General features: G+C 43.6%; 13 protein-coding genes and 1 long non-coding RNA gene across 23 annotated transcripts in view; 11 read left to right on the forward strand and 3 right to left on the reverse strand.

Moving 5' to 3' along the window:
* Positions 1-3,844: 3,844 nt before the first annotated feature.
* Positions 3,845-4,961, forward strand: LOC311008381 (urotensin-2 receptor). Its single transcript, XM_084002028.1, has one exon. It carries the CDS (start codon positions 3,847-3,849, stop codon positions 4,954-4,956), a length of 1,110 nt encoding a protein of 369 aa, XP_083858154.1. The 5' UTR covers positions 3,845-3,846; the 3' UTR covers positions 4,957-4,961.
* Positions 4,962-13,452: 8,491 nt separating this feature from the next.
* Positions 13,453-25,940, reverse strand: ogfod3 (2-oxoglutarate and iron dependent oxygenase domain containing 3). The gene is made up of 9 exons (XM_084002216.1): positions 25,727-25,940; positions 24,942-25,168; positions 24,517-24,592; positions 24,351-24,393; positions 23,581-23,645; positions 23,072-23,128; positions 22,680-22,833; positions 20,182-20,305; positions 13,453-14,258 (listed from the first exon to the last, which is right to left on the reverse strand). The coding sequence occupies exons 1-9, from the start codon at positions 25,792-25,794 to the stop codon at positions 14,122-14,124; spliced, it is 951 nt and encodes a 316-aa protein (XP_083858342.1). The 5' UTR covers positions 25,795-25,940; the 3' UTR covers positions 13,453-14,121.
* A 128-nt stretch (positions 25,941-26,068) lies between these two features.
* Positions 26,069-30,763, forward strand: hexd (hexosaminidase d). 2 transcript variants are annotated; one of them, XM_084002214.1, is made up of 12 exons: positions 26,069-26,209; positions 26,389-26,480; positions 26,566-26,681; positions 27,126-27,213; positions 27,319-27,483; positions 27,568-27,751; positions 27,837-27,908; positions 27,987-28,185; positions 28,368-28,529; positions 29,087-29,194; positions 30,012-30,101; positions 30,191-30,763. In XM_084002214.1, exons 2-12 carry the CDS (start codon positions 26,394-26,396, stop codon positions 30,360-30,362), a joined length of 1,443 nt encoding a protein of 480 aa, XP_083858340.1. In that variant the 5' UTR covers positions 26,069-26,209; positions 26,389-26,393; the 3' UTR covers positions 30,363-30,763. The 2 variants fall into 2 exon arrangements, with proteins under 2 accessions (XP_083858340.1, XP_083858341.1); XM_084002215.1 differs by lacking the exon at positions 29,087-29,194.
* A 150-nt stretch (positions 30,764-30,913) lies between these two features.
* Positions 30,914-34,101, reverse strand: cybc1 (cytochrome b-245 chaperone 1). Its single transcript, XM_084002217.1, has 6 exons — positions 33,952-34,101; positions 32,783-32,870; positions 32,641-32,682; positions 32,363-32,533; positions 32,141-32,285; positions 30,914-31,410 (listed from the first exon to the last, which is right to left on the reverse strand). Exons 2-6 carry the CDS (start codon positions 32,868-32,870, stop codon positions 31,242-31,244), a joined length of 615 nt encoding a protein of 204 aa, XP_083858343.1. The 5' UTR covers positions 33,952-34,101; the 3' UTR covers positions 30,914-31,241.
* A 528-nt stretch (positions 34,102-34,629) lies between these two features.
* narf (nuclear prelamin A recognition factor) lies at positions 34,630-41,293 on the forward strand. The gene is made up of 12 exons (XM_084039580.1): positions 34,630-34,911; positions 35,688-35,760; positions 35,864-35,929; positions 36,228-36,356; positions 36,449-36,581; positions 36,989-37,123; positions 37,713-37,831; positions 38,364-38,493; positions 38,681-38,753; positions 38,941-39,078; positions 39,156-39,313; positions 39,396-41,293. Exons 2-12 carry the CDS (start codon positions 35,704-35,706, stop codon positions 39,632-39,634), a joined length of 1,377 nt encoding a protein of 458 aa, XP_083895706.1. The 5' UTR covers positions 34,630-34,911; positions 35,688-35,703; the 3' UTR covers positions 39,635-41,293.
* Positions 41,294-41,585: 292 nt separating this feature from the next.
* Positions 41,586-44,074, forward strand: LOC311032654 (uncharacterized protein). Its single transcript, XM_084039581.1, has 4 exons — positions 41,586-41,862; positions 42,898-43,269; positions 43,337-43,458; positions 43,537-44,074. The coding sequence occupies exons 1-4, from the start codon at positions 41,790-41,792 to the stop codon at positions 43,675-43,677; spliced, it is 708 nt and encodes a 235-aa protein (XP_083895707.1). The 5' UTR covers positions 41,586-41,789; the 3' UTR covers positions 43,678-44,074.
* Positions 44,075-45,205: 1,131 nt separating this feature from the next.
* fdxr (ferredoxin reductase) lies at positions 45,206-51,841 on the forward strand. Its single transcript, XM_084040264.1, has 12 exons — positions 45,206-45,475; positions 45,777-45,880; positions 46,530-46,625; positions 46,952-47,074; positions 47,141-47,254; positions 47,332-47,433; positions 47,904-48,011; positions 48,156-48,240; positions 49,561-49,742; positions 50,252-50,423; positions 50,495-50,668; positions 51,473-51,841. Exons 1-12 carry the CDS (start codon positions 45,409-45,411, stop codon positions 51,601-51,603), a joined length of 1,458 nt encoding a protein of 485 aa, XP_083896390.1. The 5' UTR covers positions 45,206-45,408; the 3' UTR covers positions 51,604-51,841.
* Positions 51,842-55,718: 3,877 nt separating this feature from the next.
* rab3gap1 (RAB3 GTPase activating protein subunit 1) lies at positions 55,719-67,934 on the forward strand. 5 transcript variants are annotated; one of them, XM_084039758.1, is made up of 26 exons: positions 55,719-55,816; positions 55,930-55,985; positions 56,670-56,748; positions 56,994-57,126; positions 57,381-57,459; positions 58,350-58,469; positions 58,620-58,785; positions 58,883-58,982; positions 59,453-59,534; positions 59,828-59,896; positions 60,132-60,205; positions 60,327-60,419; positions 60,503-60,675; positions 60,772-60,879; positions 61,075-61,247; positions 61,538-61,592; positions 62,008-62,325; positions 62,469-62,606; positions 63,066-63,299; positions 63,376-63,472; positions 63,974-64,077; positions 64,170-64,285; positions 64,711-64,813; positions 65,130-65,153; positions 65,622-65,645; positions 66,832-67,934. In XM_084039758.1, the coding sequence occupies exons 1-26, from the start codon at positions 55,799-55,801 to the stop codon at positions 67,063-67,065; spliced, it is 2,970 nt and encodes a 989-aa protein (XP_083895884.1). In that variant the 5' UTR covers positions 55,719-55,798; the 3' UTR covers positions 67,066-67,934. The 5 variants fall into 5 exon arrangements, with proteins under 5 accessions (XP_083895884.1, XP_083895887.1, XP_083895888.1 ...); XM_084039761.1 differs by having other exon boundaries at positions 65,626-65,645; XM_084039762.1 differs by having other exon boundaries at positions 65,130-65,198; positions 65,621-65,645; positions 66,832-66,996.
* Positions 67,935-68,011: 77 nt separating this feature from the next.
* On the forward strand, positions 68,012-72,187 carry LOC311008471 (sulfotransferase 2B1-like). Its single transcript, XM_084002160.1, has 6 exons — positions 68,012-68,259; positions 68,572-68,608; positions 70,608-70,734; positions 70,825-70,919; positions 71,223-71,403; positions 71,812-72,187. Exons 1-6 carry the CDS (start codon positions 68,096-68,098, stop codon positions 71,919-71,921), a joined length of 714 nt encoding a protein of 237 aa, XP_083858286.1. The 5' UTR covers positions 68,012-68,095; the 3' UTR covers positions 71,922-72,187.
* Positions 72,188-72,766: 579 nt separating this feature from the next.
* On the forward strand, positions 72,767-76,234 carry LOC311032823 (sulfotransferase 2B1-like). The gene is made up of 6 exons (XM_084039886.1): positions 72,767-72,926; positions 73,274-73,485; positions 73,609-73,735; positions 73,829-73,923; positions 73,994-74,174; positions 75,941-76,234. The coding sequence occupies exons 1-6, from the start codon at positions 72,788-72,790 to the stop codon at positions 76,048-76,050; spliced, it is 864 nt and encodes a 287-aa protein (XP_083896012.1). The 5' UTR covers positions 72,767-72,787; the 3' UTR covers positions 76,051-76,234.
* Positions 76,235-85,077: 8,843 nt separating this feature from the next.
* On the forward strand, positions 85,078-88,227 carry LOC311032822 (sulfotransferase 2B1-like). The gene is made up of 6 exons (XM_084039885.1): positions 85,078-85,650; positions 86,017-86,228; positions 86,328-86,454; positions 86,548-86,642; positions 86,713-86,893; positions 87,934-88,227. The coding sequence occupies exons 1-6, from the start codon at positions 85,512-85,514 to the stop codon at positions 88,041-88,043; spliced, it is 864 nt and encodes a 287-aa protein (XP_083896011.1). The 5' UTR covers positions 85,078-85,511; the 3' UTR covers positions 88,044-88,227.
* Positions 88,228-88,548: 321 nt separating this feature from the next.
* Positions 88,549-109,698, reverse strand: LOC311032912 (ras-associating and dilute domain-containing protein-like). Of its 3 annotated transcripts, XM_084039996.1 has the most exons (18): positions 108,916-109,697; positions 106,992-107,203; positions 106,168-106,345; positions 103,777-104,009; positions 102,424-102,887; positions 100,281-100,577; positions 99,776-100,192; positions 99,239-99,276; positions 98,918-99,144; positions 98,719-98,831; positions 93,298-93,553; positions 92,501-92,673; positions 92,044-92,188; positions 91,736-91,920; positions 90,954-91,326; positions 90,660-90,868; positions 90,345-90,484; positions 88,549-89,789 (listed from the first exon to the last, which is right to left on the reverse strand). In XM_084039996.1, the coding sequence occupies exons 1-18, from the start codon at positions 109,041-109,043 to the stop codon at positions 89,696-89,698; spliced, it is 3,882 nt and encodes a 1,293-aa protein (XP_083896122.1). In that variant the 5' UTR covers positions 109,044-109,697; the 3' UTR covers positions 88,549-89,695. The 3 variants fall into 3 exon arrangements, with proteins under 3 accessions (XP_083896122.1, XP_083896121.1, XP_083896120.1); XM_084039995.1 differs by having other exon boundaries at positions 90,307-90,484; positions 91,736-92,188; positions 108,916-109,698; XM_084039994.1 differs by having other exon boundaries at positions 91,736-92,188.
* LOC311032913 lies at positions 92,019-99,899 on the forward strand. The gene is made up of 5 exons (XR_014599229.1): positions 92,019-92,158; positions 97,586-97,676; positions 98,732-98,863; positions 99,003-99,226; positions 99,780-99,899. It is a non-coding gene; the product is annotated as an uncharacterized lncRNA (long non-coding RNA).
* A 3,757-nt stretch (positions 109,699-113,455) lies between the features above and the next one.
* The window catches only part of abcc3 (ATP-binding cassette, sub-family C (CFTR/MRP), member 3), a 32,642-nt gene continuing 7,722 nt past the window's right edge, over positions 113,456-138,375 (forward strand). For 2 of the 3 annotated variants that reach the window (XR_014599248.1, XM_084040557.1), the window contains exons 1-22: positions 113,456-113,732; positions 123,016-123,192; positions 123,848-123,973; positions 124,588-124,725; positions 126,872-126,997; positions 127,419-127,480; positions 128,289-128,420; positions 129,649-129,909; positions 130,689-130,866; positions 130,969-131,130; positions 131,469-131,561; positions 131,758-131,961; positions 132,341-132,487; positions 132,565-132,652; positions 133,248-133,314; positions 133,393-133,519; positions 133,956-134,132; positions 134,260-134,427; positions 135,323-135,506; positions 135,598-135,712; positions 135,790-135,946; positions 136,332-136,539. Coding sequence is in view for 2 of the 3 variants with exons in the window: in XM_084040557.1 (XP_083896683.1) it covers positions 113,697-113,732; positions 123,016-123,192; positions 123,848-123,973; positions 124,588-124,725; positions 126,872-126,997; positions 127,419-127,480; positions 128,289-128,420; positions 129,649-129,909; positions 130,689-130,866; positions 130,969-131,130; positions 131,469-131,561; positions 131,758-131,961; positions 132,341-132,487; positions 132,565-132,652; positions 133,248-133,314; positions 133,393-133,519; positions 133,956-134,132; positions 134,260-134,427; positions 135,323-135,506; positions 135,598-135,712; positions 135,790-135,946; positions 136,332-136,539 (3,133 nt within the window). In the remaining variant the exon portion in view is untranslated. Of the gene's footprint in view, positions 113,733-123,015; positions 123,193-123,847; positions 123,974-124,587; positions 124,726-126,871; positions 126,998-127,418; positions 127,481-128,288; positions 128,421-129,648; positions 129,910-130,688; positions 130,867-130,968; positions 131,131-131,468; positions 131,562-131,757; positions 131,962-132,340; positions 132,488-132,564; positions 132,653-133,247; positions 133,315-133,392; positions 133,520-133,955; positions 134,133-134,259; positions 134,428-135,322; positions 135,507-135,597; positions 135,713-135,789; positions 135,947-136,331; positions 136,540-137,760; positions 138,072-138,375 lie in introns of all 3 variants that reach the window. The other variant, XM_084040558.1, reaches the window with a different exon arrangement.

A 138,375-nucleotide genomic window follows, 5' to 3' on the forward strand; every position in this document is an offset into this window, starting at 1 on the left:
AAATACAGAATCAGACTTATTTTCCAATAAAAACATGGATTCCCTGTCACTTTGGCCTGTTCAGTCTGAATTGAACCTGTTGTGGAATACATATTAATCTGAAGTAAAAGTAGAAATGCTACAATGTAGAAATAGTCTGCTACAAATCAAATCCTGCATTCAAAATATTAGTAAACATTTTAAATATCAAAATAAACTTACAGTCGGATGTTGAGTTAAGAGCCAGTTGATCACTGCATAAACTGTGTTTTATATCTGGAACTGAAAATAAGAATATATATATATATATTGGATTGGCAATATTCGTTTTTCTGCAAATGTATAAACAGGTGGGTCTACAGAAAAGTCATGTGACTGGGAACACACTATCGGGCAGGAAGTGTTCTTTCAAACTAAAAGAGGAATATAGTACGCCGAGAATAGCAGCTATATTACACACAAACAACTGTTCTGTACACAGAATATCTGTCGCTATGGAAACTAAGCATATCAGAGTCAACATGAGCTAAGAATAAACAGGAAAATGTGCACATATGCACATTTTCGGAGATTATGTAAAAAAGCTGAGTCTAATGTGTATTTTGTTGAAATTGGCTTTTTATTTTATTGTATTTTATATATTCATATTAAAAAAATAAAAAAGTATATATATTAAAAAATATTTAAAAAATAAATAAATATATATATATATTTTATTTTTATTTAATGGTTCTAAATAAAGAAAAAATAATACTAATAATAAAACAAATGTATAATAATAACATATGTATTCCGAGCACATAGTCGGATCCAGATAGATACAGCGGATTCGCTTCTCTGCACTTCTTTCTACATCCAGCCAACCTCTCAATAACCCTGAAGTGGCACAAAGAACCGCCGTGAGTTCAGTGGGAAAAATCAAACTAATGAGTTTGACCTTTCCCGCGTCCCGTAGTCCTGTTATTCCACAATCTGGATATCAAGCACCTTGTAAATAATGTATCAAACACCTCATCTTATTTCCATCGGTGGCAGTCGAGTGTGTGTCGCATGATCAAACAGCAGATGTTGCTTCTTCCACTCGCCAATTCAGAAAACACACACACACACACACACACACACACACACACACACACACACACACACACACACACACACACACACACACACACACACACACACACACACACACACACACACACACACACACACACACACACAGCAGATGTGATTTAACTGCTCTTCCCTCCACAGCATCTGTCTGCTGGAAGACAAGTGATATTTTTGCAACAATGAACCAGAATCTTTGACATTAATTCTATAATTGTTTTAAATTCTGCTACTTTTTTGGACTTGAATGTCACATTATTTGTAAAATTAACTTTAATATCAGACTTGAATGTAGAAATGTCATGTTTATATGTTGAACATGAGGCATATTATTTTGAATATGTTGGTAACTTGATGATTTTATATGGTACATTTTATTTGAACAGATGTAAGTTAACAAAAACTACGCGCAACTCTTTCCAAAGTGAATTCCAGAATTATCTCAAATCTCTCTAATTGATGAACTTAAAAACTTACAGTAATTCTCAAGCAGTTTGAGGACATTCTAAGGTATAAGATGAGTTATTGGTAATGATGGCATTGATTAACTGTCAACATAATTAGATCCTTGTCAAACCAAATAGAAACCATGCAACTTATTGTAATAAGTATAATTTCCAAATGTGAAAATGTTTTGGAAAAGTACAAATGTGGTTGATTCGAGTCTGAGACTGATCTGTTCTCAAGATATGAAAAGGACAGACAGACAGACAGACAGACAGACAGACAGACAGACAGACAGACAGACAGACAGACAGACATCTCGCTTTACAATATTGATTAGTGTAGCTTTATAAAGTTGTTTTATGAGGAAAGAAGAATAGTGGATACGTCTGTTAGACCTCAGAGATACAAGTGAATGTAAACGTTACTCTGTCAAGTTCACAAGTTCAATTCTATAACAGATGTCTTCTCCGCTTCCATCTCTCCACACTCCCATTATTTGCACATTTCTATCAGAATAAATTACGGCTCACACCTTCGCTTTACAGTCAATCTCAACTGCACTGCGTTCGCCACAGTCCTGATGTCATCAGCAGCATTTCAAGGACAGGAGCGACAACAGCGCGATGTAACGTCGGTCTGACATTCACCCGCTGCTTTTATTTAAAGGATTCAAATCCATCGGATTCCATATCGCCTTTAAGAATCTGCCTGACAGAAGGAAACACAAATGTTCCTGCAAGGAAGCCTGATTCAATCAGTTATCTGGGAACAGCAGCGTGTGTGTGTGTGTGTGTGTGTGTGTGTGTGTGTGTGTGTGTGTGTGTGTGTGTGTGTGTGTGTGTGTGTGTGTGTGAAGAACGAACTTACAGGAACAGGCTGAAGTGAGTGCTGCAGCGTTAACTGCCACTTTCCCTCCAACACGACCCAAACTAAAGACGGTTATATTTATGGCTCCGCCGGTGCTCTGCAAACACACACACACACACACACACACTCTGGTACAGTATGCTGTAGTGGGTCTGGGAGATCAGTCACCCGTGGATACAGAGCCTCAGGACAAGCTCACTGTCTGGGAGAGATGGTGACTGCCGGCTCAGAACATCCTCATTGATTCAGGAAGACGAGACTTTCCAGGGAGCAAAAAACTCCCTAAAATCCTGATGATAACAACAGCAGAGAATGTTATAGAATGATAATAATAATAATAATAATAATAATAATATTAATAATAATAATAATAATAATAATGATAATAATAATAATGGTAGCAGCTTAACTAAGGGAGCTGGTCTTATTGGAGCAGCCTGCTGATTCAAATGATCTACTCTAGTCTGTTTATACCCTCTGTTTTTAGTATTATTCTTGTTCTACAAAAATACCTTTTTAACCCTTTTAGATCACATCCATACTCTGCACCTTAAATCCTAAAAATCAATGTCAATCAATGTATTTTTATATCCTAATCCAATATCCTTTTATTCCTGGTAAAACTAATATGACATATCAGGTCGTACCAACTCATTTTAACCAATAAAATCATGACATCCATCCATCAATGACCTCATCTTTTCAACCATCAAAAGAAATGCTTCCCAACATTATGTCCCGCCTGCTCATCCTGTTTCACTCAAATACAAAAGATAATCTTGAATTTCATACCCAATAATAGTAATTTATGATGAATAGTGACAACCAATAATCTATTGATCGCACCAGGAAGAGAGTCTTCATTTAATAGAATTGTTTTCTTTATGGATGTGTGAAAAGAAACAGACTCATCACATCCAATCAAAACCATCTTCAATCAGGTGGCCACGTTGAGCTCTCTCTCTCTCTCTCTCTCAGCCTGTAGATTGATTGGTGCTAAAGTGATTACGCATGTGTGCGTAAAAGTGAGCTTCAACGGGCTCGCGGATAACACCTGCTGGGGCTTCAGGTGCACGCGCAGTGAAACTTTTGTGTGTGTGTGTGAGCGTGTGTGTGTGTGTGTCCAAGACAGCATCCCTCTCCTTTCTCCCCCCCACCCCCCCACACACACACTCACATTCTCCCATCTAAACGCAGCTGAGGTTTACTGTTGCGCCCATGAGGCGGTTGAATATCTTGTTAGATATCTTTTGTCATATTTCTATAAGATGTTCGGTGTGAGTGTCCTTCGGCGGTGACGTCAGGAGCAAAGAGCAGCAGCCAGCCAGCAGAAGGAGACGGATACGCAGGAAGACGCGACCTGCGCCGGTGGCGCGCATCTTCTCCCAAAACTTCTTCGTGCGCCGCCGGAGACCTCGGAGCCAAAACCACTAAACCAGAGGGATGAATAACAAGTCTGTGAGTGTGAACGCGAGTCCGCCACCGCCGTCGCAGCGGGTCGGTGGCGGCGGCTCCGGGACCGGGACCGTGGACCACGAACTCGTCATCACTTCCACTTTCGGCACGCTCCTCTCCGTCGTCTACATCATCGGCGTGTCGGGCAACGTGTACACCCTGGTGGTGATGTGCCACTCGATCCGCTTCGCCGCGTCCATGCACATCTCCATCATCAACCTGGCCGTGGCGGACCTGCTCTACCTCTCCACCATCCCCTTCGTGGTGGCCACCTACTTCCTGAAGGACTGGTACTTCGGCGACGTGGGCTGCCGCATCCTGCTCAGCCTGGACCTGCTCACCATGCACGCCAGCATCTTCACCCTCACCGTCATGTGCACGGAGCGCTACCTGGCCGTCACCAAGCCGCTGGACACGGTGCGGCGCTCCAAGAGCTACCGCAAGGCTCTGGCGTGGGTGGTCTGGCTGCTGTCGCTGGTCCTCACTGCGCCCATGACCATCATGGTCGCGCAGACCACCAAGAGCACGCCGGACGGCGGCGTGAAGAGGATGTGCGCGTCCACCTGGGCGCCCCTGGCTTACAAAGTGTACGTGACGGTCCTGTTTGGCACCAGCATCATGGCCCCGGGGCTCGTCATCGGATACCTGTACGTCAAGTTGGCGCGCACTTACCTGGAGTCGCAGCGCAACGCGGCGATCAGCCGGGGGGGCGGGAAGCGCTCCCCGAAGCAGAAGGTGCTGATCATGATCTTCACCATCGTGCTGGTGTTCTGGGCCTGCTTCCTGCCCTTCTGGATCTGGCAGCTGCTTTCCCTGTACCGCAGCAAGCCCCTGAACCTGGCCTCGCACACGCACACCTGCATCAACTACCTGGTGGCGAGCCTGACGTACAGCAACAGCTGCATCAACCCGTTCCTCTACACGCTGCTCACCAAGAACTACCGGGAGTACCTGAAGAACCGGCACCGGAGCTTCTACCGGTACACGTCGTCGTTCAAGCAGCGGCCGCCCAGCCTCTACTCGTGGGGCAAGTCCGCGTCCTCCAGCAACCAGTTCGAGTTCAACTCGGAGACGCTGGCCATGGGCGCGCTGAAGTGAGCGGCAGTGAGGTAGGCGATGACCTGGCGGCGCGCGTGCACGCGTACTACCTCAACAGGGGGGCGTGCGTGAGAACAGGCCCTTGCGTGCAATTCAGGTTACTCAATCCGAAGTGTGCAAACTAGGAGTCAACTTAAGTTAAAAGGATGCAATTTACTATTAAAGGAAGATAGTTTTTTATATGAATAAATTAAAGGTTAAAGGTTGAGGAGGTGATTCTATTCATTACTTTAAATCCTTGAAAGTAATGAATACATTAAATGCTCAGACATAAAAAGATCTTAAAAATGTCATCTCTGGCCGTGGGCGGACTTTAAAACCTCGTCCAATCAAAACAGTCGGACCGGTGAAAACGATTGGACGTTCTGCCTTTCTTCAAAGCTTACATTACATATGTCAGAAGGAAGGGGGCGGGGCTTTTGTTGGTTCGGTGATGCGTTGAAAGTCAAAGTCTCTGTGGTTATTCCAGGTTCCCTACTCTGCCTTTAATTAGCTAGCTAACTTAGCTACGTTCCATCGCTAACGTAACGGTATCCTATCCGATGTGTTTTTATCCAGCGACTCTTTTTATCAGCAGGAAGAGAAAGAAGGAGCGAGACCTGATGTTAGCGTGAGTAACGCTACATCCCGAGCACACGGACGTTGTAGATTCAGAGAGATTTAGACTAATTACGTATTTTCACAGTGTTACGTTACGTTCACACCAAACTCTAACATTCCTCCCTCAGAGGAGGAAAGGATGCTACCGTGTTAAAGACGAGGTCTTCCTGGTCATTACAGATGTTAGACAGACGTGATTTAAAGAGTAGACTTCCATGTTATTGCAGCAGCTCAAAGTAAATCATACAGTATAATAGTTTATGTTCTGTTAAGAGAGCCTCTATTTCCCTGAAGCCCTGTATCATAGAGTGGACATGTCCAAAACTATACTTTTAATACTTGTGTTTTTATTATTCTTGAATGGCCCTTGTTCTAGAAAAATGCCTTTTTAACTCTTTAAGATCACATCCATACTGTGCACCTATTTAAATCCTAAAAATCAATGTCAATCAATGTATTTTATATCCTAATCCAATATCCTTTTCATCCTGGAAAAACTAAATAAGACATATCAGGTCGTACCAACTCATTTTAACCAATAATGTCATGACATCCATCCATCAATGACCTAATCTTTTCAACCATCAAATGAAATGCTTCCCCACATTATGTCCCGCCTGCTCATCCTGTTTCACTCAAACACAAAAGATAATCTTGAAATTCTCCTTCAGCTCGACTCTAAACACATTTGGGTTTAATCAAATGATCACAAACTAAATTACATCGAAGCTCCCAGAATGCCTCACTGTGGCCTTGACTGCCCTTTGCACAAATGGCATAAACACACTTTATATAATGTCATCAACTCAGTGATAACCATGCAGCTTGGTGCAACATACCAGTATTAGGGAGGTGCATCATGGGATTTGCTCCTGCAGCCGTGTGGTGATGAGACTCCGAACACGTAACGCAACATCAGCAGTTGAGTTCTCTTCCTCTCCTCACTTCCTGTCTGATCTATAAAGTCTCAAACAAAGGCACAACATGCACCCAAAACACTTCATTCAGTGCTTTAATAAATAAATCAGCAAACAACTATCTATGGAAAAGAAACAGTGGAGTAAAGTCTGACCTGAGCAGAGAATGAACTCACTATCCCTCTGTGTGTGTTGTTATTCCAGCCTCTCCTTGCTTTGTTGACATAATCGGGCAATTACTGAAATTACCCGCAGAGGAGATGCGGGTAATTGCACACTTGTTTTTGTCACATCCAGGTAAAAAGATAGCGTCATACATATACATCCTACGCATTTGACATTCCTCCCCTTTCCTGCTGTTCTCCCAGAGGTTCAATTCCCCGGATTCAACTCCATCTGCTCCATTTCATGGGAACAGCCCAGTCACTGCTGTTTGTAAATACGCTTTGACTTTATTTAGCACCTTATAGAAATGAACAATCATCATAAATGCATTAAAAAAATCCATCCAAATCTACTGGTGGGTAATCCATCCATGTGAGAAGTTCACTTTTTAGTCTACTGTTTTATCGTTAAAGCTCCAAACGAATGACTTTTATGCATTTTCCTGCTTTGGGGCTGAATTTCGTGAAGAGGAGGTGATTTGAGCCTAAATCTGGACACAAAGACAGGTGATGCCAAAAAAGATGCCAAAAAGACAAACCATATACGTTATAAACATTACAACCACTAGGTGGCCCAACGGCCAAAAATAGATTCAAAAATTGAGTGGATCACCAAATTTACAATTAATAATAAACATTAGATGACGTAACAGAGACATCGCTAACAATGGCAATTAGTCATTATTATTTATAATTATTTAAGGATTGAAAACAAAATATTCCAACTTTATGGGCAACAGTGTATATGTTAACTATGTGGCCTACTTAACTCGATAAGGACACTTATCTCACTTACAATATTCTTTTAATAATTCAACAACTAATTCTGTGATTTGCTCAACAATCACAGAGACTTAAGCCCAGCGGGAAGAAGGTGACGCTCCCTTCTGTTCAGGATGTTCCCGTATGTATCCCAATGAGTGATGCGAACACATACCTCATGTTTTATGGAGAGTTCATAACACTTTAATTAAGAAGCTCTTTTACTTTAATCTGATTTATTAAAGTCCCTTCAGCTCGCACAAACTATCAGCTGCAAAAATCCCCTCCTCAGACTGAGCGAGGGCCAGAGAGCAGCAAACAAACTGTGTACAAACATGATGGATGGGAATGTTATGCATGTCTGCACACTTTCCCGAACACACACACTCACGCTTTTCTGGCGTTTGATCATGAATACGAACCAGATGATATCTTAGAGCCGTGACATTTTCAAACCGGCGTCCCATGTGACATCGCCCACTTCGGTACACTTTGACTTTTTGTGTTTGGATGTCAAACAATACAAACTCATGCATGAATTCATTCCAGCCAATTCCCCCTCGGTGCATCACAAAACAGTTTTTTTCCCTCCGTCCTCTTCTCCCCACGTAGCCCGACAACTCTTTCGCCTCATTCCACTCCATGCAAATATTGCATACGATCTGGTCTGTGTGAGACTTACCAGCTTATGGCTGCATACATTCAAGATTCATGAGAAAATCTAGGAGGGATTTGTTGAATTCTCTCCTGAGCCTGCAAAAATCCGGTTCATCCCCGAGCCAGAGAGAGGTACTTTTAGTGTTGCTGCAGTATAACACTGTTATCCCCTGGAGAGAAATACGACCAGATTTAATTATTCTTCATATACAGTAGCCTATAGACATAAGCCAGAACTTTATCATCATAACAAACCCAGTTATGAAGGATATGTGAGTCTTTACATCGAGGCCAGACATATAATGGGCCATTAATTTAAAACAATAAAAAAGTTAATCCCATAAAAAGATGGAAGTACTCCTATAACTTTCTCTCCAAGTTTCATCAGAACCAGTTATATATGGATTAGTTGTGGCCTTTCAAGCTACATTAATGCATTTTTTGTCCACCTGGGGGCAGCGCAACAAGCATTCACCATATAACAATAATATTGGTAGGAGTGTTTACAGATAGTCACCAATTTCAGAGAAAGTCCAAGGAATACTTTCACCCAGGTAACCGGTGTTCATGTCCTGTGTTAAACCCAGACAACGCTGATTTTTACCTGATTTTTGTTACGTAACTTCTCGACCTTCTACTGACACCAGTTGCGTAACAAGTGCAGTTATTTTACGTAAGAAACACTTATTTGAAGCCAAACTACAAAGAACCTTTAGTACTATATATGGCTGAAACAAGTACTTTTAAACCTAACCAAGTAGCTTCGTCAACTAAAAGCTAATTAAACCTACGACATGTAAAGAGCGTCGTAGTTTCAAGCGTAGCTCTGTTTTGGTCTCCACCATCTCTCAAATATGAAATATGTTGTGCTTAAGCAACTAAATCCTCCACCAGGTTCTGCCCAGCTGTAATCACTTACTGTGTCTAGACTCCAAAAACCAAAACAACAAGCAGCTTTAACACTAGAAGTAGAAGTCTGTTTGACGCTTTGGCAAAAAAAAAAAGAAATATTAATAGCTCATGACTAATATACCGATTCCATTTGATGAAAGCCTGACAATCAAAACAGCTTTTGATTGGTAAGAACAGAGATAGGTCAACATAGATTAAATAAATATCTTTTTCTAATTAAACATCATATATTCACTCTGGAGACACTCGGATGTGAAAATTATATTCACAGTTGCAGGATGTGACCTTTAAATGACAGAATAAGTTGCCAGCGTGTGTCATCTCCTCGGGTGTTAATATCCAATCAGAGGCCTCTGCCATTTCACCTTTGTTGGACAGAAACTGAAGACTTTTAATCTTTACGGATAATTGCGCTTTTGTGCTTTGAGATTGTAGTTTTAACATTAATCAAAGCATGACTCGGTGCTCCAGCTAAAGGTGGGTGTAGGTGTTTGAGCTTGTGACTTGAATTAATTTCAGCTGTGATGTCTGCTATTAAATATGTGATAACATTCGTCTCTCAGTGGAGGAAGTTATTCACAAAAATAACTTATGTTCTAAGAATATTAGTATTAGTATTAGTATTAGTATTAGTATTAGTATCTTAACACCTTTTCTGTAGGTGTGATCAGGGCCACAGTCATTCTGAGATACTCCATTTCTGTATATAAAGTCTCTCAGATTCTACTATTAGTTCAATCTGTGTGTTATTTGACTTGTGAACGACATTGTGGAGTTACACATTACATGAGCTTGACTTCCCAGGCTTTCTAAGTGGATCTGGACCACCATCCAACGAGAACCATATAGGATTCCTGGCTTGGCCTGTCCTCATAGGAGAACTTTTGTTTTTGTTCCTGAACTTTTGTAAAGGTTAAATCATGAACCCTTTCAGCTGGTTCTACCTAGAACCCAAGATACAGGTTGTAACCCTTTATATTGTCGAACCATCTGTGAAAGGTTCCACCCAGAACCCCCTTAGAGAGGTTCTACAGATAGCCCTTCTATTGAGTAAAGAAGAACCATCTCTGGAGTTCTATCCTGAACCTTTTGAGGGTGCTAACAAGAACCCACCCAGAGGGTTCTACCAACAACCCAATAGTTTGATCAAGACCCCTAAAGGATCAGTGCTGATGTGGTGTAACCTACAGCAATCGCGGTTCACAATTGTGGTTTTTGGGAGTTTGATTGTGGCCGTTCCCTGTTAACACCCATGTTTTCAACAATCCTTGAGACAACCGTTTCTTACAATAAAGGGTTCTTTAGAAGAAAATGGTTCTGGATAGAGCCCTTTCAGAAGACATTTGACGCCTTTACTGCTAAGAAAGGTTTACAGTTGTGTGCACTTCCAGGAGATTCATTAAATGGGCATTTGTCAAGTCAGCAGAGTCCAGACTCCTCACTTGGCCCTGGTGGGATTCTGGTGTGTAATGTGGTCAGTTTACACTGCCAATGATAATAATGGTGGTTACAATCAGACGCAGTGCAATTAATTATACAGTTCATGGCTGGAAATCGAAGCCCTTTGGGGCTGAGATTGTATCACAAAGCCATTATTTGTTCAGATTTCCTTAAAAAGCAGGAGTAGGCCGTTTATATGGCATCATTCAGCAAATATTCCATAATAAATGTACCATTATATATGTGTCAGCATATTGCAACGCAAGTGGTCTGAGAGAAGACTTCTAATGCTTGGCAGCACTTATGGGGGTATTTCACCGTTTGCCAGGTTCTTTAGCGGCTACAAAAGTCTTCAGTCGGACTCTTCTTCCTTATCAATCACTACAGGTCTGAAACATGGATGTATAGCCAAGCCAATGTGCTGGTTTTGCCAGGTTTCAACGAGTGGAGTTTAAGGTAAAACAAAATACTACATCAGGTGATAATTGAGGCAACATAGCTATGGCACTGATTGGCTAATCGTTGGGCCCCCCTGCAGAGCTAACTGGATCAATAGTGATTCTGTCACAGTTTGGAGAGCAGGCAACAGGGGACAGACCCGAACCGGAGAAAGATGAGGAGGGAGCAGAATGTAAGCTATGATTGAAAAGAAATAGCTTACAGGCTGGTTTCCCGACGAGACAGGCAGGAAAAACAGCAGACAAGGACTCAGGCAAACTGGAACGTAACTCTGCAGAAATCAAGACAAACCAACGAAGAACAAAGGAAGGGCTGGTATATTATAATAATAATCAGAATTGGGCTAAAGAAAGACAGGTGAAACCATCGTAGTGGGGCAGAATAAAACCCAAGATTGTGACGGTTTGGCGGACCATGATGGCAGACTCAAAGGTCTGGACCCAAGAGATGTTTAGCACTGAAGACTTTTAGCTGACGTTTTGGTTTCGATGAAAACTTCTTAACTGCAAGAAAGTTTACAATCTTCTGCAACAGAAATCATTAACTAATCTTGACAGCATTAAAGAGGTGGTGAACAAACGCGATAAAAAGACCTCCATTGACGTTTAGACCTTTAAAGAATCCTCTAACCCGGCTGATCGATACGTGTCACAAGAGCACCACGTCGTCATTGTGTGCCTCGCTACACTGACCGGGGGCGTTTACGTGGAGGATTAACAGGGATCAATAACTCCTGTGATGGCAAAACCACCCACCGACTTCAGGTTTACGACTCATTATTTGAGTAGATTAAAGACGTTGACCAAGGTGCAGAAACGTGTGACGGGGGTGAATGACACTGATGCCTTCACATTCCCTGCTGTGTTGCTATTTTCTTAGAAAACATCGCCCACAGTCCGCCTCCACGTGTAGGACGACTGTTCTGCTTCCCTCGACACTAATTTATGGATGTATTAATAGGTCCCTCGAGGGCTGAGAAGAGCAATATTGTGCTATAGTAGCTGTCAGTGTATTCGCAGTGGAGGCGAGGTCGGAAGTACGTCTTGTTCACCCCGAGTCAAAGATGTAGGAATTATGTTACAAGCACAGCGAGGACCACCAGTGTGTTTGCCCTTTAAATACAAATCATCTATACTTTACAAAACATGTGGAGGAGACTTGCTGCTGAAAGTAGTGAAGCATTCAGCAGCTATGGAGGCTGATATCCTCCTTGGTGGACTCCTGCGCTGAAAGGAGAGTAAATAAGTACTTAAAATTTTCTAGATTTGTATCCTACATTTATGATTTGATAATGAGCATAGAAGGTATATAAGAAATAGAAGTAGTCATCACCCTTTGGTTTGTGGACTAGTTTTGAAGCCTCAAGTTTTTGCAACCAGTGAAGGAAGTAACCTGACTTTGGCAATCTTACTGCCAAAGTCAGTGTTTTGCAAGTCAAGAAGTCCGGACTCAGGTACCAAGTCAAGACCAAGTCCCCCAGTCAAGGATTACCAAGTGCAAAGTGAAGTCCACCTTATTATTCAAGGCCTAAAACACATCATTATGCACTCTTTGACTATTAATGCTCTTGCACTTTTGCCTGCAGAGTAACAGGATACTACAGCCAGAACATTTTAATAACATTTCGGAACTTAAACACTACTAACTTTGAACACATTATGCATTCAAATTATAATTCATATTTTTTTGCCATATCTATTACACACTAAATGATGAATTCACCTCCAGAACCTATAAAGCAGAAATGAGAATGGAAATGGTTCCTGAGCAGTTGTGTGGAAAAGAATAAAAGGCAAACACGATGACTCCTTGAGCCGTAATAGTGTTTGATCAATCGGGCGATTCCTCCGTCGTCTGGCTCACAGAGGAAGTGCAGATAAGATGTCTCATAGCCAGCAATAGAGGCATAAATGGAGGATTCATCTGGGTACCGAACTGTGCTCACTTCTTAAAGAGGTAAGAGGCATTTAACCTGGTTTGTAAGCTGAAAGCTAAATTATTTGACCTTAACGAAACAGACATTTCTTATCAAATAGCATTACATAGTTGAAAGTGGTTCCGGAACTAATCTACTTCATAAAACAGGCTCTTTTGTTTGTACTTTCTCCATAGCCACCATGTAGCCTCACTAGACACTATCACAGCACAAACTAATAAGCTATTAGCACATTATTAAAACTGGGGAATCAGTGTTAATGACCCATTATGTGGCGATAGCAATGTTTTCTTATTTCATACAATGTGATGAGTCGGCAGATGAACTGTAGCATGAGTTCATCCATGTTTTCATGCTACAGTTACCCTGATGAGCAGATCAGCAGGCCAACCAGAGACAGAGGTTTAAACCGGTGGAGTCGGCTCCGAGCGGCAGGGAGGGTGCCGAGGGACAGTGGGGTGCTGATGACGAACCATAAATTCAGCCGATTTAGTGCCCTGTGCCATATCTCTTTTCTCTAAATTCCACTTTTTTTCAAAATGATGCAGTGGGTAGGCTCAGATCTGGGGATGAAGTCACTTCAATTATCTGGATTTTAGAGGGAAAACGTAAAGATCAAAAGCTTTGTGCTAAAAATGAGACAAGGGGCTTTTCACTTCTGTCAGTATTTTATTTCAAACCGTCCTCACCGACCGCAACAAGTAAATGGTAACATACTAGAAAAAGCAATCACTCCTGGACAAGGACAGGGTTCTTCTTAGAAGAAAACTCCTCCTGGGTCTTGGGGGATTGGGGGGCCGGTATGAGTGGGGATTTCCGTGATGAAAGGTTGATTCAGTAGGTGATTCACCAAGAAGGAATTGACAGCTCTCCTTAAAATGAAATGAAAAAAAAAAAAAAAAAAAACACGACACAGAAAAACCCACTATCCCATTTTAGCCCCTCGGAGATGGTTTTCAGTCGAGGCTCAAGCCGTCCTCCAAATTTGTGTGGAACCCCCCCCCAAAAATGCCTTATTCAATAATGATTATGCAATAAAGAAAAAAGAACCGCTGTAGAAAAATTGGATAAAAACCCCAAAAAGTATAAAGTAAGAAATAAGAATGCACCTCTAGAGAAGATATGTGCTTTTTTTTCCTGCAGCACAATCAGTACAGAGCAGCAGGTCGATATCTGGAAATGAAATGGAAATCACAGATAATGACGGAGCAGCTGCGGGATACCGATGTCGCGAGTCAAAATCTCACTTCTTCCTTCCCCCTCTTCCCTTTGCAGGGCTTGTCCGAGCCACTGAGCAGCGGTGTCACCCATGGGTGCCTCAGGGAAAGGCGGGGTCAGAGATGGCGTGCGCGGGGTCGCAGGTGAAGGACACTGTGATGGCAAAGCGCGTCCCCCACGCCACCTTTTCCACGCGGTGAAGGTTCTCCGTCCCGGAGGTGAAGAAAGACACTCGTCCTGCACAAAAGAAGGGAGGAACGAGAGGGAAGGCAACGGGTTTAAAGGAGTAGTTCAACATTTTGGGGGAAATTTGCTTATATGAGGTCTTTGCAAGGACGCAGTTACACTTATCTTTTCAATTTGAATGTGTCTACACTTGACACTTCAACGGCTTTAAAACATTGGATTTCATTTCAATCCTTCACAATAAAAGTCCCCCATTATTATAGTTTTACTGCTTGTACTCTTCAAGATAAGTAGACATGTTTTTATGGAAGAAAACCAGCAAGTCACATTGAAAAGAAAAGTGTGACCATTGCCTAAAACTGAGAAAATAAATCTTTTATTTTGTCAGGAGGTGGTTCTTGGCGAGAAAGACAGCTAGCTAAAAACAGCTAGCTTGTTTAAAAATACACAAATGTTCAGAAAAACACATACAAACACCACTATAGACGACTAACTGACACCAATTATATTTAAAGAAGTAGGTTAACATTTGGAAAAATTACTTAATACATGTTTTTCCATATTGAGATTCGAGAGTCAGGAAATGGTTAGTTTAGCTTAGCGACCGAAGGCAGGGGGAAACAGTTAGCTGACGCTAAAGTGAAATAAAAAACACTAAGACCTCTACAGAAGACTAATAAACACACCTCCTGTTGGTTGAGCCTGTTCGTTGAACTGTTTCCCCTTTCTGCCAGTCTTTCTGCTAAGCTAAGCTAGGCTAAACATGACCTAGCTCATGTTAAATTGTTCAAAGATGGAAAATAAGCGTATATTCTCCAAACATGTTGAATTGTTCATTATGCAGTATGTATTGATGGGGAACCTGAAGGACGTTTGATGCTGGGAGAAGACACAAAAAGACAATAATAAAAGAGGCGGGAAAACTTGAGGAGGTAAAAAAAAAGGGGGCAACAAGGACACGCTCAACTTATTCCAGGATTCTAGCGAACGTTGAGAACACATTCTCTCTTCTGTCAGATTTAAAACCCATTTCTTTCTGGGACAGAGCTCGGGGAGGTTAAATTCTCTTCATTTGTCAGGAGAGCTTTGCCTCGCTGGGCAAGCTAATGAACAATTGCTATTTGCCAGCCAGTCTCTCTCTAAACACGATCTGCTCCATCGTAGAAATAGATTTGTGTTGATGTTTACATAGATTGTCTTCAGTTGTGTCCTTATAATTAAGAGATTTGTATTTAAAAAAAAAAAAGTTTTCAGACTCGTTTTGTTACAAAAACTTTATGGATGTAGCGCCAATTTGTTCTCTCAGTTTTCCCCCCAAGATCACTGAGGACTCTGTCTGTGTGTGTGTGTGTGTGTGTGTGTGTGTGTGTGTGTGTGTGTGTGTGTGTGTGTGTGTGTGTGTGTGTGTGTGTGTGTGTGTGTAAATCCCCCCCTGGCAGGGAACCGGCTGAAGACGTCGGGGGAAATCAGTGCATGCATTCAAACAATGGAAATGTACACTGAAACCTCAAAGAATGGGGGAAATACGAAGGAGAAATAATGAATGCACAAACAAAAAGAAGTGAACAGCAAAACAATAAGTGGCACTGAGGCTGAAAAAGGAGGGCAAATTCAAGGGACTCAAATTAGCCATGCAAGCTTTAGATATGTGCACAACGAAATAATCTTTGGAAAATAATCCCTCGCACTTGTCGATATGAACGTTTCCTCTGTTTATGTGACGGCTGATTCAGTGCAGTCAGCAGAGGCAGATTAGAGGCAACACAATGGAGGGATTCCACAGGGTTCATTAGTATCTATTCTGTTATAAGTCTCAGAGGCGCTGGGAACATTAATGGTACGATTATACTATCAATTATTATTGGGTCATAACCAACCATCAGCAGCAGTCTAGAGTACGAGATCGTATTCCCATTCATATAAAAAAAGCTTAATATAATAAAGCTAATGAGCTCACACTATCCATTAGTTTACATTATCAGGATAATCGTAAATATCGCCAGCTATTCTAGATTTTAAAAATATGTTTTTAAACATATATTTATCCTTTATTAATGCAGGGAGATCTTCTGATAATCTTATTTAAGATTATTTGATTGTTTAACTTTTCACTAAAAAGGGATACTCACTATTAATAGATGTTTCTTATGTGTGACATAATAAAAAATATTTGTTTCTTTAACTAAATGTAAAGTGAATCCAGCAGGTTTAAGAGTCATTTTAAGAGTTTCGTGCATATTTTGATGATTATGGGCTCAAAAAGTGAAAAGTCTAGTCCTCAGAAACCGATATCTGCAGCAGGATGACTCCGTCAGGTCAACATTATTGTATATGAATAAAAAAAAATGATGATATAATGTAAATATAATATCATTATACTGATATATTCCCCTATCATCCATGGAGACAGCTCGGCAGAAAGGGGAGACATCTGTAGATGTTTTTAGACGGCAAAGATTTTATTTTTAAAAGTGTTAAAAATAGAGGAGAGGGTTGGTTTTAGTGGAATTTGCTGATATAATAACCGAGTTTCTCTAAGTATACATCAAAGACACCCGGGTTTCTTAAGGGAATAAACAAGCTCACTGAGGCGATATAGGAGAGTATTTTCTTGAGCCACACAGAAGTAGAAACCTCCTCTCTTGATCCCCTGAGCAATATTCTTGTTTCCAGGAATCAATCGGTTTTAATAAACTCTTCTGAAAAAGGCAAAAGGAAGTCTCCGGTCCTGCTCTCCGATAACTTCTAAACCCTGTGTGGAAGCGTTCACGTCTCCATTTTTTGCATCAGCGGAAAGATCTGAAGTTTTGGTACTTCTGTTTGCGTGTAGGAGGCTAAAGTTTTAATGGTAACTGTCTATAAAGGTTGAGCTCAAATCCTCCCTGCCTGGCCCTGCAGCATTTACACTTCCATTAGTAACCTGGAGATACTTCACCTTCATCATCCGTTCACCCTTTGGAGTCCTGTTTAATGTTAATAGCTGCACGTCACGTTGGATTTTGCACTTGATGAGGTCTTTAACTTCCGAGACCGAAGGTTGGGGACGAGCGCGCAATGCTAACAAGACGCTAAACGGCTCGTGACTCATCCGAACGCCGCGGCGCCATAGACACACCGTCCAATCAATGCATTGATTTCTTTTCACAGCCTCATCATGTATTAGAGGAGGATGAATCACACGAGCGGCCGGGACGGAAGTTAAAAGGGAGATGACTGCTAATGAGGATATTCTGGAATACGTTTCCCAAATGTAATGACCTGTTTTACTTTATGACTCACAAAACCCTCGACAGGAGAGGAAAGCATTTTCCCACTGAGGCCTGTAGAGGGCGCCACTGGTTTCAGCAATATCACACTCACATACGATAGTTTTCAGATTTAACTACAATTTAAGGAACATAAGTCTATTTTAAATAAATATCTAACCATCAGAGAAAAATGTAATTTGAAATTATTTTTAAAATATCTATTAAATATGTCCAAAAATACACCTTAACATTAAATCCAATCTTTAAAAAAACAATATAAAGCTTCCTATTTGTTAAATGTGATGTTATAGTGATGAAAATATGTTCTATAAATAGATTAATCTGTCAATGACTTAGCATTGTATTGATACATCATTATATATAAAATGTAGAATGACACTATAGGCTCCACCTGATGTAGGCGACTATTCCAAATCAAACCTGTGACATTTGAAGGCATTATCTCAGATATTTTCTTTGTGTTTTCTCTCTTCGTCTGCCTCCAAGGCCAAGCTGCTGGTTTTTAAGGCGGCGGCCCAGCAAAGGTTATCTAATCCCCCGTGGTCGTCTTTAAGCCGGGCAGGTTAACCCCCCCATCGGCTCCTCTTGAATGGCAGACCGGCCTTTTCCACTGCCTTCCTCTTTTTTTTGTATCTGCCTGTCCACGTCAAACAGCCCTATCTCTCCATCACATATCTGCTCTTCATCTCTCTCCCGGACGTTTCCCGTCTCCCTCCTCTTCCCTGCAGGCGTTCACATCCAGCAAACCCCATCCATCATCTCTCTTTTTTAATGCTCCACTCTTTTCCCTCCAACTATACACCTCCCCCCTACGCCCGTCATTACTCTCTTGACTCGCGACTCCTGATTGTCATCACGATGTTCTAATTACGCCGCGTATTCGGCGCCCGCCGCTTCACGCCACGCCACGATTATCCCAGCATACTAATCATCCACCCAGATAACGCAGGATCTCAGCAACCTGTCAGTCAAACTGCCCCGTCGGCACGACGACGCCCGCAGGAAGACTTCCCCTGATGCAAGATGGCTGTCAAGGTGGCAGTCGCTCTCCATTACCGCCCGGCCTTCAGTCAGCGTCCCTCCCCGTATCCGTCATACCGTCGGAGGCCCGGCATGCTGGCGTCTGACTGGCAGATGGGGTTTTAATGGTGCAGAGTTGAGATGTTTCTGCCGTTGATTGAAAGTGGCAGGAGTTGGATTAGGAGGGGGGGTGATGGAGATAAGTGAAGGGAGGAGCAGGAAAGGTAAAAGGGACAAGGTGAACGGAGAAGGTTCACTGTCAGATATGATGAAGTGGATGTAAATGCTGTCAGGAGGAGGTAACGGCCTTTAGCTGATGTTTTCCATATTGAGGAGATTTAGTTCAACAAAAGGCTGCGTAACAGCACCTTGACAGTGCTTTTATAATAATATAATATATAATATAAATAGAAACCTCCTCCGCTGGATAGACTGATACATAAAAGGAGGCATATAGCTTGTTATCAGTCGGGAGAGAACAAGGTCAAAGGTAGAAATATGTCTTTTGAATAAACCTTGTGAGCCCGTTTGGACTGATTTCTAAGTTCCAGTTAGAAAATAAAAGAGCGGAACGGCCAGATAATGAACCCTGACGGGCTTTAACGTACTAATATTTCATCTTATGCACTTTATTTACTTAATAGTGTAATACAATGTCTCTTTTGCTCCTTCTGTCAACCTTTTTTTTTTTTATTATTAATGTTTTGAATTTGCCCTCTAAGGAATCATCAGTCACCTCACTATTCATTTATTCAACGGTTTGGGATTTAAATATGAGAATCTTTCCTTCAAATCTTTCAAACCAATTCCTTCTTGTATGATACAGTTAGATTACTTATATAAAATGTGGAGAGATTGCTAAAATAAAATGTAATAATAATTGATTGATGGAGAATCGTTCAACAAAGCATCATAGAATGGATTATTTCTCCTCTACTGTAAAGTTAGGATTCCTGGCTGCAGTATATAAATATATATATAAATATATATATAAACATATAAAGATAAACATTAACTTGAGTTATATAAAAGTTTTCCCTCGTGTAAAATCTTTTCTTTGACTTTCTGTAAGTGAACCAGATCGCTTGTCATTAACATTCAATATTCATTTTCTGAGCTCATTCTTAAAATGTGTGTTTTGCATTTCATATAATAATAAGTTATAAGACACATTCTGCCTCGGGGGGGGAAATGAAAAGTGTACAAAGCTGAAGAGGAGACTGTCAAAACGGTAGAACAAACGGGCTAAAACATTCATCATCACCATCCAAGTCAATGGATGTCATTCTGGCACATTGTTGTAAAATAAGCAGCTCCCAACAGAATTAATCCGATGTCCCCGTTTTTAACATCTGAGTCCTGTGATAGTTCGGGGAATTGTTCCTGGAGGCAACTTTAAAATATCCATTATATGCATATTTTCTTTATCGCCTACACATAAAGAGATATAGTGACACACTGCAGTATTTCCTATGGGACCAGGATGCTGTTTGGTGTTATATGACAGGTAAAGCCTAATCCTCTGCACCTCTGCAGCTGATCACCCACTCACAACACGGATTACTCACTTCCAGACCCATAATGCAAGGCGAGTACAGTAATTATAATTGGTGTCGGTAATAATAAGCCCTCAGAGCGGGTCAGGCTTCCCTGGCCTTTGATCCGGTCTCTAACAGGTGGGTTACCTGCCCGCGGCTCCACCGTCCGGTTGCCGTTTTGGTCCATGAAGATAAATCTTCCTCCGGTGAAGTCGGAGCCGTAGTCGGACAGGTACAGGAGGGAGGTGTAGTCGAAGGAGCCGTAGGTCACCTGACGGAGAGGAAGGAGGAATCAATGCATTCATCTAGAAAAAGGTCTAGACTCAGTATTATTCTTTTGCAGGTACAGCTATAGCCGGGTCCCAAATCAGCATCCTTCAGGGCCCAACGTGTCTTCAAAAAGACTAAATAAACTAAAAAAAGAAATGAGACTTCAAACAACTAAACCAAACACAGTGTTTCCAGTCGGCGAGGACGTGTCTGATAAACACAAACCTCCTGTTTCTACAAAGGAAAACTCTGGAGTTCAGGAATCTTTTTAATTGAAGAAGACATTTGAGAATGTCACAATATGGAACAGTGAAATATAAAATTGTGGGCTAATTGTTTGAAGTTCTGTTGCTGTTCTTCAAAAAATGCTTGTGTGCCTAAAAAGAGCTGAAATTTGAAATGGACCAGGTCGATTATATCAAGTATATATTTACTTGAACAGCAAGACGAGCCACAGTCGTGAATGAAAATATTACATTTCATATTAGTCTGCTACAGAATCCCCCCCCCCCCCCCCCCCCCCGCTGTCATATACAACATGATCGATGGGGAGGAAAAAAAATCACCATCAAAGACGTCAGAGATCATTTGCATTTAAATGACGCTTGGGTTAGCCAATTAGCCCCAAAATGGTGGCGCAGACAGATGGGAAAGCAGAGTGGGGTCCTTCCAGATTACATTTCTTTTCTTTTTTTTTTTACCCAGCTGTCTCGGGCCGGAGAGAGAACGAGGTGGCCGATGTATTCAACGAGACGAAGGCTACTGCAAAGTAAATACGGACGGACTGTCAGTTTCTCTTCACGTTCACCTTTTTCTCATTTACCGAGAGAGGAAGACGGATCAATACTGGAGGCAGATTATGCTTCAAATGTTTTATGAATGATGCCAATGATAACCCCCACAGGTGTATATTTTAAAGATCTTCCAAAAACCCACATCCAGTGAGCTGTCTTCACACATCTGTGTTATCGTCTCGGTCAATCAATAAGAAGTAATAACAAAAGCACTAAATCGATCTTTATAATAACTTCCACTCTCTGACGAAATAAGTTGGGAAAGTATTGAAACTTTTTTTTTTTTCCTCACCAGACAGTCATCTGTTTGAAACTTGCCTCGAGGTGTTCTCTGAATCCCAGAGACACTTGAACGTCTCATGCCAATGAACAAAGTGCAATGTGAAAGATTTAAGATGCTGTAACAAAAACACAACAAGCTGCAGAATAAACTAGAATAAACAGCAGAGGCTCGAGGGAATTAGGAATCCGTCTTCATGAGGAATTTTATTTCACATATTTCTCGGTTCTGCAGCTCGATGTCTGAACGGATGATTGGAGGTGAATGTGAAAGAATCAAAAGGGGGATTTACAGACAATTCTATTTAATTGTAATTGTATTATTAAGTTACTATCTATCAAAGAGTGAGTTAAAACAATGGTGATTGGTCATGTGACCCATGTGGAGCATTTGAAGGCATCACGCAAATGAGAGACAGTCCACACTGTTGGATGATGGAGTCCCAGAGGCTCGCCTGCAGTTCCATCTACCGCCAGAGAGGCCGCTAGAAGCATCTAAAATCTCACGGACTGCCACTTTAAATGGATGTTTTCAGCAAAAGTACTTAGCTACCGTATGTTTTAAAAGGTCAGTATTTAAAATTCACTCATTCAGGATATATCATTTCGGGGATGATCTGGCTCACAGGCAGCATGCTAAAGAGCAGCATTTGCCTTTTGATTGACCTTCCTTCCATTTCTGCAGGTCTTCAGACAGGATGCTAAATGTGCTGAGGAGCTCAGTTCCACCGGATGGTAACGGCGGCTATTAGCATATGTGGCTAGTTGAGCCTGAGCTAAGAGCCTTCTTTCTTTCATGATGACGATTAGAATTCACCGCCTCGCAGTTATAAAGCCTCCACCAACCAGTCAAGTGGCAGTTTACAGCCAAGTCTGTCCAAAAAAAAAAGGTCATGACGGTGACCTTTGACCTCCAAATTCAAATCAGTTCTTCCTCAAATCTTTTTTTGCCAAAAAGAATTATTCAAAAAGAAAACTATTGCAGGAGTTTTGAGTGAATTCTGGACAGAACTTCTATTCCATTACAGAAACAACCTCCTCCTCCTCCTCCTCCTCCTCCTCCTCCTCCTCCTCCTCCTCCTCTCTCCAGCTGCCCCCCATAGAAACTCATTTTAGGAGCATCTGAAATCGAATTCTTTCTATTTCTACCCAAACGTAATGAACCCGGTGAGGCTCAGAAAGCAAAAGTTAAAATCAATTTAATGAGAACAGATGAGATCCAAGCCATGTCACGAGTGAATTCACCACTCCGGAAGGATTTGGTTCTGATTGGTGGGTTATCCGAAGGGCAGAGGTCGTTACCTTATCTATGTGAGGGTGCCAGTACTCGTCGTGTTGCGTCTTGGCTATGGTGCTGTTGATCCTGGAGAAGAAGGTGGGCTTGGTGAGGTACAACAGAGCTGGGTCCAAGCCGAAGGTCTCGGCGATGACGGCCTGGATTCTCCCACGTACGTTTCTGACGGAGGGACGCAAACACAACCAAACACCAATCAAATGGAAGTCTGATATGTATACAAACACTTACAGCAAATAGTTACACTCTACCAAAAGCCCTTTTAATAAGGAATCATGTTTTCTTTTTATCGTCTACAAAGTACTGACGTGTCACTTTTCAAAGGTTTCTAATTTGGGAGAAAAAACTCTTGTGCAATGAACGCACGGCTGGTTTATAATTAAAGCTTCACTCCCGTCACCTGTACAGCAGGAAGTCCTCTTGAGTGAACACGTCACCGATCTGATCCCCGAAATACCTGCAGGCGCAGTTTCAGCCAATCAGAGACACATGAGCAGACACAAACACAGCAGAGAGAGCAGAGGAGATCAATTAGGAGTCTGGTGTGTTGCAGACAGTAAACGTCTCGCTGCTTCCCACGAGGAAGTCTCCAGCGAGGGGTGAAGGGTGAGAGAAGCTGGGTGCCATCACTCCCTGATTACAGTCTGCCCAGTGGAAGAGGAGAGAGACGGGGGGAGGTGTAAGGGGGAGGGAGGAGCAGATGATGCATGTAAAACCGGGCTCGGCTGGCAGTGATGGATGAGGGTCGAGTGTAGACGCCGGACCTGGAGGAGACGGCTCGCGAGGACCGGCATCAGTGAGATTGATGACAAACAACATATTTTTTTATTTTCTGTAAATGTTGCACATCGGGATGTCATTCCTGCAGGCAAACAAATACAAACAACTTAAAGATAAAAGATTTGCCACCTGTAGATGTTGACAAACTGTTTCCCCATCGACAACGCTCCGGAGTGCAAGTCCAGGATGGAAGCCTGCAGGGGTCAAATGACGAAATGGAAAAAAAATCTGTTGGACAAAAACAATGATGTGATGTTTGTTTCAAAGTTCATCCCCGTGGTCCTCGACTCGTTATTGCTCGTCAGCTTCTTTAGGACACGGCTCTGTTTTCACAAGTCAGTCACTCTCTTGGTGCTGCAACGCCATAAAGAGTTCCTTTATTGGCCGAGGACCAGGCCTGCTGGGGGGGGGGGGCATCCAGAAGTAGGTGATATTTTATCTGACAGGAGCCGGCCATTAACCGAAGCTCTACTTATTGTGCCAGCATGCCCCCTAGTGTCGAGAGAGGGTCATTACAGCTGTGGTGGAGTACGGAGCAAGATTCGAAGTAATCTAGAGGTCATGTGTGTTGTTTATTTTGTTCTTATTTTGTGTTGGATATGGATATATCTATAAATCTATATATCTATAAAGAAGGGGCAGGGGGCAGGAGGCAGGGGCTCCTCAAACTTGAATGATTTTATTGATTTATTGTTTCTGTCTTTTTAATATTTGTATGACGTATTTTATGTCATGTTAATATTGTACTTTGTAGTTGAGGAAAATAAAGATCAAATCAAATAATATGCTAATCATAGCAATTCTCACAACTGTCCAATAAGAAAAAAGAAGAGATTAAATGATAGCCAACCGTTTTAAATTCCCGACTTCCAATTATTAAATGTAGTGTTTGTACTCACCCCTCCATCTGAGCCGGCCAACGCCAGCCCTCGCTCAGCCAGCCTGCATGTCGGGACACAGAAAGCAGAATGATTCAGCTGCACTACAGAGATAGAAAAGACGGAGAGACAACGAGAAGGAAGGAGGAAATGATGCACTCGGGACTTTGATGACAAATGGTTTTACCTCCTGAGGACCTGAGCTTCCTCCCTCGACACCACGCCGTCTGTGACCGCACGGCCACACTGCTGAGGGGTGCATCCTGGGAAAAAGAGACAGATTTAATTTCACTACACTGTGAATAAAGGCCAATTTTAGGTTGCACATTTCAGTGGATAACATTAGTAGTTGGGGAAAAATAAGTTGAATATTCTGGAGAAAGTCTGCAGAAAAAAATTTGAATGTTGGTTTTCAAGACTTTTAATTGTTTCTTTTAATGATACTAGAATAATAATAATAATTCAGTTGATTCAAATATTTTATGACTAGCCAGGGTTGGGAATGTAAAGAAAACGTCATTATTTTCCCATGTTTTGGTGTCTAAGAGAATAACATGTTCTGTTATGTCACTTATAAGAAGCACGTTGACAGAACAATGGCCGGAGCCTCACCTGGATAGCGTTTGTAGTTCTCATAGTCCTCGGAGCACTGGACGGTGTAGACTCTGGCCCGGGGAGAGACCAGCTCACCCTGGCGGACCAGGGTTTCTGTGATGTCACTGTCCAGGGAGGTGACGTACAGCCACACCGCCGCCGTGCACACGGACAGAAGGACCAGCAGCAAGACCACGAGTCCTCGGGAAGTCCTCCATGCAGACCCCTGCCGCAGGGCGTTACCTCTGAAACACACAGACATGAGTCTCATAACAGAGCTGTGTGGAAAGACTGTTCAGCAAATTAACATATTAGTCTATAAGAGGAAAATTAAACACCAAGTTAGGATTACAAACAGGTGTGATTTGAGCTTTGGTTTATTATTGTCAGAATAAACCATTAAAATGATTAAAATCCACCTTTAAATGAGTCGACGAAGGTACCTGAGCTGACCTGATATGGATGTGGGCAATATAGATAGTACAACTATCAATGGACAATATAATATTTGTATATATTAGTCTGAACATAACAAGAAAACGTGAAGAAATGTCAAATTACAAGAAATGTACAAAAGTAAGCCAAAAAACTGAAGAGTGATTAATTGATGCTCACACGTATGTACTTATTTATTCATGCAATTAACTATTTCTGCATGTATTTATACATTTATTTGTATTCTATCACAACAGCATGCATGTATGAAGACTCCATGTATAACTAAACTCCTGCCCTGATTTGAAGCTAGCTAGCTCCTCCTACTCCTCCTCCTCCGCATGCTAGCACTAGCATCGTCCACTCACCTTTTAATCTTCTTCTCTATCTCCGTGGCGTTTGAACCCTGCGCGGTTCTCATGCGCAGTAGCGCCATTGTGGCGGAAAACCAAACGTCCTGTTTTATACCGAATAAGCCGTCATGCGCGGTTCTCCTCGCCCCGACTAGCCATGGTACGTGCAGCCCGCTAACATCCACCTGAATCCAGCGTCTCTCCTCCGCTTCCTGCGCGGACGCGTATCCGCCCACCTGATTGGCTCCCCGGAAGAGAAAGCGATGTTTTCATTGGACCACGTCGAACAAAACAACAAGTTGGGCTACAATGTAGCTAAATATCGGTGATTGTTTGATCCGACCGTCCTGAACTACAGCATGTAGCGCGTATTCTTCCATCGATTGCTCTTGCCCCCTCAGACTCGATTAATCGATTACCGATGTGGCTTGCATAAAAAGTGATCCGCCTCACAACAACACAGCACCTCACTGGTTCTGGTTCATCTCTACGGTGCTGGTGAGTCAAACAAATCATCTAAAGTATTTGATTTATATATTTATCTGAATACACTTTGGTATATTTTCTGTATATTGCCATTTTCTGTAGGGATTTTAAACGGCCTTTAATTGTCCTAACAATGACAATACAGATTCATTCATATTCTAAATTATGAAGCTCTCTCCTGTGTGTACCAGGCAGAATGACGTGTCCACCTTGGCCTAAAGGAAAGAAACTGGTTCACCTGGATCTGAAAGGTGCACCACCGAGGGTAGAATACCTGCACAAGGTAGGCACACCTGTGTGTTCTCCTGCAGCAGCACTGATCAAAGTACACAGGGATTCATGTTTGTGTTTCCTGTTCCTCCTCTCAGCTGATCCAGCTGTTCTCCAGGCTGGGAGTGGACGGCCTGCTGGTGGAGTATGAGGACATGTTTCCTTATGAGGGGGATCTGAAGCTGCTGCAGGCCTCAGCACAGCCGGCCTACAGGTGCATGTTATGGAGGACTAAACATGACTTCAATAAATATCATCACATGTAAAAAATAAACACAGGAATAAATAAATAAATGCATGAACAAATAAATGTAAAGCATGTATTTATTTATTCCTGTATTTATTTATAATAATGTAAAAATACAGGAATAAATAAATACATTAAATAATAAATAAATGCTTTACATTTATTTCTACATTTCTGTTCACGTACATTTACTTACATTTATTCATGCATTTATTTATTCATACTTAAGTCATGTTCCCCATACATTGTGGGATTTAAACACCGGACACTTATATTCCTGATTTCTAGGCTGTGTTTTTTTTTATAATAGGCCTGATCATGCATGTGACATCCCGTTAAAATACAAGTTATAATCCTTCCTGTGTGGGGATAGAGATAAAAACTTAACATGCAAGTCCTGTGTATTTCCAGCCGAGATGAGGTGTTATCCATGCAGGAATTTGCCAAATCTAAGGGCATGGAGGTCATCCCACTCGTGCAGACATTTGGTCACATGGAGGTGAGGCAGACGTTGTTCTCTCTCCTCTTTAGAACCTTCTAGAACCTCTTTAGAAGTTTCTATTTGCTACAAACGCCTTAATGTTTGGTATCCGTGTCACCCAAGTTCGTGTTGAAGCATCGGTCGCTGTGGAGCCTGAGAGAGCTGCCCCGCTGTGTGGGAACCCTGAACCCCCACAGGGAGGACGGGGTGAGTCTGGTGATGGAGATGCTGAGGCAGGTGGTGGAGCTGCACCCGGGCATAAACACGCTGCACATCGGAGCAGACGAGGTCAGGATTTATTTATTTGAAATTTTGATCAAACGTCGGCTCGTTAACGGTAGAAAGCCGTCATTATTGTCCTCGTCTTTAAAGGTGTACCTGCTCGGCGAGGGGGAGGAGTCCCAGGCGTGGTTGGCCTCACCCGGGCGTACGGTGGAGCAACTGTTCCTGAGTCACGTGACTAAGGTGGCCCGGGCCGTCAAGGAGGCGTGGCCACACATGACCGTCATAATGTGGGATGATATGATGAGAGGCATGAGCCAGGACACACTAACAGGTGAGGAATTGATAAATATATAAATCAATTATAAATAGTCATTTAAATTGATATAGCACCTTCAATATATATATCCATGTGACAGCTAGTGGTCTAGTGGGACTCGTCCAACCCATGCTGTGGGACTACAACCCGACTCTGGATGTGGACAACACCGGTAGGGAACCACACACACCGTGCACCGCTGACTAATAGTGTGCAATAGAGCTTCATTGATATTCTGTATACCTGTCAGTGTCTCTGCTGGAGAAGTACTGCGGTGCCGGGATGTCCGACCTGTGGGCCGCCAGCTCCTTTAAAGGCTCCACCAGCGTGGACACCTGCCTGACCAACACACAGAGACACGTGGACAACCATGTGCACTGGCTGAAGGTGGCCGCGTCCGTATCTGCTGCTGTGAAGCTGCAGGGCATCGCCATCACAGGCTGGCAAAGGTGAGTCATGAGTAGAGCTCATGAAGAGCAGAATGGTTAAAAAAGCTGCCCTTTTTTCCATCTTTCTTTCTTTCTTTCTTTCTTTCTTTCACTCTGGTCTGGCAGTGATAATCAGCCATATAATCCTATATTCCTACAATGAAGCCAGCCTTTAACGTGACCTGCTCTCGGCCCGCTGCCAGGTACGACCACCTGTCGGTGCTCTGTGAGCTGATGCATGTTGCCCTTCCATCGCTGGCAGCTTGTCTCCAGACGCTCCAGCTCGGTCAGTTCAGTGCCGAGGCTCAGAGCAGGGTCACCGAGAGCCTGGGGATCTCCTCGGTGGAGGTGGAGGCCATTGAGAGGTGAGCGGTGAGCTCTGACATCTACTAGAGAGAGAGAGAGAGAGAGAGAGAGAGAGAGAGAGAGAGAGAGAGAGAGAGAGAGAGAGAGAGAGAGAGAGAGAGCGCGCAGAGAGACAAAGAAGAGCAATGACGGGGTGGATAATAGACATTTAAATAGAATAATGCAAATAAATGTGAATATATATATATATATATGAAATTGTTATTTCAAAGCATGCACCAGTGGCTCTGTCTGTGCTGCGGCTCCTGTCCCGTTTAGTTAAATAGCAATTACAGCGCCCTCTCTGTTTTTTTTTCCCTAATTATTTATTTTATAACAAGTATTCCTCAGTTTAGTATCTTATTCTCCACACATCGTTTATACATTTCTATAAACATATATTAAAAATAAATAAATAAATAAATGGTCAGTAAAAAGTCAGCGAGAGAGAAGCCCGGCCCGACCCGACCCGAACGTAATGATTGACATTTTATACCCGACCCGACCGGGCTCGGGCTCGGGCTTAAGATCTTACCTCTACCGTATAGTGGGTGATTTTCCTCCATGTGGCCCTCAGCTCTGCTGCAGACGAGTCCCTGTTTCCGGGACGGAGGCTGGCTGAGTTGACGGTGGAGCTCAGCTCGCTGCTGAACGCGGAAGACATACGTTTTTTTGAAAGCAACATGTGAGTTATGGTAATGTCTCATCTGCCTTAAAAGAATAGTTTGACCTTGAGGAGAAGATCGATACCACTCGCATGTCTCTACACCAAATATGGTTCAGGTTGGATACAGCCAGAGCCAGTTAGCTTAGCATAAAGACTGAAAATTGGAGTACACAGCTCATCTCAAGCATGGCCCTATTATAATGTAAGTTACTTTAGAAGCTACAGCATTTAGCATATTTCAATATCATAAATAAAGCAGCAAACAACAATTTGAACCGGCTGACAACCAAACAACCAAATTGTTCCAACTTATGAACTGAAAACACACTGTGAAAGGTAGAGGCCTGACTCTAAATGGACCATAATGTACTAAATGAACATCATGCTGGATTGAAGAAGACTTGAAACTAGAGATTGAGACCATAAACTCATGTTTACAATGTTTACTGAGATAAAACATCAAGAGAGAAGTAGGACCAGTTTCTCATTGGATTTTGTTTTGCGAGCATTGGCTTCACTTTTCAGACCTGGAGGACCATTTCAGGAAATATGAGCTCATAACCCTCCATAAAACCGGTAGAATGAGTTTTTTGTGGATAAAATAAATGAGATATTACATTAGTTATTGACCTTTTAGAGGTACTGGTAGATTTCATCACGTGTGGACCGAGCCAGGCTAACTGGTTCCCCATTTCTACTCCTTGTGCAAAGCTAAGCTGTAGCTTCATGTTGAGCATGTAGACATGTCAGAGGTGTGGATCTTCTCATCTAACAGCAATACAACAGTCATGTTTCCTTCTATACTTGTATATGAAGAACAGCTGTGTTCCTGTAGGTATGTGAGAGGATGGTTCAGCCCCTTCCACCGACGGACCAAAGCAGTATCCCCTCTCATCACCATGCAGATCCACAGCCAAGCATCGACGTGAGACGGATTTCCTTCTGTTACAGATTACACTTTTCTTCCCCACAGAGGTTTTAAACAGAAACCTGATGTGATCTCGTCCCCATCAGGTATTTGACGGCGATACAAGAAAAGGTGGAGGCGGTGAGAAAGGAGATGGTGCTGCTTTACCCAGACTCAACAGCCCAGGAGTGGATCGAGGAGCACGTCAGCCCTGTGGTCGCTCCTCTACAGAGGATAACGGAGGAAATCAGTGCCTGTGTGAATGAGCTGGTGCCATAGAATATTAAGCCAACTCTGAATCAAACTTTTCTTTGTTTGCTGGCATTTTTTTAGTGATTGTATGTGTAATTGTAGCATAGAATGGAAATAATATTAAAATGAGACGGTTTACATATAAAATCATTTTATAGAATTCCTCCAAATGTATAAAAGTAAACAAAAAATAAAGTAAAAAAACATAATTTCCAGTCATTTAAAGCCATGATTCCATACATTTTTCAGAATTATTTAAAAAAAAATGTAAAAAAAAGTTTGTCCAAAGCACTGAAGTGTTTGCCTGAGATTCAGTCTTTGGTTCCCAAAAAGTATATTAATGTTAAAACAAGACAGAAGAACAACAACACACATAATTAACTCTTGGTTGAGCCATGAAAGTGGTTCCTGCTGGATTACAGTTTGCACACGTGTTCATCCGGACGGCAGGTCTGAATAAACACACGGACGCTGATTATCAACCTGGGTGGTCCCAGGAAAACTGTGGGAAAAGCACTTTTCATCGACGTACAAACACCATTAAGAGTTCAGGAGGAAGGCACAGAAAAACTGTAATCTGGAGTGTTATTCCCAAATAGTAATTAGAAAAAAGCTAAGGCATAATAGCAATTTACAGAGAGCTGAATCTACAGTACAATTAGAGAAAGTCTTTCTATCCCAGTTCACATGAACATGTAATAAATATTCTACAAGAGCCTCCTGAGGCGGTCATATCCCCAACTTACATAAAAAAGGACAAGGAAGGAAGTCTGAGGAGAAAATGGAAGATCACCTGGGTGTCTTCATGCACATGCATCACTAAAACCCTCCGTTATTGCCGTAGCAACGTCATAATGCCCCTAAATCCATCCGCCCAAAGATACAGCAAAGGCTGCATGTCAAAGATCAGAGTTTGTCTGCTACACCATCCGAGTCACTGCTGTTGTCCAAAGAATCTTCCTCCTCCTCCTCCTCCTCCTCCCCGTACTCGGCCTCTTCCTCCTGCTGCCTGCGTTGCTGCAGCTCCTCCAGCCCCAGGAAACGCTTCAGCAACGCCGCCATCGCCTCCACGTCACTGGAACAGACGGGGAACACAGATATGCTGCATTAGCTTCTGTTTTGCTTGTTTTCTTCCAATTATGGTTTGGCTTTAATAATAATTATATAGTGAGACAATAAGGAGAAGAACAACAGTAATAATGGGATCTGTGGGTAAAGACTGGGGAAGTCAGGATGAGTCCCTCTTGGTGACCGTTAAAGGGGATCAATATATTCTCATAGACCTGATGGCCAGTAGAGAAAATGCATGTTTAAGGCACTTCAGCTTTGGCTTCACTTTTTTAGAACGCTGCTTAAAGGGGATCCACAAAAATAAATAAGAAGATACAGTATATTTAAACTGCACTCCATACCAACACCATATTGGAATTCTAACACCTTATCATGCTGAGGAACAAGTTAGCAAATTACATTTGATCATTATCCCTTTAGAGAAGAACGTCTGGCCTTTTAGCGGCTAAAATGCTTCATTTGGTAATAAAATCAAACGGGTGAGCTCAAAGCGGCTGATTCAGTTGGAGCTTGGGTTTGTTATGAGAGATGCTTTCCAAATTAAACGTGTTTATTTGATTTATTATTAATGATAAAAAGAAATGTTTTGGTATTTTAATAATCATTTTCCCAGACATTTGGGACACAACATGGGAGAGGCAAACCCTTACAACATGAAAACTTCTAAATAGACGGGAAATTACAAAAATACAAATATATTGCATATCTATTGTTGAATAAAGTGTCATGCCTACCTTCGCCCCCCCAGTGTGGCGCTCTGGGTGAGGGGGTAGGAGAAGCCTGCAGCCAGGCGCAGCATCAGCACGTAGCCCTTCCCCAGATAGCGAACCTTCTCCTCCTGGACGCTGATGTCACACAGCTGTGTCAAATCCAAGACAACTGAGAGAGAGAGAGAAAAGTTTAAGATCTAAGAGTCCCCCATGGATCGGGGAAACCGGCTCTGTGACCTCTCTGACCTTTCTCCTGCCCCTTCCTCCACAACGTCAGGATGCGAGCGTACAAGCTGAACGTCCTGAGCTCAATCAGGTTCTTGGTTTTGTCGAAGACCGCCTCCTCCCACTCCTCCATGTTCTGCATGGCGACGAACAGACAGCCCGTCACGTAGAAAAGCTTCCACAAGATGCTGTCTGCGTGATCCACGGGAACGGAAAGCAACGTCAGTCACAGCAAGCAAACTTGCAGAAAAAAACGTGCAAATTCTTAATAGATCGGGGGGGGGGAAATCCGTGCGTACCTGAGCTGTAGTACGCAGCCGCCAACCCAACAGATGCTATACCTGCAATTACAATGAGAGGATGATTATTAGGCAATACAGAGTTGCTTGTTTTAATGTTTATTTCATATGTGATTGTATGAACATTTGCACACTTGCTTACCGACGAGGAGAGACCAGGATCGGATCCCCGGAGCTCTCTTCAGGTGGAGCAGGGTGAAGCTGTGCTTCTCTACTGTCATATATCCCATCTGAACAGAGATAATATCGTTAGGATATTCTCATATACCAGAAGCTTACTTGACACGAACATAAAACTCCTACCTTAAAAGGGAGCCAGATCACAATAATATCCTCCAGAGGCCTTTAAAGCTCCTTAATGTGTATTGACAGGTTTTTGCTATTTTAATAGGCCTTTTCTTGTTATATGAGCTGTCTTTATTACCATATCTGGAAGTTGGGCTGAAACGTCATTTCCAGAGTATCTATGTCTCGTGTTTCCAGTGAAACAGGACCGACAGGCGGGACATTACCACTGGGAGGAATTTAATTTGATCCTTGGAAAGATTAGCTCACAAACCTTCTCTAGGTGAGCTGATTGATGGATGGATGATATTATTGGTAGAAGATGGTTGGTATGAGCTGATGTAAGCATGCGTCATATTTTACTTTCTAGACAAAAATATTGGATTTTGTTTTACAAATATGAAGAAATAAAAAAAATGTTACATTTCTGTTAAAAAAATACTGGATATGTATCATTAAAGCACAATAAACAGCTTACTTATTGCTTAAATAAGGGTTTTTTTACTCGTGGGTCTTGAGGAAACTCTGAATCTAGTTTTAACGTCTTCTTTATTTCAGTTTTGAGCTTGTATGAAGTATATTTCTAATTGAGTTCAATCAAATTACATTGTATGCAATACAAGGAGAGTGAAACCCCCTGGCAGGCCACTGTCTGTCCAGAAACAATGCCACAGTTATCCAGATATTACTGAAATAAAAGTCCCCCACCTCCATTGTATTGGGGTGGGGTCAGAAGTCTCAGAGGAGGATATCTAAATACCTAAGCACAGGAAACCCAAACTAACTGCAAGGCTTCATATCACAACAGGTAAACAAAAATGTATATAATATAATAATAATAATAACATATAATATGTTTGCAATTTAGGTGAACTGACCCTTTAATTCGATCTGAAAAAGCAACAAGACCAGATAGATGCTGCTGCTGCTGCTGATGAGGGATTGTTATTGGAAAACAATTGCAGACCCCAAACTGTGTCACCAGAGTGAATAAAGAAACACACTGAGACGTTTTCTCTCACTTACCTTAAACTCGTCTTTCTTTCTGTAAACGTTCAGCGTTCAGATTCGCGCTTTGCTGTGAGGAAACGTACTGGATGTATAAGGAAGTTGTGTTCACATTATTGCACCAACTGCTCTGCTGCTGCTGCTGCATGGGTGATACTTCCTTCCTGGAATCCAGCCGCTCTGATTGGACGGATTCACTTTCGCACCGACTTCAAAATAAAAGTTTAAGAGAAATGAGGTATTTGACTGTGTGGCCGATTCACTACGCAAGCTTTTCGATTTTATAACATTAAAAAAAAAACACGTTTTGTGCTAAACTAGGCTTAATTTTTCCATGATTTCGATATTTCCTGACATTGACTTTGAAAAAGCTTGTCACGCCTGGTAAAGGAGCACGATTAAGATTTTTAACGCTATACATATCATAATGTGTTGCTTCAATTCAATTTTTAATCGCCTCAAACGACAGTTTCACAAAAAAAACTCACTTCCGGAGCAAACCCTTCTTGTCTATTTGCGCATGCGCCCTGGGAAGCTTGTCGCGTCTGGTACACACTTCCAATAAAATTTTTATTTTAATATTTTTTTAACGCTAGGCATATCATAACGTGTTGCTTTTTTGTCAAGAGACAAATCAGTTTCGCAAAAAAACTCACTTCCGGAGCAAACCGCGTCTATTGGCGCATGCGCCCTGGATTGACCGGTGGTGTGAAGGGGTAGGGGTGTACACACACAATGGAGTCGGACGTACATAGACATGACTGGCTCGAATACCAGAAGCCGCGACGTCGATAGGGAGCGTTACTCTGAAAATACCGGTATTATGCAACAACGGCGCGGTTCAAGCGACCACAGACCTGCGAGTAAAAAGTGCTGAGTAACGGCCGAGTTCACCTGCTGCTGCGCTTCTTTTCCGGCTCCGCTCCGCTGACCGTCCTCTGCAGGTTCCATGCCTTTGTCTGAGATACAAACCGGCCGGTGAGTTTGCTTTAACCCCCAAATAAATCCACATTTTTTTAATGTGAGCGCAGTGTCTCTTAAACCAACAGTGACGACACTATATCCGAGGGGACGTCACGTTACTTACACATTGCGTAAGAAATTGTAGAATATTTTAAACTAGAAATTATCGTTAGTATTAAGATTTTTTTTTATAGCATTTTCACAGGATTAGATTCATGATTCAAAACGTTTATTATCATATGCACAGTAAATAAACATGTTTCCCTCTACAATTACATTATTAGTTAGCTAGACAATTAAAAAAATGTATTTATAAAATAGATAAATCATACAAAACACAGCAATTTTAAAAGGCAGCATGTGACGAATAAAAAAATCAAATAAAACAGATGTAAACAGTGCAATTTTGCAAACTGCAGTTATGGTGGTCCTGCATTTCTAAACAGTTATATAGCTCCTGTGTGTGTGATGTCATGGCTTTGTGGTTGTTTTTCCTTTCTTTTTTTTTGGCTCTGTGTATATAATTAACCTGATCCTCGGTGTCCATTTTAATGACATAAACAGTAGCTGGTAGTTTGTGTTTTAATGCCAGTTTCCCACCATTATATAGAGCTGTTGTGTTTGAGATAAGAGGGCGGTCTGTGATAGGACAGCGGAGGGTGGAGTTGACAAAACATCACGAACAGCAGCCGGCTGCAGAGACACAACCATGCCAGTGCTGTGAAGGGGCACCGATGGTGATGTTACCTTTTTATATAAATATAAATATATATATCACCCTCAATCTACAGATAACCGCAGAGGAAAATGTCAGAGGTCAACATACCAAAGCGCAAGGAGAAGTGTGAGAACTGCACCAAACAGGTGAATATCTCCGGTAACGCTCGTCTTCCTCATACTTGCTGACCTTGGAGGAGAAACATCAATCAATCATGGAGCGTAATATGTATTGATCTTCTGCACACAGTGCAACAAGAAAGGGAGTGATGGCGGGGCCGACTCCCACCAGGAGAGAGACGAGGCCAACGGACAGGTATGTGTTTTTATTTTACAACGTTTGTCAACAACAAAAGCATTTTCCAGGATATGAAAGCAAGGACGGTATCAAGTTGCATTATGGGAAGTGTAGGATCCAGTGACGGTTAAAAATATCTCAACCACTCTTTTATTATATCTATTTTTTGTGAGTATTTATTGACTCACACTTATTTTACTGTTTTTATTTTATTTTACATCTGCTTTTGTTATTTGTTATTAAGGATGATCTTATCTTAAATCCCAAACTAAATCACTGTTGCACCCCTTTTTAAATAAATAAAACTCTGTTTCAGGTGCATGAAGGATCCCAAATGCTGCTGAGTGCCTGTCTGTCCTGTGACGGCTGTTTGTCGGAGGACGAGACCCTGAAGATCTCTCAGCAGAGCCTGGAGGAAGTGGAGCGGGTTCTGGCCCTCAATAAGGTACAATGGGACCTCAGAAACCTGAGACTGGCTTGTTACACGTTGATAAATACCCGACATCGTGCCCATCGTTTCCCTTCTCTCCCCGTCAGAAGTGTGACGTGTCCAAACACAAGGTGGTGGTTGCGTCGATTTGTCCGCAGTCTCTGCCGTTCTTTGCCGTCAAGTTCGGTCTGGACGTCACCGAGGCCGCCCACAAAGTCTGTGGCTTCCTCAAGAGTTTAGGTGAGCCGTCTCAATAAAACACTAACACAAAATCTAGTATTTAAAGTTGCTATTTGAGGTCTTGTTATATATATTTTCCCCCTGTGAAGTGACCGATGTGTTTGTGTGCATGTCCACTGGAGGATTTATCCAATCAGATCTGCTGGTTACATTTTGTGCCTCATAATGTCAATTAATTAAATCGGAAATTGTTATATTTTTACAGCTTTTTAAAAAAAAAATGTATATAATAATGTAATATAATTGCCACTTTGCATTTAAAAACTCATATTTAATGTCTTGAAGCTGTTTCAAAGACATTTCTCCATGACTGGTGTGTAGAAACTTCCACCCATAATATATATATAGATGCTCCACATCCCCCCCCATCGCTGCCCCTGCTCTCATTATCTGGGGTTTCCCTGCAGGTGTGCAGTATGTGTTCGACACCACTCTGGCGGCAGGCTTCAGCATCCTAGAGAGTCAGAAGGAGTTCGTTCAGAGGTTTCGCAGGAGGCACCACGACTCCCACGCCATGCCCATGTTCACCTCCTCCTGCCCAGGTATTTCCATCGTTTCTGCTTCTTCCTTCTGTTGCTCTTTGGGCTCCTGGCTATTAATTTGCATGGCTTGTGCTGAATTGGGGGAGACGGAGCTTAATTTAGAAGTAGAGATATGAGCGAGTGCTGGTTGGGAGAGATAGAAAGCTTTTCTCTCACCACTCCCTTCATCAGAGATATACGAAGGGCAAGAGTTTAAGACCCTTTTTTTAACTGGAAGAAGGATAATTAGAAATGTTTATTAAAATTAATTAAATAATTTTACAGGAAACTGCCTTTTATTTTCAGGTGATTATTCTACTCATCGTTGTATTAAATTAAATTGTATTTATAGCGTCATATCACAACAAAGGCTATCTCAGGGAACTTTACACATGATTGTCAGAGTCCAGAGTTTTCAGCTTGACCATAGTAGAAACCAAACTGTATAATAATGTTGGCACATCTGTAAGGACTGGAGGATTTGTCACAGGTTTGTCTCTTGTTTTGACTGTTATCTCTCGGCATGCTTTTCCACCATAAATGAAAACATTTGGTTCCAGCATGCAGCGTGTCAAAGGTCGTTTTAAGGTGAATGTGTGTGTGTTTGCAGGGTGGATCCGCTACTCGGAGCGTGTCCTGGGAAGTTTGGTCACCCCTCACATCTGCACCGCCAAGTCTCCTCAGCAGATCATGGGCTGTCTGGTCAAAGACTACTTCTCTAAACAGCAGGTGAGTGTTTCCTGCCATGATAACGGTCAAATGCATTGTATCTGCAGGATGGGTGAAAGTGCTTTGGTAGTATACTTACCGTAGAACTGCAACATCGTCTGGTGGACTCTAAATGGACCATAATGTACTAAATGAACATCATGCTGGATTGAAGAAGACTTGAAACTAGAGACTGAGACCATAAACTCATGTTTACAATGTTTACTGAGATAATACATCAAGAGAGAAGTAGGACCATTTTCTCATAGACTTCTATACAACCAGAGAGGAGTCGCCCCCTGGTGGCCAGCAGAGAGAAGTAGGACCATTTTCTCATAGACTTCTATACAACCAGAGAGGAGTCGCCCCCTGGTGGCCAGCAGAGAGAATGCAAGTTTAGGGCACCTTAGGGTTGGCTTCACTTTTCCAGAACCAGAGGTTGTCCACGGCGTGATATACTCGTTTAACACCCCATGCCAAACCCAAACACTGTGTAAAACACAAAATAACTTACTTTAAGTTACTGTTTATTGTTTTATTTCCCTTGGAGCAGAAGCTGAGTCCAGAGAAGGTCTTCCATGTGTTGGTGGCTCCCTGCTTTGATAAGAAGCTGGAGGCCGTCAGAGAGGAGTTTTACGACAGCCTGCTGGAGACCAGAGACGTGGACTGTGTCCTCACCTCAGGTTCAGACCTCTTTATCTTCCACACACAGGCCTTCAGCCGTTCAAAAATAACATTTTCACTGCCGTAAAACTTACTTTACATGAATTATATTTGCTTAGACGCCACAGTAAATGACACACAAGGCAAATCCTGCTTAAACAGGAACAAAGACGTATATTTGATTTAAATGTTTTTCTTATGTTTCAGGTGAGATCTATTACCTGATGGAGCAGAGGAAGGCTTCAGTGGAGGAGCTGGACTCAGTTCCACTGGACCATGTGTGAGTAGTTGTCATCAGTTTGTCTTTAGTGAGGAAAAAGATTGACTCTACCATGATGCACTTCAAGTCTGAGGGATTCTAAGTAGCATAGTTATTAATTTCATTAATATCTGTTGCATTCATATCCTGTATGTTGTTTGTATATCTTCACCGGGACGTTTTCAGAGCATATATGTTGTCCCTTCAGGCTGGGAGAAGCTGCAGACGTGTCGCTGGTGAGGCACGAGGGCCAAGGATCTGAAGGCTTCCTAGAACACATCTTCAAACATGCTGCCAAAGAGCTCTTCGGTCTGGACGTCCACGAGATCACCTACAAGACCCTCAGGTGAGACACTCTGGAGACCCCTGAGACGGATGGACCAGTTCATGTACAAGTACTTGAAAACTGTCTTCGTTTTGTAGGAACCGGGACTTCCAGGAGGTGACTCTGGAGCGGGACGGGGAAACTCTGCTGCAGTTTGCTGCCGTCTACGGATTCAGGAACATCCAGACGCTGGTTCACCGGATGAGAAAGGGAAGCGTGCCTTACCAGCTGGTGGAGGTGCTGTCCTGCCCAGGAGGTAACAACCACGACTACCAGCAGGATCTTTTTAAAAAGGAAACGTTGAACCTGAACATACTTACCTTGGTGTCTCGTGGCAGGGTGCTTGAGCGGCCGCGGTCAGGCAGAGAGCGAAGCCGGAGGCCGGGTGGATAAAGCCCTCGTCCAGCAGATGGAGGAGGCCTACAGCAGCCTGCCGGTCCGTCTCCCGGAGGTCAACCCCACCCTGCAGACCCTCTATCGGGACTGGCTGCAGGGCCAGGACTCCCCGCAGACCGGCACACTCCTGCACACCCAGTACAGAAGTCAGAGTCAGATTCACACACACATGCAGTGGTGAGAAGTTTGATTCCGTCTCTGCTTCTGGACCATCTCATCATTCATGCTGGCGCCATGAATCACAAGCCGAGCACCGTGTGCTGCACTTCGGACCCAGAGAGCTTCAGGTGCAGTTCTTCCATTAGGCCACAGGGGGGCCAGGTCTGTATTTTAAATAGGTGGATCTCCTGTGCTGGAGTCCAGAAACACACACACACACACACACATCATGATATGCAGACTGAAGCAGTGATGTCACTAAGCTATAAAAGCTACCACGTTTGGCACAAGGTCAGGTCTGCCAGCTGGAACTCACAGACTGAACCTGTGAAGGCCGAATGTTCATCTGAGGAGTCTTAATGTCTGAACCGTCCAACATTCAACATGTTTTTACTTTGTGTTCCTTCTGTCCCGCTGGAAAAAAACAAGACGATCTGTCCTCGAACGCATCGATAACTATGCAACCGTGTGATCATGTGATCTCAACAGTCTGTGGAGAGAGAGGTTCAAGGCCTTTCTACCTGCTGTGTAACGACCAGCTCAGTGTTTGGTTTGTCATCCCTGTAATTATTATTTCTTTATGGTACACAAGATAATTTCACTTTGTTCCCATTCCACAAACGAGTACTTTTAAGTTATGTGTTGGTTTTGTTCTTTGTTTTTACAACATCCAACGTCCATGTCACATGATGAACACTAAACTATTCTGACAAACAACGTGTGGATGATGTCATCAATGTTCACTAAACAGCTGCACTTACAGTAAAACGGGCAAGTTTTTACTATTCGTGCAGCTGGAAATGCACAAAACACACAGGTTTTAATGTTCTAATGGAAATACTGGAATAGTCTAAATACAGCTGGTACCTTGAAAATGAAATGACTTTTAATTTATTTGTGTTTGGACACAAACCAGACATTGAACCACATCTACCTTCATGGCTCAATACGATTAGAGGGAAGTGAAAACATTAGGGCTGCCCCGAACAAAGATTTTGCTGGTCGGCACGTTTATGGTATAATTTTTATTTAATTTTTTGGTTTGAGTTCCAGGGCTGAGAGAAATACAAAACCGTAAAAATAATACATTTACAAGCGCCTGTTAATGGCAAAGCGGTATTGTTTCTGAATGTGTTTGATAACATCTCATTATGAACTTGTAACACCAACACAATAATTAGAAGGAAAATAAAGATAAATAAAAAAAACAGCCTTTTGTTTAAAAAAATAGTTGTTTCTTTTTAAAGTGTTAACAAATATGTTATATAAACAATCAAATAAATAAATATACAGCGAACTGAAACCCTTTCCTCTGTATTGTGGTCATGAACTCTGATCATCCGACACCATCGAGTCGACCTGTTTCTCTGGATCGAGTTTATTTCATTAAATCATTCTTTTTCAGGGTTTGCAACAATTTAAGACCTTAAAAGATCAAAACTTGAAACCTCTTGAAGTGAAATTGATTCTCCAATTACAGCATCATTCAACAAGGTACCCATGTTTATTACAGCTTCCTTTTCTGTCCAGTCCAGTGATTAAATAATCCTGAATAGGGGTCCTTTAACACGCAGTCATCAGTCCTGAAGAAAAGTCACTTCAATTCAAATCAGCATTATTTTTATCCACTGCAAACAAAGAAAAGAAAAAGAGAATAAGTGATTATGAATCTACTATACATGCCTTTTAAGTTGAAATACATTATTTTATACCTTCTTAGTTTATCTCTTAACTCGTGTCACATGAACTAAAGGCGTATCACTCAAATGTCTGGAAAAGAACCTCACACATCCATTATATTGAAAATAATTAAACAGCAGTTGTATGTCTTATCTCCTATTTAATAAACTAAAGTTAGTTTTGCTTTCTTCCATTATCTTGTTTAGGGCCTAGTAACCTAGGTAACACTTATTCTATATTAAATGATTGGATTATTGATCTTTCTGTATTCACATGTTCCAGCTTCCTATCGTCACTTCTGGGGAATGACTTAAAGTTCAGCACGAGCGCCCACACAGCTGATCAAGAGAGTGACGTATGCAGAATGAACCACATTTCCTTTTGAAAGCGTCCGTGTGACAGCCAGCCAGTCAGACAGTCAGTCAGACAGACAGTCAGCCTGTCAGACAGTCGGGCTGCTGCGTCTGTGGTCGGCCGCCTGCAGTCCAGCTGGAGGGATGGAGGCCCACCGGTGCTACAGCCTGCTGGGATTACTCTGCATGCTCGCTGGGGTGCTCGGCACCTGGACAGGTGAGAGTGTGTGTGTGTGTGTGTGTGTGTGTGTGTGTGGGTGTAGGTTTTTGACTTGAAACCATGGCGAAGTCAACTTTTCCTGTTTGTTTGCAGCCTCTTCCTGTTTTGACAGTTTGTCTGAACGCGTGGCAGAAAAACGATGCTTTATGTAACAACAATGAAGTAGAAATAAAGGTCCTTCATTCAAAATCCTACTTCATTCAAAGTAATCACATCAGCCTAATGTACTTGAAGTAACCTGCTCATAGTGAAGGTGTTTTCAGATACTTTATGTACTACTGTAAATACTTTAGTGTGTACTTTCCCAACTAGGGGTCGACCACACGAAGCATCTGAGGAGAAATACTGGACAATAAATATATTTCAGCCTCAATTATTTAAATAAATCATATAAGAAGTAATATATATACAGCTGGAAGGGACGAGACTAAGCTTTGTAAACAAACAAGCATTGTATTATATGAGATTTTGGTGTTTTTATATGTAAATTATTCACTGTATGGTGTCCTTGAGTGCTCAGAAAGGCACCTATAAATATGATTTATTATTATTACTATTATTATCAGTATAGCTGTCACATAAATATAGTGGAGTAAAAAGTAAATCAGTCATCTGAAAAGTTGGTAGTGGAAGAATAAAAGAAGCATTAAAATGGAAATATTCAAGTAAAGTACCTCAGATTTGATTCTCATCTCTTCCTGAATTCCTTTGCTGTATGAATTGATGATTAAAAGTGACTTATTTGATGCGTATATTTCTGTTAGAATGTGAGATGGGCATATGGCTGTTGATAGACTTATAATAGGAATAGTTCTAGAGGAAGAGGGTACAAGGGAGTACATACATGTATATTGTGCTTCTGGAAGTGAAGATGGGGTCTGTAAGGCGCCCTGTAGTTGGAATTATTGCCCGATTTTAAATATGATTATACAAAAAAATGGAAAAATATCTTGTTTTAAAGCTGTTTTTTCCAAATTAAAATAAAAAATAAAAGTGACTTTTTTTTAATAATCCATAATCTCCGTCATCCAGTTTCTCAGGACCCGTCGTCCATCTCCCTCGTGAGGGTCAACTCGTCTGCGGAGATCACGTGCTCCACCACGCTGTCCGAGCCGATGGGCTTGTTCCTGTACAGGAGTTTCCATGGCAACGGCAAAGTGGTGTTCCTGTCTTTGGAGAAGGGACAGGTGACCAAGAAGACGCCGGCTGGAGAGTTCGCCGGCCGAGTTGCCGTGGCTCCACAGCGAAGGCCGCACACGGGGAAGGGCTGCGTCATCACGCTGCAGCTGTCCCTGCTGGGCCTGCAGGACACCGACCTGTACACCTGCAGCTGGAAATACTTCCAAACGGAGACGTCGTCGCTGGGAACCATGACCAGCACCGGCACCGTGGTCATCGTCAGAGGTGACCAGAACCACACACACACTGTACATCCTGGAGATCGTTGATTTAACATGTCATCTCCCCACAGAGAGGGACCCCCGGGAGCAATGCAGGGAACAGACTCTGGATTTCGTCCTGGCTGGCTTGAGTGTGACGATACCGGTTTTAATATTCGTCTTCACCGGAGTTCTGATTGTGAGATGCAGACATGTAAGTAAGCGGTGCTGTAAACTACATTATCACGATGCCATGGTGCTCTGATTAAATGTGTCCTCTGTGTTTCTACAGTTTAAAAGGGACTTCCGACCAGCCAGAGCTGTGAAACCACCGAGACCTCACAGGCCTCCACATCTCCCTCAGCACGAAGTCAACGCCTACATTATGACATCTGAACATTCGCCAGACTACATGGGCACGTTTCAATACTAAGATTGGATCCAAAAATGACGAGAAGAGATAACAATTATAACCGGAAATGTTTTTTAAAGTCTTTTAACCCAGCCCAGGAAAAGGTGTCTCACGTCTCACTCTGTTTTTCACTTCCTTTGTAAATACATTTTCATAGTTTGTTTGCAAAAAAAGAAAGAAAGAAAAAAGGTGACTGGGCAACCACATCCTGGCTCACACACGTGTGAACAGTGTTAGTGGGTAAAAACTGCAGAGCATGCATTTTTTTTTTGTAATTCTCTATGCATTACACCTGAGCTTGATATGTTGATTTTAACAGCATGCTTTATTCTACATGCTTCATTTTAACTTTCAAATTAATGTGACGTTTTCTGTCTGATGTGAATGTAGCTTCCATTAAATCTAAACTCTTTGTGGAGTTCCTTTGCAGAGTCTTTAAATACTGTAATAATGTGTATAATAACTGGAATTAGTCATCATGACGTCACCAGTTTTTTTATGGACTACGGTTTTAAAGTCTCAGAAAAGATCAGAACCAGTGAAGGAAGTGACCATATTTGGACTGTGGAGGAGCAACGGGTGGATCTGACAAACTAAACAATCACCAATTTCAGAAATGTAACTACTTCGCCGCATTTGGAATATCTTCCACTCGATATATGGCTTAAAGGCTCAAAATACTTCTATTTTAGGTGTATTGGTGATAACTTTGAGAATATTATCGACTATTTTACTTTAAATGATGGTACCACCATCGCTGAAATCAAACAAATGTCGCTCAGCAAAGTCCAGACTCTTCTCTGTTCTGGTCCTCAGTGCTGGAACGAACTCCCGACTAATGTCAGGACAGCTGAGTCATTTGCCATCTTCCGAAAAAGGCTCAAGACTCACCTGTTCAGACTTCACCTCGACTAGCATGACCCACTAACAAAACAAAAAAAACACCCTTACCTATAGCACTCTGATCGTAGCACTGTTGCTCTTAAGGTAGTACTTTACTCAGATGAGGACCTAGCACTTGTTCTATTTTTAGCTCTTACTTTATCGGCAATGATTCGTTGTGGTTTCCTTGTTTCCTTCTTTTGACAAATGTACTTATTGTAAGTCGCTTTGGACAAAAGCGTCTGCTAAATTTAGGTAATTTAGGTCATTTAGCAGACGCTAAATGACCTAAATGTAAATGTAAATGTAAATGGAGCATAATTTGCAAAGGGAGAGTCATCCTGCTGACATGTAGAGACATAAATTCACACTCACATTCGACTAATCATGCCTACGGCAATTATTAAGAGTCATCAATTTTAACGTATCCCAATCCTACATGTCAAAGGGTTTTATCGTCATTTGTTCAGAAAATGACAAATAAAAACACAAGAACATAAAAAAATTATACTTATTGAGTATAATAACAATGAGGGCAATGTACAATGAGGAATATACGTATTGATTAATAAGTATAAAGTGGAATGTGCCGGATGGTGAAGGTAATAATGTTTTTAATGTGTGGAACCTTTGTACCGCATTGTCTTGTGTTTTCCACGGACAGTGTTCAGCGTGACACAAGATGCAGCCTTGAGTTCTGTTTTGATTACTAAACTTTAACTGTGTGATAAAGTTCATGTTTGAAAAGCGGTTAAAGAGGCGTGGAGAGGGAGATGTGGAGCCGGTTACTACCTGGAAAGCAACGCAGCGCGGGATCTGACTATTTCTCGGTTTGAAGTCGGGGCAGCTTGCTTGTAACCCGGAGAGAAGATGCTGTTTTCTGGGTTCAAGCTTTGGACTTTGGGAAGAAGCAGATGGATGAGTCGACTTCCTGGTGGTGAGGCATTTAAAAAAACGTTTTTTTTAATGCTTTAACAGCTCTAGTAAGCTCGGCGCTAATCTCCCTGAATGAAAGGCAACCCACGCCAAACCCAATGCAACATTTAGTCATTTATTATTGTATGCGTTGTTTTATCGAAAAAAACTCCACATTGACTTCAAAATATGTGACACCTGTAACAAAGTGAGTTCACTCAGCAGTTCGGCGTGCACTAAGCAGCAACTTGTATCAATAAAAAGCTGATTTGATTTCGCTGCGGTTCTATGAAGTGGCTGTGTTGTGTTCACGGACTCCGCAGGTGTAAACGGGCGTTGCAACGCATCGTTTTCCTCCCTCAGTCCAAAGGTGTGTATTGTTGGAGGCGGTCCAGCAGGTTTCTACACGGCACAGCATTTGATCAAGGTATTTCCGGTTTGGGTAATCATAATAATAATTATACAAATTGGGGAAATCAATGTTTATATCCTTTCATATAGAATTGGTATGGGATGATAAGATTTTTAATTATTTAAAATATCATGAAAAAAGCTGTCTAGCTCAAAGGAGTGGAAAAATAGAGAAATAATTATTAAAATGTATTAATCCTTTTATTTATGCAGGGAGACCATCTGATTTATGACCATGCTATTTAAGATTATTGATTGTTTTTCCACACAAAAACATGCTCACTAAAAAAATCTTATCTGCGATTCAATATAAATATTTGTTTGTTTCTGTTTTATTTCTTAAATAGATGCTCATACTTCTAACTGCACCGGCCGGGTATAAGTAGGACAGGAAGCCAGTTTAAGACCACACTGTGTAGATGAAGCTGCTGGTATTTTTGAGTCCTCAGGTTAATACACAGAACACATAAATCACCTTCAATACGTCTGGAAAAACTGACAACTTCTCCTAAATAATGCAGAGGTTTCACAGATATATTTTATTTTAAACATATGCTTTTTTATTCACTTTTCCAACACCTAAAGAACGTAATAGAACACAAAATCACATTTAAATCCGTAAAGAAGAGGTGATTCTAAAAATAAATATTCTTTTGTCCTTCCAGGCCCGTCAAGATGTCGAGGTGGACATTTATGAGCGGCTGCCCGTCCCCTTCGGCCTGGTCCGGTTCGGAGTGGCCCCCGATCATCCTGAAGTCAAGGTCCTCGACCCTAAACAGATGTGTCAGAGAGAAATAGATAATAGATAAAGGTCCCACACTATTTTTGGTGTTTTTAGTAGAAGAACAGACAAGATGTATAGCATCCTTGGGATCCTTGAAAGGAGCTATTTAAATACCAGTTATTATTATTATTATTTTTATTTTATTAGTATTATTATTTTTATTATTTTTATAATTATTATTTATTTTGTATCATTATTTTCATTATTATTATTTTTTATTATTATTATTATTATTATTATTATTATTATTATTATTATTATATTATTATTATTTAGTTTTAATCATTCCGATCTTCTCCTCAGAACGTCATCAACACGTTCACACAGACGGCCAAACATTCCCGCTGCAGCTTCTATGGGAACGTGAGCGTGGGGACGGATGTGAGCGTGGAGGAGCTGCAGCGAGCCTACCATGCAGTCGTCCTGGTAAGAGACAGAAGACGGCGCCGGCTAATAAAAACACCTTTTTTTAAACGCGTGTTTTTCTGGTAGAGTTACGGTGCCGAGGGGAACAGGAGGATGGGAGTCCCGGGAGAAGACTTGGCCGGCGTTCACTCGGCCAAAGACTTCGTTGGTTGGTACAACGGGCTGCCCAGCTGTCAAGAGGTACGGATCAGCAAATCAGCAGTTTGTTTTTTAACTCCCTTTATCGTCAAATCAGTTTGTTCATCTGTTCCACTCAGCTGAGACCAGACCTGAGCTCTGAAACCGCCGTCATTCTGGGTCAAGGCAACGTGGCCTTGGACGTAGCCAGAGTCCTGTTGTCTCCCATCAACGTTTTAAAGGTGAGAATAAGAATAAATACAAATATATTATGTATAAAGGTCACTCAAGGTCTCCTGACTAGCTTTTTTTGCACAATGGTGTGAAAAGATTGTGATTTGTGATGTGAGCCTCAAACGTGTCTCCCTGATGTCATAATAACTATTTCATAGAAACATATATTCATGTTTTAAGACCCCAACATTTGAAAAAAAAGCCTTAAATGGGTAAATAACAGAGCCATGATGTCATGTCTGCCTTGCACAGTTTAAACACACCTCCAATAATAATGATAGTTTCCCAGCATGCATCAACAGGGCATTTAAAGGAAAATTATGTCGTATTTCCAGCAGCATGTTTTGATAATTGTGGACATACAGCGTCAGAAATAACAGAACATATAAAGAAATAACTTTAAATAAACATCGACCTTACTGCCCCTCAGAAATACAATTTAAAAATGTATAATAAATGTCCTGTTTGTTGTCTGCAGAAGACTGACATCGCCCAGCCGGCCCTGGAAGCTCTGGCGGACAGCCGGGTCCGCAGGGTGCTGATCGTTGGCCGGAGAGGACCCATGCAGGTGGCTTTCACCATCAAGGTGCGTGTCAGAAGAATAAAACGTGCTCTTGAATACTTCATATTGAGAAAGGCTGCTTGCTTTACTCCCCGTGGCGTTGACCTACTGACCTCACACTCAACACTGGAGCTGTAAATGATTGTTATGTGTTCTCCTCGTCTGCAGGAGCTCAGAGAGATGGTTAACCTGCCGAACGCCACAGCGGAGATGGTGGACGAGGACTTTCAGGGAGTCGCAGAGGCTCTCAAAGGTAGGGGGGAAAAATGTATCTTTTTTTTTTTTTTTTTTTTTTTTTTTTTATTTCTGTGTTTTTTTTTTTTTTTTTCATTTTTATTATTATTTTTGCACATTTAACAAAAAAACGAGACATTTCAACAGATACAAACAAATAATAATAATATTGAACAAAGTTTAAAAATAAATAAAAAAGGAATTTAAAATAAGTTAAATAAAATAAAATAAATACAATTAATTAAATGTTTTAAATTAATAAAAAATAAAATAAATATATAATAATAATCCTTTTCATACAGTGGAGTCAAATCATGGTCAGAGGTCCATAAAAGGTTCCCATGTTCTCAAAAATATGTCCAACTTTTTTTCCTTCTTAAACTGGCAGTAAAAAAGTAAAAGTATGTAAGACAGCGTATATGTGTTGAAGTATTAGTTCAAAAGAAATGCCAATGTGACGGGGGGGGGGGGGGGGGGTGGTCTGTCACAAGGAAAGAAGAAGTGTGGGCTTGTGGTTAACGCTGCTGAGACGGGCGAGGCTGATGGAAACTGTAAACCAGTAGATACAGGGTAAGGGTTAGGGGTCTGGGTCCTGGAGGGTTAGGATTAGGGGTCTGGGCCCTGGAGGGTTAGGGGTGTGGGCCCTGGAGGGTTAGGGTTAGGGGTCTGGGCCCTGGAGGGTTAGGGTTCGGGCGGATGCTCTGGACTACACACCGTTTTTTCTGCTGGTGTAAGAAAGAAGCTGCAGAATTGTGCAACCTCGTCCGTCCAGCGCGGTCTTCGTCCTTGTCCTCGTGTCCTTGAGTGACGTTGGACTGATTGCTGCTCTGCTTGTTCCGACTTCCTCTCCTCCGGTCACGGCTCATTATGAGAACCTTCATCTCGTCTCTGTTAAACACGATAAGGCGGTGGAAGGACGCTTTCAGACGCCGGTGCTAATATGAGCAGGGTGACAGCCGTGACTCGGTCTGTGGTCGCAGCAGCGCATCAAAAAGGCATGCGCTTACAGGAAGTGTGTGGCGACCAGTCGGCTGTCTTCAGTGCTTTAAGGGTTTTTAATAACTGGCATATGAAATGTCTGCACGCACTCACATTTCCTCACACACCCACACACTTTCCATATTATCTTGTGATAACATTTTCATTTTCTCTTAATGGAAAAAGAGGCATCAACATGATGGTCTGTACATGTTTGAGTCATTTCTAACCATTTTAGTTCAGTCAAGACTTTAAGGAGCTCATCCTAAAACAATATTTACATACAGGTATCTGAATTTCACTGCTTCAATTGTAAGAGAAAAGAAGTTTAATTTTACATACGTACCCGTGCTTGTGCCAGACGTGCCGAGGCCCAGGAAGCGGCTGACGGAGCTGATGTTGAAGACGGCCCTGGGGGTCCCGGGACAGAAGGAGGCCTCCCACATCTGGGGCCTTCGATTCTTCCGGAGCCCCGTTGAAATCCTGGCTGACCCCAAACGCAGCAGGACCGCCGGCATCCGACTGGCGATCAACAGGCTGGAGGTAAAAACAAAGATTTTTATTCTTTTTTTTGCATTTAAAGTGGCAGTCCGTAACATTTCCTTTATCTATTTAATTGTCTTTTAAGTTCCTATCTATCAAAGAGTGAGTTAAAACGATGGTGGTTGATCATGTGACCCACTAACGAAGGTGCTTCTACCCAGAGACAGGCGACACCTGGCCTGCAGTTCCGTCCACCGCCAGAGAGGCTGCTAGAAACAACGTATCTCAAATATTACGGACTGCCACTTTAAAAAAATCAATAATTCAAGTAGATTGACCTGGAAATTCAGATTTCTCTGCTAATGATGAATAAAAAGAAAAGCTATGCCACAGCTACAATGTGTTTTTTCTACTTACATACTCATATAAGGATATTTACCATCTTGAATATCTTTAACATGTAATAAAATGTCATGCTTTTATGGCTGCCATGGAGTAGCATGTCCTCTTTCTAATATACATTTAGTCCGCTGAGATGTCCTTCATGGTGGGTTTTAAACTGTGAGCAGGGCTTGGGAGACGGAGCCCGTGCGGTGCTCACTGGAGAAGTGGAGGATGTGACCTGTGGTCTGGTCATTAGCAGCATCGGCTACAAGAGCCTCCCCATCGATCCATCGGTGCCGTTCGACTCCCAAAGAGCCGTCGTCCCGAACAACGTGGGCCGCGTTCAACGAGCTGCAGGTAGCGTAAAGAAGATAAGAGTGCTCGGAAATCTTTTCTCAGAAATAATGCTTCCCCTCCTTCCTTCCTAGGTCTGTACTGTAGCGGCTGGCTGAAAACAGGCCCCACCGGGGTGATCGCCACCACCATGACCAACAGCTTTGACACCGCGCGCTCCTTGGTGGAGGACATGGACTCTGGAGCGTTGGACGTATCTGCTGCCAGGCCGGGGTCGCAAAGCGTCAGCACTCTGCTGGAGAAGAGAGGTACCCTCATGAGTTATCGGACGTTTCTATAAATCACGAGTCTAGGGCTAGGCAAGCCCTGAGGTGTCCCAGATTTGATCACCTTCTTTGGCTCGGTGGAAAAGGTGCAGATTGATTGATGGATGGATGTCATGATATAATCTGATCAAATTACTTGGTAGCTGATGTGTGCATGCAGGGACGTCACTAGGATTTAAAGACATGGGGGGAGGAGGGGCATGCTTAGAAACTGATGATGTAAATGTGTCTTAAAGTGATACCGTATCTAATTCCTCTCTCCATTAGATAAGCTGCAGGACTCAAGAATGTACTTTAATTACACCAATTAACTGTCCTGTAGATTGGTTCAGTGTGATTCTGCTCAGTCATGTTTGTCATAAAGTATTCAGTAGAATAAACAGACTGATTTTACATGAATATGAACTCTACCCAAATAACTATTTTCTATGTATTTATTCTGTATTTATTCCAGCAAAATGACAAATAGGTTTACAGAAATGCTTCTAAAGTTTATTCTTACAGACTGATGCTATAATCCTAAAACTATGTATACCCTTTCATCAGTATGAGATTCTGAAAATGAAGACTAAAATAATAAAGATTTCTAAAATAAAATACAAAATAAATAAGCTTAATTATTTGGGGGTGCTTGGAAACAATTTAGGGTAACCTCCAGCCCCCCTAAAATAGGCCTAAGATCGCTGTATGCATGCCTCATCGTCTTTATTTTTACGATTTGTGAAGAAAAAAAAAAAAAAAAAAAAAAAAAAAAACTTACAGCCAACTGTGGTTTGTATTTTACAGGAGTGAAACCAGTGACTTTCTCAGACTGGGAGAAGATCGACAGTGTGGAGACGAGGAGGGGTGAAGCCGTCGGGAAACCCAGAGAAAAACTACTGACTGTGGAGGAAATGCTGCGGTTGGCTTGGAAATAAGCTCGAAGCCGAACTGACAGGCAAACTGACGCAGTTTGAAACGGCAGCAGCTGTGACCATACTGATGGGATCAATGACGTGAAGCACTAAACATGGATTCATATTGTGCACATTACAAGCTAGGAGATACTGAGGTCATATTTTGCCCCCAACATTGACCATTGTTTACTGTAATGTTCTGCAAGTATGTTAAAGATTAAATAAAAAAAATCCTGGGCAGGATTACGTTTTAAACTCTCTTTCTCACGCTTCACATTACGATTTTTACCATCTTAATCCCTTTCTGATGAGACAGAAATCGCATGAAACTAGATGATTTGAAGACAAACATCACAATGCAAGAACAAACATTTCTGGTTTTTTATTGGCCCCATTTCATCTCATGACCCACATGTCAATTATGGTGCACGTACGTTGTAGTGGGACGTCCCGTTGGCTCCCGGCAAATAGTCGCTGGAAGTCCCGTTGATGGACGGGACGTTGTGGACCGACGCGGCCTTGGAAGGAACATTGTAGTGTGATGTTCCGTTGGCTCTCGCCAAATAGTCGCTGGAAGTCCCATTGGCGGATGGAATGTCGTGGACCGATGTGGCGTTGGAGGCGGCGTCGTAGTGGGACGTCATGTTGGCTTCTGCCAAATAGTCGCTGGAAGTCCCATTGGCAGCCGGAATGTCGTGGGCCGACGTGGCGTTGGAGGCGGCGTCGTAGTGGGACGTCATGTTGGCTTCTGCCAAATAGTCGCTGGAAGTCCCATTGGCAGCCGGAATGTCGTGGGCCGACGTGGCGTTGGAGGCGGCGTCGTGGGCCGACGTGGCGTTGGAGGCGGCGTCGTAGTGGGACGTCATGTTGGCTTCTGCCAAATAGTCGCTTGAAGTCCCATTGGCGGACGGAATGTCGTGGGCCGCCGTGGCGTTGGAGGCGGCGTCGTGGGCCGACGTGGCGTTGGAGGCGGCGTCGTAGTGGGACGTCATGTTGGCTTCTGCCAAATAGTCGCTGGAAGTCCCATTGGCGGACGGAATGTCGTGGGCCGCCGTGGCGTTGGAGGCGGCGTCGTGGGCCGACGTGGCGTCGTAGTGGGACGTCACGTTGGCTTCTGCCAAATAGTCGCTGGAAGTCCCATTGGCGGATGGAATGTCGTGGGCCGACGTGGCGTTGGAGGCGGCGTCGTAGTGGGACGTCATGTTGGCTTCTGCCAAATAGTCGCTGGAAGTCCCATTGGCGGATGGAATGTCGTGGGCCGACGTGGCGTTGGAGGCGGCGTCGTAGTGGGACGTCACGTTGGCTTCTGCCAAATAGTCGCTGGAAGTCCCATTGGCGGACGGAATGTCGTGGGCCGCCGTGGCGTTGGAGGCGGCGTCGTGGGCCGACGTGGCGTTGGAGGCGGCGTCGTAGTGGGACGTCACGTTGGCTTCTGCCAAATAGTCGCTGGAAGTCCCATTGGCGGATGGAATGTCGTGGGCCGACGTGGCGTTGGAGGCGGCGTCGTAGTGGGACGTCACGTTGGCTTCTGCCAAATAGTCGCTGGAAGTCCCATTGGCGGACGGAATGTCGTGGGCCGCCGTGGCGTTGGAGGCGGAGTCGTAGTGGGACGTCACGTTGGCTTCTGCCAAATAGTCGCTGGAAGTCCCATTGGCGGATGGAATGTCGTGGGCCGCCGTGGCGTTGGAGGCGGCGTCGTGGGCCGACGTGGCGTTGGAGGCGGCGTCGTAGTGGGACGTCACGTTGGCTTCTGCCAAATAGTCGCTGGAAGTCCCATTGGCGGATGGAATGTCGTGGGCCGCCGTGGCGTTGGAGGCGGCGTCGTGGGCCGACGTGGCGTTGGAGGCGGCGTCGTAGTGGGACGTCACGTTGGCTTCTGCCAAATAGTCGCTGGAAGTCCCATTGGCGGATGGAATGTCGTGGGCCGACGTGGCGTTGGAGGCGGCGTCGTAGTGGGACGTCATGTTGGCTTCTGCCAAATAGTCGCTGGAAGTCCCATTGGCGGATGGAATGTCGTGGGCCGCCGTGGCGTTGGAGGCGGAGTCGTAGTGGGACGTCATGTTGGCTTCTGCCAAATAGTCGCTGGAAGTCCCATTGGTGGATGGAATGTCGTGGGCCGACGTGGCGTTGGAGGCGGCGTCGTAGTGGGACGTCATGTTGGCTTCTGCCAAATAGTCGCTGGAAGTCCCATTGGCGGATGGAATGTCGTGGGCCGACGTGGCGTTGGAGGCGGCGTCGTAGTGGGACGTCATGTTGGCTTCTGCCAAATAGTCGCTGGAAGTCCCATTGGCGGATGGAATGTCGTGGGCCGCCGTGGCGTTGGAGGCGGAGTCGTAGTGGGACGTCATGTTGGCTTCTGCCAAATAGTCGCTGGAAGTCCCATTGGTGGATGGAATGTCGTGGGCCGACGTGGCGTTGGAGGCGGCGTCGTAGTGGGACGTCATGTTGGCTTCTGCCAAATAGTCGCTGGAAGTCCCATTGGCGGCCGGAATGTCGTGGGCCGACGTGGCGTTGGAGGCGGAGTCGTAGTGGGACGTCACGTTGGCTTCTGCCAAATAGTCGCTGGAAGTCCCATTGGCGGATGGAATGTCGTGGGCTGACGTGGCGTTGGAGGCGGCGTCGTAGTGGGACGTGTCGTTGAGATGAGGCTCGTTGTCGTCTCTCTCCGGTTTCGGCTCTTCTGCTCTCGTCAGGGGACGCTTGGAGACTTTCAGGAGACCAACTGATGCCTCGGCTTCCACTTCATTGGTTTCCAGTTGTACTGAAATAAACAATCAAGAATAGAAAACTAAGTTAAAGTTCAACTTTTCACAATTCTGTGACACCTGAGACCTGCAAAGGTCTACGAGACATGACCAAACTAATCTTGAGCAGTTGGTGCATCTGCGAGATCTTAAGTTGGTATTTTAGAATTAAAGACAGTGATCTAAACGAACAGCAGCTGTAATCTAGATATTTTATGGTCAATACAATTTGAGAGTCGTCCGTTGAATTTTCCAGACGAACATTAATTAAAACTAAATTAACCTTAATGGACGCCGAGGAATCTCGGCTGTACACTAACTTGCGTTCATCCAGCTTAACAGACCCATCTCACCTTCTTTAGCCTGTCGCTCCAACATGGACTCCATTGACTGGAGAAGTGCGAGGACATTCTTCATGGACCCCTCCTTGGCAGGCAGCTCTAGAGTACAGAACAAACTACGTTAGTGTCAGAAAGTCGCTCCAGAACGATGGTTACTTGTGTTCCTACCTCTCACTGTCCGCTGCAGCCCATCACCACGCAGTTCATTTGCGTCACCGACTAGCAAACAGGAGCCTACGGACAGTTGAGTTGCTGTTATTCAAATATCAAACTTGTTACAGCTAAATGGTATTTCAGGACTCGAGTAACTGATCTCACATTGGCTGTACTCCACTAACTATTTCCTAAATACGAGCTTCAAACAGAAGGAATATAAAAACCTTTGGCGAGCCAAATGGTCAGCACACAAACCAGCGCGGCCCAAACAGCTTCCATCTCTTCAGTATCCAACAGGGAGTGCATGTGCCACGTTGTGACCCGTTTATATCGAACCCCATCAAGCAGGTGGCGCAGCTGATGCTGATCATCTCTAATTGGCTCGTTGAGATTCAGACCTTCCCGTGACAAAATCGAATCGTTTATCTGAGTGGAAACATTCAGAGAATGTTGTTTTTGTGTGTTATATGAGGAGCATTCATTATATTAAATGTCATTTCACATTAGGTCCAAATGCAGAAAAGGTTCCATGAATCTGGGAAATCTATCTATCTATCTATCTATCTATCTATCTATCTATCTATCTATCTATCTATCTATCTATCTATCTATCTATCTATCTATCTATCTATCTATCTATCTATCTATCTATCTATCTATCTGCTGCAAATCTCAGTCATTTTAAATCAAGAAGTTTTTGTAGTTTTTGTAGAAGTATTTGCCGCTGCCTTTCAGTAAACAATACAATTTATGGATTGCTTGTACTGCACTCCACTGCATCATTTATATTACTTTAATATTGTTGTTTAATTTTTTCTTTTATTTACTTATTTGTATTGCCTTGATTTGCGCTTCTGAGCGGTAGGGGGCGGTGTTGCGGCACGCTGCGTCACGGCTGCCGGAAAGTGAAACGATCAGCTGCAGAAGAAGAAGAAGCGGAAGAAGAAGAAGAAGAAGGATAACAACAACATCGTCATGGCTGCCGACAGTGATGTGAGTGTCTTTAACCAAGTAACTAGACTGCGTAGCTGTGTCGTAGTCGTGTCTAACGTTCACTAACGTTCACTAATGTTCACTAATGTTCACTAACCGTCTTCCTCTCGCAGCCCGAGTCGGAGGTGTTTGAGATCACCGACTTCACCACCGCGTCGGAGTGGGAACGGTAAGCTAGCCACAACGCTCACATTCAAAACAGCTAGTTTAGGCTCATGTCAGTGACGAAGTTATACATGTTATCATTACGACCACCATGACACACGCACACACACGCACACCGGGCCCCGGATCGACCCGCTTCATCCAAGCCGCGGTGACGTATCGCGTTAGGTTACAGACTATCTGCCTTGTTGTCTTTACTGAGGACTTTTTGGACATTTTCTGCTGTTGCTTAGCTACCCGTAATAGTTTTATCATAACATACTTAAAGCTGTAGAGGAGAAGGAAACTAACAGAAACAGATCTGGGGGGGAAAAACTCGCTCCACACGTCATCAATGACGTTTCCGGTACTAGTGGAAGGCGACCCTCGACTTCACTGACGTCACCCGGTAAAAGGTTGAGAGGCTTGAAATGGTTTAAATACTTCACTTTACTTTGATGACACAAAAAATATCATCTAAAAGTGATTTACAGCCTGAGCTGAAAGTCTTCCAGTCTCATTATTATTATTATTATTATTATCATTATTTTATTTCCAAGGCCATTTGCTTACATCTTTCTGCAATAGACGTGTATTTAAATGGAAAGTCTCCGTCAGTTATGAACACATCCCATATTAAGAGTACTACTATGTTTATCCAACCAATTCCTGCGGCTGACAGCTACGTTCATGTGATCTACTTTCTAAGGTTTGTGTCCAGAGTCGAGGAAGTGTTAAATGACTGGAAGCTCATTGGGAACTCTGCAGAAAATTGGACCCCAGAGAAGGTATTGATAAATCAAGGATACATACATTAAAAAATATATTTTTTTTTATCCTGTATTATTATAGTACATTTATTTTTGTCTTGTCTGCCATGATAGAGAGCTAGACAGCTTCTTTTTAAAGTCATGTTTATCCCCCAAAAATCAGCTTATTGTGAGTTTTTTTTTTACATTTTTTAACTTGATCCGCAATAAAATCTCATATCTTCCCATCCCTAGTTGTGACTCTTCATAATTTTTCGACACAGGGTGAATACACCAGCGGCACCTGGGGGGAGACGTCTCAGGATATTAGCTTTGCTGACTTTAAGTTCTACATAACTCATCACTTCCTGAAACAAGAATGTGAGCGGGACAATGAGCAAGACAAGCTGGAGGAAGGTACGCGGATGTCTGACTGTGCCATGAAAATGCAGGTGATGCGTTATGGCCGTGTTTGTTGCCCTTTAACTTCAAAAAAGTAAAAAGTATTGGACAATATGAGATTGTCTAAACATTTCCCCCACACAACATTCGCTGGTATTTTGTGTTTCCCTTATAAGGGCCGTACGATCGTAGGTTACAGGTGAGAGAATGCACACGGGTCATCTCTCTAATCGACTCATGTTTGACGTGACTGCTGTTCTTGTGTCCAGATGCTTTCCCCGTGGCAATGCAGGACCTTCTGTGTATGAACAATGACTTCCCTCCTCGAGCCCACTGCCTGGTCCGATGGTGAGTTACCTTTACATGCAAACAGCATGAAGATCCAGCCTCGTGTTTACATTGAGTCGTGGATGGTGTAAAATAATTTACATGCAGCTGGTCAGTAATCTGGTTTCCCCTCGTCCTCATTCTTATTGGCTTACTTATTTGAACTGTATTGGTGAGACAAGATGCTGCTTTTGACAGTCGGCACAGTTAATCCTCACACCAGTATGTGTCGTGCTTTAACGGTCAATTTAAATCCCACCTGTTATGAAAAATGTAGCCAATGCTGAAGTGCCTTTAAACTGTCATTATCTCTGCTGGCCACCAGGGAGCGACTCCTCTCTGGTTGTATAGAAGTCTATGAGAAAATGGTCCTACTTCTCTCTGCTGGCCATCAGGGGGCGACTCCTCTCTGGTCGTATAGAAGTCTATGAGAAAATGGTCCTACTTCTCTCTGCTGGCCACCAGGGGGCGACTCCTCTCTGGTCGTATAGAAGTCTATGAGAAAATGGTCCTACTTCTCTCTGCTGGCCACCAGGGGGCGACTCCTCTCTGGTTGTATAGAAGTCTATGAGAAAATGGTCCTACTTCTCTCTTGATGTATTATCTCAGTAAACATTGTAAACATGAGTTTATGGTCTCAATCTCTAGTTCCAAGTCTTCTTCAGTCCAGCATGATGTTCATTTAGTACATTATGGTCCATTTAGAGTCCACCAGACCAGAAAGCAGGGGATGCTTTAGGGGGCGGGGCTTACCTGCTGATTGACAGGTCCATTTGGATTAAGATAGATTATACAGTAGCATAATAGGCGTTTGTTAAAACAGACCAGGTGTGGGAAGATGGCGAGGCTGGAGAAAGACGTCATGCTGATATGTGTGTTGCGTTCTGCTGCGACTGTGTCTCCGGTGGCAGGTACGGCATACGAGAGTTCGTGGTCATCACCCCGGGAACCAACTGCGAGGCCATCATCAGCGAGTCCAAATGCAACCTGCTCCTCAGCTCCATCTCCGTCTCTCTGGCCAACAGCGGCTGGTGAGTCTTATCGGGTTAGAAGAGCTGAGCCAAAGGTCTTGTTAAATTATGTTTAATCTTGCAAACTAGGGAATATAATGTATGAATGCATTAGTAAATAAAGTATATTTAAATATTGACGGTGAATTATCCTCCTCCTCCCCATCTCAGCCAGGTGCCCACGTTTGTGCAGATCCAGCAGAAGTGGAGGCGGGTTTATGCCGGAGAGTGCCAGGGACCGGGTGTACGCACTGACTTTGAGATCGTCCACCTGCGTAAGGTGCCGAGTCAGTACAACCACCTGTCTGGTCTGCTCGACATCTTCAAGTCTAAGATAGTACGTGTCGGATCTAAGAAATAACAAATACAGCAACTTCTGATCAACACAATTATAACTCCTGGTTCACTCATCCCTCGTCTGTTTTTCTGCTCAGGGATGTAGCCTGTCCCCTCTACCTCCCATCAACATCGCCATCCGCTTCACCTACATCCTCCAGGACTGGCAGCAGTCTTCATGGCCACAGCAGCCTCCAGGTGGGCACCTACATCTGTCTGTGGTCCCCCAGGGGTCTAGAGAGTAGCTCACATTAGTCCAGAGACCAGACCAGACCATGTGGAGGAACCAGAGACTGTCTGTGGTTCCCCCAGAGGTCTAGATAGTAGCTCATATTAGTGCAGAGACCAGACCAGACCATGTGGAGTATCATAGTACACCCTATCTGCTGTATTTATGTCTAGATGACCTTATTTGGAGTGTTGATGGAGCAGCTACAATGTTAGCGTAGCCTAGCACCCATTAACCAGACTACATTCAGAAAACCAGCATTTTAATAGTTGTTATCTTGTGGTCTTGCAGACAGACCTAACAAAGCATGACTCAGCACTTTTTACTGACCACCATCATTATGGAGTTATTTCAGCATCCTTTTTTAATGTTTATTGCAACATAATCACAGGTTTCTGATGCCAACTGTTGTTGTGTATTCTGTTTGACTTCCTGGCAGACTTTGACACACTCCTCGGCGGTGAGGTGGGAGGGGTGGAGTTTGGGAAGCTTCCTTTTGGAGCTTGCGAGGAGCCAATCAGGTAAAGGCATTGTAACTCAGAAGACGGTACATCCCCAAAAAAACAAAAGAATAGAGGTCGTTTTTACTGGGCTCTGATTGGATTTATATTCTCTGAATACATATTTGATGCTTACGTCCTCAGTTGTAGATCTTTTTGTCGGGTATTTTTTTTGTTTCTGTCTACTTCTCTTGCCGTTTTCACATCAATGATACAAACGGTTGATCTCACTGAAACGTGAGAATACAGTGTTACACAGTGAGTCTTTGTGTGAAACCATATGATTTACGTTGTCTCTGTCTTTGATGTTGTAGTGAGCTTCATCTTGCAACCACTTGGCCTCACCTGACGGAGGGCATAGTTGTGGATAACGATGTTTACAGGTAAGAGTCCTATCTGGATGTCTCTGTCTCCCACGCTACTTTTGAAAATGGAATATCATGATTATCCTGGCCAACATAATTATGATAATTAAATATTTTATGCCGATATGCATCAAAATATGCTTCAAACTGTTCTTGCAAAGATTTCATATTGTACTTTTCACAACCTCACCCTAATTAAACAAAAAATCTGTGCCTAAGATAAATGAAATGTTGCTCTCTCTCTTCCCGGCAGTGACCTCGACCCTCTCCAGGCTCCTCATTGGTCGGTCCGGGTCAGGGCGGCTGAAAACCCTCAGTGTTTACTGGGTAAGATGGATCCCGTCTACGTCTGCTTCTTTTGACTGAAAACCTGGAAATGTTCCAACATGAGCGGCGTGTTTGACTGGCGTAGTGTGATTTAGTGCAAGAACACGTTTTGACCCCTCAGGTGACCTGCTGACGGAGTTCTTTAAGCTCTGCTCTCGGAAGGAGTCTACAGAAGAGGTTCTGGGAAGAGGGTTGGCTGAAGAGGAGGGCAAAGGTCGGCTAACTGACAGTTTAACACGTTCTCATCGTGATAACAACATACAAACCTTCGTCTAACGCTCGGTGTCCCCCCTGCAGAAAACAGTGACATCAGCTCTGCTTTGTCGAAGCTGACGGAGCCGGCGGCAACGGTGCCGATCTCCAAGCTGTCCGTGTCCAACATGGTGCACAGCGCCCGGCGACACATCCGCCGCCACCGCCGCCACGACGAGGCCCCGCTCAACAACGACATCCTTAACTCTGTCCTGCTGGTGAGGCTTCGTTTTGGGGCAGCAGTAGGATTTCATTACAGCAAAATGGCTATAATTTGATTGCACTTTTATATTTATTCTTTTCTGTGTTTTCAGTATCTGTTCCCCGATGCGTCTGTGGAGAAGTCAGCAGAGAACAGCAGGATTAGAACCGCACCGCCGAACGCCTGCGGGACGGCGGAGCAAAGTAAAACCTCGGACTCTGTACGTGACCCCGTTCACCTCTTACTCACTCGGTGTCATCAAGTCGGGTTTCTTTGAGGCAGTGATGCTTGTTTTGAATAGAAAATTGCACATTTAACTTTCAAACACTGCAGAAACATAGAAATATAAATATCCTGTTCTGAATTACACCTCGTTAGAGATTAATATCCGTGATTATCCCTGGGTTCCCTCCAGAACCTTGCCCTCCAGCTGAAGTCGGCGCCCAGCGACAGTCTGACCTACCGGCTGGCTCTGTGTGCTTGTCTGGTCAACTACAACCACGGCGGGCTGCGAGCCGTCGCCCACCTCTGGCAGGAGTTTGTGCTGGAGTTACGCTACCGCTGGGAAAACAACTACCTGGTCTACGGGTGGGTACGGGAAAATACAATACTCAGACTAATGGAAAACACAACCTCATTTACAAACATTCATCCTCTATTTATGCAGGGAGTCTTTATGATTTATGATCATCATATTTTAGATGATTTGTTGTCTTTTCTTCTATTTAAAGTTTTATATTTAGTATTAAACAGACTGAATTGCATCTAATACACAAACATTATGCAAGCTTATTCATTTTAACAATTCTGTACGAGTTTAAGAAGAAGATGATTTATTTCATGTTCGCTCATGTCAACCTTTTCTTCTTTGTCTGCAGACTGACCGCTGGACCTCCTGACCTTCGCTGTTGTCTTCTGCATCAGAAGCTCCAGGTAGCCATTCATACAAAACACACACAAAACATGTCATAATAATACATAATCATCAAATATTTGAGCCATAATCATCAAATTGATTAGATAATAAGACACAAATCAACAAACGGGTCATTTAGATTGTTTTTGTCTCGGCTATCGGGATATCTCAAAACGTTATTAATGAATATTAAGACCAGAAATCTCCTCCGACTGTCTGAGTCGGGCCAGTTCTCCTGTAGTGGGATCCCAGCTTCACACCAGAATCCAGATGGATCCAGATCCAGTAGGTTGCTGCCCTGAAAATGCAGAAACCGAGTCTTCAAAACTGAAGGAGGACTGGCTCACGATGACCACGTCCACTTCTTAAATTTAGACTCCTACTTCAACAAAGAGAAGACAGACATGTTAATTCCTCCGTGTCCCTTCTTAGATGCTGAACTGCTGCATCGAGAGGAAGAGGGCCAGAGACGAGGCTCGCAAGGCCATGGAGGGAAGCAAAGAGAGGGAGCGGAAGACGTCCGGGAGCCGCAACGCCCCGGAGAACCCGGGGAAGTCCTGGGACTCCTGGAGCGACAGCGAGGACGAGTTCTTCGAGTGCCTGAGTGACCAGGGCGACTCGGAGGCGCCGCCGCACGCCGAGGGAGGGGAGAAGGACGGCGGGAAAAGTAAAGCAGAGGGAAGACTTCATCCCCACAACAACATGACTCTACTGAACTCTACAGAGCTCCTCTACGTCCCGGTCACACAGGTCGGGATCGCTTCGTTCTCACACAAAATCCATAAACACGACCAGCTATTTATGAAAACAGATGGAATATGGGAACATATTATCCTCATATTACTACAATCCAGAAAAAAACATTACAAAAAGGGTGTGTGTGTGGATTTCAGGAACCTGCTCCCATGACGGAGGACCTGCTGGAGGAGCAGTCCGAAGTCCTGGCCAAGCTCGGCACCTCGGCCGAGGGGACCCACCTCCGAGCCCGGATGCAGAGCGCCTGTCTGCTCTCCGACATGGAGTCTTTCAAGGTGAAGCAGGCCGGCAAACGCACGCTTCGGTCCGTACTCATGCACATATTTACCGTCGATGACAGGGGTCATGGGTCAAAGAGTTTATTATCATATGCACAGTGAAGAAAGGTGTTTCCCTGTGCAAATGTAAACTAATGAAATAAATGCAAACTATATGATAAAATGTAGTTTTTCCAGGACAACGCGGTTCATCAGATGGTTTCAGGGGAAGTTCAGGTGTGATTCTATAGAGCTGCACTTTAAATCCTTCTACATAAAAGCAACATTATAGTCCACTTATTTATTTTGATTGGTGGAGAAAGTTCCCTGAATTCTAACTAATAACCATCAATAAAATGACACAAACCCACTCTATCAACTTCCTGTGTTTCAGTGTCAGCTCTTGTTTCATGACATGACTCTGAATGTTTCACTCCAGTTTGACTGAAATCAGCCCGTTTCCCGTCTCTCCTCCAGGCCGCCAACCCCGGCTGCGTCCTGGAGGACTTTGTGCGCTGGTACTCCCCTCGAGATTACGTGGAGGAGGAAGAGGCGGTCGACGAGAACGGCAGAAGCACAGTGGTGAGAGGCGAGCTGAGTCCCAGGATGAAGATCCCGGGGAACATGTGGGTGGAGGCCTGGGAGTCGGCCAGGGTTACGCCCGCACGCCGCCAGAGGAGACTGTTCGACGACACCAAGGAGGCCGAGAAGGTAATTCACACTGAGACTATGAGCTGGTCAGCTGAAAGGCTGACGATTGGCTGAAACTTCTCCTGGGTCTCTTCAGGTGCTGCACTACCTGGCCGTGCAGAATCCTGCAGACCTGACCCGCCACCTGCTGCCCTGCATCCTCCACGCTGCTATTCTCAAGTTAAAGGAGGAAGGTGAGTCCAGGTTATGACATCACACATTCTCCGTTGAGTCATCACTTCAATGTATGTGATGCTTTCTTATTATAAAATATAGATTATTGTCGTAGATTCTACTAATGATAGACATCGGATGAAGTAAGATGAAGGTGTGCAGAAGGTTTTTAAGTCAAATGTCAGTTATTATTAAGTATTATTATTATTAATTAGAGCCCATTATACTTCCTTCCAAGGATGAGCACTTAAAGTACACGACATAAATATTTAGTACATCAGAAATGTTGCCTCAAGCCAAAAAAAGGCCAGTTTCCCTTCCCAAAGTGTATCTCTAGTCCATGCAACCGTGAACTCTTCTTATGTTTCATGTTAAACCGAGACTCTAAGATAAAGCTGTTGTTGATCCGGTCTGTTTACTTAGAGTTACTTGTATTATACAGTAAAGTTAAACACCTTCTTGCCGTTACGTCCAGCCCTTCTCATTGTTTCTCCTTCTGTCTCCTCCCGATCCGCTATCAGAGTCGGCAGAAGACATTCCATCAGTGAAAAGAACCATTCAGCAGGCGACGAGTCAAGCCAGCAAGCTGCTGCACCCCCTGAACCAAGACTACAAGAAGTTAGAGGTCAGTGACCCCCCCCCCCCCCCCGCTCGCTGCTCTGCACTCGTACTGCCGGCAGCGTCTGTTCTGACAGCACGCGTGACCTTTCTCTGTAGGACTTCATCAACCAGCTGATGGCCTTGGAGACGGTCATCACCAGAGCTCGCTCGCTCAAGGCCAAGTTCGCCGTTTGTGAGGGCGGGAAGGGGGAGGACACGGACGAGCTGGAGAAGTGAGTTAGGTTTGAGAGACACGCCCACAGCGCTTCCCTTCCAGAGTACTCACACATTTCATGTCATAATAGCTAACCGGTATGATGAACATTAAACCGTTTGCTTGCATTCTTTGACCAAAGTTGAGTTTTAGCTAAAAAGTGTGTGAAGTTTGTCCCTGAGAACAAAGCTTGTTAATGTTTACACTACCTTCTATTTTTAGATGATTATCCTGGCCCAAAATCATTTGCCATTCTCATAATGATCGCGTTAATCATCAAAATATGATTAAAATTGCTCTTAAACATGCCGGTACTACAACTCATTTTTTTAAATTAAAACAATCAAATAATCTTAAACATGGTCATAAGACATAAGGTCTCCCTGCATAAATAAAGGCTATTTTAAATAAGATAAATAGTCATATTTGATGTGTGTTTTCCAGGTTTGTGAGCTCGCTGCTGGAGGAGCCCGAGGTGGTGGTGATGGGAGGTGGCCAGGGGCCGGCCGGCAGCATCATCCACCGGCTGTTCATCAACTCTCAGAGGGTAAGCAGCCTCCGAATCCTGCTTTTAAACGCCTGTTAACTGTGAACACAAACACACAAACAACCTCTGAACGGAAACAAACGGAGAATTCCACCGACGGTGAAGTCCAGAAAATAACGTTTGTGATATTGTGATGCACTTTTGCATTCCAGTATTTCTTTATTTCTATATATATGTGTTGTGTGTGCTTTAAAGGCTATCAAGCAGATCCTCAAACCCTCTTGAGACACAAATATGTGCTTATTCTTTTTTTTCTTACACGTCCTCCATTCGACTGTCTTTGTGTTGTTTTCTTCCCTTTGCTGCCTCCGTCAAGCTGGCTGACTTCACCAGTGACGAGGTAACCACCAGTCTGCTGGCTGTGTACATGCTACACGTTAGCCATGATGATAATAACAACCATCCCTGATGATATGGCAATGTTGTTCTGTGGCCCCCCCTATTGGCCAAAAACGACTATTGCAGCTTTAAGGAGACATCTGTTAAATAAAAGCATTATAAAATAATAAAATAAAAGCATTATATGAACATGAACATACATGTAAATACATTTGTACTGTATGACACACATATTAAACAATCATATAGGTCCTCATCACACACACGCACGCACACACACACACACACACACACACACACACACACACACACACACACACACTCCTCTAAAGCTTCAATAGGTTTCAGACGACGCCACGTAGAAGGAATGAAACCTCCTGCAGACTTTCTAAACGCATCTGAACAAATGTGTGTGTGTTAATGTCTGCATTTCATCTTCATTTCCTCCGATCTGACCTCCGTTTAAAAGCAAGGCATTTTTGGCGACATGGAGGTTTGCACAGCCTAATTATTCTGATTCTTATAGGTTGTTTAGTCGTGTTGGCACTTAGAGAAGCAGCTGCTTTGAATTCCTGTACGTCTAACTCCCACAACCACACCCCATTAAATAGATCCCCCTTAGTGACAGTAGAATTTACCTGCATGCTGGTAAACGTGCTGGAATCAGGTTTGTTTGTGTTTGTGCATGTAAAAATCACAGAGACTTGGTTTGCAGGAAATGCTCGGTTTATTACAGAACACCATGGGTTTGACTTTCACCATCAAAACACACGAAGACCAGAGCCATGGAAACAAAACCCCGTGTTGTAATAAACCATTAAAGCTCTGTTACTCTGTGACTGGATTCACCCGATCCAGGTGTTCTCTGTCTGCAAAGTCAAAATCTTTGACTGGTATCATAGAAGAAAGTCAATATATGAATGATTCACACTTCAAACGTGAAAAAGCTTCACACGTCCTAAAACTTTGGACCTCGAATGGACAAAGTGGGAAAAGATGGTTTGAGTGATTCTCTTTGGTGATGTTTCGGTACTCAAGATTCTCCTCCTCATCGCCATGACGTTGCTGAGTCAGAAATGGAGGAAACAAATGTTGTCTCCTGTGTCTGTGGTCCCCCAGAGGTCTAGATAGTAGCTCACATTAGTCCAGAGACCAGACCAGACCATGTGGAGAAACCAGAGACTGTCTGTGGTCCCCCAGAGGTCTAGATAGAAGCTCATATTAGTCCAGAGACCAGACCAGACCATGTGGAGAAACCAGAGACTGTCTGTGGTCCCCCAGAGGTCTAGATAGTAGCTCACATTAGTCCAGAGACCAGACCAGACTATGTGAGGAACCAGAGACTGTCTGTGGTCCCCCAGAGGTCTAGATAGTAGCTCATATTAGTCCAGAGACCAGACCAGACTATGTGGAGGAACCAGAGACTGTCTTTGGTCCCCCAGAGGTCTAGATAGTAGCTCATATTAGTCCAGAGACCAGACCAGACTATGTGGAGAAACCAGAGACTGTCTGTGGTCCCCCAGAGGTCTAGATAGTAGCTCACATTAGTTCAGAGACCAGACCATGTGGAGGAACCAGAATATCAGGCTGCAGTTTATCACACACGCCTCTAGAAACGTCTTCTGTGTTTACCTTGCTGCTCGTGGACTAACCTTTCACCTTTCTGCCCCGCCCCCCAGGCTGCCCTCCTGGCGCCGCTGGACGATGACTTGGTCCGTGACAGGAAGCCGACCGGAGGAGGCGGTAAAGCGCAGGACTTCCCTCCGCCGGCGGGCCGGGAGATCCTGCTGCGTACGTGCGTGCCGCGGCCGGCGCCGTACTCCAAAGCGCTGCCTCAGCGTCTTTTCTGCGTGCTGATGAGGGAGGAGTTCAGGCTGGCGGGGGCTTTCTCTTCAGACACGGCCTTCTTCTGAGACCGGACCAGGTCCTTTACACACTCGTCTCACCTGAAAGCCACGTTCCACTCGCAGAGCATCATGTACAGCGGGAAGCCACACTAGTGGAGGACTGAAATGATTCTGCAATACTTCTGTTCAATATAAGTATAACCAACACACTAACGAGCATGGCCTTCTGAAACGAGGAAGACGTTTCTGTAACCTTATTTGGTCCTTTCACGTTGTAGCCCAGCAGATTAGTGAAACAATCTTTGGCTTTGTGATACAATCATCAAATTTGGCCAAAAGGTTCTTATGGACCTACTTTAGCCACGCAAAATAGTATAATAAATAAAAATAATGAGCTTTTATTGGCAGCATTGAATTTGTCATGCCAAAATATATACATTTTCAGGTGGCTTTTCTGAAAAAAGTAGGTCCTAGGCATTATGTACGTCAAATTTGGTGCTTGTATCACAAAGTGAAAGATTCTTCTGAACTGTTGACTTCATCTGCAGCACTTTATTCCTGAAAGATTACAGGTGTGAGGTGGTTTCATATGGACTTCCTTCTGTCCTCACATCACATCAAACACTTCACCCTCACTCATACGGAACTCTTCGTTCCAGAGTCTGAATGGGGCAAAAAAAAAAAAAAAAAACTGCCAAAAGCGTTATTTTTGTTGTGGGCTGTGTTGATCACACAGTACAGCCGCTGTTGTTCTGTATTTATGATTTACGTTCTTTGCAGCTTAATATAGTGAATTTCATTTAAGGATTTCATCACAGGGATTACTGTTGTTTAACAAGTAGCATTTGTGAGCTGTGATTATGTCCCAATGTTATATTTTGTTTTCGTCTGACAACAGAAACATAAAATTATGTAATAAAGTTCAACTAAATCTGTTTTAAACCAGGCGTGTGTGTGTGTGCACGTGTTTGTGTGCGGGGGTGGTGGGTGGGGTGCCTGAACATTAGTTTTGCCATGATTAAAAACCAGTCTTCCTACATAAGCCTGTGCATGGCTGACACATCTGCTGGGGATCTGCTCATTATTGCTCTGAACTATGACTGCCGAGGAGTTGTACACGGTTTACAAAGGGATCTACGTCCCTAAACGATTTCACACACCACGAAGCCTGAAATACTTTGAGGACTTTTCTTTCCGGCCCGATGATATCGTCATTGCAACGTATCCGAAGTCAGGTAAGCAGCCATTCTCAATTGTCTAGTGAAGCACATCGTAATGCTGTTTCTCCAACGTGTCGGCATGTTTACTGCCATGTTCGATGTACACCGAATTGCAAAATGAAAACCAAATTTGAATTATTTCATTGGTCAATTTAATTTTGAATTTCTGCCCTAATATAATTTCTGCCCTAATATAATTGTTGTTATAATTGTTTTTTCCCCTCCTTTGTATTATTTGGTTTTTAGTTAATGCACAAAAGCTTCTTTCACATACAAATGTTTTACATTTGCCTTTGTTATGTCATTACTGAATTCCCTTATTTGAACCTGTTTATGCACTCAGAAATCCTAGTTATACTGTCTTATCCTTCTTCGAAGTGAAGCCAAAGGTAAGCCTTCCGTTTGTGTCCTTCTTTATGTGGCCTTCCGCATTTGGCCTTCGGTATTTGGCCTTTCTGTAATTAACGTTACATCTGTGACCTTCCGTATGTGGCCTTCCGTTTGTGGCCTTCTCTTTGTGGCCTTCCGTTTGTGGCCTTCCCTATGTGGCCTTCCATTTGTGACCTTCCGTTTTGTGGCCTTCCATTTGTGGCCTTCCGTATGTGGCCTTCCCTTTGTGGCCTTCCCTATGTGGCCTTCCGTTTTGTGGCCTTCCGTTTTGTGGCCTTCCATTTGTGGCCTTCCGTATGTGGCCTTCCCTTTGTGGCCTTCCCTATGTGGCCTTCCGTATGTGGCCTTCCGTATGTGGCCTTCCGTATGTGGCCTTCCGTATGTGGCCTTCCGTATGTGGCCTTCCGTTTGTGGCCTTCCGTTTTGTGGCCTTCCATTTGTGGCCTTCCGTTTGTGGCCTTCCGTTTGTGACCTTCCGTTTTGTGGCCTTCCCTATGTGGCCTTCCCTATGTGGCCTTCCATTTGTGACCTTCCGTTTGTGGCCTTCCATTTGTGGCCTTCTCTTTGTGGCCTTCCGTTTGTGGCCTTCCCTATGTGGCCTTCCATTTGTGACCTTCCGTTTTGTGGCCTTCCATTTGTGGCCTTCCGTATGTGGCCTTCCCTTTGTGGCCTTCCCTATGTGGCCTTCCGTTTTGTGGCCTTCCCTATGTGGCCTTCCGTTTTGTGGCCTTCCGTATGTGGCCTTCCCTTTGTGGCCTTCCCTATGTGGCCTTCCGTATGTGGCCTTCCGTATGTGGCCTTCCGTTTGTGGCCTTCCGTTTTGTGGCCTTCCATTTGTGGCCTTCCGTTTGTGGCCTTCCGTTTGTGACCTTCCGTTTTGTGGCCTTCCGTTTGTGGCCTTCCCTATGTGGCCTTCTCTTTGTGGCCTTCCGTTTGTGGCCTTCCCTATGTGGCCTTCCATTTGTGACCTTCCGTTTTGTGACCTTCCCTATGTGGCCTTCCATTTGTGACCTTCCGTTTTGTGGCCTTCCATTTGTGGCCTTCCGTATGTGGCCTTCCCTTTGTGGCCTTCCCTATGTGGCCTTCCGTATGTGGCCTTCCGTATGTGGCCTTCCGTATGTGGCCTTCCGTTTGTGGCCTTCTCTTTGTGGCCTTCCGATTGTGGCCTTCCCACTGTGACCTTCCCTTTGTGGCCTTCCCTTTGTGGCCTTCCCTATGTGGCCTTCCGTATGTGGCCTTCCGTTTGTGGCCTTCCGTATGTGGCCTTCCGTTTGTGGCCTTCTCTTTGTGGCCTTCCGTTTGTGGCCTTCCCACTGTGACCTTCCCTTTGTGGCCTTCCCTTTGTGGCCTTCCCACTGTGACCTTCCCTTTGTGGCCTTCCGTATGTGGCCTTCCCTATGTGGCTTTCCGTTTGTGGCCTTCCGTTTGTGGCCTTCCGTTTTTTTTACCTTCCATTTTGTGGCCTTCCCTATGTGGCCTTCCCACTGTGACCTTCCCTTTGTGGCCTTCCCACTGTGACCTTCCCTTTGTGGCCTTCCGTATGTGGCCTTCCCTATGTGGCTTTCCGTTTGTGGCCTTCCGTTTGTGGCCTTCCGTTTGTGGCCTTCCGTATGTGGCCTTCTCTTTGTGGCCTTCCGTTTGTGGCCTTCTCTTTGTGGCCTTCCGTTTGTGGCCTTCCGTATGTGGCCTTCCGTTTGTGGCCTTCCGTATGTGGCCTTCCGTTTGTGGCCTTCCGTATGTGGCCTTCCGTTTGTGGCCTTCCGTTTGTGGCCTTCTCTTTGTGGCCTTCTCTTTGTGGCCTTCTGTCTGTGGCCTTCCCTTTGTGGCCTTCCCTATGTGGCCTTCCATTTGTGGCCTTCTCACTGTGACCTTCCCTTTGTGGCCTTCCCTTTGTGGCCTTCCCTATGTGGCCTTCCGTATATGATGGATCGTAATCATCATTCTTTTGAAGTTCTAGAAATAGCTCTATTAATAATAAATGTGATGACATCGTTTCAGGTCATCAACGTCATGAGGAACCCCAAAGATGTCTTCACGTCTTCCTTTTATTATTATGGGATGTCTTCCCACTTGGTCGAGCCAGGGCCACAGAGCGAGTTCCTCTACACGTTCCTCGATGGGAAAGGTTGTTCTCAATTTAATTTTTATCAAATATATTTAATTGTAATTGTTGACTCACGATAATGGAGCCTTTGTGATTTTCTTTTCATTCTAGTTATATTTGGCTCATGGTTTGATCATGTAAAGAGCTGGCTGAATGCTGAAGATAAGGAACACATCATGCACATCTCCTATGAAGAGCTGATTACGGTGAGATATTCAACAGTACTTACACTGTAAAAGTGAAGCCCAAGCTGAAGTGCCTTAAACTTGCATTCTCTCTACTGGCCATCAGGGGGCGACTCCTCTGTGATTGCATAGAAGTCTCTGAGAAAATGACCCTACATCTCAACTGATTTATTATCTAAACATTGTAAACATGACTTTATGGTCTCAATCTGTATTTTTAAGTCTTCTTCAATCCAGCATGATGTTCATTTAGTACATTATGGTCCATTTACTGTGAGCATCAGTGCAGGATGAAGAGATGATGTGTGATTCTCTGTGGAACAGGACCTGAAGGACTCCGTCGGCAGAATCGCTCAGTTCTTGGGGAAATCTCTGGACGCTGAACTGATCGAGAAGATCGCTGACCGATGTCTGTTCAAGAACATGAAGCATAACAAAATGTCCAACTACTCGACTTTTCCTCCTGAAATCTACAACAAGACAAAGTCTACATTTCTCAGGAAGGGTGAGTTTAAATACAATTATAGAGTTCAGATATGAACAAGCTGATATTTAGCTTTATAGGTGCAAGCGTGTACACTGAAACCACAAAACCCAAACATCCGGAATATTAATGGAATGATGATGATAATGATGATGATGATAATAATAATACATTTATTTGATATAGCACCTTTTACAGACAAATTCACAATTTTTTTTTTTTTTTACAATAATGTGTTCATACATTCTATATCCGAAGATCAACCCTCTCCACCTTCCCACTGCTGCTTATAACAGGTTAAATCCTTGCAGAGTTATGTGTGGGCATTACTTTAAACTATTTTGTTGAGGTATTTTAGGCTATTGAAACACCTGATTCACATTTCCTTCAAAAGTAATCTGATTCCTCTGTTTGCATGTTGTGTTCCAGGAATTGCTGGAGACTGGAAGAACCAACTAACGTTGGCTGAAGCGGAGCACTTTGATGCTGTTTACACAAACAAAATGAAAGATGTGAAATATAAATGTGCATGGGATTAAAAACCAGACGAGGAGAAACCTTATATGTGGTCATTGAGCTTATAGGCAGATCACATGACATGGTTAAGATACGTTTGAGTCAGATGTTACTAAAACGTTACTCATATCTTGAGATGTTTGATTTGAAAAAATGTATAATTGATCAAATGACACTCATTATATAGTAGTTCATTAATTAGTCAGTAGTTCATACAGTTTATATAAAGAGAAAGATATTACCTTTTTTCAGTACTTTACTCAAAACATGCAATTATTTTGTTAAACATGACACGAAAAAAATAATCCATATCTCTCTTGACTTTAAACAAAAAAAATAAATAAAAGGGTATTTATATCTACATTTATTTGTATTATTTATTGCCTCATTGCCATCAGGATTTATTTAGTTTATTTACTTCGTAAGCATATATATATATTTAACTATTTGATATTGGCTACTGCAGCTTGCGTGTTCTGTGACACTTCCAGGCACAATCCTGTTAAATTCACTGAAATGAAGTTGTTAGTCTGCTAGTTCCAATTCTTTACTGATGCATTACACCGACTATTTAATTATCAAAACTATGAATATTTAATATTTCTTGAGCATCACATCCAGTCTAACTTAGTGCATTTGGGAACTTTGAGAGCTGCTGTTTGTTTGAAATCGAGTTAATAAAGTTGAGTCATGACTTAATGTTTTACGAATTGATGATCGGCCAGGAACATTTTGTGCTTTAAAGTTGACTTCTATTACACTGTAGCGAGGTCCGATTTAAGTGGCTTATTAGTGACTGAATGACAAATAAAGTCAAACAGAGACCCGACAGCTGCAGCTGTGTAAGTGAATCGAGCTGCAGAGATTCTGCTCATTTTTGCATTGGAACATGACTGAAGCGGAGTTATACCGAGTGTACAAGGGGGTCTATCTGCCCTTAAATATATACTCCACAGAGAGCCTGAACTACTATGCAGAGTTCACTTTCCGCCCAGATGACATCATCATTGTAACATATCCTAAGTCAGGTGAGTTCTCCTTGTACTTGTTGAATGTTTGCACCGGTATTTAATCACGCATTCTTTTTAATGAAAGGCTGAAAGCTGGACTTTCTTAAATGAAAGTCAATATTAAAAAAAGACGTTTAATATTGATATGTGATTTATAATTAAACTCATATATGGCATTAAAACAGTCTCATAAGTATTTACATATGAATGTAAAGTTACATAATTTCTTAAACAAGACAAAAAAAATGAATAAAATTAAAAATAAATAAATTAAGAGTAGGGTTACAAACATTAAACACAGTGCAACACACATTATGAATTTTTTTTTTTTTTATATATTTATAAAATGTGTTCCCCTCGTTCAGGTACGGTTTGGATGCAGGAGATCGTCCCTCTGATCATGAGTGGAGGAGATCCAGCTTCTGTTGAGACTCTTCCCAGCTGGTCTCGTGTTCCCTGGCTGGAGGTGTATCACACCCCCAAACGCAACCTCGAACAGAAGCCATCTCCGCGAATTCTCGCGACACACTTCCACTGCAACATGATGCCACCATCCTTCTTTGAAGTAAAGCCGAAGGTAAACCTTTTATCTTCTAATTAAGCTACAATTTAAGTCCTGTTCAAAAGTCATGTGATGTATCAAACACAATGAGTCTTCAAAGCTCAGTGAGGATTAATGGATGTGATGTCATCGCTGCAGGTCATCCATGTGATGAGGAACCCCAAAGATGTGTTTACATCGTCCTATCACTTTTATAAGGCATCATCCTTCCTGGTAGATCCAGGTCCACTGAGTCAGTTCCTCCACAAGTTCCTCGATGGAAAAGGTTTAGTGCAACAACAAAAAATAATGTTTACATATTTATCCAAAGTTATAATTTTCTCATGATAATGGAGTGTTTGGGATTTTCCTTCCATAGTTATGTTTGGCTCATGGTTTGATCATGTAAAGAGCTGGCTGACTGCTGAAGATAAGGAGCACATCATGCACATCTCCTACGAAGAGCTGATCATGGTGAGTTCTTGTAAAATCTCTTTCCTCGTTGCAGGGATTATGAGATGATGTGTGATTCTCTGTGGTTTAGGACCTGAAGGACTCTGTGACCAGGATCGCTCAGTTCTTGGAGAAACCTCTGAACGCTGCGACCATCGAGAAGATCGCCGACCGATGTTTGTTCAAGAACATGAAGCAGAACAAAATGTCCAACTTCTCTTTTGTTCCTCAAGACCTCTTCGACCAAACGAAGTCTGAATTTCTCAGGAAGGGTGAGATTTAACAAATAATATACAGTATATACAGTGCATGTTACCTTCCACTGTTATTGGATGAAAAAAAAGGTGATTAGAGGTGTGGTTTAAGCCTGACAGGTGATTAGAGGTGTGGTTTAGGCCTGACGGGTGATAAAAGGTGTGGTTTAGGCCTGACAGGTGATTAGAGGTGTGGTTTAAGCCTGACAGGTGATTAGAGGTGTGGTTTAGGTTTGGGGTTAGGGTTGGGGTTTGGAGTGGTATATTAAACCTTAGGTTGCACTGGCCTACAGAAACCGATGGCACCTTCCATGTGTATATGTGTGTGTATGTGTTTGTTTAAAAGGAAAGACCACCGGGCTCCCCCCCGGCGTAGGGAGACGGGGAACACCAGGCGCAAGCCGGCCTTACTGTGAGGACATCCAGCTGGGAGTCCCTCGGGGGTGTTTTTGTGTGTGTTTGTGTGTGTGTGTGCAGGTAATGTAGGACTCAGAGACAGTATTAAGGTAAGGGGAAAGAAAAGAGAAAGAGATTAACTAATAACTCATATGCGGCTTGGAGATAAAAGAAGGTAAACAAAAGGAGGTAGTAGGGGAAAATGCAATTTATTGAGCAATATGGTTTCCAGGTCCGGGCCGGCCCCTCCTCCTGGCAGAGCCGTGCTCGGGACCGGGCCCGAACCAGGAGGAGCCTAATAATGGTGGATCTGTAAGGGGAGAGGGTGAAGAAAAAGAAGATAAACAATTAGATAACTGGAACAAAAATATGTTTAAGGTAAATCTAAGGGGAATACTGTCTCTGAGTCTGTGGTGAAGTGTATGTATGAATTAAATTATTCTTGCATTACCTGTTTCCACCAGTCACTAAAAAGCAGTTTTGCAGTTTGTGAGGTCCAGTTGGTGCTGTTGGTGTCAGTCTGTTGGTTAGGCCTGACAGGTGATAAAAGGTGTGGTTTAGGCCTGACAGGTGTTAAAGGTGTGGTTTAGGCCTGACAGGTGATTAGAGGTGTGGTTTAGGCCTGACAGGTGATTAGAGGTGTGGTTTAAGCCTTACAGGTGATTAGAGGTGTGATTTAGGCCTTACAGGTGATTAGAGGTGTGGTTTAGGCCTGACAGGTGATTAGAGGTGTGGTTTAGGCCTGACAGGTGATTAGAGGTGTGGTTTAAGCCTTACAGGTGATTAGAGGTGTGATTTAGGCCTTACAGGTGATTAGAGGTGTGGTTTAGGCCTGACAGGTGATAAAAGGTGTGGTTTAGGCCTGACAGGTGTTAAAGGTGTGGTTTAGGCCTGACAGGTGATTAGAGGTGTGGTTTAGGCCTGACAGGTGATTAGAGGTGTGGTTTAGGCCTGACAGGTAATTAGAGGTGTGGTTTAGGCCTTACAGGTGATTAGAGGTGTGGTTTAGGCCTGACAGGTGATAAAAGGTGTGGTTTAGGCCTGACAGGTGTTAAAGGTGTGGTTTAGGCCTGACAGGTGATTAGAGGTGTGGTTTAGGCCTGACAGGTGATAAAAGGTGTGGTTTAGGCCTGACAGGTGATTAGAGGTGTGGTTTAGGCCTGACAGGTGATTAGAGGTGTGGTTTAGGCCTGACAGGTGATAAAAGGTGTGGTTTAGGCCTGACAGGTGATTAGAGGTGTGGTTTAGGCCTGACAGGTGATTAGAGGTGTGGTTTAGGCCTGACAGGTGATAAAAGGTGTGGTTTAGGCCTGACAGGTGATTAGAGGTGTGGTTTAGGCCTGACAGGTGATGGTTTTGATTCCTTTTTTTTGCATTTTGTTTTCCAGGAATTGCTGGAGACTGGAAAAACCATCTCACGGTGGCAGAAGCGGAGCATTTTGATGCGGTGTACAAAGACAAAATGAAAGATGTCAAATATAAAATTGTATGGGATTAAAATAAAAGGTTACAGAGGGCAACGCTGCACAGGAACCTGTAAAAACATGCAGCTGAAGTAGTAGTTTTTGGCAACTAACAATAAGACATTTTTTCCATTATGACCCTTTTTTCTTCCTAAAACCAACAACAATCCCAATAATGGCACGTTGATCTAGCTGACCTCAGAAGTTCATATTTGAATCACATATATATGGTGTGTTGGGAAATACTGATGTACTTTTCTTTTTCTCAATAATCTGCCCTCCGAGTAATGTTGAATCATGTCTGTAACATAAATTAAATCTAATGATTTGCTGATAAATGCTATCCACACTGATAAGTTGGCTTGTTATAGGAACACTTCACCCACAAAATGACTACAGGCTATGGACATGTTTGATTTGATTTATTTATTTAGCACAATTTTAAAACAGTGCAAGGAGGGAACGAAGCCTAGAAGGCTTGTACAAAGTTCCACTCCCTTCATCATAGAATTACATTAATTCAAGATAAACAATGAGAAATACAGAAAAATAAAATTAGAAATGAAACAATAAAATGTACAGTGCAACATAGAAAAACTATGAAACACAAACAAACAAAAGAAAAAGAAAAAGGATGCATAATTAACATTAACAGAAAAATAACACTGAAGATTATGACATGAGGTGTTTTTTCAGTAACTTTCTAAAGGATGTATAAGATGTTGTTGACCTCAGAACCACCTCCAAACCATTCCAAAGTTTTGGACCTCTAAAAGTAATATTAGATTGATGCCCAGATGTTCGGCAGAAGGGTAAATGAAGATTGCCACTATGCCTAGTTGAATATGAATGGAGGTCAGATGAAAAAGTAAAAAAATGTTGAAAAGTGTCAGGAAGATTTCGTTTAGCGTTGATAAACTTATGCACAAACAAGCATGAATGGAAGACATTAAGTTTATGAATGGGCAATATTGAATATTTCATAAATAGGGGTGCAGATGGTTCTAGTCTACTGGAGCGAGAGATCGTTCTTAGAAATCTTTTCTGAATTAACAGTAGTTTGTTCAGGTAGGTTGGATAAGTTGCAGACCAGACAATATTACAATAATTCAAATATGGAAATAAAAAACTATAATATAAAGTCACATGAGCAGACGAATTGATCAGAGGAGAAACCTTTTTCAGTATACCAAGCATTTTCATTGATCTTTTGCAAACTTGATTGATATGATTATTCCAGTTTAGACCTTCATCCAAAGTAACACCTAGAAAAGTGGTGTAAGGTACTTGGAGGATTTCAACTCCATTGATTAGTATTTTGGCTTCTTCTTTTGCGTGAGATTTGTTTTTGTTGCAGAAGATCATGAAGTTACATTTATTTACGTTGAGAGTTAGCTTATTGATCTGGCACCAGTTTGAAAACAGTTGCTAATTCATCATTTACACATGCAATGAGAGACTTGAAGTCATCATGAATAGCTATAAGACTAGTGTCGTCGGCAAATAATAAGGGGAGGAAGTTATTACATGATCTAGGCAAGTCATTAATATAAATCAAAAATAATAATTTATTCCAAAAAGGGACTCCAAAAAGAATACTTGATTTGGTAGATGAAACACCATTAAAATAAACAAACTGCTCTCTATTGTAGAGGTAATTGATCAGCCAATTTAGAGCAACATTCTGGATTCCATATCTATTGAGCTTTGAGATGAGAATTTTATGATTGACGGTATCAAATGCTTTACTGAAATCAAGAAAAACACAAAGGGCAATTTTTTTACCATCCAGTGCTGAGGATATGTTGTTGACTAATTGTAGCAATGCATGCTCAGTGGAATATTTCCTGCGAAATCCATATTGATGGTCATACAGTATATTGTTAGCAACTAAGTGCTTGGAGATTCTTACATATACCAATTTTTCCACAATCTTAGAGAAACATGTTAATATGGATATTGGGCGATAGTTGCCAAAGTCCTTTGTATTACCAGATTTAAATATTGGTATGACTTTCGCAATTTTGAGTTCTTGGGGGACGATACCAGACTGAAGAGATAAAGCAAAAAGATGGGTTAGAGGATGGATAATGTAGTCTATTGTTTCTTTCACAAGACTGCTTTTAATACCATCATGTCCTTGGGCAGAGTTCTTTAGGTTCTTAATAATGACATACACTTCTTCAGCACTGGGGGGATCAAAGCTAGAGAGTGGTGAGAATGTACCTTTAATGAAACTACATGGGTTCACATCAGAGTCCTTTATGTTAGATGCCAAGGAAGAGCTCACATTAACAAAAAACTCATTGAAACCCTCAGCTATATCTCTCGGGTCACTAAGATGTCTGTCCTTTCCTAACATCTCAGCAGGTACAGTAGCTGGAGTTTTTTTGCGATTAAGTAATTGGTTGATGAGGTTCCAGGTTGACTTAATGTCATTTGAAGCCTGAGTAAATTTATCAGCATAAAATGTTTTTTTTACCTTCCTTATTGATAGAGTAAATTTGTTTTTATATTTCTTGTATATTTTCAGATTCTCAGGAGTAGGGTTACTAATGGCTTTCCTATATAGTTTATTTTTCTTGCGAGAGCACTTTTTTAGCTCATCCGTTATCCAGGGTTTCCCTTTGTATGAGTTATTCTTATCTTTTGAGGTGACCAATGGAAAGCAGGAGTCCAGGGTTGAATTAAAAACAGTATAAAATAACCTATAGGCTTCATTAACATCTTGTGACTTCAGAACCTCATCCCAAGACACAGCACTGATCAAGGACTTAAAGGACTCCATGTACTGTTTGGTAAATTTACGATATTTAGTTTGGATATGATCGGAGTTGTAGCGTCTACACTTTCCTTTAGTATGTATTATCTGAAATACGGGGAGATGATCTGAAATATCTGACATTAATAAACCTGAGGTAATTTGGAAATCCAAAGAGTTGAATAAGATGTTGTCAATGAGTGAAGCTGAAGATCTAGTGATCCGAGAGGGCCTAAGAATTAGTGGGAAGAAATAAGTGGAATATAATGTGTTCAGAAAATCAACTGTAGATGGTAATTCACTCTTAAGCAAATGTTGTGGTAGTATTCCTTTAAACACACATGGCTACGGTCCATAGCATCACTCCCCCATGAATTCTTGGACTTTGTTTTCTCCACGGTGAAGGAAGGATAAAAAAACTGACAAGTCTTGATTGCAGTCAATGTGCAACAACAGCAGAACTACAACAAAGCACGCCAGAAAATGTATTTACAGTGTTAGCACGCGTTTCAATCAAACTGTGCCGACCAACATTAAAAACATTGTTCCAGGCCATCGGTGCAGCGGGAACATCTTAGAGTCATCACGTCTGTCAAACTGATCACTAAAAGTGTCTCTTTTTTTTATTGTAATACAGCTGATCACACAGCTGTTCTATTTCGTCCCTACTGACCGCCAGAGGCGGTGCTTTAAGCACTGGATAACTCCGCCCGCGCTAGCGCATGTCGAGTACGAATAACAACAATGTCACCTGTGACTCCTGCATGAACCCAGGGAGGCTATATCTTCCGGTGTCAGCAGGCAATCGGCTCCTTCATTCTTCTCGCGACCGCGCGTCGAGGTGTACGTAAATAGCATGGCCATTTAAACGGCCGGTACAATTATTACTGGCGTGCTGCTGGCTTTGTGCAGCCTCGTGCCTCCGTGGCAGGAGTAACGGGCTGAGGCTCGTCCTCCGAGAGGCTGTCGCCAGCGTTTTGCACATTGTATGTTGTACCTGCTCTGGTGGCTTTGCTGGGTTGGTGGCGTTTCCGCCCCTCACCTTCCAGCATTGCACACAGCTGCTGAGGGCTGTGTTACTAGCAGGTTGATGCTGCTTTGAATGCTAATAACTGTTTTTTGTTTCTCTGTTTAGTGTTCACAGTATTATTGAAGGATTCAACTGGGTTGAGGTAGGGTTTCACTCCCTCTTCAAGCTTAGTTGTATTTTGCTAAAACTAATAAATCTTGTTGGTGAAGGTTGCGTACCTGCCCCCTCTCCCAACTTGGTATTGTGTTTCAAAGTGTTGGCGTTCCCGTCCCGGCGGCGTCACACTTTGTGTTGTTTGTTGTTACTTGGCTACCTCTCCACCTGGTTCCGGATGGAGCATGCCTGTGACAGCTGTATGGCGTCCCTGGAGCCTGAGGATGGCCATGACCGGTGTGTGTCCTGTCTTGGCGTGTATCACCTGCAGGAGGCCATCACCGACGAAGCCTGCATAAATTGTAGCATTATGCCGAGGTCAGTAAGGCTGGCCAGGCTGGCCCAAATGGATCCACTATCCTGCCTGCCTTCATTCCAGCCTGTGAGGGTGGATTCCTGTCGGGGTGCTGCAAAGAGGCGGTCTGCCACACAGGACGGGGACGGTGTCCCCGCAGGAAAACGGCGGAGGAAGGCAGACGACCAGCTCTCCTCTAAGGTTGACCGTATGGCTGCTGATATGGAGGAAATGAAGGCACTTCTTCTTAGCCTGCAGCCTGCTGGGGGGATGACACATGCTGCTGTTGCGGCTGCCCAGGGGTCACCGCTGCCACCGGACGACGCTATCTCCATTGCAGCTTCATCTAGCCAGTTTAATGGTTCCCAGGTCGGGCTAACGAATCCGACTGCACCAGGCTCATCACATTCTTCAGCCTCGGATTCACGGCGAGGATCTGATGACTCCTCCATGGGGGCAATCATCCGGGCTGCCCTGGCACGCCTGCAGCTTGACGCTCCGAGTCAAGAAAAAGCTCCTAGCGCTTTCTACAGGCGCAACCCCTCACCGGCGAAGACTAGGGTGCCGCACTCTCCTGATTTTTTGAAGGAGCTGCATTCCTGCTGGGGAGACACGTCGGCCCTCACCAGGCCTGGGTCGGATGAGCGAGCCTTAGCTGCCATGGAGGGTGCTGAGGCAGTTGGTCATCTCCGCATGCCAGCGGTGGAACCTGCAATTGCTGCCCTGATTGTTTCTCCAGAGGAGGCAATGAAGTCGGACCCCAGGTGCCCTTCTGCCCAGTGTAAAATCACTGATGACTACGTCTGCAGAGCTTACAACACGGCAGCGCATATCGGCCGCCTTGGAAACACCCTCTCCCACTTCCTTTTGGCCCTCTCATCTTCCCTGCAGGACGCTCAGGTGGATGACTCCATCCGTGACATCTGCGATGCCTCACTGCAGACTTTTGCCTGTCAGTCGAGAGAGTTGGGTCGACTTATGTCGACTTATGTCGACGCTTGTCCACACTCGTCGTCACGTGTGGCTGGCCCAGTCACCCCTGACGGAGGCGACTCGTAGGGTCCTTCGCAGGGTGCCGGCGGAACCTGGTGAGCTGTTTGGCTCTGCAGCTCTGCAGGCATTGGACCGCACAGCTGAAGCCGATGAGACCAGGCGGCGGCTTGCAGGCCTTCACAGGAGGGCGCCTACCTCCAGCGGGCCGAGAGCCTTTCCATCTGCCCCTGCATGTCCTCCACAGCTGCCTCCACAGAGTGGTCGGCGGCCGTCGCGACAGGATCCTAAGAAGCCGGCAGGCGACTTTCGCTCCACCGTGCGCCGCTCACCACGTCAGCCCCAGGACTCCAAGACTGATCGCCGTCCTTCCGGTTCCTTCGGGGGCCGGGGGCAATGGCACTAGGACCACGGGGCCGGTCGTCGGCTGCTTTTCCCAGCAGCAGCTCAGTCACTGGGCTGCTGCTGTCCAGACCCCTGGGTAGTGTCCACCTTGACCCGGGGCTACGAATTGCAGTTCCGACGCCGGCCCCCAGCCTTCGGCCGGGTGAGAGTGACATCCATCGGCGACCCGGCCAAGGCCCAAACCTTAGCCCAGGAGCTGTCCACCCTCCTGGACAAGGGTGCCATCGTACCGGTGGACCCCCTCCTTCATCCCGGGGGCTTCTACTCAACCTACTTTCTCGTCGGCAAGAAAGATGGCGGACTACGGCCCATCCTGGACCTGTGAGGCCTGAACAGGTATTTAAAAGTTCTGCCATTCCACATGCTGACTGCAGCAGATGTTCAGCGTGTGGTCAGTCCCAACGAGTGGTTCACCTCCATAGATTAGAAGGATGCCTACTTTCATGTCCCGATCGCTGCTCATCATCAGCCCTTTCTGAGGTTTGCCTTCCAGGGTCACCATTACCAGTTCAGGGTGCTCCCCTTTGGACTCTCCCTGTCCCCAAGAGTGTTCACCCGTTGTGCTGCGGCAGCCTTGGCGCCTCTGCAGGCGGGAGGCATGAAGGTCCTGCCCTATCTAGACGACTGGTTGGTGTGCGCGCATTCCCGTGCCCAGGTGGTCCGGGATACCAACCGTCTTCTGCTGCATGTGGCCCGACTGGGCCTCACTGTCAACATTGCAAAAAGTTGCCTGGTCCCCACTCAGCGGATTGCCTATTTGGGTCTGGATCTGGACTCGGTCGCCATGAAGGCCTATCTGTCGGAGAAACGTGTGAGCAACATCCTCCAACTCCTCCCTTTCTTCAAGAGGGGCAGGCGGCTACCTTACATTCAGTTTCTGCAGCTCCTGGGCAAACTGACGGCTGCATCGACTGCCATACCTTCCGGCCTGTTGCTACTGCGCCCGCTCCAGATGTGGCTGAACAGCTTCCATCTGGACCCGAAGTTTCACAGGCACAAGCTGATCGTGGTGTCTCAGGTGTGCGTCCATGCTCTGGCACCATGGCAAGACAGGGCGTTCCTACTGGGGGGGGCACCTATGGGGGTCCTCCCTTCCTTCCGGGAGACGGTTGCCACAGATGCATCCCAGTTAGGGTGGGGTGCAGTCTGGCGTGGCAGGTCCGCCCAGGGACGGTGGTCTCTTCGGGACCGCACACAGCACATCAATGTGCTGGAGCTGCGGGCTGTCCACCTGGCTCTCCGACATTTGTTACCGCACCTGCAGGGGAAACATGTGCTGGTCCGGTCAGACAACAAGGCAGTGGTCTCCCAGGTCAATCATCAAGGGGGCTACAAGTCGGCGTAACTGCTGCAGGTGTCCCAGCGCCTGCTGACATGGGCCGCTCCCCGTCTGTTGAGCTTGCGAGCAATGTGGCTCCCGGGGGACCAGAATCAGGTGGCAGATTTCCTTTCTCGGCAGAAGCCTCCGCCGGGGGAGTGGAGGCTACACCCAGAGGTTGTCGGGCTGATCTGGGGTGTTTTCGGCAGGGCGGAGGTGGATCTCTTTGCCTCCAGGGAGTCAACCCATTGTCCCCTATGGTTTTCCTGGATGGAGGAGGACAGTCCTCTGGGACAGGATGCCTTGGGGCACGAGTGGCCCAGCATGTTCCTGTACGCCTTCCCACCGCTGCCTCTGATCCTCCCGATGCTGCAGCGGGTCCTTCATCGGGGCCACCGCCTCCTCCTGGTACCCCCGTTCTGGCCAGGAAGGCCCTGGTTTCCACTACTGCGGCAGCTCTGCTGCAGCTCGCCATGGCGTCTCCCAGGGAGGAAAGATCTCCTGTCACAGCTAGGGGGGCGGATTTGGCACCCCAACCCCTGCCGTCTCCAGCTTTGGGCCTGGCCGCTGCAGGGTCCGACACGCTTCTGACCGGTTGCACTGAGCCTGTCCGACGAACCATCTTGCATGCTCGTGCATCGTCCACCCGTCTCCAGTATGAGAGCAAGTGGAGGAGGTTCTCTGCCTGGTGCGCTGACAGGGGGGACGACCCCACTTCTTGCCCGGTGGCCACCGTTCTGGACTTTCTTCAGTCTCTCCTGGACAACGGCCGTGCACCTTCCACTTTGAAGGTGTATGTAGCAGCCATTTCATGGCAGCATGACTTGATAGACAATGCTACTGTAGGGTGCCAGCAGCTGGTGTCTCTATTTTTAAGGGGGGCATTGAGGCTGCGGCCCTCAGTCTCCCCCAGGGTTCCAGCGTGGGACCTCTCCCTGGTGCTGAAGGCCCTGTCTTCTTCACCTTTCGAACCTATCGCCCAGGCTGACCTCAAGTGGCTGTCGTTGCAGACAGCCTTTTTTCTGGCCATGACCTCAGCGAAACGGGTGGGGGAGTTGCATGCTTTGTCTGTCAGCGAGCCCTGCCTGCGTTGGGGGCCTGATGGTTCAGGGGTGACCCTATGGCCTAATGTTGCGTTTCTGCCAAAGAACCTGCCCCGTGGCCATGTCAACCGCCCTATTTACCTGGTGCGGTTTGATCCCACAGCGGCTGATGATGAGTTGCGTGCCTTGTGTCCTGTGCGGGCCCTGGTTGCCTATATCAATGATGATGATAATAATAATAATAATAATAAATTTATTTGATATAGCACCTTTTACAGACAAATTCATAAAGTGCTTAACATGAACACAATTTATTTTATTTTTTTACAATAATGTGTTCATACATTTTATATCCGAAGATCAACCCTCTCCACCTTCCCACTGCTGCTTATAACAGGTTAAATCCTTGCAGAGTTAAGTGTGAGCATTACTTTAAACTATTTTGTTGAGGTATTTTAGGCTATTGAAACACCTGATTCACATTTCCTTCAAAAGTAATCTGATTCCTCTGTTTGCATGTTGTGTTCCAGGAATTGCTGAAGATTGGAAGAACCAACTAACGTTGGCTGAAGCGGAGCACTTTGAGGCTGTTTACACAGACAAAATGAAAGATGTGAAATATAAATGTGCATGGGATTAAAAACCAGACGAGGAGAAACCTTATATGTGGTCAGTGAGTTTATAGGCAGATCACATGACATGGTTAAGATACGTTTGAGTCAGATGTTACTAAAACGTTACTCATATCTTGAGATGTTTGATTTGAAAAAATGTATAATTGATCAAATGACACTCATTATATAGTAGTTCATTAATTAGTAGTTCATACAGTTTATATAAAGAGAAAGATATGACCTTTTTTCAGTACTTTACTCAAAACATGCAATTATTTTGTTAAACATGACACGAAAAAAGAATCCATCTCTCTCTTGACTTTAAACAAAAAAAATAAATAAAAGGGTATTTATATCTACATTTATTTGTATTATTTATTGCCTCATTGCCATCAGGATTTATTTAGTTTATTTACTTCGTAAGCATATATATATTTTTAACTATTTGATATTGGCTACTGCAGCTTGCGTGTTCTGTGACACTTCCAGGCACAATCCTGTTAAATTCACTGAAATGAAGTTGTTAGTCTGCTAGTTCCAATTCTTTACTGATGCATTACACCGACTATTTAATTATCAAAACTATGAATATTTTAGATTTCTTGAGCATCACATCCAGTCTAACTTAGTGCATTTGGGAACTTTGAGAGCTCCTGTTGGTTTGAAGTCGAGTTAATAAAGTTGAGTCATGTCTTAATGATTAACGCATTGATGATCGGCCAGGAACATTTTGTGCTTTAAAGTTGACTTCTATTACACTGTAGCGAGGTCCGATTTAAGTGGCTTATTGGTGACTGAATGACAAATAAAGTCCAACAGAGACCCGACAGCTGCAGCTGTATAAGTGAATCGAGCTGCAGAGATTCTGCTCATTTTTGCATTGGAACATGACTGAAGCGGAGTTATACAGAGTGTACAAGGGGGTCTATCTGCCCTTAAATATATACTCCACAGAGAGCCTGAACTACTATGCAGAGTTCACTTTCCGCCCAGATGACATCATCATTGTAACATATCCTAAGTCAGGTGAGTTCTCCTTGTACTTGTTGAATGTTTGCACCGGTATTTAATCACGCATTCTTTTTAATGAAAGGCTGAAAGCTGGACTTTCTTAAATGAAAGTCAATATTAAAAAAAGACGTTTAATATTGATGTGTGATTTATAATTAAACTCGGAGAATTATACTGCATATATGGCATTAAAACAGTCTCGTAAGTATTTACATATAAATGTAAAGTTACATAATTTCTTAAACAAGACAAAAAAATGAATAAAATTAAAAATAAATTAATTAAGAGTAGGGTTACAAACATTAAACACAGTGCAACACACATTCTGAAAAAAAAAATGAATTTTTATATATATATATAAAATGTGTTCCCCTCGTTCAGGTTCAACTTGGATGCAGGAGATCGTCCCTCTGATCATGAGTGGAGGAGATCCAGCTTCTGTTGAGACTCTTCCCAGCTGGTCTCGTGTTCCCGGGCTGGAGGTGTATCACACCCCCAAATGCAACCTCGAACAGAAGCCATCTCCGCGAATTCTCGCAACACACTTCCACTGCAACATGATGCCACCATCCTTCTTTGAAGTAAAGCCAAAGGTAAACCTTTTATCTTCTTTCAAAAGTCATGTGATGTATCAAACACAATGAGTCTTCAAAGCTCAGTGAGGATTAACGGATGTGATGTCATCGCTGCAGGTCATCAATGTGATGAGGAACCCCAAAGATGTGTTTACATCGTCCTATCACTTTTATAAGGCATCATCCTTCCTGGTACATCCAGGTCCACTGAGTCAGTTCCTCCACAAGTTCCTCGATGGAAAAGGTTTAGTGCAACAACAAAAAATAATGTTTACATATTTATCCAAAGTTATAATTTTCTCATGATAATGGAGTGTTTGGGATTTTGCTTCCATAGTTATGTTTGGCTCATGGTTTGATCATGTAAAGAGCTGGCTGACTGCTGAAGATAAGGAGCACATCATGCACATCTCCTACGAAGAGCTGATCATGGTGAGTTCTTGTAAAATCTCTTTCCTCGTTGCAGGGATTATGAGATGATGTGTGATTCTCTGTGGTTCAGGACCTGAAGGACTCCGTGACCAGGATCGCTCAGTTCTTGGAGAAACCTCTGAACGCTGAGACCATCGAGAAGATCGCCGACCGATGTTTGTTCAAGAACATGAAGCAGAACAAAATGTCCAACTACTCTTTTGTTCCTCAAGACCTCTTCGACCAAACGAAGTCTGAATTTCTCAGGAAGGGTGAGATTTAACAAATAATATACAGTATATACAGTGCATGTTACCTTCCTCTGTTATTGGATGAAAAAAAAGGTGATTAGAGGTGTGGTTTAAGCCTGACAGGTGATTAGAGGTGTGGTTTAAGCCTGACAGGTGATTAGAGGTGTGGTTTAGGCCTGACAGGTGATTAGAGGTGTGGCTTAGGCCTGGCAGGTGGTAAGAGGTGTGGTTTAGGCCTCACAGGTGATAAGAGGTGTGGTTTAGGCCTGACAGGTGATAAAAGGTGTGGTTTAGGCCTGACAGGTGATTAGAGGTGTGGTTTAGGCCTGAGAGAGGTAAGAGGTGTGGTTTAGGCCTCACAGGTGATAAGAGGTGTGGTTTAGGCCTGACAGGTGGTAAGAGGTGTGGTTTAGGCCTCACAGGTGATTAGAGGTGTGGTTTAGGCCTGACAGGTGATAAAAGGTGTGGTTTAGGCCTGGCAGGTGTTAAAGGTGTGGTTTAGGCCTGACAGGTGATTAGAGGTGTGGTTTAGGCCTGACAGGTGATAAGAGGTGTGGTTTAGGCCTCACAGGTGATAAGAGGTGTGGTTTAGGCCTGACAGGTGATAAAAGGTGTGGTTTAGGCCTGACAGGTGATTAGAGGTGTGGTTTAGGCCTGACAGGTAATTAGAGGTGTGGTTTAGGCCTTACAGGTGATTAGAGGTGTGGTTTAGGCCTGACAGGTGATAAAAGGTGTGGTTTAGGCCTGACAGGTGTTAAAGGTGTGGTTTAGGCCTGACAGGTGATTAGAGGTGTGGTTTAGGCCTGACAGGTGATAAAAGGTGTGGTTTAGGCCTGACAGGTGATTAGAGGTGTGGTTTAGGCCTGACAGGTGATAAAAGGTGTGGTTTAGGCCTGACAGGTGATTAGAGGTGTGGTTTAGGCCTGACAGGTGATTAGAGGTGTGGTTTAGGCCTGACAGGTGATAAAAGGTGTGGTTTAGGCCTGACAGGTGATTAGAGGTGTGGTTTAGGCCTGACAGGTGATGGTTTTGATTCCTTTTTTTTGCATTTTGTTTTCCAGGAATTGCTGGAGACTGGAAAAACCATCTCACGGTGGCAGAAGCGGAGCATTTTGATGCAGTGTACAAAGACAAAATGAAAGATGTCAAATATAAAATTGTATGGGATTAAAATAATAGGTTACAGAGGGCAACGCTGCACAAGAACCTGTAAAAACATGCAGCTGAAGTAGTAGTTTTTGGCAACTAACAATAAGACATTTTTTCCATTATGACCCTTTTTTCTTCCTAAAACCAACAACAATCCCAATAATGGCACGTTGATCTAGCTGACCTCAGAAGTTCATATTTGAATCACATATATATGGTGTGTTGGGAAATACTGATGTACTTTTCTTTTTCTCTATAATCTGCCTTCCAAGTAATGTTGAATCATGTCTGTAACATAAATTAAATCTAATGATTTGATGATAAATGCTATCCACACTGATAAGTTGGCTTGTTATAGGAACACTTCACCCACAAAATGACTACAGGCTATGGACATGTTATGGTAGTATTCCTTTAAACACACATGGCTACGGTCCATAGCATCACTCCCCCATGAATTCTTGGACTTTTTTTCTCCACGGTGAAGGAAGGATAAAAAAAGTGACAAGTCTTGATTGCAGTCAATGTGCAACAACAGCAGAACTACAACAAAGCACGCCAGAAATGGAGACATAAATCAAAGTTAATTTATTTACAGTGTTAGCACGCGTTTCAATCAAACTGTGCCGACCAACATTAAAAACATTGTTCCAGGCCATCGGTGCAGCGGGAACATCTTAGAGTCATCACGTCTGTCAAACTGATCACTAAAAGTTTATCTTTATTTTTTATTGTAATACAGCTGATCACACAGCTGTTTGTGGCTAGCACAGATACCTCGCCTCAATTAGTGGAAATGTAATTCTTGGAAAGTACTGAGAAAACAGCAGAGCAGCAACCATCTGGATCTGGATCCATCTGGATTCTGATTGTTCACAAAGTTAGCTTCTATAATTCAAGGTCAACTTTACAGCTAAGTGTTAAAGTCATTTTAGTAGCTAACTAACATTGGTAGTGTGGTAGCAACCTGTCAATCACAAGGTAGCCCCGCCCCTAAAGCATCCCCTGCTTTCTGGTCTGGTGGACTCTAAATGGACCATAATGTACTAAATGAACATCATGCTGGATTGAAGAAGACTTGAAACTAGAGATTGAGACCATAAACTCATGTTTACAATGTTTACTGAGATAATACATCAAGAGAGAAGTAGGACCGTTTTCTCATAGACTTCTATACAATCAGACTTGAGGAGTTGCCAGCAGTGGGAATGCAAATTAAGGCATTTTAGCATAGGCTTCATTTTTCAGAACCAGAGGTTGCAGCCTGATTGGACCTGGTCTCGGACTTGTTCTTGACTACAGCTCTGTGTATAACTATCCTTCTGGCTTCGGAGCTTAAATATAGCGCTAGCTTTAGCGTTGTCCAGAAAACAAAAGGCAGCAGTGATGCGTGAACCCAAGACATCCAAAATGTTTGAGTCAAAACAAATTTAAAAATTCAACACAACAAATAAACCCAATAACTACTATCATTCTGTAACAATGTAAATGGAAAAAAAAAAAACTGCAACTCTGCATTGAGCAGCTAAAACCCGGTGCTCAATCCAACCAGGAAATAGTGCATTTTATAGTGCATTTTTGTCTGCAACGACAGCCGTGTTAAGGTCCGTGCCATGTTGAACAAAGCTCATGGTGCGTTCAGAGTCTTGGTCAAAGAAGCAGTGAAACACGCCGTCAGCATTCAGTCTGTATAGCCGTCGCCATCCAGTGAGATCTGGCAACCAGCAACCTCAGTCTGTCACCCGACGCCTGGATCAGCTCCTTCCCACTAACACAAAAACAGAGATGGGAAAAAATAGGTGATCTGAATTTGAGATTCAAAGGTTTAATTATAAGGCTGTCCTCAACCAAAGAAAGTCGATAATCACTCATACTTAACAATGAGTTGGTTTCACAGACCATAATAATCTTGTTTAAATGTCATGTTTATCAGAGATGTTTGTCCTTTTATGGTGTGTACTTGTATTTCAGGTTACAACTAGAACGTGTTTTCATGCTTTAATGCTAGGATTAACATTTCCCATCAGGCTCTGCAGCAGCCTCACCCTGAAAACGCTCCGTTTGAGATCCTGCCCCTCCCTCCCAAAAAGCCAAGCCTGCACTGATTGCTCAACTTCTTAGTGTTTGCCAGGAATGTCCCGCCCCCCCTCACCATAATCAGATAACAGGAGTTCGGGGAATCAGAGAAATAAAACCCGATTTCCTGAAAGCCCAAAACAAACGTTTGGAAGGTTGGAAACGGATGCGGCCGGACGGCTTTCTCGAGACGTTCCTGCATTTTATACCTTTTTAAATGTGCTCAGATTTGAATTACTCCCCCCACCTCTGGTAGTCTCGTCCAAGCAGACTGACTCCGTTGACGGCCAGGATCCGGTCTCCCGGGACCAGCTTCTCGCACCGGGCTGCAGGGGAGTCCGGGACCACCGCGCGGATGAAGATGCCTTTCACCCTCAAGGAAGTGTCCTGTGTAGAACAATTTAAATACACGGTTGATGGATAAACTAGGTGTGTAATACAACAGCATTCCTGATGTCAGAAGATGTGGAGATTGGGATCAGTTGACCCGTTTTTCTAGATACAGAATATAATCTAATATTTTTGTTTAACTAACTGTGAGCTTTGGTTCTTGTTCACTCACCTGTGTGTCAACCAGAGCAAGACCAAGTCCTCGTTCACCTCGCTGCAGCTCCAAGCTAAAGACCTCGTCATTATTGTCATCATAATGGTCATCTGCTTCCTCCTCCTCCTCCTCCTCTTCCTCTTTCAGATCAACAAATCTCCTCACATTGGCACAGTCTATAAAACGGTCCACTTTCAGTGCAGCGAGACATTCAAACACTAATCCACCTACGGAGAAAATAAGGGTTGGGTCAGTTGTTCTGTTATTTGTATTTATTCTATAATCTGTGATTTAAATTAAAATCCCATATACCTTCGTCATGTGCATCTTCACCTGAGGACCAGGGAAGGCTCTCGCTGTCGCCCGCCAGCCATTTATCCCGGCACGCCGTCACCAAATCAACAGGCTCTACGCCGTGGGGGGTGTTGGGGGGCGTGAAGAGGCACGACGGGTCCAGAGCCGACCTCCTCGTCTCACCCGTCTCTCTGCTCTGCAGCTCCAGAGTCCTCAGCTTGTGGGACAAGAGGAGGGCACCGTTGGAGCTGAAGTCATCCAGGTGTGTGGAGGAGGAAGGTGATGGAGGGGAGGGAGGTGATGGAGGAGAGGCACCAGAGGCAGGAGGGGAATCCAAAGTTTCCAGACTCTCCTCTGGGAGGATATCCATCTCCGTTGGAAAGGTCTCACCCTAGACGACAGATCGGATCGATTAGGAAAAAGGCTACTAGCTTTCTTTAAAGGGGAACTATATAATATATGGATACATGGGAAGCATGTAGTGAGCTTTTTGTGCCTCCAGAGGGAGCTGTATGTCTGATAAATTCCCTAAATCATTTTCCAACTCAAAGGAATACTTCATCCATTTGCATTTAGCTTTCTATGTTAGATAAAGATGGAGATCTCTGTGTTTCCATTCTGAAAAAGAGCCTCCGATGATGCAAATATCTTCATTTTGTGTCATCGGAGGCTGCTTTGGTTAGAGGGGATGAGTCTAGTAAACACTCAGTGGAACTGGACCGGTCAAGTGTGAATACGACATTAATCATAGTATTATTTCATAGTATTATCTCTATTTTGTAAATATCAAAGTGTTGTACCTCTTGTGTCTCAGCAGCTGTGACCCCTTCCGACCTTGAGGCAGAGAGCCTGGACATGAAGTCTTTGAGCCTGTCCAGCTGGTCCCTCAGGGCCGGATCTGTTACCTGCCGGCCCAGCTGGAACTGGTACCCCCCATCGGGCAGCACCAGAGGGTGGTGGGTGTCGAAGCTCTCCAGGATACCGGCTGAGGGGAACGCAAGAAATGACATTATTATTATATTCATGATGTGTGTTGTGAAGGAAGTCAGGGGGATCACCGTGGACCAGCATGTGGACCAGCATGTAGACCAGCATCTGGATCGCTCACCAGTTTCGTGTGCTGCAGTCTGGTCGTGGGCAGATGGAGTCCAGGTGTATCTGCAGGGAGATGCTGGACTGTAAAGACTCAGGAGGTGGTTCAGCTGGGCCGGACTCAGGGCCAGGTAGTTAGACCGCAAGGACACCCATGATGTCTACACACACACACACACACACCACAGAGTTGCACATTTGACTTTTTGTAAATTGTCCCAAGTACAAAGCGGCAAAAAACAAACCTTTTTAAAATCAAATGTATTCTAATTTGCTGTAAATACATTTGCTTCAGGGTTCATCCGTGTTCGGCTCTAAAACAGACCTGGTCTAACAATAATAGAGGCTTGTATACAGTCTAAACTAACCACACCCACACACTCCGGACTGTTCAACCAATAATACATAATACTAAAATGTTTTCATAATTTTAACTTGGATTTGATCGGGAGTGAGTGTGCAGGAGTTTGTACCTGCAGTAAATTCTTCCTGGGCGTGGCCAGCAGGTTGATCGCTGACGAGAGTGTGTGTGTGTTCTCCAAGGCCAGGTCTCCCAGTCCGGCTGCGTGGGCCCAGTCCAGCAGCAAGTCCAGATTGGCCCGCATGTGTACGCCTCTGGACCACTGGTAGAAGCCGGGCTCAGAGCCTGAGAACACAATCGAGAATGTATACATATATATGTAGTTTATCATGAGTCAGATCCATCCTCCTAGTGCTAGTTAAGTAAATTATTCCACGGTTGCATGTTTTCCCCGACAAAAACGGAGTAATGTTTGATAAAAACGACAGGAAATTACTGAGCCTTTTTTTTTTTAAATGATATGTTTGTGACACGTTTTTTTCGGCGCCACAGACAGGTTTGGGAAGTGAGAAAATGTTGAAAGACGGGTTAACACACTGTTGTTGTTGGTCTTGGATGGACCACTCGAACTTGTGTTTATGTGACACAAAAGTAATATTCATTTTTAAAGGAGCAACATTCAGAGAATTAAGTCGTTGTCCCTCCGTGTGTGTTGTTATCCTGAACTTCTCCGTGCACCTTTTTGTGTATACATATTTGTGCATGTGAGCTTTGCCCTGTACGGGCTAGCCTTCTCCACTGCTGCTCATACGGTCACAAATGTTAGTTAGCATCGTTAGCTTTATGTTCCCGATCTCATGTTTAAGCCAAAACTTTTACTAAACCTAACCGAGTCGTTTTGTTCGCCTAGATCTAAACGTAACTGAGAAAAACCCTAATCCTAGTACCACACTGATTGAATCTGCACACCTCTCTCCATGAGCGAGTTGAAGAGCGACGCGTTGATGAAGTAGAAGAGGTAGCCAATGAGCTGCGAGGAAATCTCCGGGTGGAGCTGACAGTCCGACAGCAGCTGCCACGTCTCGGCGAGGACGTCAACGAGATGCTGGATCTCGCCGGGGACCTGCAGTCCGCCGCCACCCAGGATCTGAGCACCGGAATGCGGGTCTGGACTCTCCCTGAACGGGTTGCAATCCAGCAGGGCCGGCAGGACCGGGTAGAGGACCTGATGAAGACAGAAAACCGTGTGAGTGACTCACTCGTCCATGTGGAACCCGGAGATTGTTGACAATTCCTGTGGGTCAATTTGCGGTTGGAAAAGTTAACGTTATGGTGATGGAAGTTCTGATCACTAAGATGGACTCAAACATGTAAGCCCTCCAACCCAGATCTCAGACCACCCATGCTGCCTCTCTCACTAGATGGCACAGCCTTAGACACCAGCAGGAATACAACATTTTGTAACATTTGCTTCCTTTTCTCAGCCATCGTGTCCTCGCTGCTCCACGAGACAATGTTGGCTTTGTTCGGGGGGCTAATTGTGCACAGACATGCCCCTTCCCCTCCAATCTCCCCTCTCTTACACCCACAAAGCTTCCGAGGCCAGCGCCTGCCGTCAGATCCACATTCCTAAAAGTTGAATATGGCTCATGTGGACTTGGCACATGCCGCTTGCAACAGGACTGCTGAGTGAAGGTTTTTCTGGAGGAATCCGCCCTGGAGCAGATCCTTTTACATTTTTACGGTAAAGGCCCCGCGAAGAGCAGAGACCTCGGCGGAACATGAACAGAGAGAACACGGCGGGCTTCCCAATCGCACATGAGACAATGGAAAAGAGGGGCGGCCATTAAAAAAAAGCAGTGTTTCTTGGGTTGGAAAAATGTCACTCAGCGGAGCCAGAGGAGGCTCATTTTCATTCTGGGATGGCCGCATGCAATCCATGTCACGCATTACTCCGAAAAAAAAAGTTCTGTGTCCTCTGCTTATTTGTGCATTCATTGAGACGGACAAGTAAACACACAAGTCTGACCGCGGAAAGCCTGTTAAAGTGCGTCTGTATTCATCACGACATGTCATCAGTTGGAATAGCTGTTCACCAGTGGCGCCTTTTGTTTTCCATCCCACATCAATTACCCCGATGAAATACCCCCAAAATAAACATTTCACAAAATGTTACCACGCAGCATAGCAGGGTCGGGGGGTTGCATCGAAATTGTCGACAGATTTTTGAAGTTTTGTTAAAAAAAAGTTGCGTTTTCATCCACTGGTTTGGAGAGAATGAACTCTGAATAGCGTAGTTCGGCCAGAAGTTGGCGCTATAGGATATGCATGATCCTCCAGTGAAAGGAGGAGAAGAAGTTGTGAAGCGGGAAATGAGAGTTGTTTCAATGTCATGTTCTTCCTTCTGTAAGTTAAGGGAATACCAGAGTTTAAGGTTAAAGGTTAAAGGTTAAAGGTTGAGTAGGTGAATCTATTCAGAAACATTTTCTGATATATTACTTGAAATCCTCGTCACATACCGATAGCATTAATAAATTAAATGCTCTGACATTAAAACAAAATTAAAACATGTCATCTGTGGCCGTGGCAGGACTGTAAAAACCCCGTCCAATCAGAGGGAAGGGGGCGGGACTTTGTCGGTCCTGTGATGCGTTCAAAGTCAAAGTCATATCCTATCTAACACTTTTACAACAGAGGCAAAAACATTTTGATTACATTTTTTTTTTCCACAAGTAAGGAGTTGTTTTTGTGATTTTTTATGTGCGTAAATCTCTGTCTTGTTGCTTCGGAGGAAAGCTGAAGTTCAGCCTCGTTTGCTTTATTTACACCCTGGAAGATTTAAATCTCGCCTGCACAAAGTGAAACCTTCAAACGAGCACGGACATGAATCACTTTGTCAAACTCGCTGCACGAGTGAGCGGAGGGGGAAAGGAGACGCTCGGAGAGTAAATCATTACAAGCCTCGGCCAGATTACTGCTCTCAGACACTCATGACTTCACCGCATTCCTCACAAAACTCCTGTCAGTCCGGCAGAGATGTCTCGCTGTGAAGCGACAGTCGTGATGGATGACGGGACACGCCTGGATTAACTGGCGAGACCGAGAGACGGCGTCCACGCCAGGCCGAGCAGATCTGAGAAAACTCCATCAACGTGGAAGAAACAAAAGACTCTCAGCTGCATCAAGCAGTGTTGATCATCAAAAATCTATATATTTGATGATTATCAGGATAATATCGATTCCCATAATTTTCTTCAGGATAATCCTGACATGAAATGTTCATATTGTCTCATGCCTAGTAAAGACAATCATGTTCCCCAGAAGATAGATCCTTTTTTCTTTTTTGTGACCAACTGATGTTTCCTGCAGCGCCACCAGCAGGTTTTTTTCAATTCTTCAGTTTATAACCAAACACATTTCCATCACTGCTAATTAATTAATTAATTAATAATTAATTAATTAATGTGAACATGCCGACAGACAGCTGGTTAAAGTTACTGTCAGGAACTGTTAACTGGTTATGCAACCAATTTAATATCGATGCCTCATAAGTAAACGAGACCATTTGCAAGAAAATCTGCAATTTCTATCTCATTTTGCTGACGTTTAACTCAACGCACTTAAGAATTCTGTGTACCTATTTTCAGGCAATACTACAAAAAGAAACAAAAAAGAGCCAAGGATAAAGATCCAGTCTTCAAACACTGGAATATGTATATTTTTTGTTGAGACATTTATTTGAAAATTGACTCTTAAATTACATTATTAAATTATATACACTAAAAAAATGGAAAAACTACAACTCCAACCTCAGAAAGACCTTATTTTTCTCTCAAAATAAAGAAGGTATAAGATATGATTCAGGGCCAAACCTATTTGCTGTAATATGTGATTTCACATGTATACGTGAACATCCAACCATATTTCTGCCAACTTAAATCAAACGGTTAATACAACATGACAGATGACCTTGTAGCCGACTCATCGGACTCTAATGGAACAAGACAACCGCACATCAAACTGAACTTTGATCCTGCAGGTTGAAACACGCTGTGTTATATATCTTTCTGGATTATTTCTGGATTTACTGACGAACCACATCTGGAAGTCGTTTGGTTCATCGGGGGCAAGACTCGCTGAGAGAAATACATGCCGTCTGTGGCAGGTAGTTAGATAACCACATCCTCCTGCAACCAAGAAAAAAACTACTCAGGAATTCCTCCCGTCTCCTCGTTGGAGGTACGACGTCCGATCACTGACTTCCTTCCTGTTTCAACCGAGACAGAAGATGCATCCAACCTGCTGCTGCAGCCGGAGTCTGGAATCCCGACTGGACTTAGTGAGACCTTGGCAAGCCTTGGCGTTTACGGCTGATGCTTGACATGCTTCCTTTCACTTTGAGCCTCCGGCTCATCGGAGGGTTTGGTGCAGGACAGAACGCAGCAGCAGCTTTGAGTTCAGGGGAAGTAAATAGGCCAATATCCTCATTTATTTTCACCCACATCCTCACAACTGTGCTGGAAATTTGTCTGGAACTTTCCCGGCACGCTTCCATGAAACGGGCGTGGTGCATCAGTGAAGCTGTGACGACAATGAAAATATCATTTTTCCATCTTTTACCAAGAAGCTCTGACACAAACTTTGCACGCTTTAAAAACAGCGTTTTTAACGGCTGTTTACCTTCACAAGCCGGGAGGACTTAATGGGACTTCATTACCCAGATACCCCGTGGTGTCATTTCGCCGTTTATTTTACCATCAGGCTTTTGTGTCTCGTGTGAAACCAAAGTAATTGTTTCAGATGACGCTGCACGGCTGACGTTACGTAACAAGAGTATTTTTAGCCAAAGCAACTTTTTTTAACCTAATAAAGTGGTTTTGTTGCTGAATCTTAACCACGTCTTATAATTTCACAGTTTGGTACGTTTTTGAGACAAAAGGGGAAACAAAGAAAATGCAGAATTTTTTTATTTTTGTTTTATTTTGAAAATGATAACAGTTGCCCATTGGACATAATTCTTCTAAATGAGGCACTCAAACACTGACGAATAAAAATAAATAAACTACAGAAATGTCTGTAATGTGAACATTGTTGTGGAGCTCCATTAGATCACATGACAGATTAATTATGTGACTTCTGAAGGTAATCACACCGGATCTTAATTAGGAGATTCATTAACAATCAAAACACACAAGTTTTAATTTGATGTTTTAATTGTATTTTGTGGATTTTTTTTATTTCTCTTCACCAATTTCAGCTGTAATGTAGGTCCTTTCCACAAAATCCACCCAAAAATCTGTTTGTATGGCAAGAACACGATGATTCTGAGTGGAGACCATGAGTTTTAGGTGAGATCACGTTACATTTTTACCTTTTTTTTTTTTTTACATTTGAACTGCTCCTGTATTTTACATGGTAACACGGTTCTTTGTGTCTCAGCCTTCTGCTGAAATATTATAGGCTGCAATGTAAAGCTTCCTTGGCAGCGCTTGGAGATCGCTGGTTTGATACCTTCATCCTCCCCCCAACACACACACACACACACACACACACACACACACACACACACACACACACACACACACACACACACACACACACACACACACACACACACACACACACACACACACAAAGGCCCTTGGTGTCCTGTCTCTCTCCCATGTCAGAAGGCCCAGAGTGTGGTCTGGCAGTGTGGCTGGATGCTCTATTAGGAAGCTGTCAGAGAGGCTAACTGGGCTCTTTCTTCTCAGCCCGTCTCTGATTATTTTCCTTTTTCTTAAACGACACATCATAATCATCCACGAGAGGAGCAGCTGCTACACAAGCCAGCTTTGACTCTCCTCTGGCAGAGAAAAGCTCCTTGTTGACCGAAATAGAAGGTAGACGGTTAACTTTCCCACGAAAGTAACCGGAGTAGGAATGAGACAGATTTTTGTTGTGGATCAGGATAAAAAAAAGATTTGAAAATTTGGAATTGTCATGAAATCAGAATCAGACAATGTTGCCATGTTTTTAAATGTATTTATCTTTGTATGTATAAAGGTGAGACTTAATCAGGTGCCTTTAGTATTAAATTAATCATTTTCTGTATTAATTTAATAAAAAAAAGTCTAATGTCCGTGAATCCTGAACATTTTAATGACAAAAAATGTATTTATACTTTATTAATGCAGGGAGACCTCATGATTTATGATTATTTTAGATTGTTTGATTATTTGTTTTTCACTAAAATAAAATGTGTCCTATCTGTGATACATGTTTCTTAACTAAATGTGTGTTTTAATGCCACTTTTAACAATTTTAAGCATATTTTCAAGATTATTTATTATATAAATGTAATTATTTCAGCCATGAAGGGACATTTTAAGGTGTTTGTGCTCCTCTCACCTTGGTGATGTAGTAGACGCACTGCTGGAAGGCGAGCATGACGACCTCCTCCAGGACCGACATCGTCTCCTCGCTGGCCGAACGCACACAAGCCAGACGGAGCTCCAACAGGGCTGGACACACAAACCACACAGCTGTTATGGAGGTTTAACATATAACTGGCTTTCTTTTATAACCAAGAGATATTCTGATGACTAACCCAGGTTCTCCTCCTCCTTGTTCTCGTCATCTCCCCTTCCTCCTTCCACTTCTTGTCCCTGCTCGTTTCGGGTCCTCCACTCCAGAATACGAGGCAGCTGGTACTGGATGAAGTGCAGCAGCTCCAGACTGTTGGACATCCACACCACCAGGGGGCGCAGGCCCGAGATCGCCTCACGCTGGCCGGACGCCCGGAGGTCCTCTGGGTTGGAGCCTTCGCCGCTGAGACTGCGACACAGAAGAAGAGGATCTGCAGTGCATTCTGGGAGTTGTGATACCGGCTGTTATTGTTGAAGAAGAAAACAGTGAGGTAGGCGCTTACTCTTCAGGTTGAACTGCAGCTAGCTCCTTCGTGTGCTCCTGTACCAACAAAGAAAAGACCATGAAGGGGGAATAGTTCACTGTATGTATTACAGGTGGATGAAATGCTAATTATAGATCAAGTCAAAACAGGATCATCAATATACATACGTCCACGTGGTGAGTGGTGACCTTTATAACTCCTGCACTTTAATAGGTCAGATGTGTTCATTCAATACACATCCCACATATCTGAGGTTTCTAAGTAGTCATAATAATATAGTAATAATATTGAAAAATTCATAATTCGTCCCTGCCGAAATTATTGTGATTCATTCCGTCATAACATGCTTAAAACTCATAAACTGGCAATTAAACAAACATACTGGTATCACATTACATTTTGTTATGAAACAAATATTTTGGGAGATTCTCTGGATGAGACCAGATTGAATGTGGAAAACCAAAACAAGATGTTATTTATCTTATTTTAATTTTTTTAAATCAAAACTATTGCCGGATCTTGGTTGGAGATATTTAAATTTGTCCCACGACTCACCCAGATGGCGCTCTGGACTCCGGTGGCGAGGAGCAACAGCAGCCGGCGCAGGTCCGAGGTCTGAAGACGCGCCGACGAATACTGAACACACAGACACAACAGAAACGCCACGGTCAGCGGCGGTCTGTCTTTGACGCCGGTCCTCCCCATAGCAACGATCTCCTTGACGATGTGATCCTCATCCTTGCTGTCGTACTCCAGGGTCAGGCCGTGGCGTTCGGTGGCAGAGTTTAAAAAGGAAAGGCCTCTGTTTGGGCACCGTTTGCCGTTGGAGCTCTGGAGGTCGGCGCAGGTCGTGATGCAGGTGTTGCACAGGATCACTTCTCCAGTGTGGCTTGTTGTCGTGGCAACTGAGGTGTGACCGAGCATCCAGGGGACAGCGGTCATGCTGGGCTCGGGAGCAGCGCTGTTCACTTCCTTCAATTCCAAGAAATAAACAACGGAGCGTGATTTATATGTTTGTTCTCACCGGATAGAAGAAAACATTGAGGACTTCCTTTCTTACCTTGTGTGTCGAAGCGAGAGGATCCTTGAAAAGAAACAGGTACCGCTGTCCCAGCCCGATGACATCACCGGGGTTCAGCTGCACCTCTTTCCTCAGCACTTCGCCGTTCCTCGTGACCACGGCTTCCTGACAAGGCCGGAGCGTGGTCGGGCCGCCGACACCGTGGCGGTTGAAAATGCAGTGTCTCAGGAGGATGTCGTCGGCATAGAGGAGGATGTCAGGCTTCGATTCGCCTTCGGGGTCACTTCGCCGACCAAATACAACGTTCGGCCCAACAAGTAGGTAGATGACGAAGTCCTGAGTGCAGAGAAACATTACAAGTTACCTTTCTTGTCCAGAACTGTAACCTATTCTGATTTAGATGTTCTTATTGATACGTTCCAGGTGATGTTCTTTCCTCCCTTTGTTCAGATTATACTAACGAGCTCACCCTTCTGTTTCTCTTGCGTTCCAATGGACAGGGTTATAAAAAGTCCCTCATAATCTTTTATTACCTGTCATTTACATGTTTTAAATTATAATAAGGCATTTTTTAAAGGTTAAAAATCATCAAATAAGGATTGAAACAGCATATTTTGTTAAATTTTTTTGTTAAAAAGTTTTGGACTGAGGATGAGACATCAGGTCTCAAAAGGTCAACAAAAAAAGAAAATACCATTTTGTTAACCATTTAAGAAATGAGATTATAATGTTGCTGGTATCTGGATTCATGGTTCTGGCCACCTGATGAATCTCAGTCCAACATTGGCTCTCCTTTAAGCTCGGCTCAGCCACCACGTTACAACAGTCTCCCCCGAGGAAAGCGGTCCGATCATGTGTGAAGGTATTAAATAGTTGATCCAAAACACAATTAGACAAACAAAATGTTTGATTAATCTCAGAGGTCGAGCACAATGTGCTGCGAGGATTATTATTATAGTTTGACCCCTTGTGACGCCTGTCTTTTCCAACGGGACAGATTTAATTACACAGATAAACGTCTCGTGGTCGATGATTATATTCTTACGACAGGCCTTTTTTTGGGAAAACAACTGATGACGCAGAGTTGAAATCCCAGTAGTGTGATGGTTGGCCTCCGTGTGCCTGTAAAAACCACGCATCACCAGCCAGGAAGCGGTGGTGTGCTAGTCCCGTTCTCTGTTTCCTGATCAGTGTTTTGACACAACGTGCTGTTTGCTGACCTTTCCTATAATGAGCCTGAGAAATCATGCTGTTAGAGCTGCTGTAGTACTTTACAACACGGTGTGTGAATGTTTCGTATAGAAGCCTAGTAATTTGTTTAAGAGGTGACGGAGGTGGCTGTGACCATTTGCAATCTAATGTTGGTTTTAGTGGCTGAAATTATGAGATTTTATCAGTATAAGTTTACGCAACAAGCCTATAAAGTCAGAATTATGAGCAACCACCTTTGTAAAGACACGTAAACAACTTAAAAATTCACAAGACAAATATTTACTGATTTTATGTCAAAGCCTTAATTGATCTTAAAGGTTGAGTAGGTGATCCTATTCAGAAACACTTTCTGTTATATTACTTGAAATCCTCCTAACGTATCGATAGCAATCATTAAATTAAAAGCTCTGACATGAAAACATGACACAAAAATGTAATTTGTGGCCGTGGCAGGACTATCAAATCCCCGTCCAATCAAAAAAGTCGGGCAGGAGATGGCCCACCTACTCACTTCCTGATTGTTTGCAGTCATTTTACATTTTGGGGGCGGGGCTTTGAACAGAGATCTGAACGAAGGGGGCGGGGTTTATAACAGAGGTCTGAACAGCGATGCGTTCAAAGTCAAAATTTCTTTGGTTTTTCCAGATATTCTACTCAACCTTTAAACTTGCATTAACCAAAGACCCAATAAGAAAACCCATTGACTTTGAGTCAAATTTAAAATTGCAAAAAAAAAAACGCTGACTCATTTCTGTGTTTTAGGCTCGTTTGTCTGCAGCCCTCCATTATGTGTGATTATCTGTCACCGTCAATTATAATATTTAATATGCAAGCTAAAGATTCCCATATAAAGACAAACTGTAGTTTTTGTGCCAATTCGAGCCTCAACTGTGAGTCACGTAACGTTGTCTGTGAGGAAACTCTACGAATCGTCCCCTCCTCCGTCTCTCTGGCCGTCTGAATGCCATACCTGTGCGAGGCTGCAGCCCTGCAGCAGCAGCAGGTACGGACAGTCGTGAGGAGGGTGAATGGAGTACTGTGTGGTGTTATCGTCGCTGCTCTCCGTCTCCTCCCTCTCCGTCTCCTCCCTCTCCGACTCCTCTCCTTCCCTCTCGCTCCTCGGCCTCGGCGGCGGACAGAGGGTCTCTGTTTTGGGCTGCGGCCCGCCGTTCCCCCCGGAGGGAACTGCCACGCCGTGAATGCGGTTCTGTTCGGGGCCCTCTCCGTAACTCTGCCCCGGTGTCTGATTCAGACTGCCGCTCCGATCCTTGTGACCTTTGTCGTGACCTCCGTCCTGTTTGGAATCGGAGTCTAAGAGGTCCATCTCGCTTTTGCTCCTCCACAGCTTGTGGCCTCGACCCACTCTCCTCTCGATGAGGGTGGAGGTCACTCTGGAGCGGCTCTTCTGCAGCTTTCGAGCCTGGGCGTTGATGCCTATCAGAGGGGGGGATAAACAAACAACACTGGTGTTAAAATGTGCACAAATTGACCTGCTATATAAATACATGAAGCACATAATGGAATGTAGTGATAGGGCAACACCCGTTTTTTCCTGCAGTAAGGTGTGTGTTCGGTCATTTGTACACGTTAATGCCAGAGTCAACACGGAGAAGCCCCAACACAGGAAACAGACCTCAGTGGAAAGAAAAAGACAGAGCTCATGGAAATAAAAAAAAAGGTTCACCCCACTCAGCAGGCATCCACAAGCTGACACCGATAGAAGGCTATCACACAAGCTGCACCATTCATAAAAGCAAAACACAAAACAGGACGCTGTCTTTGCACCACGAGGCAGCTGTGTCAACCACGGCGAGGACAGTGACGGTTACATTAAAGTGCCACCGCGTCTACAGGAAAAGGCCCGGCTTTGTTAATATCCGTGGATTCGATAATTTTACCGTTGTACAGCTTTTACTGCATTATGTTAAAAAGAAAGGGTGCGTCGGCTGGAAGGAGTTTAATTGGTGTCTGCGATGTTCGTTGTTTTAAAAGTTTCTCTGACCTTTTTTTTTTATTATAATGGCAGTAGGAACAAAATACAAGTCCAAATTTGTAGCAGAAAATTGAAAAAGAAAAGAGAGAGAGAAAAAAAAGTAGACCTATTAAAATATAGTTCGGTCTGTGTGGCTTGGCTGATTTTCTGCTGGAAAAACCGTGTGCCAACAAAACCACATTTTTTACTGTGAGAACTCTAAAACGTGGTTTTAATACTGACAATACTTCATTAAATGGCACAAACTTTTTCATCCCAGGACCCGCGGACGGCCCCGTGTATGTGGATGTGGTGTAAACCGATCAGGGAGGACTCGGTCGGACGGCGTACCGGCAGTGACGGTGTCTTTGTCTCTGGACGTCTTCTCCTCGATCGAGCTTCTCCTCTGGATTTCGAAGCGTCTCGCCAGGCCTTCTCTGGGTTTCCATAGCGACTGCAGGATGAGGGGTTTCTCGTTGTCGCCCACGACTCTGAAGCCCTCGGTCCTCCACCGGTGCTCTCCGGTGGATCCGATGGTGTCACACATGACATAGGACTCGGCCTCCTCCTTGCCCAGGCCATAGCTAGAGGACGTCGGATAATTATTAGAAACTTCTAGTTTCTTAAAACACAATTTCTAACAATTTCAAAGCCCCTTGGATCTGAATATTTCAGACCACAACTCATCCATCCTCTCAAAGCATATAAACCAGTGATAATGGACTGAATACCATTGCAACCATGTCTCTCATGGCAGATCCTGAAATAGAAACACAATCTATTGGCTTTCATGTACAGGGACCCCGAATTCTCCATTTTTCATGTTGCTCAGAACAGAAACGAAGCCAACGGAAAGCCTTTTCTCGTGGTGGACACACAAATTAAATGCATCCATGTGACTATGCAATGGTGGAGCTAGTTGGCGTAGTATTAAATATTGACAAAAACCACTCATGGTGGGGAAACGGACGGGTCCAAAAACACACTTTCAACCACGAGACCAGTGTTTGAGACCGCGTGTCCCAAAGTGAACCTAGAAGCCTAAATCGAACTCTAGTTATTTAAAAACATAACCAGGACGATTGTTCAGAAATCTAAATAAGTGGTTTTCTGAATGCACAAACTTCCATTGAAATACAATAGTTTTAAAGTCATGGTGAGCGACATGATGAATCTACGACAGCATATTAGGACCAATGTAGGAAAAAAAACGGAAGTCGCAAATTTGCGAGTTTAAAAAGTCACATTCACGATGCTACCGACATTTATGCGAGCTAACTTCCCATGAATGTACGCATTTATTTTTCTAATTACACCTTCTTAAGGTTCTTAGAGTGATGGCTGTTGATGGTTATTGTTGGTTTTATTTATATGGGCCAAACTGTCATCTTTATTTATGAAATGGCAAATTTGCGATTTACTTTCCTGGAATACTGGACTGTTTTTTTCCTACAGTGGCCCTAATACGCCGTCGTAGGAATCAGTAGATTTAAATGTCTAATTTAATTTTCCTGCATACATAAAATACATCAAAGAAAGCAGCTATGAGTAAATAATTCAACAATAGGGTATTATAGAAGGACTACAAATAATACCAAAACCCTGTCCTGGTTGGTCTGGTATGACTAGTAGCTAACGCTAGCTAATTTTACGCAATCGAAAACCACCACATTTTGGATGGATATTGCATGTTGACACAGTAAAAGTATAAGTAATTGCTTATTTTGCACAATCGAACAGACATCCAGCATCGTTTTGGAGTCCGGCCACCATTACAGATGCTGCAATACCAGTATTCAAGTTTTAGCTGTTCTTAAGGCTTCACTTTGGCCGTTTTGGTGCTACAATGCTGGCAGTCATCCTCCCGAGCTGGGAGTCGAGGGCGAAGACAGAAAACGTTGTGGGCTTTAATGAGCTGAGGGGATCCAGATCCAGACTTTCACTGCAGAGATCCAGTGAAAGTCTGTGGGTTCATCACCACACGCGACTCCTTTCACAATAGTCATTTCAACCAATATGCATCAAAAACATGTGGAGTGATTAGAGCAGCTTTAAAGTGCTGACTAGTGTCTTCAAACACCATCAGTCATACAATACAACCATCATCACATCCTCGTCGATGCCCCATTAGACCGACATCGGTCCAGAAACTAACTTATCGAGAGCCGTGTGCTTCGTGTTATTTGTTATAAGACATTACTCTGAGAAATCCAGTAATGATAGAGCTCAATGTCACCGCTGCAGTGTCAATTTTCACGGAGGGAAAAAAAGATTTTCTCTTTCCTCGACAAGCTGAATACCACTTGTATTAATCATTCCATTATGTTTTTGGCTGAAACATAAGCAAAAAGACTGACTGACGTTGGAGTCGTGGCCCACACTCGCTGTCTTTCACACACATCCCTGGTGTGCTGAAGAACTAGCTCATGAACTATTTACACACACACACACACACACACACACAGACACACACTGCAATTAGAATAAACAGACAGGTCAGGTCGACTTTGTTCGTCTTAATTATTCTAATCACAACAACATGCCTTCCTTTCATCCGCCGTGAGAGTTTTTGTGTATCGAGGACGACTTTTATATACAAATACTGCAGAGGAGGAAGCATGTGGATGGACATAACATAACTGTGCGTCAACGCCACAAAGACCCACATATGGCAGGCAGACACACACACACACACACACACACACACACACACACACGTGCACAGATCACACATGGCCTTACCGTTCGAGGGCCTCTTTGACGAGCTCCTTTGCGCTGGAGTGCGTGGTGGCCAGGACGCTCTTGTAGTGAGCTCCCTCGCAGATTTCATTCCCAAAGATCTTCAGGATTCCCGGAGCCGTTATCTGATTGGACAGCTCTGCCGGGTCCTCGGCTCCTAAAGCGTCCGCTGCAGAGACCACTGCATGACAGGAGACAGGACAGGGTTTGGATGCCGGTTCTCATTTTGACATGTAATGGTAAACATAGGTGTGATTAATTATTATTTTATTGTCATAGCCTTTCTATTTGAGCCAGCATGTAAAACTCCCAGCCAACCTAAATGGAACAGGGCCCTACTTATTAATTACACCCGTGTTTTCTCTGCGTGTCATTATGCTGCTGCTGAGCTGCTTCCTCAATTTCTTGTAGGGAGCAATGCCATTCAGAAAAAATCTATCAATTGAAGTATGTTTATTGGTATGTGTTTGTATACTTTGTTTAGTCAACTATAGTCTATATTCACACTATGGTTGTAATGAATTTGGACAGGAGGTTGAGCTACTCACATGAGGAAAAAAAGTTTAAATTGAAACCATCGTATTCTTGCTTTTAGTCTCGAGAATAGTTCAAGCTCCAGATCTGGATTTTGTTATTATTTCATTTGTAGTCTGTACACACCCAAGCTGAGATGACATCATCAACATCATCATCCAGAGCCTCATAAGACATTATACAACTGGGGTTCACTTCTTCCTGTGACTAATAAACTGAACTTTTATGGGTAAAACCAGTGGCTCCGTATAAAAATGACAAACAACAATAAAGCCTAGTCGATGTGTACGTACTGCTTCCCTTCCTGGCTTGGATAGACAGCGAGGCCCGGATGCCGGCTGTCAGCGCCATGGAGCCAGAGTTGGTGGCGCTGGCGGTGGAGCCGCGGAGGAAGACGCCTGAGAGGCGGTTAGTTTGGCGATGGATGCGGTTCTTGGTGGGCTGGCGGACGGCCACGCCCTCTGCTGACCTGCTGGGGGAGGAACCGTCGATGGATGAAGCCAATCTGAGGAAGAGAGGAGACGGGTCTTTGGTCAAGAGACTGAAAGCATACCTTTATAGCCGTTTATAGCGTTAGCTTTTGACTTCTGACAATTGCCTTGAGGCTGCAGAATTTACACAAAAAAACGGTGCTCATTTGTGAAGATCTGCTGAACACAACATGTTAAGTATCAAACTTGTGTTTGTTGTTCCAACTTTCAGGGTTGGCCTTAAAAGATCATCGTCATTTTCCTCCATCACTCTATGGCGGCCACCGTAGCTCACCAAAGCTATCCTCTGAAGACGGAGGTGCCGCCCCAGAATGCATCGCCATTCCTAGTGGATTTCATTTGCGAGGATCATCATGCTGAAATAAAGTATAAAGTATATCCAATAATATGATCCAATGTCTTTCCAATTTTTGTCAAGGAAACTCATTTGCCAACAAAAATATAGGGATCAAGAAGTTGCATCGTGTTAAAGGTTGAGTATAGGTCATTTGGAAAAACCAAAGAGATTTTGTCTTTAAACGCATCTCCAAACCGATAAAAGCCCTCCCCCCTTCGTTCAGACCCCAGAATTTAGCTGAAAATTTGCCCCAAGAACTCCCCATAAATGCATTCAGATAACAAAGATCTCTCTAGAAACCTACATCTCAGGTCGCTACGATACATACGTGTTAGTCCTCAGCTCGAAGCGGTCCGGTCTGCCTCCCCATGCCTCCCTCAGCTCTCACAACATTAATGAAATAATGAAGCGTTGTTTTACTTCTGACCAAGCCTGTAAGCTTCTTATGGCTCAAAGGTTCTCTGCACTGACGTCACCGCTTGCATGTAAAAGATTTCAGATGAATTAACTTTTTTTGTGTGTCTTTTGTTTGTAAACAGGAATGACTGTGATTTGTGGGCGGAGCCAAACCGGTGTCAGAAAGTGACAGTTCTGTAGGATCATAAAGAACATCTAGAACGCCTTTCGGACATGTTCGAATACCTGGTTGAAAAACCCAGAATCTATACAATAAAACCCAAATGAATGAAATCAAAGTGCTGTACTTTGAGCTCAATATCAACAGTTTATCTGCCACCACAACGTGAAGGCAGCCGCAGTGACGTAAACGTGACGTCCACTTAAAAAAGAAACACATGGTCTGTAGGAGTGAAACTGGTCCAGGTCTGTGGTTCAGAGACGTACAGAAAAAGTGCTGTGGTTTGAATACATCACGGCTGTATTCAGAGGTTAATGAGAAGTTAAGTACTTAACTTAAACATGGGGATGCAGAATGGTCCAAATATCTGGAACTAATTCCCAGAAACCTGCAACTCTCACTTCTTGTAAATCAAAACTTTCCCCCGTTTGCCCAATTATGAATTTCTGACATTACACTGCAACTTTTATCCTTTAATTTAAATTGTCTCTTTCTGTTTTAGCTTCTCTTTATTTTCTATTTTATTGGCTCTTTAATGACTTATGCTTGATGCTGAGTGTGCTCTATAAATAACCCTACTTTGCTTTAATGGTATTTTTGTTGGTGTTGTTGTGGTTGTTGTGGTTCCTGTTGTGTAGGCTTGTTAAAAAAATGTGCATTACAAATTAGCTTTTTTAGTTTCAGCGCCTGAGACAATTAAAGCTCTATGTCTAGTACACTGAAATGTATTTCTTAATGATTTTGAATATCAGAATTTGAAGCGGACAAGAAGAGAATAACACACAATTCATTTAGAATAAATGTGGACTCACTGCTGAGAGCCATCACTCGTCTTTCTCCCCAACTTCACGAAGCGTCTCTTCGGGGACGCCGCAGGTAGACTCGGGGGTCTCGGTGGGAGAGAACGCAGCTCCTCACAGGACAATTCGGCGTGATGCATTCCTGTGTGACGGACGTGGCTGCTCCTCTTGCTCGACTCAAACTCGTCCAGATCCTCTGGAGTGGAGACGACCGGCTCCCATCGCCGCGTCCCGATGCCTCATTCCTGCGGACGGTTCATCCAGGAGGAGCGTCACACATCCACGCTTCATTTTACGCACAGGCGCTGCAGATGTTTTTCCAGCCCCCCCTCCCCACACCCATCCATCCAGCTGTTGGAGGCTCTGTTTCTGTGACGCGTTCACGTCAGAGAGAAGTTTCTATCAGGAGGAGGGAGGCGGCTCGTTTCAAATCCACACTGAACCCGCTCTCCAGATGTTGCGTCGACGGCGCAACTGCTTGGAGATGCCAAGTGTGCGCACGCGCCCGCCCACGCATGCATAAACACTTTCAAAATAAAATCCCACCACACAGGAGGCTTCTTTCTCATTCAAATCCCCAATATGGAACATTCTGCTGTGATGTTGTTGAGGGACAAACAGTGTGTTTGTAGAGTTGTGTACCAAACAGAGCAGAGAAGCTCCATGAACCCAATGAACCAAAGGAAACCAACACTGCTGCGTTCATGGCGCCATCTTGTGGCTGAACTCAGATTACAGGATTTCTTGGACTAATGAGCTTTTCTGTGTTCTAAACACCATGCTGTGTTGAAGACTTGAGACCATAAACTTGTGTTTATATTGTTTACTAAGATAATAAATCAAGCGAGAAGTAGGACCATATATATACAGAGAGGAGTCGCCCTCTGATGGCCAGTAGAGAGAATGCAAGTTTAAGGCACTTCAGCTTCGGCTTCACTCTTCAGAACTGGAGGTATGTTTATATACTTCATCACAATTTATATTCTACTACTCCCACCATGAAATCTGATTTGAGCCTTAATGTCAATAATAAACATTATCCTCATTTTAAAACCACATGTTATGTGTGTCACAGTGAATCCCAGATGACCACTAGATGGCGTGCTCGGCCCTGGAAACACCTGAATCACCTGTAACAGTCTGGTGCTATCATGTTCTCATTGTTTACAGGAACAACGAAATAAACTTTAGGATTTTAAAATCTAAATCTAAATCAATATTTTATTCTCAGTGTTGTCTGTTCACCTGCAAGATTTTGCAGGGCTTTATTGACTTACTTTCACACATTGATAATTGAGTAATATTTTCTTATTTGAATGCAGCTTTGGGTCACCTGTGTAAACCAAACATCAGCCAGCGGGGGAAATCCCTCCTGGCCTTCGCTGAGAGATCAACAGGCTTACAGATTGAGGCTGACACCGCTGATACCTGAGGACTTGTGACAGCTCCCGCAGTGTAAATACAACTCAGGGGCTTCCCTCACATGGAATGGTGAGTTCAAGCTGGGCTGGTCCTCGGGGGGCCTCGGCCGGCTTCATTTACCTGCGCTGCACCCGAAAGGATCTCCAACTAATCACAGTGAGCATCTGCCTTGAAGGGCCGAGGTCAGCTCTTATGGGGACATCGAGGACAGAAAGGCTTAACGGTCTGGTAATCAGATCTCCTGCTGGACCGAGAGGACTGACACCTGCAGCAGCAGGAGGCCCGGGGACTTAACGAAGCCTCGCTGCTGCATGGAGCCGGGATTCCCATGCAATGTGATCATTTCAAAGTTAGAACAACACTGCAGCGTGCAAGTCTTAAAGCTATGCGATTTGAATTAAAAAATCCATTCAGTCTATCAGCTGTAGACCTGCGTAGAAGTTGACCAATGGGAGCCATTGCTCCGGAAGGCTCCCATTGGCTCGTACCCTCCATCCAATCCCCTCGTCTCCCCTACTCCTCGTCATCCCGTAGCATAGCTTTAAATCTGTCTTTCATCCATAACTGACTTGACTTGCTTTTGCAGTACAGGGACCTGGACCTGCTAACGCTATATCTGATGTTATTTAAGGTTTAGATTTGATTCAGAAACCGTTCATTTTGGAGTTTTACTTGCATTCATCATATTCATCGTCGTTAGGCCTTTTCACACTCCCCCCCTGTTAAAGCTGCAGTCGGTCATTAAGCTGTCGCTTATTGACATTCCAGTGACATTGTTTTCACTAGATTTCAATCTTGTGACTTAATAAAAAGCTGTTGTGAGACTGGGTTGTTCAACCACATCTGGAGAGGAAAGTGTTTATAGCCGTTTCAAACAGTCACACCCTGGGGGCGAGGGGGAGAATCCTGCCGTCGTAGAGCGTTACGAGATGCACTACACGCTCAAGTTAAGGCATGACAGCGGGGGGCACCTTCGGGCATCAGCACCTACAAATCCTCACATGTGGGGTATCCAAACCAGATCCCAGGACTTACTAAATCCCACTCCAGAGCAGAGTTAGCCCTGATCGTTCTCTGTGAAGTGATGTGAATCGAGGTTCTATTAAGTTTTAGTTATTGATCCCTCTGTGTTTGACCCCCATCCTAACTTTTCAGAGGGAAGCATCAAATTGAAGCCAATGCCTCTGAATAGAGAATATGCATCTGCTTTATTATAAGTATGTAAGTCCGACCTCTGATTGCTGGACCTGAGGCTACAAGCCTTTTAAACGACATTTTAATTGTTTCTTTTTGCATCCTCAGTTTGTAGAATATTTAAGTATTGCAGTGCAAACATGTTTATTACATTTGTGATTTTCTGGCTGGAAAAACACATCGTAATCACTTCCCTCTGTATTGTCTTTGGCATCTGCTCGCGGTTGAAATGTAGTGTTTCAAAACTGCTTTACTCGCTCATGCACATGCAATTACTCCTGACAGACAAGATTTAGATGCTATGTGGTGACTCGCTGGGCGTGTATCCACGGCTATACTGGTATTCTCTGGGAGAGACTGGGCAGCTGCACGGAGCTGCGTTTCCATCACTGGTAGCTGCCGCGGTTCACGCGCAGCTATGTCACAGGATACCGTCTCCCCATTGGCTGATTGGGTCTTATGGCTTCCGGCGCTCAATGTCAGAGGAGGAGAAGCACAGGTGCATATTAATGCAATGAATGATGGCTGAATTCCATTTAGCTGCTTGAGTTTCAGGGTCAGGGTCACTGTCATTTAATGGGGGACATTTATAGATAGATACATAGATAGATAAATCACACAAGACACATAAAACGAGGCCCTGGGCCTGTTGGTTCCAGCATCACGACAGGGACAATTACAGATAAAAGCAAGTGCATCAAATCAAGAACCATGTATAATTAAAAAGAACTGACAACAGCACAAATTTTGTGAAGTGTAATGCATAATAGAGAATATGTGCGATTCTGTGAATGTAACGTGTTGTGGCAGATGTTGAGACTTGACTATGGGGTGGGATGGGAGCCAGTGTCAGTGGGGGCCTTGGGGATGAGTCCAGCTGCAGATAGATTTTTGCAGCATGAGGGGTTTTGATGGTCCTGATGGATCGCAGCCTCCTGCTGGAGGAGGGGAGCGGTCTTTTCCCCCTCCCCTCATTGTCCTTGCCGAGTCAACGATACGCTGCACTCTTGTCCTTGTCAGTGCCCTTGACAGTGGCAGCGGAGTACCAGGTGGTGAGGACGGAGTCGAGGGCGGCGCTGCTGCAGAAGTGCACTATCATTGTCTTTGCAGGTTGAATATCATCAGTTGCAGCAGGAAGCACATCCTCCTCTGTGCTTTTTGATGACAGAGCTGAGAGTTGTTTAAAAAACATCCTTCAAAGTCATACTTTATACTTTAGAGCCTTCACTTTTTACTTTTACTTGAGTAGCCTAAATAAGTTGAATCAGTACTTCTACTTTTACCACTCGTTTTGAACCCTTTTTCTACCTGAGTATAAGTCTGTGCTTGACACCTCTACTGTGCTATATTTATTTCACCACTTAAAGGTTGAGTAGGTAATTTGGAAAAAAGTACAGAGAATTTGACTTTGAACGCATCGCCGAAGCAGGAAGTAAGCATTGACAGACAGGTGGGCAGCAATTATTTAAGCCGGCCCAGACTTATTTGATTGTATGGGATTTTTACAGTCCTTTTTTTACATTATTTATGTCAGAGAATTTAATGAACTGATGGCTGTCGGTATGTTATGAGGATTTCAAGTAATATAACAAAGTGTTTCTGATTAGAATCACCTGCTCAACCTTTAACCCCCAACAGCCCTCTGGCTTGGAATCGACCCTTCATGAATTTGGACCAGCAAAACATCACCTGGACCCGGTTTTCCACCTGTAAACCTTTTTTTCCCTCACTGACGACATGACTCAGCAAAACTGAGTGATTTCATGTTGTTGAGTCACGTTATGTGTGCGCGTGTGTGGAACGCTCTAGAGAGAGAGCGCGCGCGAGGGAGAGAGAGAGAGAGAGAGGGGGGGCGTGGTCTAGTAAGCTGACACCCTGCCTTGACATCACGACAGCCTCCCCATTGAACTAATTCTTCGCTGGCTCCGGTTTGACTTTTCTTTTCCGTCTCTCGAACCGAGCGGAAGGAGCGGAGCGCCGTCCGGTAGGGGGGTGGGGGGGGAACAGCAGCGGAGACGCGGACACATATCCTTCCCGGTGTGGCATGTGACACCCGGCAGACCGTCTTTTTGTCTCTCACACGCGAAGGAATAGTGAAAGCTGCTACGACTCGACCGGTAGCGGGGTTAAAGAGCTCTCCCCGTGGTTCGCCGCCTCTCGCCCGCCGCCGCAGATAGATGGAGCGGCTGTGCGGACCGGAGCTCCCTTTCTGGGTGAGTAACGTTTCCTGGTCCCGGTGTGTGTCACAACAAAGATACGGGTAACTCCGTTGGCCGTTGGCGTGTACTTCACCTGACTGACAGGGGGTCGGTGCGGTGTTATGCTGCCCCGCTTTTTGTTTTCTTCCCGGGCCAGAACGATTTCAGAAGTACCACCAACGGCCATAGCTAACTATAAATAACCCACTTAATAGCATTTACTCTGTTAACAAGCTCCCAATTAATGTCGAATGACGCGTCGCTGGCTGTGGAGGACACTGTCAAATACAGCTAGCTACATATGGATGCTATCTTCACGATAAGGTCCCTGAACTTATCTGTACAGGAGCTGCTTTCCTCCAGGAATATAAAAAGTGATGGCACAGCATCTAATGGACAGATTATTAAAGACTCACTCAATACAGTGAGATAATCCTTTATTAGTCCCACAGTAGGGTTACAGCAGCAAAAGGGGGGTAGTGCAATTAACAGAGCATTAGTAGCAGATGCAAAAAAAACAAAAAAATAAATAAATACATATATATATATAGACTATGTACACAGTATAAAACAAATAAACAGTTAAAAACAGTTAAAAAAGATGTAAAGTGACAGTAGAATACTGTCAAAATGTCTGGATGGTGATAAAAATCACACACTAAGTCACTGTTATACACATGTCATAACCGTAGGGCAAATTTATAAAAAGGAAATAATATCCCAATTAGTCACCAAAGACACCCTAATAATAAGTACAAGTATAGTGAATATTATGGCAGATAAAATGAGGATAGGTGCATACACACACATTGAATCCCGATGGGAATATTATGGAAGCTTTCCTATTTCTTACACCACTTTTTCCTTGGAGACCTGATGCTGACTCTTATGCACAGGTTTTTTTTTTTTTTGCCTGGGAAATATGAATCTTGGTTTAAATCTTGCAATGATTCAAACCTGACACACTTTCAATTGTGTATTCCTACAGCACATACAACATACCACCAACTCCTGCAGGAGGGATGGGATGATGTAGGATTTTATCACGGATTGTGATTTAAAAAAAACCCATAAATTGATTGTGGTGAATTTCCATTATTGGGATTAAATTGTTTAATTTTAAAGGAATTATCAGAAAGAAAAGACTCACACAGTGTTGCTATATTAAACATTTTGTTTGTACATTTTTTATTTGTCCTATACAACCTTCAGCTTGCTGACCTCTTTGCTGTCATTTAGTTTTAATAATATTGAGAATCGCAATTGTTTTGGCCAGAATAATCGTAAAATTTCATATTGTCCCATTTGTGGCACACTTTGTAAATAACACATTTTTTGGGGGGAAGGTTTTCACTGGAAGGTATCAAGTATTATCAAGTCATAAGGGTCAAGTCTAAGTGAAGTCATTGGTGTTTAAGTCCAAGTCAAGTTGCAAATCTTTTGTGTTTTTTTTTTGCCTAAAGTGTACATTAATGTCTGATAGAGAGCCGTGCTTTCATCCTGAACATACCATATATATTTTTTTGAAGAGGCAAGTCCTGCCTTGGGAAGTCATTCATAAGTCTTTGAATTGATGTTTGTGTCGGTGAGACTATGGGGAAGTCTGTTTATAGATCTGTTGCTGTGGTGAAACAGTATTCCCTTCCCTGGGGCTGTGTAATATGGACAAAACGCAGTGTGATTTTATTGTTTCACTTTCAGGGTGTCTGTCATTGTTTGCACTGCAAATATACAAATTGTTTTCAGAGTAATTGAAGAAGAGTTTGTCGCGTCTACAGCCTCTTCTCTGCTGCTGCTGCTTTGACTCACGCCGTACTGCCTTTGACAGTTTTTTGAAAGGGAAGTTCTGCAGGTTCATTAATATGATGATTCTGACACTAACTGTTGTTTGTTGGGAGCGCCAGGCCGAGCCACCACTACTACACTGTTTTCCTTGGGGGCAAATCTCATTTAACTGTGTCACGCTGTATCCATGGAGAAACCAAACCATAGGCCTTTGAGGGATATTACACCAAGGGGAGGCTATCTGAGGTGAAACTAGTTGCTGTTGGTGTCCACTTCAAACAGTGGAGGCAGTTGTAATCCCCAGCCCTCAACAACAGAGGTAGAAGTGACTCCAAAGTCAAGACAGGCAAGCCCCTATTCCTAACATCTGAATTTTGAGTCCTGAAGAAGTCACGATAAGTCCATAATCTTTCAACCCACACATTTGCATAATGCAGATTCTTTTTTTAGTCATAGTTTTTGTAGGCGGATGAACTCATCGTTGGTATAACTTTCCCATCGGGCGCTCAGTAGTAGTTACATCGGCTTTTTCATGGTTCTCTCCTGCAAGTGGATTGGATGCCGTCGTATCGGTTCAAACAAAGTGGATCTGGGGAATTAAGCGTTGACGTGCTGCTAATAGCATTAATGTTAGTTGCAGCTAGAAAGGAAGGGGAATTATTGATTTGTGTGCTAACGATGGGACCGTAAAGGATTTTATCAATAAGCTGATCGTGGGGAATTTCCATCGTCGGGATAATTGTAGATATAAATCCCAGATATACCTCTGAGCATTTTAAGGGCGGCTTGTCCACGTCGGCTTAAAATGTGCAATGTCTATGAATCGATCCACATGCTCCAAACAAATAAAAGGGCAGTGTTTCACCACTGGGATCGCAGTTACCACGGTGACACGTACATAAAAGCCATTCGTGTTTCACAAATTGAATGCCGAGGTAGCAGTAGAAGGATTTTCTGTTTGCTAGAACTTAGATTTTTAGGGTATTTTCATTTTACGTTGCTATTTTAGTTCGGCTTGAGAGCACAAGATCGTTTATGGATCCAGACTCTCTTTCCTCTCAAAGTGCATCAAATACACAAATTTAAATTTAAGACGTACAAAGATTTAGGGTGGAAAATTGCAGAGAAACATATTGCAATGTCACTTTAGAATTTTGATGATTTTAGGATATAGATTATTGGTTAAAAGTTACTGAATTGAATCGTGGTTTACAGAATCGAATCGAATCGTTCCAAAAAAAAATAAATAAAAATGAATCGAATCGCCAACTACTGAACTGTTAATCGAATTGCTCTGAAGCCAAAGATTCACACCCCTATCCACAGCACATTCTAATGGATCTTTTGGGCAAAATAACGTTTCAAACCTGAAACTGTGTGTATTAGTGATTCCTCCCTCAGCCTCGTGTTAACACACTCACTCACATGCTACTAGGAGTGTATTTACAACAAGGCGCAGCCGACGCAACCAGAATGCGTGGCATGTAGCTCCGACACGAAACGAGGGCTGATCCCAAACACCCATTCATCAACCGACCATACAACCTGTCTGCAGCAGCGGGGATTACAGTCATGCTATGCTTGTGTGCTGCGTGAACTCTAAGGTGTTGTGTAAGTGTAGGGTATTTTCATGTCTTCATTCAGTGAGGGTTTGGGTGCTGCCGGGGCGAGGCTCAATGGAAAGCAAAAAAAAGAGGAAGATGTCGTAATTAAAGGAGTCACGATGACAAGGTTTGCTGGGAAAGTTGAGAGCGTGTGGTGCGGAGATGTACATGAACGGGGAGTGTTAGTGATAATGATGATAATGTAGCAGGAAAATTAGGGGATTTATTTTCTACTTTTGTCTGAATAACAAATGTGTCATTTTTTGTGTGTAATAGAAATGTCTCACAATCACTGCATCCGCTAAATTGCCTTCCAATTGCCTATCCATTCATTGACATGTTTACTCTAGATAATTGAATTAAACCTCTACAGGGTTTGAGCCACAGCACACCATTATTATTTTTAATTCCTCTTATTATATGTTCTATGATTTTTAGATTGACATTTTTAATTATCACACTATCTATTTTATTTGTGAATTATAAATTAACCATGTTTGATCTTTTTTTTTTTGCCACATAATAGCACATCATTTCAAGAGAGAGGAGGTCAGCCCAAAAAATGACAAAATCTGTAGAGAAAGCAAAACAACTTCTTATCTACCAATTCAAATAAAAAGTAGCCCAAAAAGAAAACCAACTATACTGGCCTCACTGGTACTACTGGCCTCCTCCCCGCTAAACCAGCTTTCTTGTAACAATTCCCCCAAATGTGCCGTCTATTTCCTGGAAATGCTAACCCAGCAAAAAAAATCAGGAATTGAGAATTATGAAGTGGTCATCTGCACCTCGGAATGAAAAGGGATTTCCAAGCCTTGTGACTAAATGTCACTTTAAAAAAAAAAAGAGAGATCTTGTTGATGTGAACTACATAATGTAAAAGTGGCAATGCAATTTAAAGTCTTTTCAAAACCCGTTCTTGAATGATATCCGTATCCTCCTGCAGGCTGGTCTGTGATTTATTACCCCTTTCAGTCTGAGTCACTTCCTGTGTGTTCTGCTACAGTTTTATTGGTTTTCATTTCAAAGTGAGACGGCAGATTCCCTCTAAAGCGAAGCTGTTTGACCTCTCCAAACAGGAATGTCTGTCGAACGGTAGTGTCCGGTTAAACCATCGAGAACACCGACTGAAAAAATGAATAACACTGCTAATGTTTTCCATGTCGGAGTGTAAACACATCAGCAGTTCCTGTCCTCGCACGGTCTTTCCTGTCATCAGCCATCACTCCACAGCTTTTATATTTTGTAACGAAGAACAGATGGAAAACCTGCTGCCAATTTATTTAAGCTTCTACATACGAGTCCGTCCGCCCGACACCACCCGCACCGCTGTAGTGGATGTGGATGTAGCTGACTTTGATTTACTTGCAGAAGTAGATTAATATAACCAACCCTTCGCTGTGAGTCGCCCCTCGAACACAAGACTTATATCACTTGGTTTGGATTTTGAGCTATTAATAAAATAAATGATCTTCCTGTCCGATCAAGATTCAAGATTTGTATTGCCATGTACCTGGTAGCAATGCAAGCCCTTACCAGTAATGAAAAACATTTGAAAAGCAGCAATTAAAGTGTCTAAAATGAAATAAAGGATAATAAAATAGAAATAAAATAACATTACAATTAGCATACATTGTAAAGGATAAAAATAGTAAATACTTTCAGTGCAAGAGTGAAAAATGTAAAAGGATGTGAAAAGTAAACAGTAGACAGAAATGTAAACAATAGAGAATTGTATTGTTCTTGTTCTGGCTTTAAGTGCTCTGATCAACAGTAGTCAAGAACATGTACCGTTCGCCAGAGCTAGAAAAATACCCAACAATCTGGCAATATTTTACACTGGAAAATCCCAGCAGTGTTTTCCAAGTCCTGTTTTTGAGCTGTGAACTGTGAAGGTGATCAATAAAGCTTTGTCTTTGTATCGGAACAAGTCGAGAGATTTCTGAAAGTGTCGCTGTGTTGAGTTGTATGTAACACAGGATCATTTGTAGTTCGGTCTCGCTGATGATCTGCTTCCCTTTTATAGTAGTGATGTGGTTCAGGTAATATTCCTGCTTCTTCACCAGTCACCAAACCTCAGCCATGCCTGTGAATCACGTACGGTAAACTGTATTTTGTAACAGATTATTCAGAATCACATCATGCGCCGTGGGCGGATCGGATATCCTGTTTTAAAAAAAATAGTTCCAGTGAAATATATCCATGAAGACTTCTGGAAACACCTCCGGAGGTGGTGGAGTCATCTTTACTCCTCATAGTGGAACTATCTGATGGTATTAACGCGTCCGTGGTCTGTCTCTGTCTGTGTCTTTAGTGATAACTTGTGATCTGGCCAACAGACAAGCATAAGTCTGGTCTTTTCAATCCGCTGTTTGCAGACAACAAAGACGGCTGAATGTGAGCTGAAAATCTGAGTTTCTCTCAATACGTCACTCGAGCTCTGGGACTGAGAAACTTGATGTTAACCTACAGGACCAGATTGGTAGATTCCCTACAGACCCCCTACAGACCGACTCAATCCAGTGTATTGTCTACTGCAACACTGAATTTCTGGGGTTCCCCTTTAGAGGGTTGCAATTCAATTATTAAACAATTCTCTGTTTTGGGTTTGAATATAATGAGAATTTTTTTATTAAAATCTTTCAAACCAATTTTTTCTTCTAGGATACAGTCGATCTGCTACATTACTTATGTAAAATGTGGAAAGATTGCCCCACAAAAGAATAGATTATAGACTTCACTGCATTATTTTTAAATAAAAAAATAAAATGATGCAGAATCGTTCAACAAAGCGTTCTCCCACCTCGATCGATCGCTGCCTATTCAGTCATTGCTATCCAATATTACAGAGAAGTACTAAACCAATGTTTTCTGAGATTGATCAGTTGTGTGTTTATGAAGTCAGGTGTCCTTTGATAATAACTAGGTGCTATGCAACAATCCCACAGAGTGATGAAACTCATGAGGGTGGGAAACCCCAGACGTGGAGGTTTAACCTCACCTGCTTCATCTTCTGGCTGGTTTTGTTCCTTTTTTTATTCTAAGGTTTTAACACGGCTGACTGGAGTAATCCTCCCGTCCGAGTCTCCGTGAGCTGGGTGTTATCGTAAAGCACCTCACCCTTGTTTCATCTCACCTTTTGTTGGAAGTTTCAGGTTTCAAGTGTAGTGATAACCGCCCGAAAGTCTGTGAAGTAGAACAAAGGCCAGGGATTCTGTGTGTTGAGAACGGCATCTTTTTCATGACAATCGTCAAAAAAGTCTGTTTTGTTGTGAAATGATCTTAATTTCTGATGCATTTATTGTCATTTTAATAGCTTTTATTTGATAAGCTTCTCTCACTATTAACTTCTAAAATGTGTTGTGTTAAAATGTTTCATTATGAATCATTTCCAAGCCTTTCCAAGGCTTAACTCGGTTGAACTCGATTACAGTTACCATATACACACAGGAAGTTACATGAAATTTGCATTTAATGCATCATTAGCACTCAGATCAGTGAGCTGCTGCAAAGTGTCTCACTCAAGGACACTTGGACATGCTGCAGACGGTCGAACCATCCAACCGCGTGGTTAAACGCTTGGCCACTCTACCAGGGCAGCTACCGAGGCCCCCTTTTATTTTCCGATTCTATCTGTAAACACACAAGTGTTAATATCCGCTGGCAAACGTCTCCCCATTGTTTTATATTCTCACATGAACGTCGGCGTAGCAGAAACCACATAAACCATGTATTCTGTGCATTCACTGCCCTTTTCTTTAAGATAAGAATTAATGTGACATCTGTGTGCGCAAAGAAAAACTCTGGTATGGTGAATTATTAAACACGATATTTGCTCATTGCATTGTCCCAAGTGTGCAGAGTGACATATCTGAATGCCTTTTAAATTTGACATTTACTTTTCATTACAGTTAGATGCTGAGTGAGATATGGACGTGTGTTACGGTCATGAAAAACCCTGGGAATGTCATGGAAGGTGGAAATAATCATCTCCAGCGATTTCAGTTGCAGCCTGCATGTTAATTCACGCCTGGAAAGCGCAGATGAATAATGTAATCTTCATTTGGACTAAGTAACTTAGAAGGCACAGCTTGAGAAAGACCAGCATCTTGGACCTGCAAAATGTGGATTTTGACTTTTTGGACAGGTTATAATTCCACTCGGTAGCTGCATCATAAGAAACAGCTGGTACTTTGTGATTGTCACTGTGAGGTTGCTAGGCACTGGGTCTCAGCAGCCAGCCAAAAAAATAACCAGGAGGAGGTTTGCTTTTTCCTGGTTTTCCTGTTTATCTAAGCTAAAGAGTGTGCAGCGGGAGCGCTGACACAAGAGTCCTGTCTTCTCACCTATCGCTTCAAAAAGGAAGTGAATACATGCAATGAACAAAATGTCACTTATTCCCTTCAATGGAAAAACAAAAATGTCCAATATTAAATGAATACTTTAGAGACGTAATGCTTTGCTCTCTGGGCGTTTCAGCTAGTACCATTTGGAAACACGGACACTTGCTAAAATGGAAAAATCCAATAGAATAACAAATATGTTTACGTCTGATTCGAGTGTTTATTCAGTATCCTGTTGAGTCATAAGAGCAGGAGCAAAGTTTAAAACCAAAAGACGACTGACGTGGGGAAAATATCGAGAAGATTTTTAAAATATATATAAAAAATGAAAATGTAACCGCTATGTCCAACAAAACAAAGAGATGGTCTGATAACAACACACACAGAGGGAAGGCTTCCACGCGTTCTTCACGCAGACAGGCGTGGCGATGTGTGGAGAGTCGCAGCTGTGTTTATCTTGGTTGCATCTGTGGGTGGGCCCTCGACTGTTTGTCCGGGGGAGCGTGATTGCCACGGCGACCCTGCATCTCACCCTGACTCATGTTTACTTTACCTTTTCTCTCCTTCGGATGTACACTCGCTCATTGATTCTGTCCAGTTAGAATACATGAATCATACTGTTTTCATACAACATTAACATATCATCCCACGTAGACCTCGACGCACACAGGTGTCCCCCCTCGGGGGAACCGTGTTTTCAGGTCCCTGCATGCCATATTTCTCTCTATTTTCAGGAATGTGGACGCAGCAGAAGTGCCTTAAAAGGAGTGAAAGTGCTCAAGTTAGGGCATGAGTGTGTGGTTTACCTGGCTGGGGCAAATCAGACACACCTGTACGTGATGCAGGGAAACTGCCAGCTGTTACAGAAACATTTCAAGCAACTTGCACTGTTCCGGTGGCAGCTGTGACCTACTGAACACACTGTGTGGTTCGTCCTCTTTGAGATAACGATTGTAGCTGACAAGGATGTCAAAGCAACCTGCCGCTCCTATTGTTGTCTATGTGAAGGTGGCATCTTGATAAGCACAGATTTGTATCATCAGCTCCCCGCGATCAACACTTTTAGCTACTCCTCGGCTATGATATCAGTAATAAAGTTACTTTTAACTGGTTATGAAACCTCTATGTGACGATTTTCGGATTGCAGTTTTGGTAGAATCTTAAATATACACAGTTAATAGCTAAAATAAGTATTTGAACTCATTTGTTTGGAAAAAAACCACTATTACATATAGTACACTGTACACTATCTCACTTTTCAAAAAGTGAGATGGAAATTTAACATTTGTGTATTCATGTATGGGATTTTTCCCCACACAGGGCCACTGCTGCAGCCTTTGAAGCTGATTTTAGTTAGTAAAAAACAAAAATACACTTTGATTATTCAATATACCACGATTCGAGGTATGTTGTCAGGCTCTGACTTGTTATGTAAAGTATACCAGTATGTTTTAGTGTAATCTTTAAGTGTTTAAAGTATATTTTGATGAGGCATAATATTGTAAATCGTAAGAGATGCAGGACGGTGAGCTAAAGTGCTGTTCCCCGTGTCATGTGTCTCTGCAGGAAGCCAATCAGACGCTCCAAACAGATCTGCCCGACCTCCCGGAGTGTTTCCAGCTCACTGTCCTGTCATGGCTGCCGTGCATCTACCTTTGGGCCGTCTGCCCCATCTACCTCTTCTATCTCAAGAAGAACAGCAGAGGCTACATCATGATGTCCATTATGAACAGGTTCAAAACGGTGAGTTTATAAAAAACCTAATATTATCATGTCATTTTACTTATTATCGTCAAAGCAATACACGCTGGATTCAGTGCCGTCTGCAAAGGTTGCTCATATAGGCTACTTTTTAATTTGCCAGAATGTGTCACAATAACAAATAATAATAGTACCAGGCCCCGGCCAACCCAAATGGAACGGTGCCATAATTAAAATAAATTAAAGTTATTAGTTCACCCTGCATTCATATGTCTAAATGAGGAAATGAAGCCAGGTGGAAGTGCCAAAAACTGCAGTTCTTCAAACGGCCACTTGAGGCTTGAAAAGCGAGTCAATTCCCATAGATCTGAATGTTAAAATTCCTGGTATATAAAAGAAAAACAGCTAATTTTAGCTTTCACGACAACTGTACGGGTGTGTTTAATTATAGAACTCACCTGTTCAAATTATATTATGCGTAGCCCCTCTTGAGTTTTTGAAATATGAGAAGTACCTCTACACACAAACACACAAACACACAAAAAGTTGTTACTAACCTCTGAAAAATGAGCTCAGGACGAATCTAAATACACTCCTCCACCCTCGGCTGTTTGTATGGGTTACCAGCCAGTTAATCATCTCCCTCACTTCCCTCTGTTTTCATAGTGTTTAATGTCTTCTCTCCGTCGGTTCTCAGGCGTTTGGCTTGTTGTTATGGATCGTGTGTTGGACGGACCTCTTCTACACATTCCACGAGCTGCAGCAGGGTCACACACAGCCCCCCATCTTCTTCGTCACCCCGCTGGTTCTGGGCATGACCATGGTGAGGATGTGGCTTCGCTCTCAACAGTCTTTTTCTTCAAAACATGTTGAACATTTCACACCTTTTAAAACACTATCATATAATATAAGTGGTGGCTTGGAAGCTGCAGTCGTAGAAGGAAACTATAAAAACAATGTTTGTATATAAATGTAACTGTAGAGACTGAATGTAACAGACCGTAGACCACTTTTATATTAGTTTTTTCACAATCAGACATTCATTTTGATGCCTTCTCTTTTGCTTTGAATTCAAACGTATACATTTTGGATATTCGTTAACTAAAGTATGTGGAATGAAAGTGTCTGTTGCCACATTCAATGATCTGCAAACATAACACTTTCACTCCCACATATTTAAAAACCTGCTTCGAATCACTATGACACAACTGTCTTATCAATAGATTGTCATCACTTCCTGTCAGAGACGTCTTTCAGTCACGCTATGTACTAGCAGCACGGCTGGAAGCATTCTTTTCTTCGTCGTTCCAAAAGCCAGAAAACTGGTGGTTCAGCGTGAAACACTGACCCAGAGTCAGGCTGTGGTTTTACCTCACATGCCCTCAGTGATTCTGTCCCGGCTAATCTAACTCAAGTCTCTCACTCTCTCTCTCTCAGCTGTTGGCCACGTTTCTGATCCAGTTTGAGAGGTTACACGGGGTTCAGTCCTCGGGGGTCCTCTTCATCTTCTGGTTCCTGTCTGTGCTGTGTGCCGTCGTGCCTTTCCGCTCCAAGATCCTGCAGGCCTCCAGCCAGGTGAGAACACGCCCTCGACCTGAAAACGCCTTTCACGCGACTGTCATCATCGCCTTTTCATCTTACAGTCTTCCTTTTCATGTCTCCTTAGAACTTCTTGTTATCTTTGTTCTGTCTTCCCATTTTCTTCCCTTATCCCCCGAAGTGTTTCTTCATATTTCATCAGTCAGCCTCCCCCCTCCCTCCCTCTTGTTGTCTCAGTTGGTTTGGACTTTACTGTGAATGGATGTTTTTAAAGGGGGGGTCAACCCAGGGCGCCACTAAGCAGAGAGGGAATAGTAGGCCTGTTGTTCCTGGCGTACTTATCTCACCTCTAGTGCTGCACGGCTCACCAGCTTGTGCGGCACACGGCTAACAAGCCCCGCGGCGACGAGGCAGGACGGTGTGTAAGGGAGGGAAATGTGCAACAGTGGGCATGCAAGCAAAACAAGGAATGTAAAGTATGCGTCAGAAGCATTTACACATGTTAACGTATCCATGGGGAGTGAGAGAGTGCATTTGTTGATGAATACTGACTCAGGTGATTACTTGGCTTCCAGAACGGTAGCGCTCTAATCTCCTGGAGTTACAAGACTGCTAATGAGTGACCTATTAAATGTGTGTTTTGGTGTTATTGAGAGATTTACATGAAGCAGGAGTCAAAACAATGACTGGGAGCCCCAAAACATTGGATAAATACTGGCTGACTTTTTAGCAATGTCTCTTCAAATGCAGTGTGGTTTGGTCAGGACAAATGCACCATGATATAACACACTTGTAAGTGAACTGCTGCACGGTTGCAGGAGAGTTTCCAACCACAGCATGCACATATAACGGGGAATTTAGCAGTTAACGAGACATATTCTTTCTTAGTGATTAGTCAAAGCAGGGGGAAAAAGTAGAGGGGACTTACATTTATCAGTTTGCCAGAAAAACAATCTCTGGATCATCGGCTATCGGTCTGAAGACGATGAAATATTTCTGGTTTTCCGGTGCAGTCGGTGGATATCTATGCAGATAGACATATTTTCATAGAGATTCGAAGAAACACTGTTTGTTTCTGGTGATCGCTAGAAACTGATATCTATCAAATTAATTTCTTAAGTTGATAATATGTCTGTGTTGTTCCACAATAGAGGTTTAAGCTTTTGCACCATTATTTTAACATCTTTGCATTGATTGATGCTACTGTGGCTGTGCCAACATGGACGACTTATGTATAAGAAAAATGCAAGTCATGATGATAACTCATTAAAGGCTTAAACAACAGCTGAGTGAAATAAGCTGCTATGTATGGGAAGAACTTCCATTATGTCAGCTCTGAGCAGACTACACCTATCTAGCCTGCAGATGTGTGTCAGAGTGCAAAAGGTGTGTCCCAACCGCTGTCACAGATTAGTTGCTTTTGTGTTTCAGTCCCTTTTGTGCCACTTGATGGATTGGAATGTTTATATTGTCCTTCAAACTTTCTACGATGATGCCAAAAAACACCTCAGACCTAAATATAGGACGATTCATATTTAAAAAGTCTTCTTGATTATGTTTTCTGTTGTCGTTGAAAGTGAGACCAACCCTAGATAGTCATGCAGAGCCTGGAGCAGGTGGTTAACCAAGCAAGCAGCCATGTGTCGAGGTCACCCCGGGCTCCTGTAGAACTGAGCTGCTGTAATCAAGCTGATCCAGAAAATTAGCTCAGAAGAACAAACACGATTCAGAAAAAGCCAAAGTGTCGATGGTGACGCCTCTTGATAATCGTGTTCAGACGCTTGTTGAGGAAAAAGTGAGATAGGGATGATAGTGGGGAAACTCATTTCTGGGTTTAAAGGACTCTACTGTGAGCATACTGACATTAACATTTAGCTCAAAGCTCTCCTGTGCTTACACTCAGCCTCTCAGAGCTGCTTGCATGGCTGCAGACTCTTCATCTCGTTCCACTGTTTGTGCCTCCATGGCTATTTTTCAGTCTAAATGCCTTTTTTTTATTACCTTAATGTCATGATCTTCCCTTCGCTTTCAAATAGAAACCCATTCAGACGCTAAAAAACCCCCAGAAAAACTCTCACGCATGACACCAAGCTGTGTTTTGCCTGCAGGTGAATCCGCTGTTTGACAGGGAGGTGTATACGTGTATACGTCTGAAGTGTTGTTGTTTTTTTGTATGTTTCAGGGCGAAGTGACGGACAAGCTGCGATTCACCACGTTCTACTTCTACTTCGGCCTGGTGGTCTGTGAGCTGATCCTCTGCTGCTTTAATGAGAAACCTCCTCTCTTCTCAAATGTTATCACAGACCCCGTGAGTTCTGAATCCTGCAGAGTGTGTGTGTGTGTGTGTGTGTGTGTGTGTGTGTGTGTGTGTGTGTGTGTGTGTGTGTGTGTGTGTGTGTGTGTGTGTGTGTGTGTGTGTGTGTGTGTGTGTGTGTGTGTGTGTGTGTGTGTGTGTGTGTGTGTGTGTGTCTCTCTCTCTCTCTTATGTTCCTGCTTGTATATTCAGCGTCCTGAATGATAGAAAGTCTTGAGTGTGTGTGTGCTGTGGTGCGGCTCTGTGCTTGTTCAAGCAGGTCACACACTCTCTCACACACTCTCTCTCACACACTCTCTCACACTCACACAGAGCACTTGCTTGTTACTGGCTGCTCCCAGAAGTTCGTCCTCCGTATCCTTGCTTAACCTCTCTCCCCTATTGTCTGCACATGTTCTATTTTTCTTCTTCTCAGAATCCCTGCCCTGAAACCACAGCAGGTTTTCTCTCCACCATGACGTTCTGGTGGTTCACAAGGTGAGCTCACACTGCTCTCTATAATAATCTACTTTAAACGATGTATCATTTATGATATAAAGGATTATAATAATGATAATATACACTTTTTCTTTCCTCCCCTTTCTCCCCTGCTGTTCTCATGATAAAATCCACCCACTCTACTTATTAAAAATAGACTAGTGTCACCGCTGTTTTTGATTGTGCTATTTGAAATAATGTAGTCATCCGTTTTATTCGTCAGCTGCGTCTTAACAGAGAGTGGGCGTGACTAGCAGACAGACAGATAGTATCACCACCAGGCTGTGACGTAACTCTGATAGGCCAATGTCATATTACTAAAATTGGTTGGTATTAGCTGATGTAAGCCCACCTAAAATTTTTTTTTTTACATATCTTTTATTAGGTGCAGGATATGATGTTATTGTAAACTGTACACATATAAGTACAGCTGCCTCTCTTAAGCAATCATCTCAGCAACGGCTACCAACATTAGCTCCCGTTGCCACAGCAACAACGTCAAAGTGATCTGAAGGCCATCATCTTCTTTCTTCTCCTCATGCCGGAAAATGCATCAAGCCAATTTCCAGTGAAATCCGATCCACTAGTACATAACGATGATTAGTGAATCCGGGAAACTCGATTAAGTGTCGTTGTGGAGCGGAGTTGTCTCAGTGTCTCAGAGTTGTCTTGACGTATAGAATAGTAAAGTCACGTAATAAAACGCAACATAAACACATACTGACAGAGATGCTAAAGCAGTCAGAGAGGTTTACAATTACACTTGTTAGTGTTGAAGCATTAAACCGCTGTTCTTCTCCGTCTCCAGCATGGCTATTAAAGGCTACAAAACGCCCCTGCAGACCACAGACCTCTGGTCTCTGAACCAGAGAGACACTTCCAAGGTGACGGTGCCCAAACTCCTCAAAGAGTGGGAGAAGGAGCAGACCAAAGCCAAGAGGTAAGCAAGGAGAGGAGGAGAGTGTATCTGACATATACTGTATATATGCGTTACTCATATACTGTATATATATACATATATATATATATACATATATATATATATGTATATATACGGCGTATATGAAAGCAGTCGCTGGGGTTATTGGGGGAGAAATCAGGTTAAAGCAGGAAACCGGAGAACTGCTGCAACCTGGATACTTCAAAATGCACAGCTGGTCAATAATCACATTTGGTATCGTCTTATTGTGAGATGTGATGCTGGAGGTTTGTTTCCTGGCGGGTGCAGCGAGAGGTCAGGCTCTCTGGTGGAGACACAGCCTTCCCTTTATTGTGCAAACCGTTTATATATCGTCTGCTGCTCTTCTGCTTTTTTACTTCTAGTAGAACGTTGGGTTTAATGATCTTGGATACTGCCGTGAGTAATGATGTTTCTGCAGCACCACACTTACTCTGTGTGAAGTCTTCGTCAGCTCCATAGCTCATTGAAGATAGCATAGAACAGACCTCCGGCTCCACGTTGTGCAACCCCAGTGAAGTCTGGTGACCTGTGACCTCCACGAGGGCTGCTTCCTTCCACTTTTCCTGTCCTGAGTTTCATTGTGTCCTTTCCTCACGAGAACAACTTGTAAAATGATACGGAAAAGCCTAATCGGGGCCTTTTCACTCGTCGTCATCTGGAAACCTGTTTGGCGTTAAGCTGAATTCCATCACAGTTGTCCCGTCGAACTGTACGTTCCAATTAGTTCGCCGCCGGAATCCGACTCCTGCGCTTTAAGCTGGCATTAGAATAGATGTTTTTTTTTTGTAGTTTTGCAGCACATTCTTTTCCCTGAAAACTTTTCCTGCATTACGTCTCACGGCCTGAGCTCGTTCTGAACAAATAAACACTGAAACAGGAACGAGGAACACACTGTGGCACTAACACTCTACTGCAACAATCCAGCTTTTCCTGAGGGATTTATCCTACCTGATGAAGTTTGGAATATGTGTGGAGCTAAAACAACTAGTGCATTAATCAATGAGTGTAATGCAGCCACGATTTAAAGGGATTGGTCGGATGTTTTCAAGTGGCACTATATGCTGATACTGAGCACCAACGAGGCTTTCCAAAAGGATGTTTTATGCTGTAAAGTGTTTTTATTCTAGTCGCACTAGATAGATATTCATGTATTTGTCTCAATTACTTATAGTCTTCTTTCTTGTCTGACATCCTACAAATTCTCCAGTGAACAGAATCTGTCCAGCCAGGCCGTGTACTCCAAGCCCTCTCCGTCCGCCAACCACATCGGAGGAGGTGGAGGAGGTGGAGGAGGAGGTGAAAGCAGCCCGGAGGAAGTGGAGGTGCTGCTGTCCAATCAGAAAGCTGCCTCCCACCAGCCGTCTTTCCTCCGCTCCCTCGTCAAAGCCTTTGGACCCTACTTCCTGATCGGCTCGGCCTTCAAGCTCCTACAGGACGTCGTCACCTTCGTCAACCCTCAGCTGCTCAGGTGGGCAAGAGATCACACGATGCCGCTGCGTGACCTCGTTACCGCACCTCATTTGCAACTTCCACTGTTTCAAAATCTATTTCCAATGATGTTTGCTTACACAGTGTTTGCATGTTTGTTTGTTTGCTGTCTTTTTTCAAAACCTGGTCCTTGTTCAGGATGCAAATTCATTGTATGAATTCAAACAAATGCGTCATTTATGCTTCGAACAGGACGTGGTGTGAATTTACTGATAGCAGCTGTTCCATGAAAGCCTTATCTGTATCTAGAGAGGTGTTATCAGAGCTGGCTGACCACATTGTGTCATGTGATACACTGTTGCACTTTGTTTCCGACAAATGTACTTATTGTAAGTCTCTTTGGATAAAAGTGTCCGCTAAATGCCCTAAATGTCAGTGTAGATGTAGAGAAAGTAAAGCTTTTGGAGGATATTTTCAACTAACACAGTGACATTAGGAAGTCCTCGATTGGCTCTTTGTTCTAGTTGGTGAAGAACTCATTAAATTTAGAATATATGGGCCTATTTACTTTGTTTTCTCTTTTTTATGTGGAACAATTTGAATATATGGTACATCTCCATGTTTAATAGCTTCCTTGTTGCAGTCAAGGTGATCCATTCATCCTAATTTCTTTAAAACATCTCCCCTTTATTCATCAGAAAAATGTTATGCATGAGACACTGTAGGAAGAGTCATGACGTAACCTTTAAAACAAGCTTCAATTGAACTGTGCACCGTCATCTACGTGCCATTAATGTTCCATTTTATTCACTCTTACAGGATGCTGATCTCGTTCACAAAAGAGAAGAATTCTCCTGACTGGTGGGGTTACTCGCTGGCCTTCCTCATGTTCTTCACCGCCTTCTTGCAGACCCTCATCCTCCACCGTCACTTTCAGTACTGCTTTGTCACCGGCATGAATGTACGCACAGCTGTCATAGGAGCTATCTACAGGAAGGTATGCGGTACCATCTTTACCGTGCACACTTATTCCACAGACGCTGAATTCCCTCCGATCTTTAGTCCAGCTGTTTTCTTCCCCCTCATCGCTGTCCTGCAGGCGCTGGTGATAACCAACGCCGCCAAGCGTTCGTCCACGGTGGGGGAGGTCGTCAACCTGATGTCGGTGGACGCACAGAGGTTCATGGACCTCACCACCTTCCTCAACATGCTGTGGTCTGCTCCTCTTCAGATCATGCTGGCGCTGTATTTCCTCTGGCAGGTACGAGCACAAATTAGGCACGGGTTTACTGTTGTGCTTAGAGAAGAACCTGGTGATACGATACCATAATACTGGGGTTACAATGCAATATATTGTGATTTCTAGAAACACTGTACAAGTGTAAAACATCACCATATACGTTAAATCGCTCCCAAGACTAACCGGGTAGGATGACATCATTCGGTTTGATGGTTCAACGAGCCCTGAGTTATTGCAGATGCTTATGACGAAGCATTCTCCTCCATATTTAATTAAGGTGCACATGTTATTTATTGGAAACAGGGGAGTACTCGTTTTTAATTTGCAGTGATTTACACTCTGCTGTGTCTTTTTTACAGAACCTTGGTCCGTCTGTGCTGGCCGGCGTGGCCGTCATGGTCATGCTCATCCCTTTCAATGCCGTCATCGCCATGAAGACGCGAGCCTACCAGGTACGAGGATTTGTCCGTTGACTTTCACTCATATGACATGAACAACTGGGGTTGCTAATGTTGGCCTAATAACAATGGCCAGTATATAATGCTACCCTGGCCCTGTTGTATCATCTTATTTTTCATTTGGTTTCCATACACTGATTTCTGTAATTCAAGTGTGAAATATGAAGTCCCTCCTGTTCCTCTCTCCCAGGTGGAGCAGATGCAGTACAAGGACTCTCGCATCAAGCTAATGAACGAGATCCTGAACGGCATCAAAGTCCTGAAGCTGTACGCCTGGGAGAACTCCTTCAAAGAAAAGGTCCTCGCCATCCGGCAGAAGGAGCTCAACGTCCTGCGCAAGACGGCCTACCTGGGAGCGCTGTCCACCATGGCCTGGACCAGCGCCCCTTTCCTGGTAGGCTCAGTCCACATGTCCTTATACAGTGTGAGAGCCAGCACATCCAAACAGGCTTCATGAGGGACGGGAAAAAAATGTCATTTTCTGAGGAAGAACACAAGTATTTGCATGGTTGTTTGCAAATAAGATGGATTTGTTGCCTCAGGCATCCACATAAGCCCATATATCATGTTTCACAGCTGGGATCCAGCAAGTATTAAGAAAGCAGAAAAATATGTCAGAAATGACAAATGAGCCTAATTTGAATATTTGGGGAAACCTGGAAATAAAGAGCTCATTTATTAAAGTTTTTAGCCCCTAGTCTGAACATTATCACAACACAAAGTCAGATTTGTATTACATTGGACGTCTAAACAGTCTGCTGATGTGTTTCCAGGTTGCCTTGACAACGTTCGCCGTGTATGTGACTGTGGACGAGAACAACGTCCTGGATGCGGAGAAGGCCTTTGTGTCACTCTCGCTTTTCAACATCCTCAGGTTTCCTCTCAACATGCTTCCCCAAGTCATCAGCAGCATCGTCCAGGTAGGAACTCCCTTCTTTTCTCCCCCAACTTGACTTTTCTGGCGCTGCAGGGTTCATTGAGTGTCTGTGTGTCGCAGGCCAGCGTCTCACTGAAGCGGATCCAACGTTTCCTGAGTCACGATGAGCTGGACCCAAATTCAGTAGACCGAGAGAACACAGCCACAGGTGAAATTAAGAACTCTTCCTCCTTTTGGTTCAGGTTAAAACAATGCATGCATGTCATGCTGTGGAACAACGTTTGTGTACGGTGGTTGGAGAAATTCAAATCACCTGGAGGAAAACATTCAAAACATGTGGTAGTGGTACACTTCAGCCTCTTGTGGCCTAAATCTGAATTACAACAACAAACAAACAAACAATTCTGCCAACATTTTTTTCCTTGTTTTCACGGATGAAAAGATTGAAAGATAATGCTGACAAATAAAAATGTGCCTGTTATTAAGCCCTACACACAGGAGGCATAACTTTGAAATAGATCAGACCAGATTGTTTTTCTCGTTTGCCTCTCAGGGCTTCCATACATTGCACATGCTTTAAACAGACTTAGATGGGTGTAGAAGCCCCGGAAAACTGTGTCATTAAATCTCATTACTCCAGTGTGTGATCTCTCTGAAGCAAAGTCACGGCTTCACACTTGTACTTTCTTGCCCGGTGACTCAGAGCCTGAAGAGCTTTCAGATGACTAATGCTTAAAAAAATGTCCTCTCAGCGTTTTATCCCATCAGACTCCCAAATCCCATCAACTTTTCTTTCTCCACAGAGTTTTCAGTGACAGTCGTCAACGGTAAATTCACCTGGTCTAAAGAGGATCCTCCCATTCTGCACAAGTATGTCCCGATAAACCGCATGCTTGTTATGTGTTGGTGCAGTGCAGTCGTACCTGAATGTTGACCGCTTGTTTGCAGCATCAACGTGATGGTGCCCCAGGGCTCCCTGCTGGCCGTGGTGGGCCACGTCGGCTGTGGGAAGTCCTCCCTGATCTCGGCTCTGCTCGGTGAAGTGGAGAAACTGGAGGGAGAGGTTTCTATTCGGGTAGGACGTCGTCTCATGTTCAGTATAACAGACAAGCAAGGAACACGTTAATTTATCTTCTTTATGTTCCCTAGCCCTCCTTTTAAAGCTGCACTAGTTTTACATTAAAGACGCAATGTGTACGATTTAGTTTAAAACATCAGAAAGTACACTAATGTTAGTTATCTACTAAAATGAGCATGCTAACCAGCTAGCCTTGTCTTGTGATAGCGAGTCCCTGTAGAGTCCAATCAAGTCATGGGACAAAAATTGTGTCACGGTTGTCCAGGCCAAAATAATTAATTCATAAAATTATCCCGATAATCATCAAAATCTCAAATAATTCCAGTCAAGAACCACTTTGAGCACACTGGTGGACCTCTGGGGTGTTGGATATAAAAACAGATATATTCTGGGGACACAATGCATGTTAAGGGTTTCTAATTGCCTTCCTCAGGGGTCGGTGGCCTACGTACCCCAGCAGGCCTGGATCCAGAATGCCACCCTGCGGGACAACATCCTGTTTGGGAAACCCTACAATGAGCAGAAGTACAACTGCGTTCTGGAAGCCTGTGCTTTAACCCCCGACCTGGAAATGCTGCCCGGAGGAGATCTGACCGAGATCGGAGAGAAGGTACACTTTGGTTTTCTGTCTCTCCACAACGCCGGCTTTGGTTCTGGTTTCCTTTCTTGATGTCTCATCATACATGAGCTTTATGAAAGTGTTGAGCCACAGTGATGAGTGTGTCTGGATCCTGCAGGGCATCAACCTGTCTGGTGGGCAGAGACAGAGGGTGAGTCTGGCCCGAGCTCTGTACAGCGACACCGACGTCTACCTCCTGGACGACCCGCTGTCCGCTGTGGACGCCCACGTGGCCAAGCACATCTTCGACAACCTCATCGGTCCGGAGGGGGTGCTGAAGGGCAAGGTGAGGAGAGCTTCGTCTTCTTTTTTAACGTAGAAATATATTTACATCAGTTTGCTGAACTAGAAAGGTAGAGAGGAATACATACGGATACTTATTTTTCACTTAATCTTCCACAATAAAAGTGAATAGTGCATTCAGCATGTTTCATGATTTCTCTGTTAATCTCAACATTTCGAAAGTCATAAAATCTCTCACAATCTTTTGCAAAGTTGAGTGTCTAAAAAAAAACGTCCAGCCGGGTTGTTTTTCTGTCTGGTTGCTATGATACGGAATATCCAGAGGAGTAAACATGTCAGTAGAGGGTCTGGATGGAGGCTGAAGAATGCAGGGAGAGATGGAGGACGAACACGCCGGTCTGTGTCGGTTTCTTGAGATTTCCTTTGAGAGGAAACATCTCGACGAGTTCGATCGTTTGAGCTGCGAGCGAGCAGTGAGAAATCATTCACTGGCCTCAGGCAGAGACGCTTACCCATGAAAAGTAAATATTATACATAGCTCGCAGCCTCACAAGACGGTTCACATGTCTGTGGACTCTCTTCCTTGTTTCAATAGAGGAAGTGTCTTATCTTTTTACCAGCAAGGAAATCGTATATTTTATCAGTTTATTATGTGTTTGCTGTCATGTTTATGACCACAGCTTCTGATAAGAAACGGAGGCGTTCCTGCCTTGGCTGTGCAACTGAAGTGAATATGGCATTAAAGTTGAGTTGTTGATTAAAGGTGTGTCTGAGTTTTACTTAAGAATTAAATGTTGGGCAAGATACTGAACTCCAAATTCCCCCTGATGGTAATGTGTTAGATCCTGAAGGGCAGGTGGAAACTTGTTAAAAACGATGTCTAAATGCAGCTCCGTCTACCATGACATAACAATGTCTCCTTTGTTGTTTGCCTCCAGACTCGTATCCTGGTGACCCACGGCATCAGCTTCCTGCCCCAGGTGGATAACATCATGGTGATGGTGGACGGCAGGGTGTCGGAGATGGGCTCCTACCAGGAGCTGCTTCAGCAGAACGGAGCCTTCGCAGAGTTCCTCAGGAACTACGCCCTGGAGGACTTCGTGGAGGAGGAGGCCATCACCGGTACTTCCTCTACTCCGGTTATCACCTCATTTTATGTCCTGGTTGAGCTTCGTTTGGCGGAAATAACATACCTCTGACATTGCTTTCACAGAGGAGATGATAGAGGACGAGGAAGAGGAACTGTTCCCTGACGACGCCCTTAGCAACCACGCGGACATGGTCGACAACGAGCCGGTGATCAATGAAGCCAAGAGGAATTTTATAAGGTAGCGGGACTATTTCTGTATAACGGCCTACAAGGCTGGATATTGTTTTCTTACCGTGATCTTATCTGTGTTTACAGGCAGATCAGCATCATTTCAGCGGAGGGAGAAAACCCCAGGTCGCGCTCGGTGAGGAGACACGGCTGCAGCCAGAGGAAACACTCCGACCAGCAGGAGAAGAAGAAACCACACGAGAAGCAGAAACTCATCCAGGCAGAGACGGCGGAAACGGGCCGGGTCGGTGTTTCCTCATGCACATTTTCTGGTTTCAGATAAACATTTGATTTGAAATGGAATTTGATACGAACCGACTGAAAAGACGGGTGTGGCGGATTATAAGTAAATATTGATCCTTCTTACCCATTTCTCATGAGGCATTACCAATGAAGATGGATCAACTCACATAATATTAACCATCTCAACCTTTTTATAATATAGATGCTGCACATAAATTACATTTGCATGATTTCTTTTCACACCTTCAATATCAAATTATTACTATAACATAATAAAGAAATACAGTTGTGTATTATTTAACCCTGAGGTGGAAAATGATTTGTCATTTTCATCCCTTTGAGGCCGTCTGAGCCGACCTGGACTGAACCCTGTCCCTCCTCCCCAGGTGAAATCCAAGGTTTACCTGGAGTACGCCAAGGCGGTGGGAATCCCGCTCTCCGTCTTCATCTGCTTCCTGTACGGCTGCCAAAGCGCCGCCGCCATCGGGGCAAACATCTGGCTCAGCCAGTGGACCAACGACGCCTCGAGAAACCAGACGAAGGAGAATGTTAACATGAGGGTGGGGGTGTACGCAGCGCTGGGCATCGCACAAGGTAGGAAACACTAGAGTGTCATAACGAGCACCGAATGAAGCAATCAGTCATTTTACTGTGTTTTTTTATACCTTCCAAACAAACGCAGAGCAATTCATCTGCAGTTATTGTGTTGCAGTAAACTTAACACGTGCGTTGTGATGCTTTCAAGTCACAAATCCACATCTACTCATACGTGTTGAAAGTCCTCTTAAAACCAACCGAACTCAGACCGAAAAGTGGACCAAAAGATAAGAGACTCCATTTGTGTTCACGTTGTCAGATCCCTTGAAAGAGGACTCAGGTCTGTTTCTGGTCCACTTCAGCTCTGATGGGTCCTCAGCCCTTTTTATGTTCACTCTAGTTCCTACCTTCATCATCACTCTGCTGGTCAATGCTCACCCCTTTAATGGCATTTTTACATTTTCTCATTAATTCCATCTAAAATATCTATTTTATATTAATGTGGAAAACATCTCCTTCAAACAACTATATTTATTCAAGTTTCTGACCTAAAACTCAATAGTATGAGATTACATTTGAGCACATCATGATAATGTTGAATAAAAGAGCCTGAACACATCATAATGTAACTCAATGGAACCTCAAATGTGAAAATATCCTTAAAATCAAGCACCACTCATGTTTATGCATTTATTGTTGGATATAAACTTTGTTTACATAATGCCTTTTCTCTGTTTTATATTTAATTAGTCCAGCATATGATTTATTTTGTCCCTTTATTCACCAATTCATGCAACACACATTATGGATTTACAAATCCTTAAAAGACGATAAGTAACAGGGGATATGAAATATAAACAATATATACTTTTTATGTAATAAAATGACTAAATTCAAAATAATGAAGAAGAGAATGTAAAAAGAAATGTGAGTGAGATTTATTTCAGCATATTTAATGTTTTTCTGGTTTTATGTGCTGCCATATCATGATGCTAACATTATATATGAACTTTAACTCCATGGTGCCAAATGCAACTTCCTCCCACACAGCTTCTTGTTGCAGACGGACTGAGTGTATTAGTTGAAAGTTGTTTTTTTGACCATAAGCCCACTGCAGAGATGCTTCGAGGGCCGAGAGGACATTTAAGTGTCCGTTAACGGACCGATGCTCACTGTGTTTACTCGTAATTTCATTACTTTCTCATTCCACAATAATGCCCTCCTCTCTCCAATATCCTTTTTTTCCCCTCCATTCCTGCTCCTCTGATTCCACCCCAGGCATCCTGGTCATGATCTCCACATTCACACTAGCCATGGGGAACATTGGTGCAGCCCGGAAGCTGCACGCTAACCTGCTCACCAACAAACTTCACACCCCCCAGTCTTTCTTTGACACCACGCCTATAGGACGCATCATCAACCGCTTCTCCAAGGACATCTACGTGATAGACGAGGCTCTCCCGGCCACCGTGCTCATGTTCCTGGGCACCTTCTTCGTTTCCCTTTCCACCATGATAGTTATCATTTCCAGCACACCCATCTTTGCCGTTGTCATAGCGCCCCTGGCTTTCATATACGTCTTTGTCCAGGTACTCAGAGAAAATGTTGCTCATGTGCCAGATGATCCTCTCTTCTCTTTCCTCTTTTTCCTTTGCAAATGTCCTCTTCCTTCCATGCCGCATGCAGCAGCAGCAGCAGCTTTATTAACCTTGCAGTTGCAGCATTTGTCTCCCCATGTAGCCTGTGATGGTGACGAGCCTTTCATCCACACTCACAACAGACATGCACACCGGCAGGTTGACCACTACAGCACACGTTCACTTCACAACATACAAACCCAGAAGCACTTTTCCCTCAGTGTTGAGTGGTCTGTAACCTCCATCTAGAGGTGGA

This window comes from Eutrigla gurnardus, assembly GCF_963514095.1.
Source record: "Eutrigla gurnardus genome assembly, chromosome: 22".
NCBI classification, from domain to species: domain Eukaryota; kingdom Metazoa; phylum Chordata; class Actinopteri; order Perciformes; family Triglidae; genus Eutrigla; species Eutrigla gurnardus.

Coding starts and splice junctions, on each gene's coding strand:
- LOC311008381 (XM_084002028.1), top strand. CDS start 3,847: ATGAATAACAAGTCTGTGAGTGTGAACGCGAGTCCGCCACCGCCGTCG.
- ogfod3 (XM_084002216.1), bottom strand. CDS start 25,794: ATGGCGCTACTGCGCATGAGAACCGCGCAGGGTTCAAACGCCACGGAG. Junction 24,593..24,941: donor GAACTACAAACGCTATCCAG/GTGAGGCTCCGG, acceptor TCTTTTTCCCAG/GATGCACCCCTCAGCAGTGT. Junction 22,834..23,071: donor GAGGACTTCCTGCTGTACAG/GTGACGGGAGTG, acceptor TCCCTCCGTCAG/AAACGTACGTGGGAGAATCC.
- hexd (XM_084002214.1), top strand. CDS start 26,394: ATGACGTGTCCACCTTGGCCTAAAGGAAAGAAACTGGTTCACCTGGAT. Junction 27,484..27,567: donor TGCACATCGGAGCAGACGAG/GTCAGGATTTAT, acceptor TCGTCTTTAAAG/GTGTACCTGCTCGGCGAGGG. Junction 27,909..27,986: donor TCTGGATGTGGACAACACCG/GTAGGGAACCAC, acceptor TATACCTGTCAG/TGTCTCTGCTGGAGAAGTAC.
- cybc1 (XM_084002217.1), bottom strand. CDS start 32,870: ATGGGATATATGACAGTAGAGAAGCACAGCTTCACCCTGCTCCACCTG. Junction 32,534..32,640: donor GGCTGCGTACTACAGCTCAG/GTACGCACGGAT, acceptor TGGATCACGCAG/ACAGCATCTTGTGGAAGCTT. Junction 32,286..32,362: donor GAGGAAGGGGCAGGAGAAAG/GTCAGAGAGGTC, acceptor TCTCTCTCTCAG/TTGTCTTGGATTTGACACAG.
- narf (XM_084039580.1), top strand. CDS start 35,704: ATGTCAGAGGTCAACATACCAAAGCGCAAGGAGAAGTGTGAGAACTGC. Junction 35,930..36,227: donor GAGACGAGGCCAACGGACAG/GTATGTGTTTTT, acceptor ACTCTGTTTCAG/GTGCATGAAGGATCCCAAAT. Junction 36,582..36,988: donor TGGCTTCCTCAAGAGTTTAG/GTGAGCCGTCTC, acceptor GTTTCCCTGCAG/GTGTGCAGTATGTGTTCGAC.
- LOC311032654 (XM_084039581.1), top strand. CDS start 41,790: ATGGAGGCCCACCGGTGCTACAGCCTGCTGGGATTACTCTGCATGCTC. Junction 43,270..43,336: donor CACCGTGGTCATCGTCAGAG/GTGACCAGAACC, acceptor ATCTCCCCACAG/AGAGGGACCCCCGGGAGCAA. Junction 43,459..43,536: donor TGATTGTGAGATGCAGACAT/GTAAGTAAGCGG, acceptor GTGTTTCTACAG/TTTAAAAGGGACTTCCGACC.
- fdxr (XM_084040264.1), top strand. CDS start 45,409: ATGCTGTTTTCTGGGTTCAAGCTTTGGACTTTGGGAAGAAGCAGATGG. Junction 47,434..47,903: donor CTCCCATCAACGTTTTAAAG/GTGAGAATAAGA, acceptor TGTTGTCTGCAG/AAGACTGACATCGCCCAGCC. Junction 50,669..51,472: donor CACTCTGCTGGAGAAGAGAG/GTACCCTCATGA, acceptor TGTATTTTACAG/GAGTGAAACCAGTGACTTTC.
- rab3gap1 (XM_084039758.1), top strand. Junction 56,749..56,993: donor AAAATTGGACCCCAGAGAAG/GTATTGATAAAT, acceptor TTTTCGACACAG/GGTGAATACACCAGCGGCAC. Junction 62,326..62,468: donor TCTACGTCCCGGTCACACAG/GTCGGGATCGCT, acceptor TGTGGATTTCAG/GAACCTGCTCCCATGACGGA.
- LOC311008471 (XM_084002160.1), top strand. CDS start 68,096: ATGACTGCCGAGGAGTTGTACACGGTTTACAAAGGGATCTACGTCCCT. Junction 68,260..68,571: donor CAGCCATTCTCAATTGTCTA/GTGAAGCACATC, acceptor CAGAAATCCTAG/TTATACTGTCTTATCCTTCT. Junction 70,920..71,222: donor CCTATGAAGAGCTGATTACG/GTGAGATATTCA, acceptor TCTGTGGAACAG/GACCTGAAGGACTCCGTCGG.
- LOC311032823 (XM_084039886.1), top strand. CDS start 72,788: ATGACTGAAGCGGAGTTATACCGAGTGTACAAGGGGGTCTATCTGCCC. Junction 72,927..73,273: donor TGTAACATATCCTAAGTCAG/GTGAGTTCTCCT, acceptor CCCCTCGTTCAG/GTACGGTTTGGATGCAGGAG. Junction 74,175..75,940: donor GTCTGAATTTCTCAGGAAGG/GTGAGATTTAAC, acceptor TTTGTTTTCCAG/GAATTGCTGGAGACTGGAAA.
- LOC311032822 (XM_084039885.1), top strand. CDS start 85,512: ATGACTGAAGCGGAGTTATACAGAGTGTACAAGGGGGTCTATCTGCCC. Junction 85,651..86,016: donor TGTAACATATCCTAAGTCAG/GTGAGTTCTCCT, acceptor CCCCTCGTTCAG/GTTCAACTTGGATGCAGGAG. Junction 86,894..87,933: donor GTCTGAATTTCTCAGGAAGG/GTGAGATTTAAC, acceptor TTTGTTTTCCAG/GAATTGCTGGAGACTGGAAA.
- LOC311032912 (XM_084039994.1), bottom strand. CDS start 109,043: ATGCATCACGCCGAATTGTCCTGTGAGGAGCTGCGTTCTCTCCCACCG. Junction 99,145..99,238: donor GCTGCAGTTCAACCTGAAGA/GTAAGCGCCTAC, acceptor TCTGTGTCGCAG/TCTCAGCGGCGAAGGCTCCA. Junction 90,869..90,953: donor TGAAGATGCACATGACGAAG/GTATATGGGATT, acceptor TTTTCTCCGTAG/GTGGATTAGTGTTTGAATGT.